This window comes from Carassius carassius, chromosome 40, assembly GCF_963082965.1.
Source record: "Carassius carassius chromosome 40, fCarCar2.1, whole genome shotgun sequence".
In the NCBI taxonomy this organism is placed as follows: Eukaryota; Metazoa; Chordata; class Actinopteri; order Cypriniformes; family Cyprinidae; genus Carassius; species Carassius carassius.
The window spans coordinates 19,090,735-19,203,570 of NC_081794.1; the positions used below are offsets into that span (position 1 = coordinate 19,090,735).

Genomic DNA, 112,836 nt, shown 5'->3' on the forward strand with positions numbered 1-112,836 from the left:
AGGAATATGCAACCATCATTCAGGTAAATGAACTGTTACAACAGCAAAAAGATATGTTCATGGCTCTGTTACAGCAACAGCAGGAAATGTTCAAGGACTTTGTTAAAATTATTATGGACCCAATGAACACCAGAATGGATAAAGTTTCCAAAGAATTACAAGAGCTAAAAGCAAGTTTACAATATACACAGAAGGACGTAGATGAACTTAAAGTCACTCAAGCTAAACAGTCTGAGCATGGAAAAATCACAGAAACTGATATAGTGAAAATCTGTGAGAGTCTGCAAGTTGTGTGACAAACAAGAATATCTTGAAAGTCAATCAAGGAGAAATAATATTGTGATTGATGGAGTTCCTGAATCCACCAGTGAATCCTGGGCAGACTCTGAAGAAAAAGTGAAGAAAATTTTTAGCCAAAAACTACAACTACAAAGAGATTTGGAGATGGAGCGTGCACACCAAATAGGAAAACCTGAAGCTGCTAGAAATAGACCAAGATCCATTGTTGTTAAATTTTTGAACTTCAAGGATAACGCTGCTGTTATGCAAAGAGCAAATAATCTCAAGGGCACAAAAATTTTCATTAATGACGATTACACTGATGCTGTGCGGTTAAAAAGAAAGGAATTGATGCCAAAGTTGAAAGAAGCACGTGACAAAGGAGACATTGCCTACCTCAGATACGATAAACTCATCATCCATTCTCGCACTAGCACTCCTGAGTAATCTCTGCGCAACTCTGAAGGCATGACAGCACATAAAATTCATGTACTCAGTACCAAGAAAAGCCTTAAGACTAGCACATATTAATATAAACAGTCTCAGGAATAAAATCAATGAAGTTGCTGAACTGCTAAATGAGTATAAAATACACATTCTTGCTATCTCAGAGACTCACTTGGACTCTTCCTTTGATGACACAGAACTGTTTATTGAAGGTTACATCATATACAGAAATGACAGAAATGGTTTTGGTGGTGGAGTAGCTTTTTATATTCAGAATCATTTGCCAGTAAAAATAAGAACTGATTTAATGAGTTTTAACATCGAAATATTATGGTTGCAAATGCATCTACCTCACCGAAAGTCGATACTTCTGTGTTGCTGTTACCGGTCACCAAGTGCCAATTGTGAATATCTTGATACTATCTGTAAAATGTTGGATATAAATACTAATGTAAGTCAGGACATATATTTCATGGGTGACTTAAACATTGACTGGTTTTCTAAAGATTGCTATTTGAAAAAAAAAACTGTTAACTACTGCAAATGCATGTGGACTTACTCAACTTATAAATAAGCCTACAAGAACATGTTTTAAGAGCAACGGCTCCAGAACATCTACCTGTATCGATCATATTTTCACAAACCGACCTGAACTGTGTAACAAGCTATTGTCTATTCCCATTGGTAGCAGTGATCATAATCTGATCATTTCTGTGTTAACAACCAAGCTGAGTGGATCTGGAACTGCAGTCTTATTTAAAAGATCTTATAAATTGTTTAAAAATGACAAGTTTATTGAAGATGTTCAAGCTATATGCTGGTCTGATGTGTTGGCAGCTAGTAATCCAGAAATTTCTCTCTTTAAATTTAACAATCTATTCTTGTCATTGATTGAGAAACATGTGCCTTTAAAGAAGTTTACTGTCAGGAATAACGTCACAGCTTGGTTGGATGATGAACTGAAAAATTCTATGAAAATAAGAGGTCAAATGAAAAGAACAGCAGTTACTACAGGAAATAAATGTGATTGGGACTCATATCGTAAAATGAGAAATTCTGTTACCAAACTTAATAAAAAGAAGAAGAAAATCTATTTAGATAATCATGTTAAAAATATAGGTAATGATAGTAGGAAGTTATGGAATGTTTTAAATCAATTGACTGGTAAGAAAAATAAAATAATTCCATCTTTTTTGGAAACGGGATAAATTTATAACTAAGCCAATAGATATTGCAAATTATCTTAATGATTATTTTATAAGAAAATTAGATAAACTAAGAGAAAATATGCCTAATCTAAGTAATGATATATCTCGCCTATTAATAAGAAATTAACTGATGAAAAATAAAAACTTAAGGTTTAAATTAGAAAGTGTAAATATAGATCAAGTAAAGAATCTTTTAAAAGCCTGTAAAACCAAACCACCGGGTGTCGACGGTCTTGACAGCAGGCTTCTTAAACTAGCTGCTGACTCTATTGCCCCTGTTCTAACCCACATCATTAACCTCAGTTTTATCTGCTGTACCTGCCCATATGCATGGAAGCAGGCTAAAATAGTTCCTCTGCCCAAAGATAAGAAATTGCCTCACATGTCTGATGATTGGCTTAGAGAGACTGAAAAGAGAAATATTATTGGTGCTGTATTTTTAGATTAATAGCACTAATATTGACGTACCTCGACTATTGCCCAGCAGTTTGGTCAAATGCCACTGGTGAGTATATGAATAAATTACAACTTATACAGAATAGAGCTGCTTGTGTAGCACTTAGGTGCAGCTATAGGAGAAATATTATATTAATGCACAAAGATCTTGGTTGTTGGTCGAAGATAGACTGTTGTATTCACTGTTAATTTTAAAGAAACATTTCCATTTCAAAATTGCCTTCTGTTTTAAGTATCTTTCTTTTAGTGTAGACAATCATCAGTATAGTACCAGGCATGCAACTAAAGGCAACTTCACCTTACCCATAGCAAGAACAAATGCCGTAAAAAACACTGTTATGTTCAGAGGTATGAAGGAATGGTATAAACTACCAAAGCATATCATACTTATTAACAATGTCAATAAATTTAAATTATATGTAAAACAGCATCTATCAAAATAATACATCTGACTGTTTAGATTTATTTATTTTTGTGTGTGAACATGTGTAGGTATATATATATAGGCGTATGTGTATGAATGTGTTTTTATATGTGTGTATATTTCATGCCGTATGAGGGTACATATGTACTTTGATATGTGTATATATATGTACAGTATGTGTATATGTGTATGTGTATTTACCTTTTCCATTTATTTGTTGTATTTTTAATGATTTATTTTTCTTTTTGTTTATGTATATATTTTTCAGGACCCCAGGAAGAAAAGCTGCAGCACGGCTGTAGCTAATGGGGATCCTTTCAATAAAAAAAAAATAAAATAAACAAAACAAACCTGAGACGTTTTTGAATGAATAAATACTCCTAATGACAGCAGTTGCAAAGATATTACTAGAAGAAGAAGAATACAAAAAGGCTACTTAGTAGGCTACTTCCTAATTTATATAATATGAAATGCAATGTAGGGACTCGCTAAACCTTTAAAAAATACGTTCATTTACAAATTCACCAGAATTCATCCGTTTTCTAAAGATACACGTCAAATGGGACTGAACTGTTGTAGGCTATGTGAGAAAAAAAAGTTGTATGTGAGAGAGGGCTGTTGAAGACAAACTGGTTCACTAGAATGAACCGAACTTTCCAAAGCTACATATAAGAAACAATAGAATGAATTGGACTTTCTAAAGCTTCAAATGAGAGTCCTTTTAGACTAACCATTTCACTTGAACTTTTAAATATGAAAAGACAAACTAATTTGCTAAAATGAATTCACTAGAATTACCAACAATCGGATACTTACAAGTGAACTGACAGTGAGGATGTTTACATCAACTCCTTCCCCGATAAGATAATAGAAATAGATATGACTATATATAGGCTATGGCTATACCTATAAACACACAAAGACAAATATATACAAATACACACACACACATGTTGGGGTGGACCAGTGTCATCCCCGTAGCGTCGCCATTTATTCATGGTATGATTTAATGTGTTCTGCATATTAATCCAGTACAGTAATTAATTATAATATAGGCTATAAAATCATATATAAGCTACCTGTCTGCCATGAACTCAAGAACAAGCATTACAATACCCTTATAAGTAAAACATAATACCTCAACATTGATGTAAATGGATCTGCTGTAACCACGCCCATAACAAAAAAGATTGGCAGGTTCAATGATGTCTTCAACTTCCCAGCGGCAAACAGCTGCTCACCCTGGATTAATAGCAGTCTGTAGCAAATCAATTAAATAATGACTGTACATCAACGTGATGGAGCAAAAGCCTTGGAGCAGACACTTCAAGGGCATGTTTATTTTCAGGAGCAGATATTTGGTACAGCGTTTATTTGATTAACAAAACAAAACAAAACAGTAAAACATTCCTAAGCAATATAATGGTTTTAAAGTGTAGCTGCTTGGTTTCCATATAATCATTTTCATTACTAAATGCACAGGTTATTGTGTTAATATACATATGAAAAAAAAAGCTATTCCTAAAGAAACCCACTGTATATACTGGATTCCCTTTTTGATTTGGTCCAATCAAGTGTAACATCTTTTCAAAATTTAAAACATCATTTAAAATATATTAATTAAATAATTAAAGTATAACAGTAGGCACATTATTTGATCGGATCAGACTGAATCTTGAATATTAACCAAGATGAATAGGAATAATTGCAACAAAGAACATAAAAGACTTTTACCTGGGAACTGGAATTATTCGGCACTTAAACAAAATCACTGGGGTCCACGACAAGAAAGACAGAAATTACTTTATATTATATAATGATTAGGTATCATATGACTTTCTCTGCCAGAACAAAACAGACTGCTCTCTCCACGAAATGGGTTGGATTTTATGCAACTTAACAATCAACTATATAACTCCTTTTATCAAGGTAAAAGAGCATTTGCACACTGTCAGTATTTTTCTACTGATGGCCAAAAAATGTCTAATATACAAGTGTTTGATTTATAGAAAAATAGACCTTGACAACTTTTAGAAATCGCTGTAAGTCCATTTATTGCAATTCTTTGCTTTTAAGAACTGGTGAGCAGAAACTGGATCAGATCATCTGACTTGATCTTCCTAACGTACTATATGTGCATTTTTTTACTGACACACTTTAACAATCCAGGCTAACAGTCAAGAGAGAGTACACTGACTGAGAAAGAAGATGAGAGAGTGTGTGTGCACCTGTTTGAAGCAGACATGATCAGCGAAGAAAAATGGAGATCATGTGATCAGCGTTCAGCGACCCGTCTGACTGTTGTGACCCTTAGTTCACTATCAAATGCACATTCCCTCATTTTAATTCCACCCAGTGATCAGAGCTTAGGGATATTTTTGGCCACCAGAAACGATCCTAATTAACTGATAAAAAAGATCTCTTTCTAGAAGCCATGAACAAAACAACGAAACAATTATGAAAAAACAGATTTATGCAAACATCTCAGGAATGAAGAACAGCAGTCAGTTTTCAGCTTGGCACTTTCTTTATCAGTTACGAAAGCTTCAAACTGGGTCAGACATCTTGGGAGTTTCCACTCAGAACTCTGTTGATTTTGTTCTATGAATCAATACTGCTCTCTTTCTTATTTGAACACATTTATACACACAGATGTGCAAAGTTCTTAATATCAACACTAGCTGTTTGCAGTAGTAATATTTGACAAAATACTGAACTATGACGAGATAGAACTAGCTGACAGAAGTAAAATTGGACCCTAATGAAACAATTGGTTGGTGACATGCATTTTTGGCTCATGTAAAATGGCAACTACTTTGAAGTCATTGTAAACATGAGAGAGCATTTTTTTTTTAATGGCTTTATCATCACAGAAGTGGTTGAATAGTTTTTTTTGCTTGTGATGGTGAGTGAAGAACTAAATGGACTACTATCGCCGGCAGGGTCTATTTAAAAAATGGCAACAGAAAACAACATATCACCACTCTTGCTCTGTGCAGCCCCATCTGATTCTACTCCAAAATCAGGAAATATGTGAATAAATGACAGCTCTCATCCTAACTACATTATATATTGTGCATATACAGTACATTATATAAGCTATATCCAATATGACAGTTTCTGTATACAATGTGCTATAAATGACCAGCTATATGCAGAAAAAAAGAATTAAATTACGAGAGAGTTTAACGCTCCTCTCTGAGCAGTTAATGAGTTTAAGGATATGATCAACACATCCCGCTCAAGAACATCTGATCAAATTCAGCAGCAACCGCAGGACTGCTTATGATCTGTGCAATACATCGGGACACAAGCAGAGCTATTCTTCATCCAACATGAAGCAGTGATCAAAAACCAACAAATTCCCTTTGAAGGAAAAACCTCAAAACACAAGTTAGATACTTTTAAAATCCTGCATATCCTGTTCCTCATAAATATTACGTTTATGATTGCTCTTCATTTGGTTGTAAAGTTTAATAAATAAACAGCGATGAGTTTGGTAAATCTTTTCTGAGGGTCTTTATCGCTACCTCCTTGTCATAATCTAAACTGAAGTTTGGAATTTAGGGACAAACTTTTTTTTTATTTTTTTTTTATTTTATTAAACATTTTTCCTTGCCTGTCTTCAGGCAAATTTTGTATGGCTTCATATCTAAGGTCGTTCAACTAAAAGGTTTGGACTAGCACAAAATAGATACCCTGCTGTCAATGTCCTTTTAAAGGGGCTGTTTTGGGATCTCTGGTCATCTAGCTGCCTGGCACTGAGAGAATGTATCCCGATCGGCTCTTGGTGAAGTCTGGCTGTGATTGGTTGATCTTGGTTTCCACGATGACAGTGCACTTCCTTCCATTCATACTGCAATGAATGGGGCTGACAATGTTTACCTGTAGCTTCCTCTTCTCACTAGAGAGAGAGAGAGAGAGAGAGAGAGAGAGTCACTGAAATATTCCATATGCTCTTGTTTTTGTTTTGATCCACAGAGCTCTGTGTTCTTGTCGCATCTGGTTGGTTGATTATGGGTGGATGGGCATTTTATGCCAGACTGTCTCGCTGAGGGGATCGATGAAGCACAAGAGAAATTGGCTGAGAGAGAGCGGCTGTGTTTTTAGAGAGGGGTAAATGGAAATGGAAATGTTCAACTATATCACGCACACTCTTCAGTTGAAGTCAACAGATCAGACTGCTAAAAGCCTTGTTAAACATAGCATATATATATATATATATATATATATATATATATATATATATATATATATATATATATATATATATATATATATTCACATTAGGCTCAACTGACACTTAAAGCATTGTGTTCATGCAAAGATGAACCCCCACTTGTCTCGTGTTTTCTTAAAAAATAAAAAAGTAAAATCTGGGTTACAATGAGCCATTCATCACTCATTTTTAAGTTAGTCACATGAATTGACGCACTGACAATCAAAAACTTCTGAGTGAGCCATGCTCCAAGAACAAATCCATAAACTTTAAAATACTTTTTTTTTTTTTTCAAAACCATAGCCACATGATATGAAGGTGATAACATAAAATTAGTGGAAAAAATAGTACTAGCCTTTCTTTGTATATCCAGTGTAATATACAGTAAATAAATCGCTAAATCAACCGCTCTCTTGTCTCCTCTGAGGCTGGGACTCACTAAATAGTGTTCTGTGTTCATCATAGCAGCCAAAGACAGAACAGTTAGCATGCTTTACTAGAACTTTTGCCATGGCGTTAGAACTAGTACATCGTTGTTGCAATGGGGATGCCCTGGGTGGAAACATGCAGATTAAGTGGCGGTAATATCATAATAAAGATCCCCTTTCTAGAGAAATCAGAGCATTTTTTCACAAGCTTGCAAAGAAAAGCTAACCAAAAAAAATGTTTACTAGTTCTTTTTCACGTTTTCGGGGTTGGTAAATGCACTTATACAAATTATAGCACTTAAACAAGAAAAAATGTCAGATTTTCATGATATGTCACCAATGACCATAAAAACAGACACAGCTTTTAAATAATTAAAAAATTGGCTATTGTTTAAGAAAATGAGGTATGAGTTGAAATTGCTTTTGTCCCAAATGCTGTCCATTGAATTTAACATGCTGTATACTGATCTCAGAACATCGGTAGTTCTCTTACATGAAAAATCCCATCTACCTAAAGCTAACTTGAGTTTATAGGTGTTTATTGTAGTAGAACCAAAATGACTTAATTGACTTCGAAATCAGAAGTCTGATTCAGAAGAGTGACTTGCACCAGGCAGCATTTTAAAGATGATAAACTCCCCGTTATAAAGCTCTGTACCAGCAGATTGCTGCATCAGTCGTTTCTATGGCAACCCAATTAACCCCATCATGTGGTAGGGCTGCTCCAGTCGGTCAACAGATTGTCTCAACCAGCATACATTTCTCGTATCATTCACAAAGGGTTGGAAAACCATGGATTTACTCCGTGTATATAGTATACAATTCCCTCAGCTTCTTGTTGAGTGCAGCAATGAAAGGTTAGTCGATGAATGGCTTGAGGTGTAGTTAAGTTTTGATTTTGTCAGCAGGGAACAGCATGAAAACTGTAGATTTCCCCATACTGAGTTTCCCTCTGTGAGTCCAACTCTCTCACACAATGCTGGGGAGCAGACAGCTCGGCATGGTCCACTGGAAAATCAATTCTTTCCAGCCCTCCTTTCCCCTGTGCCTGTGCCCTTCTCGCCAACTGACTCACCAGCTTTGAGGCCTGCTCTGCTACCCAGAATAGAAGGAGTATTAAGGGAAGGTAAAGGGGGAGGGGAAGTGAGCACTCAGGAGATGATGGTGTCTAGTGCCAGACAGCATCATGACTGACTTTATAAAGGCCTAGATCTATATTCTAACTTAACTGGGCAATTCATCAGATATGGACCTTTGGCTAGTATGGACCTTTAAGAAAGTGGTTTCGGATTTCAAACCAAGTGGCAATTATTTTAAAGAACGTTTCCACAAGCATACTTTTCAAGGAAGTATTGCACAAAAAATAAGTATGTTATAATTAAAATTATATCTAAAGTGTATTATTCAAATCACTTTATGTATGTACATGTATATATTTTTTTACATTTAAAATTAACACAGCTAGAAAAATAATATATATACTATAAGAATATATATATATTAATATACTACTAGTATATAACACTTGTTGTTAATTGTTAGGGAGCAAGATTTTTCTGAAAACATCTACCAACATGTATGTATTAGATGCCACTAGCTTTAAAATTATATTTGAGGTTCCCCTACTTTTTTTTTTGTCATTCAAGCCTTATGACAATAATTATAATATATAAAAAATTATAATTATAGTTAATATTATAATACACATTATTGTTTTCATTTTAACAATTATATTTAATTTTAATACATACTTAATATATTTAACTATGATTCAATTATCATCAACTATATTAACTATATTATTTCATCAGCTCCAAAATCCAAAATCAAAGTTTTAATTTGATGAAATTCTATCAAATTATTCTAATCTATTCTATTTATTCTCAATAATAAATCAATCAATATTGAGTCGACTTTTAATTCTTTGCTTTTTGTGTATGTGCCATAATCAAAACCTATAGAGCAATGAATCATAAATAAATATTTTCTCCTTCTCTCTCTCAGTGTGCATGTACATCAGAAGGTTATAGCAGACCAAAAGCAGGATTTTCTTTACTGAGCCTCCTTTGTTAGACCAGCAGATGAAACTGAGGTTCAGAGAGCTAACAGTCTCTAATGATCACTATTCTGCATCTGTATTCATCTGCAAAGCAATTTGGCTGCAGTAGATTTAGTGGGTCGAGGAAAGAGGGAAAGTGGGAGGAGAGAAGAATGAATGTGTGTCTGCAACACAGTCACACCCCACCTCCCAAAATAGCAGATATGCCCTTGGGCTAATCCGTCTTCACATCCTCAAAAAAAAAAAAAAAAACCTATAAAGTATTATGCTTGCTGTGCACTTCAGAGAAGAGAGGCAGCATCCCTGCATCCTTTGCTTTATATGCCCCACCCCGGTAACCTGACTGCACTGCTTTCCTCACATGGTGTTATCACATACTTCACGTGTGCAGGTCTCTCACCCTTACTTTCTCTTTTTCAAACATGGACTGACTTCAGGCTGTAAGCACCTTGTTGCTATTATTAAATCTTGTCATACAGTAAAGACGGATTATAGAGAGCACAGCTTGTGATAGTGGAAATTATTTTTTTAACCATGATCCCTAAATTCAAAATATGGACTACAACAAATCAAATGATACCTCACTGATTAATTAATGAACAATTAAGCTTTGCAACATTTGATTTTCATTGCCATTTAGTTAATTTTCAATGTGTGAAATCTACCAAAAGCAGCATGACGTTCATAGAAGCACCAGAACTGATGATGAATAAGCCGAGTAGACAGATTACTGCAGGAAATATAATAATTCAGCTTCCTCAAATCTGTCTGTGCAATAAAGCCCACCTTCTTAAACTACTATTTATCAAACACAAGCGGAAGCTTTAGCTTCTAATATGTATCAGATCAGTGGTGGGGCTTCACTGCCTTTGCTCTTTTTTCACAATTTTAAAGAGAGCTGTTCAGGAGGAGATTACAAAGTAGGTCATTTAGAAGAACAGGGAGAAAAGGCTTAGCAAGAAGAAATATTGATCAAAGCTGGGGCTCTTCTCAGAGAACAGCGGGCATGAATACGAAAGAGGGAAAGGGGGAGAAAGAGTGAGGAGGGGGAAAAGATAGAGAGATGAGCATGCAAGTGAAAATGAGAGTGGAAAAGAGGAAACCATGGCCAACAGAGAGGCCTACAGGGAAATACAGTCAAAATGCTTAAATAGTGGCTTTCATGTGGTAACATCTAAATGAACAGGTTTCATTAAAATAAGAAACCAAATATTACTAAATCCTTTTATGTATGTACACTTCCGGCGCTTTCTGCGCTTGCGCAGACTAAGCCAGAACGCGCGCACACATCACACACCAGAAAGCACGCGCGCCCTCAGATCAGTTGGACCTGGTTGTGTACAAGAGGTAAAAACAATATAAATACTGTTCGTTTTCTTACACAAACCGCTCGTTTGTGTCTTAGGTCATCAATGTGTACTTACGATGGGGAATTGTTTAATTTGGAATCCTCTGTGCATGCTCTTTGAGGTGGTGACCATAGACCTCCATTATATGAGTCACAGACAAGAACGGTTTGACCTAAAAATATCAAAATGTAAACTACTGCGGAAACAAAGACACCTACATCTTGAATGCCCTTGAGGTAAGCTAAAACATATCAAAATTTTAATTGAAAGTGAACTATCCCTTTAAAATGCATCAAAGAGTTAATATAACTGAATCAGCATGACTCTAATGTGGAATTAATTTTGAAGGCTCAGACCAGATCAAAGCAGGAATCTGCTATATATTTCATGGTATACCTGCATGATTTCAAGTTTAAATCATATTTTAAAATGCATCAAAGAGTTAATATAACTAAATCAGCATGACAATAATATGTAAGTAAATTTGAAGGCTCAGATCAGATCAAAGCAGGAAGTTGCTCCATATTAACTTCTTATGGTATATCTGCATGATTTCAAGCTTAAGAGACATCTGCAGGTCTACTCCTTGACTAAAGACAGACCCCTGTGTTCCCGTCAGGTTACCAGGAACTGAAATTACTGGCAGCAATAATATTTAGGCAGTATATTTGCAGACAGACTTCTTCTTGAGGGTTCATAGGAATCAAAGTGGACCCGTGCTGAAGGCTTAGAATGAATTGGATCATTAAAAGGTAAGTTCATCCAAAAATTAAAATTTGTCCACGTTCTACTCACCCTCAAAGCATCCTAGGTGTATGTGACTTTCCAATCAGAATAATCCAATTGGAGTTATATAAAAAATTCTCCTTGCTCTTTCAAGCCTTTCAATGGGGGTAAGCAGGTGATTGTTGTCAACAGTTCAGAAGACGTGAAATAAAGAGAGCGCATCTGTAATAATACGTCCCTTATTTCAAAATCCTCCAATGTTGTTCTTTACAAATTTTTTTTTTTTTTTTTTGCTTTTAATTCGAGACCAGCATTTTGTTTGATTCTCTCTCCGCACTCGTCACTAACCACACAGCGCTGATGTACTATGACATCTGCCTGCACGTCTTCCGGTTCCCAACAGTTAGCAGAATATAATATTAATTATATAATATATAATATATATATATATATATATATATATATATATATATATATATATATAACTTTGATTGGATTATTCTGAAAGAAGAAAGTCACACACACACAGGATGCTTCAAAGGTGAGTAGAAGATGGACAGATTTTCATTCTTGGGTGAACTAACCCTTTAATAGAATTCATTCTGATGAACAGCAGGTGTGTGGTGCAGTATGGACCTAATAATTTGAACATCTTCCAGACTTTCTCTGTGAAGGGTAAGGTAAACCATTCACTGATTTGCAGTAGACAATCTGTTCCTCAGTGAACACAATACAATGGGACAGATGCCCCATGAAAATCAGCACACTTTATACATCCGTCACCCATTGTTATCTGCCCTGTTGGCCACTGAGGAGACAATGTCACTTCCTGAAAGAATCCCCATGGAAGCTATACAATCAAATTGACATCTTTTGGGGGACAATACTTTAAAACAGTTTGGGTCAATTTCTGATCACTTAAAATCATATAAAAATAATAATCAGAGACACGACTTTGGTATTTTTATATGACAGTCTAATACAGTATGTGCATAATTATTAAGAATGTCAATATTCTGATCGTATTTTTTCCAAGCACATTTTACGAATTCTAAACCACATCAATCTTAATAACTACTATTATTTTTGTATTTAATCATTTATAAGTGATATATACATTTGTACATGAAGGCTGTAAGTGAAAAAAAAATGTCTTGTATTCAGGTGTGCATAATTATTAAGCAGTTTTTCTTTTACAGACAAGAAAGAGATTTAATCCCCGTGAGAAGTATTCAAAACTAATGCAATACAGAAATTGAAAAGTTAAGACATGACCACTGGACAACAAAATGCTCATTGGGTCAGCGGGGTCAGAGGGAAAAAAAAAAGACAAAATATTTTAAAATTATTGTGAGGAATTAGGTGTAAAACAATCAGGAACCATTTAGTATCCAGTTCCACCATTTTCCAGAACTTAAACCTACCTGGAATCTCAAGAATTACAGGGTGTCAAGAATTTTTCAGACTATAAGTCGCACCTAAGTATAAGTCCAAAGCCAGTCCAAAAATACGGCATGACGAGAAAAAAAAACATAAACAAGTCGCACTGGACTATAAGAAGCATTTATTTAGAACCAAGAACCAAGAGAAAACATTACCGTCTACAGCCGCGAGAGGGTGCTCTGTTTTCAATGAGAGACTACAGGAGCACTGAACAGCATAGAGCGCCCTCTCGTGGCTGTATACGGTAATGTTTTCTCTTGGTTCATTTCTCTTGGTTCATGTCAAATTAATTTTGATAAATAAGTCGCACCTGACTATAAGTTGCAGGACCAGCCAAAATATGAAAAAAAGTGTGATTTATAGTCCGGAAAATATGGTAGTTGTTTGGGACTTTGCTTGGGTAAAAATTCCTAAAGAAAAAGATCCTCACTTAATAAGAATAACATGCTGAAGGGTTGTGAAATACATGAAGACTTTTTTTCTAGGCTTTGTAGACCGATAAGTTAAGAGGAACCAGCATTACATCCTCTTTTACCAATGTTTGAAGAATTTATCTTCCAGAATCTGGCAGTAAGTTTTAGAAGCTAATTTTTAGGCAATCTCTGCAAGACGGAATTTTCAGGATATTAGATGGATTAAAAATGAACTCCCAAAACTTCCTTTCAGATTCACAAAATTAATATTACGTATTAATATTGATGTGGTTTGTAATTTGTAAAATGTGCTTGGAAAAAAATATAATCTGAAAGAATATCAATGTTCCTAATAATTATGCATGCACCATAGGTGGAAATCAATCGTGTTAATGCAGGTTTCTCAGAGCGTGGCAGGTAGCAAGGACAGCCTAGCACTTAATTTGCAGCAAGAGGCTGTTGCTGGTCAAGCATGACTTACCAAACCTCCAGATAATGTCTATATACCCATAAAGCTCCTTACTGTCATTCATCAGTGTCTGAACATCAAAGCACAGGGCAGAGCCTCAGCAGAGGATCACTGCAGGAGGGGCAGAGTATGTAACAACTGGTAATAAAAGACCAGAGATGTGAAGAAAGAGAGGATAGACTGGGGGTATAAAAGAGTGGAATGGAAAGGCTGAGTGAGGATATGCTATGAGTGATTTCAGATATTTTTCTAACTCCAAACCCAAGCCAGAGTGCAACAAGCAATTCACACACACAAAAAAAGAAGGTATTTTTCTGACTAGTGTATTCCTTGCATATACACTAATGTTTTTTTTACTAATGGGGAAGTCGTGGCCTAGTGGTTAGAGAGTTTGACTCCTAATCCTAGGGTTGTGGGTTCAAGTCTCTGGCCTGCTATACAACCACTGAGGTGCCCTTGAGCAAGGCACTGAACCCCCAACTGCTCACCGGGCGCCACAGCATAAATGGCTGCCCACTGCTCCGGGTGTGTGTTCACGGTGTGTGTGTGTGTGTGTTCACTGCTGTGTGTGTGCACTTTGGATGGGTTAAATGCAGAGCATGAATTCTGACTATGGGTCACCATACTTGGCTGTATGTCACTTCACTTCTTTTGAAAAAAGTCCCCTATGCTCACCAAGGTTGGAATAAAAATATTTGATTAAAATTTAGGGCTGTCAATCGATTAAAATATTTAGTAGCGATTAATCGCATGATTGTCGTGAGTTAACTCGCGATTAATCGCAATTTAATCACAAATTTTTATCTGTTCTTAATGTACCTTAAATTAATACTTTTCAATTTTTTTGATACTCTAATCAACATGGGCATGGACAAATATGGATGTTTTACTCAAATCTATGTTTATATTATTAGTGAAACCGTACCCAACATAGAGCAAGAAGACTAGACATGTTTCAAAGGTCATAGATGTTTTTCAAATAACTTGTTCATGCCTATTAGACACATGAATAAAAAGAACATAGAAATACCAGATTACAATAACTTTTCTTTTTTTGCACTGAGGAATTAACTTATACAAGCCTGTTTACATTATTTGCAGGACAAGGCAACTCACTTCTTATGAACATGCAAAATGTTCATTTATTACTTAATACATTTGTTTGCCTCTCTGTGCCCACATACTGTAATCTAATGCAGCCAAATTCTAAATAAAACAGTTTGTCCAATTATGTGTTACAGTATGTATTGTTGCTAGGCGCTTTTTTGAAAACGTCGCTGAGTCAAACGACAAAGCTCTTAAGTTGGTAACACTTTGAATCTCCATTTCTCCAACTACAGGCTAGGCAATGGGTCAAACACAACATGTGTGCTGCTTTAATCGTGCATTAATAAAATTAGTACCATTAAAATTAGTTTGCATTAACACGTTAATTTTGACAGCCCTATTAAAAATATAACAAAAACAGTAGGCTAATATGATGCAACACTACTAAAAACTGAAATTTGCAAATATTATTACACGTTAAAATAAATCTAAGTATTTTAAAGGGCCCCTATTATAAGTTATGAAAGGTTCATATTTTGGTTTTGGAAGTCCCCAACAACAGGTTGACATAGGGATGGGCGATATATCGCATGCGATTGTGATGCGTATCGCATTGTATCGCATGCGACAAATCCATGACAGTGAAATGATGCCCCATTCTATTTCTAATGAACTGTATGTAGCACTCTGACACAAATAACAATTTTTAATTACATTTAATTTAATTCATACAGGCCTACCCCATTTTGCATGTTTGTACATTTTAAAGAAAAACAATTGTAAAATAGAAAAGACTTTTCAGGTCTATGTCGACGGTAGCAAATAGGAAGTAAGACTGTATTTGAATTTTAAATTGAATTAGAAATTCAGCATTAACAAATGTAATCTTTATATACTAGAGTACATTATATCATGCAATATAATGCTATATAAACAAGTGGCAAAAAGTCAAAAAATAACAGTTATCACTGCATTAATGAGTGATGAGTAATGATTATAGCAGTAATAGAAATATAGTCATAAAAGCAGCAGTAGAAATAGTAAGCGTAACTGTATAAGTAATAGTAACAATAACAGTAGAAATTAAAAAGACTGAAACTGTATTTATGATATTGGTGGTAAAGACAGCAATATGTGAAAATGTATAAGCATTTGATTATGTTCGATTAGAAGAAATGAGAGGATTGTAAACAAACAGAATGGGAGGAAAAATGGCTGTGGAAACATTCGATGTAGAGAAGGTGCCGAAGAGTCACACAGACAGAAGGGGGGCGGGGGATGGGGTTGTACATGAGCCAGCGAAGCATCCTCCCATCATCACATTTCAGGATGGTTGGAACGCAGAAAGTAATAGAATGTAAGACACAAGGGCAGTGGGGGTGGAGCCACATGAAAGAGAGACGCGGCAATGCAGAACTAGCACAGGAGAAAATAGGTCAGATTCATCCACTCCAATTCAAATGCACACCAGCACAATATCATATCCATCCACCTACACTCCAACAGTCATATAAATCCCCCGACCTGTTCTTCAGCTAAGCCTTTCTCTACAGCAGTTCCGTTCAGGATGACTAAACATACAAACACAACCAGCTAGAAAATAAATAGCACAACAATGTATTGTACATATCTGATGTGACAACAAACTAGTTGCTAGTACAAAAATAAAATTAGATAAATGTGAATATTGAACGAATACTGTCATATTAACTTATTTTAAAGCAACATGTCCAACAGTGTTTAGTGTTTAGCAGCGTTTAGTGATTAATTGCTTATGTCTGGATTTGTTGTTGCACCACCTGTTGGACTGGATGGTGAAATGCTGGACAAGGCACATGATAATAATGCTGGTTGCCACAGATTTACCATAATAACAATACCTAAACAAAAGATAGTAATAATAAATTAAAGGTTACTGTAATATATAGGTATTTAGCTATATATGTAGGTACTGTACTATATAGGTACTGCACTATATATGTTTTTAAAACAATGTGAAAATAGTTAAAATAAATAGTATGTTAATATGCACAATCGTTCAAATGTTTGGAGTCAGTATGTTTTTTTTTTGTATTCAATTAATACTTAATTCAGGAAGGGTGCATTAAATTAATCAAAAGTGAGAGTAAAATCACATTTATAATGTGAAAGAAGATTTCTAATTTAAATAAAAGGCGGGTTTTTTTTTTTACTTTCAGCTTGAACTATTTGACCTTTTGGTAACACTTTACTTAAAGCCTTTATGTATAATGCATTATTAAAGGGTTATTAAAGGGTTTAACACATTATATAATTATTCATAATATGTGTTGTTGTAAATAATTATAACCAAATTTAAGATGCACAGTGTAACAATGATTTGATAGTGTTAGTATGTATTAACTGTGGTTACAATTATTCATGAGATTGTACAATGCATTATTACAGGGGTAATCAACCCTGCTCCTGGCGATCGACTGTCCTGCAAAGTTCACCTCCAATCCTAATCAAACACACCTGAAGCAACTAATTAAGGTCTTCAGGATCACTTAAAAATTAAAGGCAGGTGTGTTTGATTAGGGTTGGAGCTAAACTTTACAGGACAGTTAGTTACCCCTGCATTATTAGGTGCATTAGAAGGCATAATTAATGCATTAAAATTACTTTTATAATGCATTATACATAAAGGCTTTAAGCAAAGTGTATCCTGTAAAAAGTAGCACCGTTTCCACAAAATATTAAGCAGCAAAACTGTTTTTAACATCGATGATAATGATATAAGAAAATATTTATTGTGTACCAAACCAGCTGGATTCAGGATCAAGTGACATTATTTTAAATATATTAAAACAGAAAACAGCTAAATTTAATTGTAATAATATTTTTACCAGGCTACAGAGTTTACTGGATTGTTGATTAATTAAATGCATCCTTGGTGAACAGTGAGTGGGGAATCTGCTTTCAAAACATAAAAAAATTATTCATTTTAATGCAGTATAATAAATACACAGAAATACTATAATAAATATTTATTTTCTGTTGATAGTGTAAAATAAAAGGTTCCATATTCCTTTGAGTAAAAATCAAAAGGAAAGTGGAACCTGAATTTACACTTGATTAATAAACAAATGCAGATAGTATACAAGTAAGCACATTAAAGATTGCAAATTCCCGCTTTTTCGTTTCTCTCAGATAGGATGAAATGAGTTTTCCCTCTGCAGGCTACTGTAAGCAACTCATTTACATATGGATTTCAGTATATTCGATGCATAAGGCAATTCATAGCAGCCTTTACCTTGAAAGGGCAGGCAAATGGAGCTATTTAGAGAATCCTCGCTCTCTCCCTTTAACTCATTAGTATTCTAAACCGGCAGGCCAACTAATGGACTAAATATCAGACAGACATGGATCGTCTAGTTGCTATGGGAACTGCATCTGCAGCAGTGAGAGTGAGGTGAGGTGAGAAATACAGAGGAAAAAAAGAAAGAGATAGAGAAGGAATGAGAAAGAGAACTAGTGGAGCCTGAGAGAAATAATGGTGGACAAAACAGAAGGAGGAAAAGAAAAATGAGAGAACTAGAGGGACAAATGAGAGGGGTGTAAACTTGACCATTTGGAGCCTGGAAAAACATTCAGCATGAGGGACGACCTTGCTTAAGGACACAATGATTGCAGCCATTACCTCGACACAAAGTCGCTGGCAAACAGACTAATGAGGCCTGAAAAAACGTTCGTATTATTGTGTGCATTTATAATCCAGCACATTAGGTAGCTTCCTATCCCAGCTCTATGCTGTATATGCTTCTCATTACACTGACGCTATAACACACACTTAAGCCAGGAAGCATTGGAATTAGAAATCTGATCCAATCAATGGAGGAAATTCACTTGTGTGTCTGCTCCAAAACTCTCCTCTCAAAATTATTGATTCATAAAGAATGAACAGTGATTCCGCACAAATTGCTGTCTGGAAAAACACACTATTATAATTGTCATATTTGGTGTTTTTCTGTACTAACAATATTGTTGAACCCTAAAAAGGTGGGAATACAAACATTTGAGAGGCTGTGAGGAGAGGCAGTGAAAGTGGAATTATATATATATATATATATATATATGAGTTTAAAATATTCTAGCTGAGACCCCGGCGTGAGTTTTTTTTAGACGACCGTTATTTAAGAATGTATCGCCTTATTGTTTCCATGGCGACGCATCATGCTTGTCATGTGACACATCACAGCCAAAATAGATCTGTATGACACATGGATCGCTTTTATTTCTTTTTTCCTGTTTTATTCAAAATGTTCCCAAAACATGCTCACTATATTATGAAATATCTAATATTTTGATTCTGAAATATGTGCAAGTAGATATATTTGGTAGTTTAAACACTTTTATATCGACCATGTTAGTTGATCTTTACCAGGTGATGGGCGCCGCCATGTTAGTTCTCGCTAAATCCCAGCTGTGGGATTTACAACACAGCTGTGTTTATCCTCTCCTCCCGAAAACACATAAAAGTCCGCAGTAAACTGGGAGAAAAGCAGAGTAAACTTTAGTTACCTACACAATCTGTACATGATATCAATAAAAACATGTCAGATCAGCGTACATTTTACAAACTGTAAATGTATGTTTTTGCTAGTACTCATGTGTAATTAAATGTCTGAAACTTTAAATCAGCATTAAATGGTTGAAAATACTGAATATTTGTGATAATATGACAAGCGCTCAGCGCGTCCGATCTGGCTCTGCGCCAGAAAGTGGATTTAAATTCAGCAGTTGATGATGTGACGCACTGAAAGTTCTAATCACACCGGTGTGATCGTACGCTTCAGGGACCAGCCAAGACTGATCACACCGGTGTGATCATACGCATCAAAGGGTTAAAATGTAATGGTAAATGGTAAATGGACTGCATTTATATAGCGCTTTCAACAGACCACATGGCCATCCAAAGCGCTTTACAATTTGCCTCACATTCACCCATTCACACACTCATTCACACACCAACTGCGGTGTCAGCCATTCAAGGCGCCATCCAGCTCGTCGGGAGCAGCTGGGGTTAGGTGTCTTGCTCAAGGACACCTCGACACTTGGTCAGGTGGAACCGGGGATTGAACCACCAACCTGTTTTAAAAAGCACACGTGATATTTATCTACTTCGGATTCTAATTAGACGACGACCAGCACATTAACTATTGTATAGTGCTACTGACTTTTAAAACATATATTAAAAGTGCCCCTTCCCACACACAAAACCAGTCGTTTGTTGATGAGAGTCTTAAACAAGGACTCTAGTGGAATGTTGTCCTGCTCCATGTCACAGTCGCTGAGTGAAAGGAGAGTTTTATAATGATGGGATTCTTATTTATGACACTTTATTCACCAGGAAGAACAGCTTGTTCCACAAGTCATACGTCATTACGCTATTTCACTGCGTATGCACAGTACTTTCCAGTTTGGGTTTTCAATCCAATCAAGTGTTTACATGTTCTCTCGCTCAGATTACAAACGGAATAAACCACCCCTTATGATCTGACTTTTTTATTCTGACTGTATGTCCTATTATGATCGGATTAGAAGGTTCCATGTAAACACAGCTACCAACAGGGCACTCAGTATTCTGGGAAGTTTGTGTGCATTGGGAATCATGTTTTTCAAATAAAGTCAGGGTAACACTTATTTTACATTAGTGTTGTCAAAAGACCCGGTACTTCGGTACCAAGTTTCTTTAAGTACCGGTGGTACCGAGGTCCCGTCCAAACCCGGTTCTTGACGCATACATCGCTATGATTTCCGTGAAGCAGAAAACGTGGACGGAATCTCAAAATCCAGTCATGAAAATGAAACTTAGATTTTAATATGGACAGTCAGGTAATTAGTCAAAGTTAACATAAATTAATCAAATCTCCATATGGACGAGTATCTGTAAATGTTAAGCCGCAAAAGTTGGTTGAAATATGAATCCTGCATGTTTTGCATTCATGTGTGAATGAATGAATGGTTTGTTTACTACATAGACAGAGGCGCGTGACGCTTGCAGTAATTTCTGCATCTGCCTTCTCAGTGAGGACATAAATACATAAACATCACCAGAACTGTTCTGAGTCACAAGCATTTTACCGTTTCATTTGAGTAAAACCAGTGTCAATTTAAAGGTATTCATGGCAACCCGTCAAAACAACCCTCTACATTTCGAGTAAATCACTCGCATATGCGACTAAATTTTACTCTGGGCAACTAGATGATGTCTATTGTTAGCCACTGGCTAATAAATTCTTATATTTTACTCGCCAGTGTGTGTGTTCAAGGCTATTATAAGATTAGCACATTTTCACTCGCTGAACACTGACTTAGCGCTTCAGAGTTCTCTCTTCATCAGGTGACCTGTATTATTTCAGTTCATCTCACTGGACGCACAGCGCACCTGTTTATGCCGAACGGTAAACTCTGTGTGAGGGCGCACAACTCGCCGTCGATTTACTGATAGTGCTGTTTCTCACACATGCACAGAGAGAGAGAGAGAGAGAGAGAGAGAGAGAGAGAGAGAAAGTCTTACCACGCTGAATCGATGCGCTACATGTTAACTATATTCTTTGTTGTCTTCTCTTGTCAAAATAATGGAGTTTATTTAGAATTATTCAGCTTTTTAGAACAAGCTGAAGATAAGCCAGTTTCTCCGGTAGTGGGCGGGGCTAATGCACAAATGGCAATTTCATTGGCTGGCGCCTATCTATTACCGTATCTGATTTGATTTCAGCAAATCAGTTCGACCGAACGGAGACAACGTGATTAATATTCATGAACCCAGCAGCTCATCAATCCATAGTGCATTGTATATTGTTAGTATGGTAGTAGAATTAGTTGTAGTATTATCTTTTAATAATAATTAATATGATCTATTACTATGTTTTTTTTTTACAGAAACCCTCAATGACCAAAAATATCTTAAGCATCACCACCAGTCTTAAGTTCAGTTAAAATGACAAATATGCATTCATTAAAAGTTCATTTTTACATAAAGGCATTGTGCTAGAAATATTACTATTATTTGGTCAAATGTATGTGATACTGCTACTACTGTTGAAAAAATTAATAAAACTTTATTTTTTAAAGAAATAAATCATACAATATTCTTCCATGTTTTAAATTTAATAGCAAATCCCCTTTATTTACCAAAAAATAAAATGTGTTTAAATTTCATAAATTAAAAGACAAATTAAACTTTGGTGAAACTTGTTTACTGTTTTTCATAATTATATTACTTGTAGAAAAACTTTATACAATTGTAAATAAGTATAAAAAATGGCATTGGTTTTATTTTTAGTGATAAAAAGTTTTTTTTTAATTAGCATATTTTTGTGTTTTGCTTTGGTACCGAAATTGGTACCGAAAACCGTGCATTTTCACTGGTATCGGTACCGAATACTGAAATTTTGGTACCGTGACAACACTATTTTACATACAGTATAGCACACATGACATGAATATGACAGTGGACAAATGCATAAAGCACAGCATAATTTGAAATCACAAGTTTAAAGTTTAAAGCGTTCAATTAACACAGACAGACCATCGCGCAGAGAACACACAATCATGCTGGATAGAAAGACACACTTCACAAGATCTTACAGCTGGATTCGACTGCAAGGTTTGCAAGGTGAAATTAAATGTTCATTAGTCATTCAAAGATTTGTTTAAATTATATAAATGTGTATTTGCTTAATGCTGATGGTAAACTAGAAAGTATTATAATTTTTGCCTTTCTATTACTAATAATATAAAAGCTATCATTATAATACATTTTGTATACATTGATTCCTTTGTTTAACCATTCTATCTGATTATTAGACAGACGTATATCTGTATTAGACAGAACTGTTAACAATGACAGTAAACAAGAGGGAGAATGTGAGATGTGTGTGCTCAGGTGCTGCCATTATCAGCGCAGTCAAAAGAAAAGTCTAGCACGCCGTCAAGATAACACATTGACACGAACACATCGCCCAAGCAGAAAAACCTATCAGCCGATGCCGATATTTAATATATATATCGGCCTTGCCGATATTTTGGTTGACCACTACAAATGATCCATATTGTAAAGTGTTACCAAATATTTAGTTACATTATAAATGTCTTTACTGTCTTTTGATCAATTTAATGCTTGCTATATAAATATTAATAACATTAATTTCAAAACTAGATTTTATTTTTATTCATTTATTTTTACATTTTTCTATTTTATTTTTGCATTTTAATAACAGAACATGATAAGTTATTTTCACTGTCAAATTCACTCTTAGTAATGTCAATCTTTGTCACACATGAATGTCAACTCAAATTTTATTAACTGGTTTGTTTCTCTCTAAATTGAATTAATGAATTAAGTATCTCTTAAGAAAACATTCAACAACATCTAAATACACTACAGCATGTTAACATACAGCATAGTTTAGATGAATAAAAAAAAAAACTGGAGTGTGATTGTTACTTGTCACTAAAAGGTGTAGTAAGAAAGTGGCCAGAATCAACATGATTCCTATCACATGATGCCAATAGCAATCAGGTATCAACCTCAGATATACTGCTGGACCACTATGGGTTTTGCTGTAAATTCCCTCTCTCTCACGTTCAGACTCTGTCTCCACTTAATTGCAGCACTGCACATTAACAGCATTACAGAGCAGTGCAGATTGGAATCTGGCCCAGTTTTGTTTGCGAGGGCATGAAGGTCATTCTGAAGCACTCTGGGTATTAAGCACACAGAACATGATCAAAGAGCAAGTTGGAATCAATAGAGTAATGGCATGTGATTTTGAGTTGAGAGAGTAAAAAAGAGAGAAAAGATTGATCATCTGGATTTTTAGCAATGCACAAGAAAGCAATAAAGTGAAGCCCTGAAGCCATGAGAAAATCAAACCTGAAGGATGATTTAATATAAGTGATTACTGTGATTTTTTCAATAACCCATTGACCTTCTATATGCATGTCAATATATAATTACAGTCACAGGAAGATGCAAAGCCCCCCACTTGCTTTCCTAGTGCCTGAAGTCTGACCTCACATCCTAAACACTATAATGATGTCAGAGGTTCAGAATCGACACTCACTCAGACATCCAAGCTCCTGCTTACTCTCCCAGGAGCTTTGAAACAGGATTTGAGTCCAAAAGGCACCATTCATTTCCTCAGAGAAGTGTTAAAAGGAGACAGACTTAATGAATTCCTGTAGAGAACTCTTTTATTTAATTTCACAGAGCCTTTTAGTTCAAGCCACAGTGATCAATAGAGACAAGGGTCCTCATTCAGACGAAACACTAGCTGAGCTGACACCAACACCTTTGTTTCGAGCCCAATTTAAACAGATTACACAGACACACTGGAGTTGGCATCTCACAGTGGAATTCCCTCTTTTGAAAGAGTTACATAGGCTAATAATGGAAAAGACTGAGGACTTTTCTTGCTGCAACAAAGTAGTCAACAGAACTTCAAGACTCAAAATAGTCTAGCTAATCCTGACCTGGGTCTTCACACGTTCTATTTAGTGCATGAGTGAAGTGCTCCTTGATATCTGTGACAGCTTGAGTGACAGCTACAGTGATGCAGACAGATGTGTGTGCATACTTTGGATTGGGTATGTGTGGGTGTGTCTCTATTGGGCTGTAGTTTGAAACTCTTTGAATAATGCTTAAAGGCAGGTGTGATGGCCGGAGCGCTGAGGTATTCCCTCTGTAGAGAAAAATAGGTGCAGTGCTGTGCATGCCAATGAAGAGGAGCCTGGTTAAAAATAGAGCTGCAGTCACACAACCTTAAATATTTAATCTTCTACATCTCTAAACTGGAAAAGAAGAGAGAAAGTAGGGTAAGAAGAAAGAAATATTTAGCCTCCATAGACAGCATTTTATAGGGATAGCTAAAAAAATGCAATTCTGTTATTAATTACTTACCCATATATCATTCAAAACTTAGGCTGGGCTATATGGCCAAAATCATTCATAACCTAACATCAATAATGATCATAAATATTTTCCCCCATATTAAACAACATCAATATTTATCATGATATTTATTTACCATTAATGCACAGCTCTATTCAAAATCTGCATGACTTAACTCTTTTTTTTCTAAGGAATCCAACCCGAGTATTTCTGATAAATTTATTAGCTCTATTTTCCATGCAACTACTGTAAAATTAATGGGAAAGCTTTCTCATTCATTTGCATGAGGAATACATAAAAATTCACAAATATTGAGAAATGCAGACTGAATTTAATTAAAAAATACAAATATTAAAATTTTTTGTTAAATTGAAGCTGAAATAAAAATAAAATATAAATATTAGATGAAAAACTTGTCTTTTGGCGTTAAAATAGTATTGTCAGGATTTACTAAGACATGCAGTGACAAATTAGCACTGAAAAGGTGTGGACAGTTATTGAATATGCATCTAGGAGTTTTCCTTTCAGATGCAAAATTTATGGGAGGAGAATATTCAAATGATTCATGCAATGTGTTTTACTAAAGTTTGCGCTCAATAAGATTACTAAGAATTGGCGCCATTATTTAATGCATAAAAAAGCAAGTCTTAAAGGAGTACTCCGTTATTTTTGAAAATAGGCTCATTTTCCAACTCCCCTAGAGTTAAACAGTTGAGTTTTACCATTTTCAAATCCATTCAGCCGATCTCCAGGTCTGGCGATAGCACTTTTAGCTTATCTTTTATATGAATGTCGGCTTGAAATGAACATCGATGTTATTACAGTAGTTAATAGTCAGCATAAGCGCAGCTAACGCTAATATAATGAGCATTAGAATTAAGTTTCTTTATTAACTATTAAATGCTCCTATAACTTTTATTAGGGTAGTATATATATACTGAATATATGAATATATATTTGTGACGAGTGGGGCGGGGCCGAGGGATGTGGGAAAACGAGTGAGGCCGGTGGAGTGATTGGAGATGAGCTACACCTGTTCGACCTGCCGGTCTCGAGGCCCACGGAGGAGATGGAAGGATATAAAACTGGAGCGACGACAGTGACGGACGAGAGAGGACCAGGCCTGGGCGTTATTTTAGGTTTTGGTTTCATTTTGTGCGCATCAGTCGTCCGTAAGGGGCTGGTGCGCTGTTTTGTATTTATTTTGATTATTAAAGTGTTATTTGAGTGTCCGCCGGTTCCCGTCTCCTTCTTCCGGATGAATACGAAGGTTTTTATTATTACAGTGGTGCCGAAGCCCGGGAGAAGGAGGGACGCGCTGCTGAATATCCCTCGCCGCTGTGGTGAATCCGCGGTGCCATCGAGCAGGCGAGGAGGATGCCGGCATGGACGCTCGAGGCGGTGGACTGGAGCGAGTTGCCGGGGACGGGCGAGCTTGCTGCCGACCGCCCACGATATGGAGGGACGGCTGCCGCCCGTGAGGGCCGTCCAGTGCCACCGCCAGGCACCGCGGAGGAGATCACCCAGCTGGTGGAGGGCCGAGAAGCAGTGCGTCTGGGAACCGGAATTTTTTTTTTTCTTTTCTCTCCCCTCTCTCATGTCTGTCGCTCCTCCTTCCATCTCCGTTTCTCTCACCTCGTCTGTCCTACCCCCAGGTTCCCGCAGGTCCCCGTGAGTGTCCCCCCCCCCCCCCGGAGGGGGGGGGGGGACTAGAGCGCAGTCTCGAGGGTACCCCCGGCCTGCGAGGGGCGATGGGGGTATGTGACGAGTGGGGCGGGGCCGAGGGATGTGGGAACACAAGTGAGGCCGGTGGAGTGATTGGGAAATCCGCTACACCTGTGACCCACCACCGGTCTTGAGTCCCACAGAGGAGATGGAAGGATATAAAACTGGAGCGACGACAGTGAAGGACGAGAGAGGACCAGGCCTGGACTTTTAGTTGTGTTTTGGTTTTTATTTGCGCGCACCAGTCGTCCGTGAGGGGCTGGTGCGCTGTTTTGTGTTTATTTTTATTATTAAAGTGTTATTTGATTGTCTGCCGGTTCCCGCCTCCTTCTTGCCGATGACGAGTAAGTTTTATCATTACAATATTGAATTCTGAAATTTGGGTGCCGTGACAACAGTAGTGTAGGATAAACGCAAAGCAAGATTCAGAGAACAAATGTTGAGAGAGAAAGTGGGCACTTTAGAGCCAAATGAGTTATCAGAGACTTTGTTGACAACATTCTTAATGCAGATAAGAGGGTTACGATTTTACTCGCATATGGCACAGACTGTGCCAGTCAGACTGATTTTCAATACATGGGATGCGCTTCTGATCTATTCATAGCACAGGAGAAACAGTTATGTCTGCAGTTTTCTCGTAAAGCCACTCTGGCAGAGAAGTCAAACCAGTTCAGTGTCAAACCTCAGCAAAATGTGCCCAGAGATCCAAACTCACTTAACAGCAACATCATGCATAATTGTGATAGGGTCAGTTTAATTGAAAATGATTTAAACAGACTATGCTTTTTGTACTAACTCTCAAAAGCTGCTATACAAGCTCTTTCCTAGGCGTCACTGTTGAAATCACAATAGGAAGTGAACCGAGAGAGGAAGGAACAGTCTCTCTGTGGTGGCTAGTGCTCAGGCTGCTGTGCAGGACAGCAGAGGAGAGATAAAGGTTAAGTACAGATCTACAGGGAGAGGAAAGCAGCAGAATACAGCAGCCTCAGAGCCTGGCCTTTTGCTCGGTGAATGGATCATGCTGATGGATGGATCCAGAGAGAGCTTACGGCTGCAGGTCATTAGCAGTGAAACGTTAGCAAGGTGTTTTATAAAAAACACTGTGCTCGGAGGATAGAGGGGCTTTATTTACAGAAAAAGCAGTGAAGCATCCCTTTAAGGCAAGTCGATATAACTCTGTATGTTTACATGTGCAGTTGTTTTTGTAGTCGAACTACAGTCTTCATCTGTCTGGCCTAGAACACAATACAATGCTTACTCAAATACTTGAAGGATTAAATACACGTTGAGCATCACTTCTGTATTTTGGAGCCACAAGGCTAATGCACATACATTCTGGATGAAACTGATATATTGTTCTGTATGTACTTCTAGAACTTTTTTTTACGAATAAGAAAATTATTTTATTCCGCAGATTTGTATTAAATGGCTCAAAAACGAGAGTAAAAACAAAGTTATGAGAGATTTCATTTTCAAATAAATGGTTATTTTGAAGATTCCATTCATTAAAATATACTGACAAAAAGAACCAAATCGGCATATCCGAATGATTTATGAATAATCATCTGATACTGAAGAATGAAGTAAAGGCTGCTTAAAATTCAGCCTTGCTATCACAGGAATAAATTACATTTTAGAATATATTAAAACTGTTATTTATAATAATATTTCATAATATTACTATTTTAACTGTATTTTAATAATAAATACAACAAATACATGCAGTTTAGGCGAGCACAAGAGACTCTGTTCAAAAAGATTTAAAACAGTAGTATACTTATCGATCTGGTTCAACCAACTTGAATATGAAGAGTTCAGATGCAAAAGCCTCTAAGTGCCATCTGAAATTTTCATCTAAAATTAGGATTTTTATCAGGCTCCTATATTTATGTTCAGTTATTTCACTTTAATAGCCTGGAAAAGGACCTGCACATTGCAATTTACGTAAAATGACTCAACCTAAGCATAGGAGGTTGATAAAAATCCTAATTTTAAATGAAAAGTTCAGATGGTACTTAGAGGCTTTTGCATCTGAACTCTTCATATAAAGACTAAAGTGGGAACTAACTATGGGAAAATAAAAATACAAAAATAAAATAATATAATTACAAAAATGAATAAATAAATAAATGGATAAATAATGTCAAAATCAATATATATGAAATTGAAAGTTCATTAACTGGATTACTGTGGATTTTTTAAAGGTTCCATCCCTTAAAAGTTGTGGTTGTGGTGTGTATTTTTAGGGACACTGAGTGAACCATACTATGGTGTGTTTGTGTTTTAAATCATAATCGGCCCTGTCAGCCAGGCTCATTTAATTATGAAAACAAACAGACACACAAAATGGAAACTTTCATTCAGACTGCCCTCATCTTACCCGTATCTCTTGGCTTTCCTCTTATCTCAGTACACAGTCAGACACACACTTTACATACAGTAGCTTCAGAAAACCTTTATAGTTCATCTCTTTTTTCGGATTCATAAGCCATCAAATGGCCCATTATACTGTCTACCACCCATCGATTTCAGTAGGTATAACCCCTCAGCCATCGTAGTATGATACATTAGGGGATAATTTAGCAAACATCAAGCAGAACATATTGCTTTCTGTACCAATGCTCAGCTCTTGTGCAATAATTTGGCTGATTCTAGGGAGCTTAAAGTAGCTCTCAAATCTAGAAGACACAACATTTTCTCCCACTTCATAAAAAGCCATAAGGGGTACCAATCTGACAGGGCTAAGCTGGCTGCTCTTTCCTGAAATGCCCTGAACTGGCATTGCAGACAAGAGAGAGGTTGAATTATCGTGGTTGGCACTCTTAGCCTTATGTAGGCCCCGTCCCCAGAGTCCTGCTATCTCTCCCAAATCGCTTTCAGGAGCGCCCCCTGTTGGTGTCACCTTCTGAAGTGGCTGAGCAGGGTCCCAACTAGCTCTCCGATGCGGCTGTCCCCCGCTGGCACCATGCCCTGCAGGCACACGATTAGGTCCCGGTTGTCTTTGGTGTGAAAAACGACCAGCTGGTCTTTCCCAGGGGAAATGCTCACTCCGGTCACCTGAGACAGGAAGAAAGGGTGATACGAGTTAAAGCAGCACTCATACAGACATGCAGCAGGCCATCATGCACTAATAAGTTCTGCCATAATTTAGTTCTCATTATCGTGAAGCTGCAAACAAGGGTCCTGGGTTTTGAATGTGCATTCGCAGGAAACATTACACCTCTTTTGGTACATTAAGGTGTGGGACCAAATCATAATTTACGGTGTTACAATAAACAAGATGAGACACTACTTCCAGTCCACATTGACCTTCAGTTGTATTTTAGTATAAATTAATATACTATTTATATTTTTCATAAGTTTTAGTCATTTAGTTTTGTTCTTTTTTTTAATATATATTTTTTTATTTCTATTCAGTTTTATTATATATTTCTTTCGGTTTAATTTTAGTAATTTTAGAATGTCAACTGAAACTGAAATTGTATTTTAGTTAGGAAATATTTTCTCATTTTTATTTGTTACAATTTTTATAATTTTTTTTAATTTCAGCTTTATTTTAAAATCAACAAAAAAGTTTTAGTTTAAATAACAATAAAACACTGTTCAAACAAGGGGGTCATGATAACTAATGGGTTATTAGATGTTTGATTGTGCTGGTTGGTGTTTGAGACCTTGAAGTTTTAATTCAACTAGGTGTCAGACAAGAAAACTTTCTTAATTCAAAAATGTATGATTTTTTATGTTTGAAAATATCTCTGTAAAAAATTATTAGGCTGTTTGTTTAGTCTTGAACATTAATTTTCATGGTCATCGCTTGACAATTTCTTTCTTTAAAAATATGTGAAACCAACATTACATTTTCAAGACCTCATTTTAAAACTAGATTTCCAGATATCCATATTTGACCCAAAAACAATCGCAAGCCTCCATACAGAACTGCTCATATCAAGATGAAACACTTGAAAATGTGATGCAGTTTCCTTGAGGTAAAATGTCTTTGTCTTTCATCTTCTTCATCTCTAGGGTTAGGGTTCAAGGAACACAGTCTAGGCTAGGGTAAAACAGCTAGGGGGAAATAAATCCCCCATGGATCGGTTTTCCTGGGCAAAAATCACTTGCTGAATACATTAAGAAACCATGGACTCCACACCACACTGTCAATACCATTTAAATCACCATCATTTATCTTAAAATAAAGCTTGGCTGGATGGAAACCTCATCTAAGACCTTGGTGATGGTCTCACAGAATAAAATATGCAGGATGCGACAGCTGGAGTGACCAAATTAGGACTAAATGATAATACAGTCATTATGAAATGCCAGATATGAGCAATTTATCACTTATGAGTAAATATTTAAAGAACAGTTATGAAAGACAAATGTAAGGGGTCAAACATGACACTGACAACCAGGCCAGAACAGGTTGTAATATCCTGATATGCACATAATGCTAGTGGAAATATGGATCAGGCAACCCTGGTCTCTCTAATCGGTAGGGAATGAGTCACATTACCACTGACTTCCTGTGTTTGGATGTGATTGAAGGAACTCTTTTGCTCCTGATGTTTAATCAAAGATGAATTATGTAAAAATCATGCAGTGGGATTTTGTGAACTATTAGGCAGTGGTTCCCAACCTGGGGTAGGGGGACGTCAAAGTAAAGGTAGGGCTGAAGTTGAGGGTTAAGGGTTGAGGTAGGGAAGTAAAATGATATAATTTTCCCCGATAACAAGAGTTCAATAAATGTTCAATTTAATGTTTATGTGCCAAACGTGTAATGAAACAACACTATACATTAGAACTGGGACACACAGAGCTTTTATCCACTCGGTTTAAAGTTCAAATGACAGCAAAGCATGAGTTTACAAGAGCAGATGCGTTCACTCGCTGGTGAGTCTCAGTCACGCAAGCACTAAACAACACTGTTAGATCCAGTGTGAAGCGCTTTAATTCAGTGAAGAACACAGATGACTCCGTGATTTAGTTTCAAGCCAGTTGAAACACTGTGCGCAACAATACAGTCAGAAGGATTTTCAATCTACAAATCGCCATCATTTTCCATGGATTTACTGTAGTAACACTAATGGCACCATGGTATTGTGTCAGAAATGTGGGATATTCATATAAAATTTTGAGTATGGGTCACCATACTTGGCTGAATGTCACGTCACTTATTAATGCATATGTATTTAACGTATTAAAGGAGTAATAGGATATGATTACAGTATTTTTGTGATTAAGCTATAGCGTTTTGTGCACACTAAATGTATTTAGAACACTGTTTTTAATACAAATACCTAGAAACCATAGTTGCATTTTTTACCATGGTATTAAGGTGCTAATAAGTGGGGTTTAAACCCTGGCTATCATGATCTAAATATGTAAGCTACTATGGAAGAACAATGGTTAATTTCAATAAAACAGTCAGAATAATAAAATTTCACCATACAAAAATGAGGTCGTTTCAATTTTTACAGTTGTTGCAGATGGTAATGAACATACATTTCTGCATCCTAACTTAAGCTTCTACTACTGTTAAATCAAATGTGCATTTCTAAGAAAAAATAAATAAATGTCATTATTGCATATATATGGTAGGGGGGGTTGTTGTGCTCAGATTGGCAACTACTGCAATAAGGTAAATATATTATTCCCTTTCTATTGTAATGCCGGTAAATTTTATTATCATTTCTTATTATCAAGCTGAGATAAATGACACAAACAAACAGCATTCAGTAAAATATAATATAAAGAGATCTATGAAGAGAACATAGAGACTTCAACAGGAGAGCAGGGATGAAAACAAAGAAAGCCTAGAGAAGTGTGAAGACACACACAAGCCCAAGCAGAAGGAACAAACCGAGGAGGCAAATTTGTGCACATGCCGGAACGATACTAGACATCAGCTGATCTCCCCTCCCGCTCCGTCTCCATGACAACCACATCCTCTGGGATGTTGGCATGACAATGGTGGAGAAGGAGACGGATGAAGGAGGAGGAGCGTAGCTGAGTTACAGGGTGGACTGTTTGGAGGGGGGGATTAACATGGTGTTTATTTATTTCTTTTTGGGATAATATCTCAGTAATGTTTTTTTTTTCTAGGACACGGTTCAAGCCCAACCATTTAATAATGCAATCAGTGTCCGTGTTTCTGTGGTCACATAAATAATTTGATCCATTTCCCTGACCTGTGCGTTCTGTGACACTGAAGCAATAAATAAATGTGAGTGGCAGGAGAGGTTCAGCTGGGCATTGACCTTCCCCAAATCAAGAGATGCTAACTGCTCTTTTCCAGCATTCAGAAAGCAATCAGAGATTTACTTACATAGACTATTTCTTATTCAACCCACTGTACATAGCAATAATACCCTTTAATGTTTCTGTTGGAGGAAGAAATTAAACCATGGCAATAAATTGAATTTTGAGTCACTTTCGTAACTCACTTCTCCCTCTACTAATTTCATTTAGAGTAATTACACTTTATTTTAAGGTCCAGTTCTCACTATTAACTAAATATTAACTATGACTTTTGCCTTAATAAACTCCTAATTACTGCTTATTAATAGTTAGCAAGGTAGTTGTTAAGTTTAGGTATTTGGTAAGATTAAGGATATAGAATATGATCATGCAGAATATGTTCTTTATAAGTATTAATAAACAGTCAATATGTTAATAATAGGCATGCTAATAAGCAACTAGTAAATAGCCCCAACACTAAAGTGTTACCTTAATTATTTATATAAAAACAACCTACTCTGCAGTTCAAAAGTAAGATATTTTTGTGAAAGAAATTAATACTTCTATGCTGCAAGGATGCAATATATTAATCAAAAGTGACAGTAAAGACTTATATTTTAGCAATACATGAGTATTAAGTAAAAAATAAAAACAGCCGTTTCAAGCAAAATGGAAAAATAATTTAGAGTAAAGCTATGTTATGTAAGGTGACCATGAATAAAAAGGAGCTTTCTAACAGTTTTAGCACAGGATGAAATGTTTCAGGTTTACAGATTAAAACAGAACTGATCAACCCTGAATCTGAATAAACTCCAAATAATTTCTTGATTACAACCGTTCTTAAAATTAAGGTTGTGACTTCTGGAATTGAAAAATGTGATAGTCACTCACTTTAACTGCATTTGCACTCCAAATATGACTGACAATTATATTCTACTGCTGTGTGCATGCAAATTATGATTTCAAAAAGTTAGATTTTTACATTATAGAGTGGGATGCTCTTCATGGGCTTGTACAGCTTGACGGGGTCCATTTTGTAAAGGTGGCGATCAGTGATGAGCAATGCTCGATCCTCTGCTTTATTGAACCGATTGATCTGTTGACAAAATAATATTGCATAGGTTAAAATTACATGCTAAGCAAACATCTAATATTGCAGCAATGATTCACGTAACTGTCAGTCAGAGAGGACTCGAGGACATACTTTGCGGACATTGCAGGAGAAGAGGACTCTCATGAACTTATCTTTCCTCTGCAGATCACTGGAAACAAGAGTAAAGGAAGAAGCTGTCCCAGGACTGTCCTTTTTCTAAGAATAGAAGAAAAAAAATTGTGTTAAACAACGTAAACTAAATGTGCTATAATTTATTTTAAACCAGACGGTTTTAAAAAACTAACCAGGTAGTTGCCCTCCCAGGCTCTCTGCAGGCCAAGATCTGCTCTCTGCCCCTTCAGACACTCTAATGTGGCCACTTTAGCCCTGATCTGCACCATCTCCTCTGGAGACAGGTCTTTAATGAGCGTCCAGGCCCACCATCTAAAATATATTTAAATAAATCTCATAAACACAAAGCCATTGCCTGCAACATGAACAGTAGCTTAAAAAGTCCACATAAATATACTGAAACCAGATTGGAAATATAGAATTCAAAATTTTAATTAAACTTAAATATAAAGAGAAAGTTTTCTGTTTTTAAAAAGTGTAAACAAAAAAAGCTTTATCCAAAAAAAAAAAAAAGTTAAAAACAGACCCCCTGAGAATACCCACTGAAAGAAAATATAAAATAAAAATACATTTCTACATCGTTTTCAGCGTCACAGCTGTGTTAAGGCTCTTGTGAATAGATCTCAAACAAGACTTTGATTCAAAGATCAATAAGTGCTTCAGGCAGCAAAAATAGCCCTGTTGAACGCAAAAGAGCCATTCCTTAGTTAAAGGTCCAAGAAATATACAAGCCTATAGCAAAAAAAAAAAAAACATTTCCTTGTCCAACGATGATAAAGAGCTGAAAGCACAGGAATGAGTCAGAGACATTACATTGTTATGGTAACATTAGGCCAGACTGTGTCCCCTGCCATACGGCTGACGTTAATGCAGCACAGCTGGAGTCCAACATGACTACCCCATGAGTCACACAGAGCACCAGTGAGCCTGTCCACTTCCTGTCTTCTGTACTTCTGACCTGTTATAGATGTTCCTCAGTGCCTCCTCAAACTTGCGCAGGACCTTGGGTGGTGTGGGCCACTTCACATGTTTGCCATGATCCTTCATGCCACGCACGTTTTTAAAGCGTCGATTGACCTCACGGATGTATGACTTAACCTTGTATCTTCTGTATGCTCGGATGATGATGAGGGCGGCACGCATGCGGCGGTAACGCATTCTGGCCAGTGTCCCTCGCCACACCTGTGAGTGACAGAAAAATTTATAATTAATTAATAATTAAATTAAATTAATAATTAATATTGTAACCTTATCCAAATATCACAATATGGACTATCTCAAGGCAAATTAAAAAAAAATCTTTACTCATAAGTAGCTTTTTACATTTTTGACAAATAACATTTTTTAAATAAATTTAAATTCCATTTGTCTAAAATATTGCTATTTGTAGAGATACAGTATACCATGATGCCATATATAACACATCTGCTCCTGTCTGGAATAGGTGAGCGGAATATAGCTAGGAATATAGCTAATGATACATATAATCTGATATGTGGCACCCAAAGTGCATTTCCGAGGGTGTAAGGCCTGTTTTAGACATCAATAATAGATGATAATGTACCTCTGGGGAGCTATTTGAGTGGCTCAGTTCTCAGTAAAAATCCCTACCATATGTTGAACCCACTTTACATTGACTCAGGTGGGAAGGAGTGAAAGGAGCCCTTTGTCTGGCAAATATAGCATCATAAACATGGTTAAACGTTAAGTTTTGTACAAAGACATCAATTCCGATATCCTTTTCCATAATACTGTCTTAAATGTACTGTAAATATTATGAGGATGCTGATTTTGGTGACCTGAACTGTCACCACAGATGCCTTAAGCACACATTAGACTCTATTCAGTTCAAAATTCTGTGTAAAATAAAATGCAAATCAAATCAGCACCGAAGTGTGGGCGAGTCTCCCTACATGGCCTGTAGTCTTTGCTTATGTGCTAGCACTGACCTCAAGGAAGAACTTGCCTTTGAGTTGCTGTGCCACTGTGACTGAACCCATTATGTAACTTTAACAGTATGACTAATGCAGAGGAGTGAAGAAACAGCAAGGCTCCACATTCATACTCAGCAAATCTGCTACCAGAGGTCCTACATCACCAAACTGATGTGATGTACATGATGTACACTTGTCATTTCTTAACACAAACCAATCAATCAGTCTGAAAGAAATGTAGCGCAATTCAAAGAACAACTTATTGGTATTATTGATTAGGCATCAATTATAATGTACTATCGAGTGGTAACAAGCTTTGCTAAATATAGGTTGAAAGGACAATGTTTCCCAGGTTTGCATCTTGGGTTTAACTACAATTACCTCTTTTGGTTCAAGTGGGTAGAAATGAAGCTGATGATAATTTGCTATTTTAATGTCAATTAAGGTATTTACACATTACATAATAAAGAAAATGCTTATTGCATAACCTATTGTTTTTGTCAGGCTAAACATCTGAATAGATGTTTTTAGACTGTTTCTGTTCAAGAGGGTGAAAATTATTCTGAATTCATTCTTGACTAAAAGACATGTACAGTTAGTAAACGCATGTACATTTAAATTGAGTTGCAAAAACAACTCCCTTCATACACTGTGTGTAATGCACACTCAGCCATGTTTTTTTAAGGGTAAACTATAATGTTTATGATTTCAAAGTAATGCAGCAGACAACTCTCATCATATAAAATTATTAAATAAATATAACAAATACCTTTGGAAGTCAATTTCTGCCACTGAATAAACTCACAATTCTGACTATTTTTCTCAGAATTGTTTGATATGAACTCTTAATTGCAAATTATAAAGTCCAGCTCTGAGAAAAAAAAAAGACTGTTTGTTGCAAGTCTATATCTCACAATTCTGAGAGAAAAAAAAGTCAGAACTGCAAGAAATAAATAATTATTTATTTTTTATTTTTTATTCAGTGGCAGAAACAGGCTTCCATAAATACCCAATATTACAAATATTCCTAACAAAAAACTACTTCATTTCATTCACAACTAATATAGCAGAATGTCTGAGTGAAATCAGCCTGAGCGGTTCAAATTGTGTTTATGCTCATTTAGAGAGTTGATACCGACCACACATTCGCACTGTCCATGCAGATGACATTGGAAATGCTTAAAAAATTGGGGTGGACAGACGGTCTGTGTTTGTTTTTAGAAAGGATAGCAGTAGTAGACAACACCCGGGGGAATATGGGTAAATCAGGCCAATAACAGGAACTCAGCTCACCCCGCCCCCATCCCCAGTCAGCTTGTCTGATCAGCGTTTAACAAACCCAGCACAATACCACCTCTACGCAGCGGATTTACATACTCATCAAAGCCAAACTAGAGAAAGTTAAGACAAAGAAGTCTCATATAATAAATAAAGCCTAAATCTTTCAATCAAATCCCATTCTTTAGCACTTTTTCTTTCTGATTTTCTTTTCAGTGATGCCGAAGAAATTTTGATTAAAAAGACTGAGTGTGACAGGATAAGATCTACGTTATTTTAATGACTGTAACTGCTGTGCAAGCAGCTTCTTTATTGAGGTGAAATATAAAAATTAATAAAAAGATGCTGTTTGAATCTCTCACCCTGCAGAAAATGGGTCAAAGAAATTCTAGCAGAATCTATTCAGATGTGCCATCAGGTGTCAAAAGGCAATTACAGATGGCTGACAGAATGTGAGGTGACTTATCATTAATCAGAGAGGCAGGCAGGCAAATCCCACAATCGCTCAGCACACACAATTTTACACACTGGCAATACAGAATCATGGTCAGGGTATGTGACAGTTAAACGCATACACAAAAGATCCTAACCACAGACAACCCCAAGAGATGGTGGGGGAGGAAGAAGCGAAAGGAGCCATTTTCATAAATCAATACCATGTGCTTGGCAAACCATTGGCTTGGTGATGGAAGCTTCCATCTTCTCTGTGTCCTCTGGCAGATTGTTGCACTTGTGTGTGTGTGTGTGTGTGTGTGTTTCTGGGGTAGATGTTGGGGTGCTGCCACATTCTCAGCCAAATAACAGCTAGGCTCCTTTTGCAGCTGTCACTGGCTTTACATTTGAAAGCAGTAATACTTCTCAAAATTTTTATATTTTCTGAATATAATGCGAGTGGTGCGAAATTAGGTGATGCTATGCATTTGCTTTTATGAGTGTGGTTTCAAAGGTTTTCTGGGTGATTACTAGGTGGCTGCTTACTGGCTTAAAACAAAACTTAATTTGAGTTAAGTTAAAGTTAAATGAAGTATTTTTCTTTTTCCAACTGGGAAACATTTTACTTCACTCTACTCCAAAGCATAATATCATACTTTTTACTTCACTAAATTTTGAAAAACATATAGCTACTCATTATTCTGAAATGAAGAAATCAACATTCCAATGTGGAATGAACTAACTGCACTCGATGATTCATTTGCAAATTACGATTGCGGCTGTTCTTGAGTTAACAACTTATTCAATGTGAAACTCAATTTAAACATTTGGACAAAATATTGCTACTTTGTAGTCCTAAAGTACTGTAAAGATATTTTGATATATTCCTTTATTATTTGCCCAGATGAATGACTTTGAGCACATCTGAAACTGGTTTTTCAAGGACAGAATATTAAAGCACCTTAATTAAATGTAGTACATTTCCATTTCCCACTTTGCCAGTGATGGTATATCCCCATTAACTGTTGTCTCCTGAGCCGTGAGAATGGGGATAAACTTAGGTGACAAGCATAAAATGAGAGAAAAAAGCCCCAGTTGACCATGCTGAGTAAAAGATGCTTCATTTTTGCAAACAATCCTAGAGGAAGCATAAGGGATTTATGGGAGAAAATATAGATTTATACAGGGAGTCTGACATCTCTGTGCATTGAACGTTTGTTTGCCTCCACAAATGCAATAAAACACATTCACATTGTGTTTGGAAAGTAGTCTTAAATCTGTTCTGAAATGAGTGATATGGGATTTAACTCAGTCCATAAAATAAACAGAACTTCTCTCAGAACAGAAACCAAAACTAACATGGCCGGTCGATGTGGATGCTAAGACTTGAACATTAAATATTAATTAAAATGGAGGAAATTCATAAATAATGTAGTCACTCGATGTTTGTGTTTTGTACAGCTGATTCGATTTGCTTCAAATTGCCTCCATTCAAAGCCACATCTTGCTGATGAGCTGAACAGAGGGTCGTACAATGAGAGACAGCATGGCATCTTGCATCTGCTCAAAAGGAGCTAGCTGGCAGAGCAGAGGATCCCGGGTATTTTTATCACCTACGGGAGAAGCACTAAATCGTAACGGCTTAGAAATGGCAGTGAAGTGAGGGGGTGGAGGAAGGCAATGGCACAGAAAAATGGCTGGGAATCTGTGAAGGAGTGGTGGGGTGAGACAGACAGGAAATCAGTAAGGAGAAAGTGGGAGGTGAAGAATAACGGAGCATTGATTGGGGGATTATTTTGGTTTACGAGCTTGAAAAAGATAAAAGATAAATGCAATTCCATGAGCTATGCACTGAGAAATAAGAGAAAGAATAAGAGGAAGCAGAACTCAAATGCCTACAGACAAGGAGATTCATAGAGACAAGCAGTACCATTTTTACATTGGCTTCACTGGGAGCCTTTGGCACAAATGTTGGAACTGCTGGCAAAACTAGCAGACTTGGCACAAGTCAAACCAGTCTGCCATATGCTGATAAAGGGATTGTGCATGAAAGAAAGATGATCCAAACATTAAGACACACATGTGAATGGTTTCAGTGTTTAGGGCCAACCATAAGCTGTATTTTTTTGTGCAAAATAACAGACATTAGCGCCTATCACTCACAAAAGATAGACACAAGTGATATCAGCTCTGCTGGGATGCTCAGCTATTGCCCGGAGGTATACAATGTGATTAAAACACTGACAACATTCCCACAGATACATTTTTTTTTTTTTTTCCTTAGGGAACCAAAGATGAACCAGTGTCAGGATGACAAATTTAACCAGAATCTATATGAAAGCTCAAACAATCAATCTCTGATTCAGGAAGAGCACAGAATTAAAACTTTGATATGTGTCTGCTCATGAATGTAGCAGTCCGGTGAGACTATGAGACAGAAACTCTGAGCCTAGAACTCAGAGCTTGATATTGAACACAAGCGTGGTGGAAAAAAATGTTAGTGTGTTTTTAAAAGCATCTCGATAACGGGTACTTCCTGATAACATCTTTTGAAATAGCGAATAAGATCTTGCAACAGGAGAGTGGTAAAAAAACACTACATGCGCAGACAGGAGCTGACAGAATAGATTCTTTGATTTCTATTAACTGTCAGTCACTGAAGACAGTAAAGCGAGAGTGGGGAATTTACACTAAGAACCCACAATCATTTTGTGCGACAGTGAAATGACACTGGCAGTCAATAAATCTGCCATTCAAAGTATTCTCATGCTCCTGAGGAAAAATAAAGGTAGAAAAGTCCTTTTAAAAATGCCAAAACTTAATGTGTGTTGTGTATTTACACATACAAAATATGAAAATGCTGTGAGGTGGTAGGATTTGGGTGCCATATTGTTCTATTGTTGCCTTGTTGTTCAGTCTGCTGTGGTGTGAGGTCCGTTGTTGAAAAGTAGTGGTTTCAATGAATCACAGTAACTGTAAGCTGATTTAGTGCATGCATGAGTGTGTGCCATAATGAAGTCCCAAGAAATTCCTGATCAGATTTAATTTTTTAAAACCAGCCAAATACCATATGAAATATGATGAATGTCTTATGAAAAATTGGATGACGTCCATTGTGATTTTTGTGAGGAATTTCACATACACTACTGCTCAAAAGGTTGGGGTCAGTAAGATTTTAAATACATTTATTCAGCAAACTATTCAATTGACCAAAAGTGTAAATAAATAAATGTAAATTGTTATAAAAGATTTATATATTAAAAAAAGCGGTCATATGCAATTTCAAGTTATCCTTTCTCTTTGGAGTGTTACAAGCTCTTGGTGCATAAAGAAGATCTGTAAAGTTGCAAAGACTAAAGTCTTTATCAAAGTTAAGACTCTGCAACACCCCCTAAAATGGCTCATTCAAACACGACCTCACATGTCTACGTCACTACGTGGAAATATTTGCGTAATGCAGTCCTGAATGTTCACCCAAAGAAAGAAGGCGTGGTTAGTGTTGATAGCAGCCATGTCAGGGAGATGCTGTGTGTATCTAGGCAAAGGCGAAAGCAAAAGCACTTTATTTGGCCTTCCGACAGTAGATGTATTTAGGAATCTTTAAGGTTACTTACAACAGTAACGCATTTTATGAACCTAGGAGAGGAGGTAATTCTGACTTGCTACGACAATCTGGCACTTCTGAATCAGCTACTGTACGTATGTTTTGTGATTAGTTTAAGTATTTGCTATTGAATGTTCAAATGTGGAATTTTGCGTGTGTGTGTGCACACGTGCGAGAGAGAGAAAGAGAGAGAGAGACAGGGTCACACAGTGGAGTCAGCTGTCATAAGCATCCGTGGCTTGTATACTGCAAACACATAGGAGCTTCATCACGGTGTCTGTCAAACCACTCTGTTCCCCTTTCGGCCTTGAACTGATGGTCAAACTAAGGACATTATTAACTGTCTTTACATTTATTATGAAAGCTTGCGATTATGGAAAGTGGCGTTACATTTCCGATGAGTGCTTGCGGTGCTCGGCCAATCACAATGCACTGGGTCAGTTGGCCAATCAGAGCAGACTACGCTTGTCGGAATGAGGGACTTTGTAGGAAATGACTTGTTTGAGAGAGGCGGGGCATAAAGGACCTACAATGATGTACAGTATTTGAAAAAAATGTGTTTTTTGAACATCAAAGCATATCAACATATTCTGTTACACCAAATACACCAAATAATGATCTTTAAAAAAGAATCATATGACCCCTTAAAATAGAAAATTGCTATTTTAAATTGTAATAATTTTCGAAATATTACTGTTTTATTGTATTTTAATCAAATAAATGTGTTTTGGTGAGCATAAATAAAAAACATATTTAATATTCAACATTTTCTTTCAAAAACATGTAAAAAAAAAATTACTGACCCCAAGCTCTTGAACGTTAGTGTATAATGAGGTTTGATAAGGTTAGCTGGGCTTAGTCTTGAGGTCTAAGAATGTTATCATGACTCATTGGAGCATTCATGAAGAGTCTTGTACTTTGTGGGAGGACATCTGATTTTCGAATGCATATTTTATTTATATGAAGCCCCAAAAGTAAATTTGGACCCTTAAGTCAGAAACTAAACTCTTTCAGTTAAAGGATGATACAAATACCTCTTTTAGCTAAATATTTCACTTTAAAAGTATTATTTTCTTGTAAAATAAATGACATTGTCTGATATTTTTGTTTTGATATTTTTGACCAAACTTTTGGTCTTTTCTGTAAGTACTCAGCAAGCCTAAGCTACACATAAGAAGTCTGAGATATCGAACCTTCTGCAGAAAGAGGACAATCCTCTTCACCATCTCTGCTCTCTGCTCCTCCAGGCTGAAGATTGTTCGAGGAGTGCGAATGAACACTTTTGTCTTGCCGTAGGCCACGTCGTGTTCGAACCCACAACCCTGCAATAGACGTTTGACTGCCTCCTTATCAGATGGCAGGTCGTGGTTGGGCCAGGTGAACTCGGAGATCATCTTATACCTAAAAAATGAATAGGAAAGAATAATGTTTTAAGGATAGAGCAATACCTCACATATTGTTATTTATAAACATATACATTTATTAAATATATATTTATAAGCGTGAATATAGAGTCCAAATGATCAGTTTCATAACAAGTATTATATAACACAACGAGTGCTTATTTAAGAGCGATGTGAGGCCGGACCCTTTGGATCAAATCCTCATTTGTCCAATCTTGCCTCTAAAAAGTGCATTATATTTCATGCACATCTGCAGCCGTGACAGAGACAAATCACTCCTGTGAGTGCTGTTAACAGTGCATTCTCAATTAGATGAATTTTAGTCTAACTTCCTTTCAGCAACAGACATTTTGTCAACTCAGGTGTTGAATCTAATTAATTCATCAGATCTGTGGCAAGTGTGTTTCAGAGTTTCTTTAGGGGACTATTTGTTTTGAGCAATATACAGAGGCCTCAGAGACTTAGGACACTGGGAAGTCGTGGCCTAATGGTTAGAGAGTCGGACTCCCAATCGAAAGGTTGTGAGTTCGAGTCCCGGGCCGGCAGGAATTGTAGTTGGGGGGAGTGCATGTACAGTTCTCTCTCCACCTTCAATACCACGACTTAGCAAGGCATCGAACCCCCAACTGCTCCCCGGGCGCCGCAGCATACATGGCTGTCCACTGCTCCGGGTGTGTGCTCACAGTGTGTGTGTGTGTGTTCACTGCTCTGTGTGTGTGCATTTCGGATGGGTTAAATGCAGAGCACAAATTCTGAATATGGGTCACCATACTTGGCTGAATGTCACGTCACTTTCACTTAATCTTAAAGAAAACTGAGACTTAATAGGAGAAAAAGGATTCCCTGTATATCAAGAACCATTGTATATTGAGAGAAAAAGCACAATGTATGCTCTATGACTTGCACATCATTGTTACATAAAACCCTTTAGCAATTATGACATTTTGTGAGGAAGGGACTCCAGAGGATGACAGCTTTTACACCAACAGACATTGCATAAGATCTTCACAATCTGATTAATCAATCTGTAGTTTCAAATGTCACTAGCAACCAAAGACGCAACAGTCTCACACAAGCTGTCACATGAGCATTGAGTTGCAATTCATGAGGTGAAACCATACACAAATGTCAAATCACGAACATCAAATAAAAAGACTATTGAAACATAAAATAAACAAACAAATGATTTAAAAATGCTTCGAAATTGACACATGTTGGCCATACAAATGGAAAAACAGGAAGTTCACCTTTGAAGAAACCGTGGGTAGGTTTGTCGGTTAGCAAAACCAGCTCGTCGCACCCTGACATTCTCCAGGAGGCCTAGGTACTCCACTTGGTGCTTGCAGCGCTCGTGTTCAAACAGCAGCGGTGACTTAACATCATTCGGCTTCATGCAACGCACGTAGTACGGCTCCTATATAAACCAACAGAGGGAGATTGTGAGTAATTTCATCTATAGAGTGCAACAGTGGCCCCAGACTTTTTTAACGACTTTGGTTATAGAATAATTTTTCTCTTAGCGATTAAAAAGACTTGTGAAAACCAGGCACGAGAATAGTCGCATTAAAACTTTAATTATAAGCAAAAAAGTATTTGAAAATTGTTTAAAAAAATGTTGCTGATGGCTTCAACAAAAGTATATATAATTGTTTTCCAAACATGGTAGTTCTGTCTTTAAAGGCTTATAATCTGTTGTTTCGCACCTGAGTATCAGTCCAAAAATAGTCATGACGAGGAAAAAAACATATATAAATTGCACTAGACTATAAGTCGCATTTATTTAGAACCAAGAACCAAGAGAAAAAATTCCCGTCTACAGCCGCGAGAGGGCGCTCAATGTTTTCAGTGGTAGACTACAGGAGCACTGAACAGCATAAAGTGCCCTCTGGCGGCTGTAGACGGTAATGTTTTCTCTTGGTTCATTTCTCTTGGTTCATGTCAAATTAATTTTGATAAATAAGTCACACCTGACTATAAGTCGCAGGACCAGCCAAACTATGAAAAAAAGTGTGACTTATTGTCCGGAAAATACGGTACTCTATTATTATTTATACAAAGAATAGTTCTCTAGACGACTAGACTCAGTTGGACATTCACAACCTTCTGCATGAAAATACTTTCATATATTGAAAAATAAACTAGACCATTTTTCCAGGTACAGTACCTCAACTTCCTACATAGCTTTGGTGTCTACTTCTTCTCACATCAAAAAACATTAACTGAAATCAATATTTAATATCCACATTAGTATTTATTTGGTAAATGTGGCCTTGTAAAAAGCATAATAATATGCATTCATTGGTCATTATAACTCTTTATATTTCAATGACTCTCAATGAATCATCTATAAATCAGATCAGGGTCTATACAAAAATGCTTCCAACACACCCACCTTGCTGGCCAAGTTCTCCACCAGAGATATCATGGAGTTTTTAAAGAGAGTGGCAGCAGTCAGGGGTCGTTTGGTGACCTCAGTGATGCTCAGCTTGCCCTCTGGCCACATGGCCTTCAGCACGGGGTTTGAGCTGTGAAACACAGACAAGGACAGATAGAAGCCACAGATGCTGTGTGACATCTGGTAGGTATGCAAATAAGACTGGAGGGATGTACTTTATGTTAATACTGACCTGTTGTAAAGTAACCTCTTGAAGTCCTGAAACAAGGTATCCTTGTTCTTGTCAATAAAGCCTACAACAGAATAACTGAAACAAAACACACAACCACAATGACTGAATTACACAAATACACAAATTAAAGACTTAAAGGTGAATTGTGCAATTTCTTTGCCTATGTCAACACAAAAAGAGTTTTAAAATAATGATTGTTTTTAAACAGGTTTCGCTGAACACCCCCTCCCCATCTGCAAATCCAAAATTTGAGTTTCAGATGTAAAAATCCCATTCTTTTTTATGATAGATAAAAAACATATAAATCTTTACAGTCAGACCTACTGTGAGATACGAGATTGTTAAACAGTGGTACTGTATATGCTTTTAATGCAGCAATCAGCATGTATTATTATTATTTTTTTATTTAAATAATCATTTTTAACCATGTTTTACCCTATTGGAAAAATTAATAGAAAAAAAAACTTCCGGAACAAAAGCCAATGAAAAAGATGACAGACATTGCTCCATTCTATTGGTCAATAAATATATAGCCCCACCCCTGCACTAATGCAATTGGTTGAGTCCATGTTACTGTTGTTGGGCTAATTGTGAAACTCAATCAAACATTTTTTTTTTAACCACACAGAGACAAATTGTTTACATTCTCTTAATACTGATCTAAATATTAGTGTAATAGTAAATTCTCAAGCCTCCTTGAAGACAAGCAGTATTATAACTGACACAGAGAGAGCTCTGGCTCCTTAATTGAGAAATAATTTTAGATATCAATTTCTACCCATTACCCATTTCTCTCATTGTAACACACAGACATACACACAAAGGAGCCTAAACATTAACAAGGCGTTTCAACGTGGTGTCACATCAAACCTACACCCACAGAACTTTAGGAAATAACTGACAGCCTGCAATCTGGCAAACCGCTTAAGTGAGAATATGAAACTATATACACATTCGGAATCAACTTGTTTTGGTAACCGGCATTTACATAATTTGGAGTGACTAATACGCTTGCGTCATTCAAATGTTTATTTACCAAACATTTTCAAACCCAATCTGTGCCCAAGGGAAGAACTAGATGTCTTTCCACTTAGTTAAGCCTTCTGTGAGTTACTAATGGTGCTTTTTAATTACAGCATTTAGGGCTTATGATCCAAAACAGCAACTTACACCACATCTCCAGCATAATGGCGGATGCGGAAGTCTCGGTCAAACTCCAGGTTTTTGTCCGTGGGAGAAAGCTGTGGAGACAGAGATGGGGAAAATTAGAGATTTTAAAAACAAAAAAAGTAGACTCTCGAAACTCCTAATAACACATCAACTTCAAGTTTTTGCAGTAAACAACACTGCAAAAGTGCAGCAGTGTCAGAGAAAGAGCGAGGCAGCTCAAAGACTGGGAGGGAGCATCTAAGTAACTCTGCGATTATGAAAGATAGATGAGATGCGCACTTCTATCCAGCATAAGATGGCAGTGCTAAAAAAGCTGTGCTGAAAGAAGTTCAGTGAAAGACTGTGAAAGATGATGTCCTTTAAACTACATTATTTAGTATTGAGTAGCAAGCATGCCTACTTTAATTATAATTATAAAAATGATATTCCTGACTTAAATTTCATGACTGATTTAATTATGCTGTATTTGAAGCTGTACAATGTACACCTGTGGCCACATGGTTTATATTAATGTATCAAGTTGCTATGTAACCATCAGCCTACTGGAAGAATTGTTAGTTAAAATAATTAGATTAATAAAAAGCAATTATTTACTGAACAGTAGTGTCTTTCCCCATTATTGCTTATGCCTTATTGCTATTTCATCCTAAAATTGAGTGAAAAATGTAAAATTTTAGAGAAAAAATAATCCCAAAAGTTTTTGAATTTCCCTTCTAATTTGCAACTGTGCATAAACTTGCTCTCTGGCCCTGTTTTAGCACCAGAGGGGTCTATGTATGTTGGGTGAGGGCAGCTACTGCAGTTATATAAGATTCACTGTCATTCATAAAATATAGCAGTGACATCAAAGGCAAGCAGCCTTAGCTCTCATTAAGATACAGAATGCTGCTGATCCACTGCATGAACAGGGACGCCCGTTTCTGCAGATAAAAACAGAACAGAATAATGACACTCTGTATCCCTCTAGCCACAAGCTGCCACATGTCCACATGCCGCATTAATTAAAGGATAGACTATCAGTAAGTTTTAGTGAGCTTTTGTGTCACAGTCTCTATTGTAGTAGACGCCAGCATCTCTATTCTTTGTTGGGTGCCACTTTACAGGTCTCTGTTTGGTTTGTGCATGCAGTGACTCACTCGATTCATTTTAACTGCAATACAGATAAAACGGCCCTCTAAGGGAATGGATGAGAAGCTCCTAACTCTACCAGAGAGGACAAACTCTGAACACTTCACCAGAAGTGGAATAGCAATCAGAATCAATTTGGATGGATGGCTGAAGCGATGTTGAAAAAAACTCAATCATTTACTCATTTGAAATTGCAATTGAGATTCATATTTGATGTGGGACATCCAAGTACTGCATTTCCCATGAGTTGAAGGTCTTTATGGGTTCTACCCAGACCAGGCTTCAAACACACTCACTGGGTTTCTTAAAAAACATGATATATTTCAATTAGTCATGCCCGGAATCACGCAGGCACATATAACAGCACATTGTGTTAATAAAAAGAGGTCGCTTAGTGTAATCATTGAATATATGGAGTTAGGGCTGGACGATTATGGCCTAAAATCAAAACCTCGATTAATTGAAAATTTTCCCTCGATTACGATTAATGAACGATTATTTTGTTTCTGTTTTGTTTTTTTGCCCTCATAGTTCACTGACAAGGTTTGTACTGTAAATATGATTGACTATTAAAGGTGAGATATTTTTTCCTATTTTCCATTTCTTACAGATTATTGCTCAGTGTAAGAGATAAATAAAGATCAGATAAAGATAAATTAGCACAGTACCAGTACGAGTGATTGCATGTGTTAATTAGTCATACCGTCTCTATATCATTGTGAAGCTGTGGGTTGTAAATAGCCTAGTTCCTTCAAAAGTAGAAAAATATGCTATAATAAGTTTTGAGATTCTAAGCTACTTTAGTGATAAATCACAGGACAGCGCCGACAACTAGTTTCTGCATTCATCTGTCTTTCATGTGTGCATGCATTGTTTTATTGGCTTTCAACCCTTTGAATTAAACTGAGTACATTGAGTACAATGGCTTGGCTTCAGTTTTGACGTAAAAAAGATCTTCTCCACATGTTCTTTTTCCGCAATATTTTGATTGAACATCGTAGCAGCGCTGCATCTAGTTGCTTCAACTGTATAGGTTAACAAAAACATTTTAATGCAATGACACTTTTATTTTGTCATCGCATCTCGTGCGCCACTGATAAAGACCAAAGTATAATTTGACCATCTGCATGATGTAATTTTAGTCATCAAGAGGGCTCACGGACAGCGCATGCACGAGGTGAATGAGTGGTAGTGGTACTGCTCGTCGAGCTCGTCCGTCTTCTGACAGCTGTGCGGATGAAGCTGTGTGAGAGGGAACAGAAAGCGGAATGTGAAGTATACCCAGGGCGGGCCTTAAAGCTGCCTCCTTAATCGACACCTACAATTAGAATGCAACATTTTTGCATTCGAATGTGGATTTTTTTATTTGTTTTTGTCAGCCCTAGTGCTAACAAGGTAGCTCGGTTCTGTTAGAGGTTCTGAATTTCGGTTTCGATTACTTTTCGATTAATCGTCCAGCCCTACATGGAGTCACACTGGATATGCCATTTTACAAAGTAGAGCACAGATGCCTGAAAGTCAAAATGGAGTATTTGAAAAGCAAAAAAAGCGAACAAGTTCACACCTTTAAACCTCAAGCATCCTTTATAGAAAGAATCTGTCAATCATTTAACAATAATTAATAGTCATATTTTGTCTTATTTATGCACTAAACCATATAAAATAAATAATAATAATAATAATAATTTATATATACACAGTACAGACCAAAAGTTTGGACACACCTTCTCATTCAAAGTTTTTTCTTTATTTTCATGACTATGAAAATTGTAGATTCACACTGAAGGCATCAAAACTATGAATTAACACATGTGGAATTATATATGGAATTTTATACATAACAAAAAAGTGTGAAACAACTGAAAATATGTCATATTCTAGGTTCTTCAAAGTAGCCACCTTTTGCTTTGATTACTGCTTTGCACACTCTTGGCATTCTCTTGATGAGCTTCAAGAGGTAGTCACCTGAAATGGTCTTCCAACAGTCTTGAAGGAGTTCCCCCGAGAGATGCTTAGCACTTGTTGGCCCTTTTGCCTTCAGTCTGCGGTCCAGCTCACCCCTAAACCATCCCGATTGGGTTCAGGTCCGGTGACTTTGGAGGCCAGGTCATCTGGTGCAGGACCCCATCACTCTCCTTCTTGGTCAAATAGCCCTTGATGCCTTCAGTGTGACTCTACAATTTTCATGGTCATGAAAATAAAGAAAACTCTTTGAATGAGAAGGTGTGTCTAAACTTTTGGTCTGTACTGTATATATATATATATATATATATATATATATATATATATTTCCCTTTCAAGGGAACTTCGAACTGCGTCCTCTGAGGGGACACTATGGGGAACACCTCGTCGTGACCCGTGTCTGAAGCATACTTAGAAAAACGCCAAGGTGTTGGCCGGTGAATGATGTCTGAGAGTGGCGAAGAAGCTGAGGCTGAGCCTTCTCAATCCTCCTGCCCCGCGTATGAGGAGCTGTTAGAGGTTATGGATCGTGCCACGGCAAAATTAGATTTGCCATGGAAGCGTGCCAGAAAGGTAATGTCACGAGGTCGCCTCGATGAGCGTTATTTGTCTGACCATAGCCCTCCAGCCCAGGTGAGCCTTCCATTCTTGCCTGACTTACATGCAGAAGTCGAAAAGGAATGGAAGAGGCCATTTTCCTCTCGCATCCACCGGTTTCAGCATACGAGCTATGCTAATATCGAGGGCATGCACGAGAACGGCTATGAGAGGATGCCCCCTGTAGAAGAGACGCTGGCTAGCTATCTCTCTGTGGGGCAAACGTCCTCTCTTAAATCTCCCTCTTTGCCATCTAAGCCTCTCCAGGATACATCCCGCTTAAATGGCAGGTCATACGCAGCAGCTGGTCAGGCTGTGGCTTCGTTGCACACGATGGCGGTGCTCCAGGCCTACCAGGCTGACCTGCAGAAGGACCTGGATACAGGTGAGGGCCTTTCACCTGACCAGGTAGCCGAGCTGCGCCGCACCACAGACCTCTCCAGGCTACAAAGCAGGCCGCCTCCGCCATGGGCAGGTCTATGGCGGCCATGGTGGTAACGGAGAGACATCTGTGGGTGAACCTGGCAGACATCGGGAGGGAAGAAAGGGGGTTTCTTCTCGATGCTCCGGTCTCGCCTTCTGAGCTTTTCGGTACCTCTGTCGAGATGGTGGTCGAAAAGTTCAGGGAGGCAAGGAGCGCGCTCAGCGGCCTTTAAATCCTTCATTCCACGGAGGTCCAGGTCCGAGCCCGAACAACAAAGGGGTCCTGGACCATCTCGATCTGAGGATCGTAGATGGGCGCAGAAGGCTAGTGTTGCGGCTCGCGCTCCTCCCCCACCTAAGGGCAGGGGCAAGAGGAACCGCGGGTCACGGAGTGGTAAGCAGGGTCTGAGGGACGTGATTCAGACGAGGCAGCGTCCTCGCCCGGGTCAGAGCGGTAGGAAGACCTAGTAGCTCTGGATGTTTTTAACCTCTGTTTTAACCTCTGTTTTTTGTCCTCCCCTGCCTAATTCCCCTGTAGCCACCAGCTCTCCACCAGATCGAGGTTAGGTGGACAGTCTCTCACATAACAGTCTCCTTCCTGGACCTATGATGTTTTGGTTGGTTCTATGTTCATAGCAACCGCCTTACTGACGGTCCGGACCAGAAGGGGGCGCCCCGCAGGCGGGACTCCAGTACAGGAGGGTGGGTGAGTACGTAACCCTTGCTTTACCTGTTTATGGATGTTATGTTGCTGGTGGTTATATGTCTACTACAATCTCTGTGAGTTTCCTTTACAGTAGCTAGGTGGCCAAGATCACAGGCTTTCGGTGGGCGGCCGCACCGCGTGGGTTCCGCCCTTCCGGGGCGCGACACCCACCGCGGAGTGAGACCCGCGCGTGGGAGGCAGGCGCTCTGCGATTGCCTATCCCACACCTCCTCCCGAGGAGCCTGGCTGATCATCAGAATTGGCACAGCACTGCAGGGAATTCCATAGATGTCCGGCCAGGTCACCCTGAGGGGCCGCCTAGCCGCTTGGCGCATCCGGGGAGGTGGTGGTTACGGAGTCCTCTGTATGTACTGCCTCAGGTGTTGCTCCCCTGAGGGTTGGAGCTCACCTCTCCCATGTGATCCTGCGCCTCTGCGATGCTTGGGAACCTTTCTGTACACACGCTAAGCCTGTGTACTTTCTCAAAACCACATGGTGGTCAGTGTGCACGTGAACACTTTGCGCACTGTCTGAAATCCACGTAAGTGGTAAGTGTGCACGCACGACTTTTCTAAAATCCTGTACGGTAGGGGTTACGCGCTCCGCTTCGTTCCCTTTCTTAAGATGATTAGCCCTGGGTTCCATGGGCTTCATTCAGCTGGTGTGTATTTGCTATACACCTCAAGCATCACTTCCCTCAACATGAGGGGCTGGGTGGACTCTCACATATTGTGGTTATCAGGTGGTAGGCTTCATCAGGCCTCTCTGATGGTGAGCTCCCACATACTGTGGTTGCCAGGTAGTAGGCCTCACCAGGCCTCCCTGGAGATTTAGCTCCCACATACTGTGCGTTCCACTAAATAGCACATTGTGGTTTTCAGATAGTAGGCTCCACCAGGTCTCTCTGAAGGCGAGCTCCCACATACTGTGGTTGCCAGGTTGTAGGCCTCACCAGGCCTCCCTGGAGATTTAGCTCCCACATACTGTGCGTTTCCATTAAATAGCACATTGTGGTTTTCAGATAGTAGGCTTCACCAGGTCTCTCTGAAGGCGAGCTCCCACATACTGTGGTTGCCAGGTAGTAGGCCTAACCAGGCCTTCCTGGAGATTTAGCTCCCACATACTGTGCGTTCCATTAAATAGCATATTGTGGTTTTCAGATAGTAGGCTTCACCAGGTCTCTCTGAGGGCGTGCTCCCACATACTGTGGTTGCCAGGTAGTAGGCCTCACCAGGCCTCCCTGGAGATTTAGCTCCCACATACTGTGCGTTTCCTAAAAAGCGAGCTCCCACGGTTTGTGGTTGTCAGGTAGTAGGCCTCACCAGGCCTCCCTGGAGTCGAGTTCCATATAGGTGAACTCCCACATATTGTGGTTATCAGGTAGCAGGCTTCACAGGCCTCTCTGAATGTGAGCTCCCACATACTGTGGTTGTCAGGTAACCTTCCAGTACACACGCTAGGCCTGTGTACTTTCTCAAATCCACGTAAAGTGGTAAGTGTGCACGCAAGACTCTGCGCACTTTCTGAAATCCACGTAAAGTGGTAAGTGTGCACGCAAGATTCTGCGCACTTTCTAAAATCCTGTATGGTAAGGGTTACGCGCTCCGCTTCGTTCCCTTTCTTGAGATGATTAGCCCCGGTGTTCCTTGGGCTTCATCCAACCGGTGTGTACTTATTGTACACCCCAAGCCCCCTCAACATGGGGGGGCTGTGTGGGCAATTCTCGGGTAGTTCAGCAGCGCTCCCCTTTTCTGAAAGGGTCACCTATGAGCATGCTGCTCGGAGCTCGGAGTCTTCCTCTCTTGGGAGACTGATTCTTGGTTCTTTCAGAGCGCTCCAGTACCACATACTGTTTTGAGACGCTCTGTGAGAGCAGGCATCCTGCTGAGGCAGGGGCTGAGGCTCGGGGAATGGCGCCGTTTACACCAAGGTGTTGAGGCAGAGTTAGAGAGGTTGGCCAGACTTGGGTGGATCGGTTTTGCGGCCCGAGAGAGCGTCGGACTATCCCCTCTGGCTTCCTCGGACTCATCCAGCTCCATGAATAGGGCTGGACGCCATGGTACAGGCGTGGCCAAGGCTTCATCTGTACGTTCCGTCCTCCAATTGCTCTGCTCCCGGGCCATTCTATCTACGAGCTGCTCTATCAGAGTTCAACGAGAGCCCCTCCTTAGAACAGTATTTGTAAATCCATGTTATGGTAAGTGTGCACGTTAAGTCTTTGCACACTTTTCTGAAATCCACATTGTGGTAAGTTCGCACGCTAGTCTCTGCGTTCTTTCTAAAAACCCTAGAGGGTAAGGGCTTCGCGCTGCTGCTTCGTGCCCTTTCTTGAGTCGGTTTAAGCCCCGTTCATCTTGGGCACCACTCCACTTAGGTATCCTCGGATACCTATCTAGAACAGGGCACCGCTACTAGAGTGCTGTGGGGACAGCCCTTTCGGCAAGTTTTTGCGAAAGCTAGCAGTAGCCCCTGTGTGACAGGCAAAGACTTGGTAGAGGAAAGTGCCAGGCTCTTAGCCGTATCCCTTTAAAGGAATCTTTTGTGATTCCAAGCCTTCAGCTCTACCCCGGGCCAGGGCCCTACAGGTAAGCTGGGTATGTAGCTTAGGCTTTTGGCCGTAAGGGATAATGTCATAGACAGCCGTCAAACCGTCCCAGGGGCGACTCCCGGTGAAGCGGTAGAGTTGGTACTTAGTGTTTGCCATGATTCTGGTCTGCACTCCCCTCAGCATGGCGGCGTGGGTATACTGTTCCCCATAGTGTCCCCTCAGAGGACACAGTTCGAAGTTCCCTTGAAAGGGAACGTCTCAGGTTACGAATGTAACCATGGTTCCCTGAGAGGGAACGAGACACTGCGTCCTCTAGCTCCCTGCCATGCTTCGGACCCAAGCTTCACGAAGAAGATAAGTGACGGGTCCTACGGGCGCGTATTTATAGTAGCGCTGGTAGTGACGTCAGAGGCTGTCGCCGGCCAACACGTTGGCGTTTTTCTAAGTATGCTTCAGACACGGGTCACGACGAGGTGTTCCCCATAGTGTCCCCTCAGAGGACGCAGTGTCTCGTTCCCTCTCAGGGAACCATGGTTACATTCGTAACCTGAGACGATATATATATCTATATATAATTTGTAATTCTAAAAACCAGACAACACTAAAAAACTGTTACATAATTGCCATCCATTACATAAAAAAAGAAAAATAAATTGGTCAATTAAAAAATGACTTTTTCATTATCACAAATTTGTGTTTTATTTTTATTTCTTTCCTGATGTATTAGAATGATTTGTATTATGACTCTGAGCGTGTTTACATGCATATTCTTAAGCGAATTATGCATAATAAGCTGAGAACACACTTGGTCATGTCAATGCGGTAACCCGTTTTCTTTTATTGGAGTAAGATCATAAACGGCGTAAGCATAAACCAGTCACAACTGGTATTTTTTTTCCTCTTATTCCAATTTCGCATGGCATGTAAACACAATAAATAACCTGTTTTCTATCACCTTAATGAAGTGTGCATTTGTGATACGTGACAGGAATGCATCGTTTGTGCAGATTTAAGCACATCTAGACAGAGCAAACATCTTGCAGTAAAGAAAGAAGGAAATATATCACAGATGCAGACTTTTTCACGACTCGGAAAAGTATAAAAATGTGCAGCAGCAGCAGCAGAAGTGGTTCAGTCACAATGCTGTGTTTATAACTGCATGAGAGGATAATATACAAGCTGTAAGTTTCCCAACTGTTGCAAATTGGCCTGTTGCAAGCTTAATTTAACATCACATACTGTGGTGTTACTTGGTCACTGACGTTTGACGTCACTTCCTGTTTGTTGTTGGCGGCTGTACTGCGTTTGAGCTCCGTCACTATATTCTTTTCATTGACTATTTTTAACTCAAAAAACAATTGTATACATCATCGTTTCCGTTTATATAACGTGTGAATATATCTATTGTATTCTACAACAAAAACAATCAGAGCGCCTCGCTATCACTAGTTTTATTTTGATCTCCCGGGTCCGCTATTAGCTTTTAGCCCGTTAGCATCAGCGGCGTGGTTGCAGCTAACTGCGCTAACATTGCTAATACTCTATTCACACACATTACCACTGCTGTACTCACTGTTACTTGCTTTAATGGCGGATGAATGTCTCCACTCTGTGCAGCTTGAGCTCGAGGCCGTAGGAAAGCAGATTCGCGACCTGGAGGTGAGGCAGGCCCAGCTGAGAGAGCGGAGAACCGCGCTGGAATCATCCCGGGCTGACGCTCACAAGTCCGGGGTAAGTATACAGCGATCTGTTAACAGTCCCACCACGTCTACTCCGTGTGTTTCTCTGCACAGGCCCGGTGCACCCAGGACGCGATCTTCCCAGATGTCCTTCACTGCGACGCCGGGACACCACGGACCCTGGGTGCATCCACAGCGGAGGACGCGAGCCGGGTCCCGGGCGACGACTTCTCCCCCTCCTGCCTTCGACATCTCCATCCGGAACCGCTTCGCTCCCCTCCGCGAGACAGGACGCGACGCTGTGATCATCGGAGACTCCATCGTCCGACACGTAAGTGCTACGTTAGCCGAAGGTAAAGTGCACACTCATTGTTTGCCTGGTGCTCGTGTTCTCGATGTTTCTGCGCAGATACCCGCGATCCTGAAGGTCGACGAGAGCCCCAGAGCGGTCGTGCTTCACGCCGGGGTTAACGACACCACGCTGCGGCAGACGGAGACGCTGAAGAGGGACTTCAGCAGCCTGATCGAGACGGTTCGCAGCACGACGCCCGCGGCGACGATCGTCGTGTCAGGACCACTGCCCACGTATCGACGAGGACACGAAAGGTTCAGTAGACTTTTTGCTTTAAATGAATGGTTGTTGTCATGGTGTAAAGAACAGAAACTGCTATTTGTTAATAACTGGAATCTTTTCTGGGAGCGTCCTAGGCTGTTTCGCGCTGATGGATTACACCCCAGCAGAATCGGAGCGGAGCTGCTCTCTGACAACATCTCCAGGACACTTCGCTCCATGTGACTAGTAAGACAATTCTCTAATAACTATTATGATGAGTTTTGTTCCACCCGCTTAAATGATAAAAGTACTTGTGCTGTAAAAACTATTAAGACTGTGTCTGTTCCCCGGATAGTGAGGTCAAAATATAATGTAGGATCTAGAAAAAATCTTATCGTAATTAAACCAGAAAAATGTAAAGTAAATGAACAAAAACAATTTTTAAAGTTTGGGCTCATAAATATTAGATCACTCACACCCAAAGCAGTTATTGTAAATGAAATGATCACAGAAAATAGTTTTGATGTACTCTGCTTGACTGAAACCTGGCTAAAACCAAATGATTATTTTGGTCTAAATGAGTCTACTCCACCAAACTACTGTTATAAGCATGAGCCCCGTCAGACTGGTCGTGGAGGAGGTGTTGCAACAATATATAGTGATATTCTCAATGTTACCCAGAAAACAGGATACAGGTTTAACTCTTTTGAAATACTTCTGCTAAATGTTACACTGTCAGACATGCAAAAGAAATCTAATGTATCTCTTGCTCTGGCTACTGTGTATAGACCACCAGGGCCGTATACAGAATTCCTAAAAGAATTTGCAGATTTCCTCTCAGACCTTCTAGTTACAGTTGATAAGGCGCTAATCATGGGAGATTTTAATATTCACGTTGATAATGCAAATGATACATTAGGACTTGCGTTTACTGACCTAATAAACTCCTTTGGAGTCAAGCAAAATGTCACCGGGCCCACTCATCGTTTTAATCATACACTAGATCTAATTATATCGCATGGAATCGATCTTACTGCTATAGATATTGTACCCCAATGTGATGATATTACAGACCATTTCCTTGTATCGTGCATGCTGCGTATAACTGATATTAACTATATGTCTCAGCGTTACCATCTGGGCAGAACTATTGTTCCAGCCACCAAAGACAGATTCGCAAATAACCTGCCTGATCTATCTCAACTGCTATTTGTACCCAAAAATACACATGAATTAGACGAAATTACTGACAACATGGGCACTATTTTCTCTAATACATTAGAAGCTGTTGCCCCCATCAAATTGAAAAAGGTTAGAGAAAAACGTACTGTGCCATGGTATAACAGTAATACTCACTCTCTCAAGAAAGTAACTCGTAGTCTTGAACGCAAATGGAGAAAAACTAACTTGGAAGTTTTTAAAATTGCATGGAAAAACAGTATGTCCAGCTATAGACAGGCTCTAAAAACTGCTAGGGCAGAGCATATCCACAAACTCATTGAAAATAACCAAAACAATCCAAGGTTTTTATTTAGCACAGTGGCTAAATTAACAAATTACCAGACGCCACCTGATTCAAATATTCCACCAACGTTAAATAGTAATGACTTTATGAATTTCTTCACTGATAAAATAGATAACATTAGAAATACAATAGCGAATGTAGATTCTACAGCGTCTAACACTTCAGTTTCATCCATCGCACCCAAAGATAAACTGCAGTGCTTTACAAATATAGGACAGGAAGAGCTAAATAAACTTATCACTGTATCTAAACCAACAACATGTTTATTAGATCCTGTACCCACTAAATTACTAAAAGAGCTGTTACCTGTAGCCGAAGAATCGCTTCTCAATATCATTAACTCGTCGTTATCTTTAGGTCACGTCCCAAAACCATTCAAGCTGGCGGTTATCAAGCCTCTTATTAAGAAACCAAAACTAGATCCTAGTGTACTGGCAAATTATAGGCCTATTTCAAATCTTCCATTTATGTCTAAAATTTTAGAAAAAGTTGTGTCTGCTCAATTGAGCACCTTCCTGCATAAAAATGATCTGTATGAAGAATTTCAGTCAGGTTTTAGGCCCCACCATAGCACAGAAACTGCACTTGTTAAAATTACAAATGACCTGCTTCTTGCGTCAGATCAAGGCTGCATCTCATTTCTAGTCTTACTTGATCTTAGTGCTGCGTTCGACACCATAGATCATGACATACTCATAGATCGATTACAAAACTATACAGGTATTCAAGGGCAGGCTCTAAGATGGTTTAGATCCTACCTGTCCGATCGCTACCATTTTGTTTACTTAAATGGAGAGTCATCTCATTTATCATCAGTAAAATATGGAGTGCCACAAGGATCCGTCCTAGGTCCCCTTCTATTTTCAATATACATGTTGCCCCTTGGTAATATTATTAGAAAATACGGAATTAGCTTCCACTGTTATGCTGATGATACTCAGCTATATATTTCAACGAGACCAGATGAAACTTCCCAATTATCTAAGCTAACAGAGTGTGTTAAAAATGTAAAAGATTGGATGACAAATAATTTTCTCCAATTAAATTCGGATAAGACAGAGATATTAATTATTGGACCAAAAAACAGTACACAGAATCTTGTAGATTACAATCTGCAACTAGACGGATGTACTGTTACTTCCTCTACAGTCAGAAATCTGGGTGTTATATTAGACAGCAATTTGTCTTTTGAAAATCATATTTCCAATGTTACAAAAACTGCATTCTTCCATCTTAGAAACATTGCCAAGCTACGAAACATGTTATCTGTTTCTGATGCAGAAAAGCTAGTTCATACATTCATGACCTCTAGACTGGACTATTGTAATGCACTTCTAGGTGGTTGTCCTGCTTCGTCAATAAACAAGCTACAGGTAGTCCAAAATGCAGCAGCTAGAGTCCTTACCAGGTCAAGAAAATATGATCATATTACCCCAATTTTACAGTCTCTGCACTGGCTACCTATTAAGTTCCGTATCTGTTACAAATTATCATTACTTACCTATAAGGCTCTAAATGGTTTAGCTCCTGCGTACCTAACTAGCCTTCTACCACGCTACAACCCATCACGCACCCTAAGGTCACAAAACGCTGGACTTTTGGTAGTTCCTAGGATAGCAAAGTCCACTAAAGGAGGTAGAGCTTTTTCACATTTGGCTCCCAATCTCTGGAATAGCCTTCCTGATAATGTTCGGGGTTCAGACACACTCTCTCTGTTTAAATCTAGATTAAAAACGCATCTCTTTCGCCAAGCATTCGAATAATGTATCTCTTAAATTGTGAGTGTAGTTGCATCTGCATTTTTATTCTTTAGCTTGGGTTAAACTAATTTTACTTTGTTGGATCAGCAGCTATGCTAATGATGTCTCTATCTTGTTTCTATGTTTTGCCACGGGATTTACATCCCGTGGTAACTAGGATTTACACAAGCTCCAGTCTGGATCCAGAACACCTGAGAAGAGATGATGCTGACCCTCAGAGGACCCCAGATGATCCTAACCTTGAATCAACAAACAGAACTAACAATTATTGCTACATGTGTGACTGCATCATATAATTACTATTAATTAATAATATTGATAGTTCATCATCTAGCTGACTACGTCTTGTATTATTATTATTATTTTTATTTTTCTAAAATCCTGTCAAACGTGCACAAACTACTAGCTACTACTAAATATTGTAGAAACATAATTTTCTGTAAAGTTGCTTTGTAACGATTTGTATTGTAAAAAGCGCTATACAAATATACTTGAATTGAATTGAATTGAATTGAACATCACAACTGACAAATGTATGTCAGATACACAAATTATTATAGTTTGACGTCACTACAGGGAAATAACCTAATTTATTAATGAAGTCATGTAAACACAGCTTACTTGCATTGTCAAGTTACTGATGTGCATTTAAATGTGGAAAACTGGTAATTTTAATAAGTTAATATTTGTAAGTTATCAGCTTACTGGTGTGCATGTAAGTGTGTTCACTGAAGACTGGCATAATGGCTTTGCCAGCAAAGGAATAAATTATAAGTTAAAAAGCTAATGAATTACAATCCATTATTTTAATTTACTGGCAGCCTTAATATTTTTAAGATGCATATGATGTTTATTAGGTTTAACTAAGCAAAATCCCAGTCTTCCCCAGTACATTCTGGCACCTGCTTAAGTAGGATTGAACCAATGATCTTTCACTTAAGAGCATCAAGCTTTAATCACAACAAAAATAATAAAACAGATTAGATTTAGCCACCAACATTAAATGTTGCTGCACTTAAGCATTTTTGGCAACTATTATTTGTAGAATCTGAATTTAAACTCACATCATTTACACAATTTTAGTACACCTGTCCAAATCTGTAGGCCACAGTAACAAACTACAAGTACTCCAATTCTACCCGGTCCTGATTAACAGGGTTAAAAAAAATAAGTGTGATTGCACAGACACATTTAATCCTGGAACCTGCTGGTCACACAGATGCCTCCCCAACCTCCTACTCCAAGCTCTATTCTCACCCCCCAGGACCACACCATCCTGTCTAACACCTGTGCTTCTCAATACAGAGTGTTGGTTAAGCCAAACAAACAAAGTAATGGCAATAGCACCTGCCAAAAAAATCAAAAATCTGCCATTCACACATTAACATAGCCAACAGCAAACAGGCATCCAAATCAATGTGGACAAATCACATCTAGATCAAACACAAAGGTCAATGTAACAGTAAACTGTGAAAACATTTGAGAATAAAAAAAAAAATCTTTCTGATTTGTCATGCAAATTGGATGCACATTGAAAGGTCAGCTGCAAGCAAGGTCAAAGTTGAAATCACTTGACCAGCACTGCAGGGTAAAGCTGAAGCAGAGTTCAATACACTGGCCGACACTAACATGAGTCATGTGGAAAGAAATTCAAGGAAAACAACCTAGCTAATGCTAAACTTAAAAAGCTGTGTCCAAAATCCAGGTCCACTGACGTGTTGATGCATGTCGCACTGGGAATTCATCTACCAATTATCCGATTACATACGTGCTAAACGTGTCGGTGCTTCACACATCACCACAAAAACAACGCAATTACTTCCACTACGATAAAAACAAGGCCTGATCTTTTCCTAACGAACAGTTCTGCAGAAGAGCAGGCCACAGAGGCTACCGGAGCTCTTCTCAGGGAGCACAAACTAACAGCTAATTGGCTGGTTGCTTTGGCCTACACTCGCCTGATCGGATAATGAGCCTGCCCTCGCCTTCACACAACCAGACATCCACACACTCCCATGGAAGCATCCGCTCACACGGCCACACCTGTAATCGCCACGTGATGAAGAGAGGGAAAACAAGGGGTGGGGAATTGGGATCAAAGAGAAGAACCAGAGAAAGAAACAAAGCCCATCAGACAGCCGCTTGTGTCAGCAAATAACAGTAATTAAATCCTGATGGGAAAAGAAGAATTTTTTATAACACATCTGGAAGGATCAAAGCCATTTTAAGGGTGCGATGAAAAAGTGGGAAACACAGAGAACACCAAGAGCCTGCGAGGCACATGAAGGAAGAAGTAAACAAGCATAAAAAAAAGCACAGGTGGTGAAGGTGGCTGTAAATGAAGCACATTATTGAGATGGGTATAGCAGCCTGAGGCTAAATCTGCCATTACTGATCTGATGTTGTTATCTTAGATAAAGAATACCTATACAGGCTGAGTCAAACTCTTTATTAAAGCAACTAGATATGAAAGTGAGGCTTCTGACATCAAAGCACTGTTTTTTTGTTTTTTTTTTGTTTTTTGTGATTCTTTATTTATTCAACATTTTGTGTAATTAACTATTTACAACAAAGCCCAAGATCGCCCATAACCGTAAGACTAAATATAAATACATAGAATAGATACATATGACAAGAAATTAAAATAAAATTGACCACAACTTAGAAGGATCTCAAAAACTTCTTGATAAAGTCTCAATAAGGTCCAACCAAAATTGTATTGTCTTTCTATTGGCTCCGAGCACTTTAGCTGTGGTGCACTCTAGATGGGCAATGTCCAGTAGATATGACATCCAGATAGACATAGCTGGGGTAGTTGGTTCCAACCACATTTTTAGGAGAACCTTTTTAGCAGCAGTAAGGACAACGGACAGAATCCTCCTTTGATTGACAGACAGTGACAACGAAGAATCATCCAGCAGAAGAAAAATCAGAGGGTCCTTTCGGATCGGAATCTTCAGAAGATCTGTTAGTATGTCCTGGATTGAGGACCAAACTGACTCAATGTGAGAACAGTCCCAGAACATATGCATATATGTACCTAAACTTTCATTATTACACAAGTGACAAAAAGGGACAGATTTTCTTTTCATTTTATATAGTAAGGAGGGTGTGGCATATGCCTTATAAATTAATTTATAATGTATCATTTGGTGAGCCGGATTTTTTGAGGTAGCAAAACAATTCCCCCAGACAATGTCCCAATCAATCACAATGTTAAGCTGACTCTCCCAGAAGTCCTCAGTCAGAATGTTCGAGTACTGTCGTACCACAAGTGATTTATAAATTATGCTAACAATACCCTTAGAAGCCATACTGGAATCTATCCAGTCTATCATAGGATGAGAAGATATTTTATTCGACCAGGGTACTCCAGATGCTTTTAGCGCAGATCTCAATCTTAGATACAGAAAGAATGAAAATCCTGGAAGAGAAAATTCATCCTTTAAAATCTGGAAGGACTTAAGTCCATAATCACTGTACAAGTCTTTCAGGGTATAAACCCCACAATTAGCCCAGCATTTGGAAACAAAGGGTTTATTACCCGTACAGAGATTACTTTTATGCCAAATGGGGGTAGAGTCACATTAGGAATCCGAAGCTCCCATGATCTTTTCTGCCACTCTCCATGTTTTGATAGAATGGCATATAATTGGACCAAACGTTTCCAGAGCTTTCTTAGGTATTCCAGTAAAAGGTAAATCCTGTAGACGCAATGGGTAAATAATATTAGTCTCTAAGGCCCGTCATGGCACAGGGGAGTCAACATCCATCCATGTCCTAAGTGGTCTCATTTGGTATGCTAAATAATAGGACCAAAAATCCGGTAGCGATAAGCCTCCATGAGGTTTTAGCCTGTGCATTGATTTGAGTCGAAATTTTAGGCCGTTTATTATTCCATAAAAATTTTGTTACTGCTGTACGAAGCTCTTTAAAATAACCAGTAGGTGGTGCCAGAGGTAAAGTTGAAAATAAAAAGCTCAGCCTCGGAAGTATATTCATCTTAATAGTTGCTATCCTACCATGAAGAGCCAAGCAGAGTGGAGACCAACACAGAAGATTGCTGGAAATCTTATCCATTAGAGACTGGTAGTTCCACTTAGAAATGCGAGATAGCGAACAAAAAACTCTAATCCCAAGATAATTAAACTGGTCGCTGACTGGAACCTTAGTGGGTAAGGCCTGAATCTCTGATTTCGCTGCTAAGTTAAGGGGTAAAAGTATGGATTTGCTCCAGTTAATTTTATAACCAGACAGTTTACCAAATGTATCAAACAGTTTCAAGCATTCTTTAACCGAATCTGTGATATTTGATAAATGAAACAGAATGTCGTCAGCATAGAGTGAAATCTTATGAGACGTATTCATACATCTTATAGGGACTATTGCAGAGCATTGTCTAATTGCTTGGGCCAAAGGCTCTAATGATAAATTAAAAAGCAAAGGTGACAGGGGACATCCTTTGCGAGTGCCCCTGCCGAGACGAAAGGAAGGAGAAATATGAGGTCCAGTAAGAACTCTGGCTGAACAATCAAAATAGATAGTTTTGACAGCTTGCACGAAAAAAGAACCAAACCCAAAACGTTCCAGGACAGACCACAAAAAATTCCACTCAATTCTGTCGAATGCTTTCTCTGCATCCAAAGAAAGGACTGCAGAGGAAGCTGTATAGGTGTCTGCTAGTTGAATAATATGAAGAAGCCTACGAATATTGTCCGCAGCAAATCTCCCCCTTAAAAAACCTGACTGATCATACTTGATCAAGTCTCCAACACACCGATCCAATCTTAAGGCCAAGACTTTTGCTAACAGCTTTGAATCTGTGGATAGAAGGCTATTTGGCCTATAACTAGAGCACTCAAGTGGATCCTTCCCTTTCTTCAAAAGCAAAGTTATTAAAGCTGTATTTTGGTCCCTGTGCAGAGCACCTTTTTTTAAAGCAGAATTAAAAGAGTTAATAATCAAGGGAGCCACTATGTCCCATAATGCCTTCAGTAGCTCCGGGGGAATCCCATCTAACCCAGGGGCTTTATTACTGCTCATGGAGTCCAGGGCAGACTTCAATTCTTCAATTGTCAAAGGGCTGTCCAATATATCGTGCTGAGAATCATTTAATTTGGGAATATCTAAATGTTTAAGGAATAAATCAAAATTTGTTGGGTCAGTGCTGGATTCTGACGTGTACAAATGTTTATAATAGGATTCAAATATTCTATTTACATCAATAGGTTGAGTATACACTGAACCCTCATGCCTAATAGCAGATATGCTGGCCTTAGATTCACTGTCCTTCAACCTCAAAGCCAAAAGCTTAGAAGGACGTTCTCCATTGAAGTAATAGAACTGTCTAGTACGGTGTATGAGAAATTCAGCTCTGTGCAAATATATTGATTTTAATTCAGATTTAAGGACGTTAACTTCTTTGGCTTTGGTCTCACAAAATTTACCTTTTAGTTCCTTCTCTAGTAGATCAATTTGTTTTTCTAATTCAATTTTACGACTCTCTCTACGCTTTTTACTGAACGATGAATAACTTATACATTTACCCCTAACAAAACATTTAGTGGTTTCCCACAATACTTGGGGGTTAGAAGCGGAATCCTTGTTAATCTGCAAAAACTCCTTTAAAGAGTTGCGTAATTCTTCCATAAATGTACAGTCCTTTAACAGGGAAGTATTAAATCTCCAACGATTATGTCTGGAGCTCAATGGTACTGGAGTTAAAGTAGAAATGATTGGGGAATGATCAGATAAAAGAAGTGGCAGAATATCCACTTTATTAATATAGGGAATTAGAGAGGGAGACACAAGTAAATAGTCAATCCTTGAATAGCTCTTATGACGAGCTGAAAAGAATGTATAATCCCTGGAACCATCATTTTGTAAACGCCAAACATCACATATGTTAGAATGTCGCAAAAATGAGTTAAAACAACCAGAAATCCTTGAATCAGCTTTAGAAGCATGAGATCTATCTAGCTGAGGACCTAACACAGCATTAAAGTCGCCCCCTAACACCACGAGGCAGTCCTCCAAAGTCACAACTAAACGTAGTAATTCTTGAAAAAATAACGGATCACCCTCGTTGGGTGCATAAACAGATACAAAAGCGTATTTAGTATTATTTAGAGAACCAACAACATAGGTAATTCGGCCTTCTTTATCCCCACCAGAACGTATAACAGAAAAATTTGTAGAACGCCTAGACAATATCAGCACCCCTTTAGATTTATTAACGGCCGACGAGGAGGAAATAATTTTAAAGTATTTATTTTGAAAACGATGCACGTCAGCTGACTTCAAATGAGACTCTTGTATAAGGGCAAAAGAAACCTTTTTACATGTTAGATAATCTAAGCATTTGGTCCGCTTGATGGGGCTATTTAACCCATTAACGTTCCATGACAATATATGTATAGCCATAATTTAAAGAGTAATAGCTATCCAGACCAAACAGAACGAGGCGGGAGGACCAAAAAGTAGTCCAAAAGTAGGAAGATTTTGCGATGGGATTCATATTGAGGACGAACTTTTCAACCTCCGCCGGTGTCTCAAGCAGTGCAATCTTCCCTCGGTGAGTAACTTTGACTACCGCGGGATAGAGCAAAAAAGACGTAATTCCCGACTGAGTTAGCCTCTTCCTTGCCAATGTCATCGCTCTCCTCTTAGATGCAGTGTGAGTGCTGTAGTCTGGGAAGAAAAGCAGTGGAGATCCATTATGAAGTATTTGTCCAGCGGCACGGGCTCCATTCAGGATCGCATTCCGATCTTGATACCGCAGCATCTTAAAGATGAACGTACGAGGGGTAGATTTCGCGCGCTCACCGCTGTATATACGGTGCGCTCTTTCAACCTCCAGTACTTTGCCACCAAGAGAGGGGATCCATTTAGTAAGATTATTCTGTATAAATCGCAGAGGATCATCTCCTTCTACACCCTCTTTTAGTCCCACTAAACGGACATTGGACTGACGGCTTTTGTCTTCGATTCTCTCCAACTTTTCCTGCAGGGAGTCCACTGCTAGCTTCACTTCCACGGTGTCTTTCTTTGCGTTGTGAAGAGCTGCCTGCATGTTGTCAAAATTATTTCTTATCAGTCGAACGTCCTCTTCCAGGACTCCAAGTCTATCTGCGATTGGGGTAAATTCTACCTTAAACATTTCCCTGACAAAGCTAAGGTGCATCTTTAACTCATCAGCAACAATGGCGCGAAGTTCCCCCTCAGGAACACAATTAGGGTCTTTAACTCGTTTTTTCTCCAGGGAAGCCAACGTTAATTGACGTTTTGCCATCTTCATTTGTTGCACCGTTATCAGAGCAGCCAAGACTAACCAAGCATTGATAATTTTACTGAGAACAGATAGATTAAGGATACCGAGTCAGGGAGCAGTCGAACTACACAGCTATTGCTATCGGAGGGTCACGTGATCTCCCAAAGCACTGTTTTTTTTACATTTAAAGAGGGCAAATAGTTTTGTATAGGTGAATCAAATCATCTCCAGCATGAAAAGCAAAGCTCAGCATCTAACCACTAGAGCACGACTCCAGCAATATTTGGTCTTTAAACTGTGTACATAGTTTAGAAATATTTGTGAGGACAAATAAATATACCATACCGTGAATAAATTATATTTCTAAATAGAAATAGAAAAAAGTTATTTTAGATTGGAATACGTTTGCAATTTTCATGTATTTTTGCTCAAAAAAAAAAGAAAATGCAGCTTTGTGTGCATACAGGACTTCTTTCAGAAACCATCTTACCGAAAATGTTTTTAACGTAAGTATAGTAACAGTAGTATTTTTCATAATGTTTGTTGTGTACACAGTAAGTTCACTATTAACACTTGTTCATGATTTTAAGTTAAATTAAAATTTTAAAGAACTTTACTGAATGTTCTTAAAATAAATGAGCAGAAAGTGCAGAAACTCATCGCTCTCCCCCACTCAAAATGAAACAGATATGCTCTACAATCTATCTATAATCGCCATAATTTAAAAGCAGTCATCCACAAATCATACAGAACATTTGAATTTAAAAGTCAAAAACAAACAAATGTATGAAATAATGAACCTTTTGTTTTTTATCTCTTACTTCGCTGAAACTCTGTACAGAAAGTGCAGATTATGGCAGAGCAAGTTCCAAGTTTCCTATCAGGCCCAAGTTAAGAGAAAAGAACTACAGAGAAACAACTCCAGTCCACAGAGCTCTGAAATCAAACAAGGGTAAAACTTTCCATCTTAAATCAAAACTGCAGAGGAAAAGAGCAAAGCAAAGAGGGTAAACATCCTCAGTGTGGGGAAAAAAACGCAAGAGATTCTGCCACAGATTTTTAACAAGCAACTCCTAATTATGTTGTTAAAGTGGCCTGCACAGTTTGAGTCTCCCAGAGAGGATGTCTATCACCATAAACAAGCCTGGAAACATCTTAGAGATGGCTGAAAGATGAAAGTGTCACAGCCTCTATATAATTTGTGAGATAAATACACACCTGAATATATTAGAAAGCTTTTCTTATGCATTTCCCCCTACTGACCGTTTAATTTCTCTTTCAGATGCTCATTTTGCATGTCAAATTATTTGAGACTAACCAATACATAATTGGAATTAGTCATATCTAAAACATACTGAAATGGAAACACATATGCAGATGTTTGTGCTCACATGCAGCAGGAGAAAGGCAAATCATCTATCTAGCTAACAGGCCTGAGATTCCTTCACAGTGAGGAGTAATCCTCTGCATTACAAATCTGCTCTGAAGGACACTTATTATTCCTGCATCCAGGGAGACTTTCGATTATTCACACAGCCTGACGTGAGGGAATTATCAGGGGGCAGGCGATGCCAGCTCACTTCTCCTTCCCCCTTCGATGTACCGGTAAATGCAGCATGAAATGAGGATACATTCTGAGAACATTTTGATAAAGTTGTAACTAAACTCACCCTTTAGCTGGGTCTGTGCCCAGGGCAATGCACGAAGGGCTGATTAGATTCCAGAGATCCTGTCTGTCTAGAGCTCTGCAAGGTGGGTTATGTTTACATTTTGTTTCGTTCACTGCCTTTTTCTGTCTTTATCTCATCCCGTCTCCATCCATAACTCTCCTACTCCCTCTTACTTTCTGACACTTTGCCAAGGCTGTGAGACATCAGACTTACTAGCTTCCATTGGTTGCCAGTGACATCACCGAAGGCTCTGCACTGAGAAATACTCGAGAACATTGAACGTTATTGCCTCCTTGTGTTGATTCAGGGTAATGCACAAGATTCAATTATGCTAGCATTCTATCATAGTACTATTTCTAATTTTATAGTATGGAAAATGTTTTTAACATTGACAATAAAATATAATTGTTTGTTAATCACCAAATCAACATATTGGAATGATTTCTGAAGGATCGTGTGATACTGAAGACATGTTATGGCTGCTGAAATTCAGCTTTGCCATCACAAAAATAAATTGCTGTCTTATATTATAAAATAGTTATTTCAAATTGTAGTAATATTTCACTACATTGCTATTTTTACTGCATGTTTGTTCAAATAAATGCACCCTTAAAGGAGGTCTAATGCTATTTCATGCATTCTGAGTTATTTACACTGTTAAAGAGTTGTATTCTCATGCTAAACATGGCCAAAGTTTCAAAAACGATTTGGAATATTTCTGTGCAAAATAAACTCCTTCCGGGTTCTTACTGTAAAAGTTTCGGAAAGTTTATTCGACCATGCCCCTTCATGAGGGAAAGAACCTTGTTCAGCTTCCCAAAGAACCCAATGTTCGTGAACAGTTGGATGCTGTTTGTTTTTCCGGGGCAGCAACAGAGTTTCTCAAGTGTGTTTGTTTGTTCCTGTCATTTCAGTGACTAATGTTTTATAAACAAGGCCCAGTTCAATGCTGGATTTGCACATCATTTGATACTAAAAAGTTGGAGCCTTCCCAGCAATAAAAGATCCCGTTCATGATTGGTAACCGCATCCGCTAATGTAAACCTGCATCAAATTTCTGTGTTTTATTTGCAATTGGCACATGAAAAGTGCTTGTGACTCTTTAGCTCCACCCACAGCATACCTCCAGCAGCTTGGCTATTTTCAGAGAGAAGAAAAGTAAAGCTATATCTTAGTTTTCAGGTAAAACTAAAGACTTTTCAAAGATATGAAGGATGCAATAATACTCTATAGGTACTCTGTGTGGTTAACATGAGATTGGGACGAAACTATGTGACCCTTTAAGTAATTCATTCGCATGTGTTATTTTCAATACCTTGCGGCTGGTGTAGTGGGCATGTTTTGCCAGTTTTCCATTGAGAGCCTGCAGGAACATCTCATCTGTCACCTTCCCCACATTCATGCATGCCTCATCAAGGACTGCAAAAATGCCCTTATGCTGCTGTTCCACCAGATCCACAATGATCTGATTGTTGAAGTAGTCAATCTGTTTCCATGAACACACAAACACAAATCACAACAAAGTTTATTTAGTTATTACATTAAAGCCACGTAGATCCATACAAAAAGAGTTTATCTTTTTATAAAATAAACAGTAATGATGAAAAGTTTGAGAAGAAACAATCAAATAAAACCCACATGTTTCCAGGGGATGCCCTCTCTCTGATACTCTTCCTGCTCTTGTTTCAACACCAACTGAATGAAGAGCTGCTGTAGTTTCTCATTACAGTAGTTTATACAGAATTGCTCAAAGCTGGATAAAACAAGGAAGAAATTGGAGAGAGAAACTATAATTATACTGAAGGGAGAAGAATAATATTGCCAGTTATGGTACAGCATATGCTCTCACCTGTTATTCTGAAAGATCTCAAAGCCATAGATGTCCAGGACTCCAATGACTGTGTTCTTCCCATGAACCCTGGCGTCATAGTTTTTAACCTCAATGATATCATTGATTCTTCCCACAATCCAACAGAAAAGCCGCTCATAAATAGCCTGTGAGAAGCAAATAAAGAGTGAAAGTCAACTGGTGGATGAAGAAACGCAGATGTGAATAAGTTAATTATCAGAGATTGTCTGTATTGGTCAATATTTCTATTGTAATTGTACAGCTAAGATGATACAGTTTTTATAACTACAGAGAAAAAAATTACAAAAACAAAAACTATAATATGTGAATTTGTCAATTGTAAAATATTACAATTTCAATGAAATTTTATTCAAATATTGTGCTTAATATTTGTATGTAGACCAAGATACTCTTTTCAGGATTCTTTGGTCAATAAAAAGTTTAAAAGAATTTGCTATTTACACGGCGGAATTTGGCAAGCGCAAGGACAGAACGCGTCTCCGAGATGAAACGGATCTGTTCGTGTGCAAGCCTAATTCTGATACATGCGATGACTATCCATTATGACATGTAGGCATATAAATATATATTTAGCCTACAAAAAAATCTTGTGAATTGCACTCCTTTAATTTTTATATTTGGCATGTTTGTGTGCTGCTGTGCGTCCCTGTGTTTAATAAGCAGCGTGTACGTTCTTTAAATAATTAATTGAATGCATCCTTGTTAAATAAAGGTATTATTTTTTACTTTTTATAAGAGTAGAAAAATATAAAAGAGTACAACAAATAATACAAAAATGCAGAAAATAACATGTGTGAAATCAATTATCATTATCATTATAGTGGATAAAAACTATCATGTATCACATTCAGGGCCTGTAGAAGTTTTAATTCAGGCGTCGTCATGTAGCTCATATGCAAATTTTTGGTCCAGCAGTTACCACAATTTTGTTTACCACAGTCTACTAAAATAAGGCCTCCGGAGCCCCAAATCATACCTTGGCCAAAGCATCACGGCCATAACTGGCCTCTTGATGAGTGTGCTGTTTGTCAATGACATCACGGCCGGTGGCCACTGTGCGATAGAGGAGAGCCTTTTCTACATTCTCATCTTTGGTGGACAGCAAATCCCCCAGAACTGACACTAACTTAGAGTTCTCAATTAGAGTCACGTCTCCATCACTTCCAAACTTCAGATTCCCCTGGAAAGATCAAATAATTCATCAATCAATGAGTTTGAGCTACAGCAACTGGCTGCAGTTAGTAATACTTTTTAAACAAACATAGGAAATACTAAACCAGATGCAAGATGGTAGCCAGGATCTTGTAGACTGTCTGAATCTCCTCTGTAGTGAATCCAATGACCTTCATGGCATCAGTGACAGCTTTAAAATCAGCACTGTCATTTATAGAGGACTGCAAGGTTGAAAAGACAATCTGAGTGAGTTACGGTCACAAACAAAAGCTGACAGATCCTGATACATTAAATAAAGTTAAAACATCCAGGCATCGTTCTGACTAATTCAGCTTTAGGGATAACAGGCTGGTTGGTAAACTGGCTAAAAGCCCTTCATTTAGTGAAGGAAAATCAATGCTTTTGAAATGAGAGGCCATTAAACATACTACAACATTAAAATCTAATTTACAGTCGAGCAATTCAATCTGAAAATTGCTAACACGGCAACTCAATCCCTAGACTTCTTAAAACAAGAGTGCAACACTTAAAACGCTAATTATTCTAGCATGCATATGGCTAACAGCTCCTGCAGAGAAACACTGATTTCATACAGCAGGAACCTTTTGCGGCCACAGTTGTGCTGGACAGAGTGTGAAGTTTGCCAGCATGTGCACCTATAAAAGACTTTGAAATGTTCTAAGTGCTCCAGGCTGTTTGTTTCAGACCTCTGTGAGCTCAAAAATCTAGCCTGTTCCATGACGGCACCTTGTTTGTTGCTCTAAATTTGTTTTTGTGCCCGCTCATTAAACTCCCTGCAGAAGCAATGAAACATCTCATCTCTTGACACAACAGGCTAAAGATATGAGGCAATTACTAATAGGTTTTAATATGCACTAGTGGCTGCTGTATCCATAAACAACTATAATTAAAATTCCCTGCACGATCATGTGTGATTGCCCTAGAATGGTTTTATTTTCCCAAGATGGTCTTGGGATCCTTTTTGATGTCTGTAACAACCCAAAGAGATTTTTCATATATTACACAAACTTAACCAACCACAATAGTCACTGTCTATTTTAATTTGTACATTATGCAATACCTTTATGTGGCCTCCAACTTTGATGTAGGTGTATGCTGTGGGGTCTCTCTGAATGTGCAGGGAACGCAGCTGAGCATCTGGAGCTCCTTTCACCAGCTAAAAAAATACATTTAAAAACACTTTTGACTTTCCCTACAGGATAATTTCTCCTGTGTTGATATGGAGAAGCATGTAAATTATAGTCTTGTTAATAATGGTTTGCAGAGCATTAATAGGCAGATGGAATTGTTCTGATGTTTTGCACATGTTTTGAAGCAATAGGACATTATTTTGTGAGGGCAATAAAAGTGGCAGATGATTAGGCTTTGAAGTCATAAACACAGGTTTGGTGGGATTTGTCTGGTGTCTGGAACAGTTGGCAAAACAAAAACAGCTTTTCAATGTCTGTGGTGAGTCCTTCGCTCACCTGGTAGAAAGAGTGGAAACTCCTTTCTCCTTCCTGCTGAAAAATGACTCGGGACTAAGGAAGAGATTTTAAGAAGTGTTAATGCTAAAGTGAAGATCATATGAATTTATAATAAACAAATATTTCACAGCTTTTCCAGCGAATATTATATGAACATGCTAAGTTAACATACTTATCATTTATCATTGCCAGGTTGTTGCTTTTCTGAGTGTTTTAAAACATTTAAAAAACAATTCAACCTATTGTTAACAATCAAAAATGTAAGACAATTTGTAACAATATTGAACAAAATGAGCAATATTACTATCTTAATATTTCATTATGAAAAATTCAAGCATTTAAAGGTGCTGTATGTAGGATTGACACTGACTGGTTGAACTAGGTATAGCAGTCCATTTTCTAAATATTAGAGAGGGGTTTTTTTTACCTGGCCCCTCGACCTCAGAGTTAATGCCAAGTATGTTGCCAGATTGACAACACAAACAGGAACGAGTGCAATTTGACAATGAACTAAATGAAATGTGATGTGTTTTCCGTCAACTGGCAACCTGGTGTGCTGAAATACAATTGGGTAAACTAGCAGTGGGCGGGTTTCACAAACCAAAACACAGACATTCCAACCCGGAACGCGCATTTTCAAAGGAGAATAACTGATTTTAGCATTGTTTTTCAGATAAACATGTACATTAACTTAGCCTATTTCTTAAATATCTGCAAACATATTATGGTATTTTTATGTTTTAGTAGAGTCAAAATCTTACATACAGCACCTTTAATAAAATTGCAACCACTGTAATTTGATAAATCACACCAAGCCAAATCGCGATTTTGGTTTCATTTTAACTAATCATGCAGCCCTATTAGACAGTCACATCAAGTTGCTTTATTTTCTCCTCTTTAGAGCCCCCTACCTTCTCAAGCAGGTAGTTGTTGATATGGCCACCAATAGGGTCTCCCTTAAAATCAAAGTTGATGTCCATGTACTTGCCGAACCGACTGGAGTTATCATTGCGGTTGGTCTTGGCATTCCCAAAAGCCTCCAGGACGCAGTTGGATTTCAGCAGCATGTTTTTTACCCTGAATAAACACACACTCTTTTCATTTCTACTGCATTTATTAGCCACTTGCGCATCAGTTCTACTACTACAGCTAAACATGTTTCAGCTTTAATATGAGGCTGGTGGATCTGATTGCTTCTGACATTTGGTAGAGTAAATACACAAATCTGTCTCTATGAAGCCTTTACAAGCAAGTTTTCATGGTTATATCTGGCTATTTTAGTGTATATAGTATCACCATGTGGTATCCCAGCATGGCGGTTAAGTTAGAGTGTTTCAGTGGATGATTTATGAGGCCTGCTGCATGGGTCAGACCACAGAATGCTCAGCATTTGTTCTCTTGCCAAAAAGCCATGCATGACCACTAAGCATTTGAGGAAGGTGCCCCACAAGCTGAGGAGGTCCTACCCCTACTGTTACAAGCATGTCAGGCATTAAGCAGGACGCTTTTCTCCATTTTGTGACCCAAATACCTAGAAAAAAAAATTACACTTTGCTTTCGGACTTTTAGCACAGTGTTGCTTTAGGTATCCCAAAAGCAACATCAAAGTTAAGTATTTTTAATTATCTTTCAATGGTCTTAATAATGTATTTATTTTAAAGTCATCATTTCTGATTTATAGCTTTAACAAAGAAAAACCTAACTCTTATTACTCTCTACAACCTGCTTAAGTGCCCCCTCATATATATATATGATATCCTGGTTGGAAATCACTATAGACTACAAAAACTCCAATCAGTGCTGGATGCCCCTGTGTTCTGGCATAATTTTAGATGTACATCCACTGATCAATGCGCAGTTTCCAAAGAGCTTTAACCTTTAGCAAGCAGAAAAAATAAACCATATCTTATGGGTGCAAAAACAGTGAAATGAGTATCCATCTGACAGTGGATAACAGTTGCAAAACATGATTTGTTTTGTTATTACTATTACTGCATAGTTAAAACTATGTAACATGTTGCATAAGAGTGATACATGATTAAACGTAGAATGTCCTATATATTCATATACTGGGTGTTATATTTCCCAAGATACATATTTAAAAGAGAGAAAAAGCAAAAAGCATAGTGGACTTTCCAATCATTAATTTATCAAGCTCGACTTGGATCTGTCATTTAAAGTGACCCAGCACTATTTTAATCTCTGCCCTACATTTCACTTCTGTCTCTCCCCATGAGGAAATGTATTATTCATTCACTTACTAAAATCACTTTGAAAATTACGCTTTCACTTAGTTGTAACTAAGCAGTGATTCATGTGATTATGAACAGCTTCTACATAAACAGAATAAAATACAGAAATGCTCAGTGGTTGTTGATTATAACATTAAGGAGGCATGCTATGCAGCATGGTCTTTATATGACTCATCTCTGCAGCAGTGAGGAGACAGGAACAGAAAGGCTTTTTGTTGTACGTACCTCTCCACCTCTGCTCTTTGGCTGGGATTGGTGATAGCAGCAATATATTGCATAATATATTTACTAGCCTCCGTTTTTCCAGCTCCGCTCTCCCCTGCAAAAGAAACAAACAATGACTAATACTTACATATATGAGTATATAATAGGATTTAATAAACTGAAGTAACTAATTATAGCCATTACAATCTACGACCTTCAAAAAATCTGAAACAACTTGTAAAATGCTTCTATTTTGCTTATTTCTATTTTTTAAGAAATATTTATTTTTGTAAAAAAAAAACAAATTCTTACACTACTAACGAAACTACAGTAACCTACCAATTTGAGCAAAAATAAATACATAAATGAACAAAATAATTGCAGTAAAATAATTTACTGTACATTACTGTTATATTTTTGGGGGTCATTAAGAATTTCTAAAGAAATGTATACTTCTACTCAGCATGAATGCATTACATTGATTATACTGATCAAAAGTGAGAGAAATTAAATCTGTAATGTTACTAAAAGCTTTTTATTTTAAATAAATGCTTCTCTTTTGAACTTTCCATAAATCAGAGAATAAGTATAATGGTTTCCACAAAAATATTAAGTAGCACAACTGTCTTCAACATTGATAATAACAATAATGAATGTTTCCTGAGCACCAAATCGGCATATCAGAATGACTTCTGAAGAATCATGAGAAACTGAAGACTTAAATAATGGCTAATGAAAATTCAGACTTTGCACAGGTTCAATTAAAAAAAATTGATAATGATTAATTATAATGACTTAATTTAATTTAATTACATGAAAAAATCTATTTTAAATAATATTACTGTTTTTACTGTAGTTCGATTAAACAAATGCAGTCTTGAACAGCATAAAAGACTTCTTTAAAAAATAACATCTTACTATCCCCAATTTTTTGAACAGAAGTGTAATTACATTACAATTTTAACAATAACAAGGGTTTGGTAAGACCCTAACCTATTTATCTTATCTGATAGTTTTATATAACCACACAGAGGCATTCATGGAATTTACTGGTTAAACAAAGCCACAAAATGATCTTCTCACTTTATTATACTTCACTCTAAACAAAAATATGTCCCTCTTTTAGCCACAAGGTGGCACCACACATACCAAATATTTTTGCCGTGCAGTCACCACCTGTGGTCACTCACTGGATAATAATTAATGTTTTCTTATAGAGGCAACATCTGAGTGGTCACCAGATTATTTCCCCTGAGCTATGTGCCCCACCTCAGAAGAGTTCCACAGCATCCCAGACGGAAAACAAACAATGTCTCAAAGAGAGAGTTTTGTAGAAATTGTGAAACAACCATATTGCTGTTAATCTTTTTCACACAATGGGCATGTCTTGAGAAAACAATTTCCTCATGCACTGAAATCTATTGTGAGCTCCTGCTCAAGCAGTCCTCTGTGACTGGGAAACCACACACCACGTCAGTGCCGAGCTATTCTCATCTGACCACAGATCTAATCAAATCATTCCCAGTCATACTGCGGCCCCACAAGAAGACCCCGAAAGCCTGTATTCCAGTAAGTCTGTTATTTAATCGAATAGAAGGAAGACAACAGGCTGTTTTTAAAATTATTTGAGGATGAAGTAATGTATTTTTCTCCTAAAAATGTATTATTACTTCAGTGGCTGCTTCACAGATTCAGCCATGTGCTCAATGGTGAGTTGCATCACATTCAGTCATAATCTACCTGAAATAACAATGCAAGTGTCTTTGTTCCTCCTCTTCATGGCTTTGTAGGCAGCATCGGCAATGGCGAATAGATGTGGCGGTCGCTCATACAGCTCTCTGCCTTTGTACTGCTCGATGGTGTCCCGTCCGTAAATGTTCATGGCACGGTAAGGGTTAACTGAAACCACAACTTCTCCGATGTAGCTGTAGATACGACCCTTTTCAAACCTGCAGCAGAAAGACGAGCACATCATTTGATGTATTCACATTCATGCATATTATAGAATATTTATTTAACCATGATTCTAACAACTCTGTTTGGTTTGAGGTCAGTGTGGCTTGTATAATTAGATTTCAGAGCTTTATGTAAAGAAAAGGCAGCTTAATGAATATATCTGTCAGGAATCAAAACCAAATAAAAAGCACTGGATAGCTAAGGTCCTGTTTCATGAGCTGTATAATCTGCTTACACAATAATAATCCTGCTGAAGTGACTAACATGAATTTCTGGGCTTGTTAGTCCTAAACCAGCATAGTAAAGGTGTTGACTAGTCATTCAGACAAACCAACGACTACTATATCTCCATACCCAACTTCTTGGTCACACTGAAGTTCACCCTACTTTGAAAAAGCTTGTTGTTCTGAGCTCCATCCTCAGGGGAACCTCACTTCCTTGTTCTTCCGAGCAGACCTGGGTCATGCCTAGAATAAGGAATCCTTTCTTCTCAACCTGTGGGTTTGCCAAGCCTCCCCCAGCTCCATCCTGCCCCAGTCAGTGTGCTTAGAAGTTTGAGGCATGACCTCATAGTCTCATACTGAACTATATTATAGTGTGGCACTGAAGCTCTGAATGAATCTTGGTCTTTTTATTTTCAGGATTCCATTTAATTAATTAAACATGTAGAACAGTTAGACTCTGTAGTATTAAGAACTGCTACAGTCCTCAGGGAGTACCTTACTTACGCCCCACAGAGCAGAAATGTACCATACAACAACATTCACATAAACAAGTCACAGAAACAGGCCTCAAGTCCCTCAGGTCTATTCACAAATACATCTGGGATTCACAGAATTAGCAGCAATACTTTAAACCAGAAGAAATCACCATGGACACAATGTGAAGTGTATTCAAAACAGATTCAATCAGATCCAATTATGAAATTGATGTTTTGAGTATTACATAAATATTGGAAATTGGAAAAGTTGCTGCTAAAGTTTTTATAATAGCAATTTGCATATACTCCAGAATGTTATGAAGAGTGATCAGATGAATTGCACAGTCCTTCTTTGCCATGAAAATTAACTTAATCCCAAAAAAACCTTTCCACTGCATTTCATTGGTGTCATTAAAGGACCTGCTGAGATCATTTCAGTAATCATCTTGTTAACTCAGGTGAGAATGTTGATGAGCACAAAGCTGGAGATCATTATGTCAGGTACGATTGGGTTAGAATGGCAGACTTGACATGTTAAAAGGAGGGTGATGCTTGAAATCATTGTTCTTCCATTGTTAACCATGGTGACCTGCAAAGAAACGCGTGCAGCCATCATTGCGTTGCATAAAAATGGCTTCACAGGCAAGGATATTTCGGCTACTAAGATTGTTCCTAAATCAACAATTTATAGGATCATCAAGAACTTCAAGGAAAGAGGTTCAAATCTTGTAAAGAAGGCTTCAGGGCATCCAAGAAAGTCCAGCAAGTGCCAGGATCGTCTCCTAAAGAGGATTCAGCTGCGGGATCGGAGTGCCACCAGTGCAGAGCTTGCTCAGGAATGGCAGCAGGCAGGTGTGAGCGCATCTGCACGCACAGTGAGGCGAAGACTTTTGGAAGATGGCCTGGTGTCAAGAAGGGCAGCAAAGAAACCACTTTTCTCCAAAAAAAACATCAGGGACAGATTGATCTTCTGCAGAAAGTATAGTGAATGGACTGCTGAGGACTGGGGCAAAGTCATATTCTCCGCTGAAGCCCCTTTCCGATTGTTTGGGGCATCTGGAAAAAGGCTTGTCCGGAGAAGAAAAGGTGAGCGCTACCATCAGTCCTGTGTCATGCCAACAGTAAAGCATCCTGACACCATTCATGTGTGGGGTTGCTTCTCACAATTCTGCCCAAAAACACTGGCATGAATAAAGAATGGTTCCAAAACACCCTCCAACAGCAACTTCTTCCAACAATCCAACAACAGTTTGGTGAAGAACAATGTATTTTCCAGCACGATGGAGCACCGTGCCATAAGGCAAAAGTGATAACTAAGTGGCTCGGGGACCAAAATTTTGGGTCCATGGCCTGGAAACTCCCCAGATCTTAATCCCATTGAAAACTTGTGGTCAATCCTCAAGAGGCGGGTGGACAAACAAAAACCCACTAATTCTGACAAACTCCAAGAAGTGATTATGAAAGAATGGGTTGCTATCAGTCAGGATTTGGCCCAGAAGTTGATTGAGAGCATGCCCAGTCGAATTGCAGAGGTCCTGAAAAAGAAGGGCTAACACTGCAAATACTGACTCTTTGCATAAATGTCATGTAATTGTCGATAAAAGCCTTTGAAACGTATTAAGTGCTTGTAATTATATTTCAGTACATCACAGAAACAACTGAAACAAAGATCTAAAAGCAGTTTAGCAGCAAACTTTTTGAAAACTAATATTTATGTAATTCTCAAAACTTTTGGCCACGACTGTATATATAATGGTTTCCCCAAAAATATTAAGCAACACTGAAGAATTGTTTCTTAAGCACCAATCAGCATATGACAATTATTTCTGAAGGATCACATGACACTGAAGATTGGATTAATGGCTGCTGAAAATGCAGCTTTGCCATCACAGAAATGAATTACATTTTAAAATAATAAACTAATTTGACTAATGTCAAAATATTACTGTTTTACCGCATTTTGATTAAACACACAGTTTTGGTAAACAAGAGACTTCTACCAAAAACTTCCAAAACTATTACAAATGTTTTGAAGACTAATGTAATTGTCCTAGCTACTTTTTTCATACAACAAAAAACAGCTACTTACATTTCAGTATGTTTCTTACTTAAAGCTATACGGGTTTTGAACACTTCAAAAACAGCTCACAAGGTAAACTGACTTTTTTTTTTTTGGTGGTGGTGGTGGTGGCAGTTATTTTTTTTTACAGTACATGGTCAACATAAAGGCAAAATAACTATCTCCTTTTGTTGAAAAGACAACAATATGAGTTGGGAACAACTTGAAAGTCTTGGAATTTGATTTGTGGGTGAACTGTCCTATTAAGTAAATGTAACAAAAGTTTTAGCTCAGTAAAACAGATTCAACATAGAATGTGTGCTGCTATATATCAGTTGTGATGTCAAGGGATGACTGGCAAGCAGGGTGGCATGATAGTGATGCTTGTGCCTTTGGTGGCAACAGGCTGTCAGGCCAGCCCTGGAGCAGCCTGCATGAAAAGACTCTTTTGTGCCAGCCAGCGAAGTAGGATGCTGCGGTGTACCCGCACCATTGTTCCTCTATCAATGTGAGGTCTGTGTGTAAGGAGCACAGGCCAGGCCTCCACACCCCAACACAGCAGGCTGGCTCTACTCACCCACATCAGCCCCTCAGGGAGCACAATGTCAACTAATGACAATGATAGAGGAATCATTTTGATAAATAACTGTATTGTCTTATTTTTCGACATATAGAGAATTTTAAAAAAATAATAATAATAATCAATTTTTACATCATAAGTCCCAATTAAAATGTTGTACCAACGTAGACATAATTCAGCTTTTCACAAGCATTTTCCATCCTCTACTGTTCTTTACAAGGAATTTGAGTTCTGAAAGTTATAGGATGTTTGTTTTCATAATACAATGATTTTTTTTTTTCTGTAAAGATCAAGGACAATTTTTCCACATTATATGAGTTATAAAATGGCATGTGACCATGAATGAAAGAGAAGCCACAAAATCTACATTTTTTAAAGAGTCTATTATAGGAGTCATCATTCAGTGTTTAGAAGGCAAGAAATTATATCAATACAAATATGGGATCTGTACTTTTTTTAAGTATTTGTTTGTTTTTGAAAGAAGTCTATCTGCCAGGCTCATCAAGGCAGCATTTGATTCACCAAAAAAATGTTGAAAATGTTGGAAACAGTGATTACTGATTTTAATTGTATTCTAAATATACATTATTTCCCAGTTAAAAGCATCCTTGCTGAATGAAAAAAAATGGTAATGTGCATTTTACAGTATTTGTAAACACAAAATAAAATTTTAGGAAAGGCTCACTCATGTCATGCTTTTGTCTTTCGATATCACCATTTGGCCCCATCCCCCTTCACTAGTCAATGTGTGCCCTCACAAAAGTGCCATTTCAGCAAAAACATTGGTATGATTTGTAATTTTCGGAAACAAGTAATGTGACGTCACAGCCTGTCATTAAGCCCTCTATCAAAGTCATAGCCAAAACATATTCTTGTGATCGCTTTCATTAATGTTACAGCAAATGGCAGACGTCACTGAATCCACCATCTATCCTCTGATCACAACTCGCCCATTCAGAAATCCACTGAGATCTCAGAACATGTCAGCAAATCTAGCTGATTCCATCGCATTTCACTTTCATCTAACTCTTAACACTTTAAGTTCACCCTATACCAGAGAACCGCTGCCCACAGAAATCTATTGTGTGTGTGTAACAGAATCCCAGGATGTCGTGGGGTGTGTGTGGGGAAAACACAGAATCGTCATCTCCCATCTGTGATCAGATTATCAACATCTGATAAGAAGCCCACACTGAATCTGCTCTTTCAGAAATCTAGAAGCAGCTACACAGCTCTAAAATAACCATATTTACCAAATCTATCAGATTTCCCCTAAAAACTGTTGAAAATGTGAAAAATTTATTTGTGGCTTCACTTTGAAAAAGTTTCATGAAAATCTCTGAATGGGCAGGTCCAACGTAAAGAGACAAATATGAAGGGCTTTGAAGAGAAGGGCTTTAAAGGTGGGATCCAGGATTTTAGAGCTTTTCCTGGGAGTGAGCAGAGAGATCTGGGAAGGGGAGTAGTGGCTGAGGCTCTGTCATCCCTTCTTTCCCAGAAGGCCTAGGGAGGGGATGCTGCTGCATGAAGATTAAGGATGTGTGTCAGACAGCAACAGCCACTTCCTCTAACAGCTGGATCTACTCCACAGGTTAAAGCATCACCATTTTTGTCCAATAATTTATTCTTATAATGTTAGGTGTACCTAGCATTGTTTGTATTCAGAGGAATAAATCAGATTCACTGAAGGGATATTTCACTCAAAAATTAAAATCATGTTATCATTCATTCACCTTAATGTTATATGACTTTCTCACTTCCGTGGCACATGAACGAAGATGAGTACGTTTCAGTCTTTGTGACTTCCGGTTATGGAGTAGTACGGAGAAGACGAGAGTTAAGCTTAAAACTTTGATACATCCTTTGTTATTTAATGCACAAAAGTAGAACAGAACTCAAGGAAAAGTGAATAACGACGCTCAAGAGATGTCGCAGGATTCTGACTACGCAGACGAACTAAAAGATAACTCAATTCAATTCAACTCAATTCCTGGAGGGCCAGAGCCCTGCACAGTTTAGATTCAACCCTAATTAAATCTAATTCTCTAATCTCCAACTAATCAAGTCCTTCAGGCTTATTTGAAAACTACATGGTATGAGTGTTGGAGCAGTGTTGGAACAAAACTCTGCAGGGCTCCGGCCCTCCAGGAACTGGGTTTGACATCCCTAATATAGAGGATGATGACGACAGCGAATCTACTAAAGTGACTGAGTTGAACCCCAGCAATGCAGAAGTGTTACAAGCCATTAAAGAAATGGAAAAACAAGTTCCGAGTAAACCTGATGTCATCGATCAAAGAGGTAAAGGAATGCACAAAGGGATCCGAGGAATGCATATCTGGAGCAGAAGATGAACTCAGTGCATGTGCGAATTCCCTTGAATCACAAGTTAAATGACAGAAAAGGTCAACGACATGGAAAACAGAAATAGACAGAACAATCTGAGGCTGGTGGGTTTACCGGAAAAAAAAGGAGGAAATGACGTGTGCATTTTTAGAGGCCTAGATTCCAAAAATATTGGAAATGGAATCGAGCACATCGTTAGTTTTAGAGCGCACACATAGAGTGGGCCCACACCGAAATAAGGATGTTCGGAACACAAGATAGGATTCCAATACACCACCAAGAACACTAATAATGAAGTTCCTAAACTTAAAACCTAAACTAAAAAGAGCAGGCGCTTAGAGTGGCCAGGTCTAAGGGGGTGATTTCATACAAGGAACACACTCTTCGCTTTTATCCAGATGTTTGGGGAAGTCGTGGCCTAGTGGTTAGAGTGTTTGACTCCAAACCCTAAGGTTGTGGGTTTAAGTCTCGGGCCGGCAATACCATGACTGAGGTGCCCTTGAGCAAGGCACTGAACCCCCAACTGCTCCCCGGGTGCCACAGCATAAATGGCTGCCCACTGCTCCAGGTGTGTTCAGTGTGTGTGTGTGTGTGTGTGTGTGTGTGTGTGTGTGTTCACTGCTGTGTGTGTGCACTTTGGATGGGTTAAATGCAGAGCACGAATTCTGAGTATGGGTCACCATACTTTGCTGTATGTCATGTCACTTTCACTTTTTCACTTTCGTATGAAGTTCACAGGAAACAAAGAGCTTGTGATTGAGTGAGACAGAAGATCAAGAAAGAGGAATCGGTAAACACAGGATCATATACCCCGCTTGTCTATTTCTCACTCCCCGAAGTCGAAAGCTTAATTGAAGCATTAGACACAGAATGAAGGTGAGCTCAGTCCTGTTGAATTTAGGTTTAAAATAACTCAGATCATACACCATAAATGTTATCCTCTATTGTTAATCTTACAAATAGGGTTGTGATGATGAATATAGATAGAAGAACCTAATAGTTCCCCACAGGTGTGTGCACCAATCAGCGCCATGTACAGAGTGTAATGGGTGCGGGGTCAAACGCAGTAGTATGGATACTACTGGGGAAATCGATGGTGGTGCCACTGTCACCTTTAAATTAAAAAAAATGGAGTATATTTTTATGAATATATGTATTCTTCAAGCGAAACAGCTTATTTCTTTAAAATGGAAAAATATATACGGACCAAATATAGGACGTTGGCTGAAAGAAATGGTAATAAATATGTTAATAGAAAACATAACTTATATATTAAGAGATAAACACACAATTTCTGATGGAGTTTGGGGACCTTTCAAATGGTTTTTAAAATGTGGTGGGGTTGGAAATGTGTTGATAGAAGACTAAAAAAGGTGGTGATATATGATATTGTATATTAATGTAAAATACTAAGATTTTTTTTGTGTGTGTCTGTTTTCTGTTACATGGACATTTATATGTAATGTCCATGTCTATGTATAGTTAAAATGCAATAAAAATGTTTCAGTGCTTATTTGTTTTTTGCCAATTCAATGAATGTCAATGGTGACAAATGTTGTTTTGCACCCCACTGAATTAAGTAATATGGACAAAAACAGGTAAAGAAAGAATTTCCAACAAAATGATATATAGTAGATGATGAGTAGATGATGACAATGATTTCTGGGCCAACTATTCCTTTAATTGCTTCATACCTCTTAAATACTTTTACAAAATGTTACTTATTCAAGCAAGTTAAAGAGTATGCAGTCAGAGCTACACCCTTCACCACATAAAGACCAACCTTTAAAACACTAGGGTCATCTGAAGTCCCAGACAATAAGAGCTTGATACCATTTTTAGAAAGAGATCACTTGCCAGGCTGAGGATAACTACTGGTTTCAGGCTTGTTTGGGTGGGTCTCTTGCGGTTATTTGCTTGTGGTTAACCGGGGTGGGGTGTAGCCTGTGAATTCCCTCGGACTAGTTGCAAGTAAGAGTAAAAAACTGAGAGGAGTGAAAATTAACTGGACAGCAGCACAGGATAAATAAAAGAGAAACAGAGAATTACAGACAAAGAGATGAAGTAAAATACAAAGACGGAACACAGGAATATCAACATGCAAGGCCAGCACACTAAAGCACTGACTTATAAGATGGTCCAACTCCTAGATAGCAAATCAAAGCCTGTATATTCACAACTCCAGCAATGAAAGGATAATCTGTCCCTGATCCCTGCTTATCCCTGCATACAATTTACCACCAAGCAATCATTGTTACTCAGTCCACAGCTTAACACAGAGCGTGCAGGGTAAGACCTGTCCTCTGGACTATCATGCAGAGACAGTTCAGCCCAGAAGAATTTTGGAGATCTCAGTTATGCCTCAGATATTTCTCCTAAAATTCTTTAGGATAAATAAAGAGACAATTGTCGAAACATACTAAGAAAGAATACAGAGCAATAAACTCAAAGCACAATAATTTGAGGAGAGTTTGGTTTGAAATGTTGGACATCATTAAAATTAATTTGGGTATCACAATATAAAGAATGAATGATGAATACACTATTAATTTTTAGACTTGCATTTAATTGTTGTTTTAAAAGACTTCAAGAGAGAATAAGATGACATCAAAGGTAATATAAATGCAATAGTAAAGGAAATGATCATGCACTTTTAAATATTCAATATACTGTAGCCCTTATTCTATATGACACAGCTGCCTTTCATCTGGCCTGTTCATTTAATCTTGGAAGCTTTATGTCACCCCCACCACAACAAATCTTCTCCCACATTTTAAATCAGTTTCGTGCAACTTGTACATTTGTTTGCTGTTAAACACCAGCTGCTTCTGTACTGATGACAATCTTTTAAAGCTTAACACACACGCAAAACATATATATATATATATATATATATATATATATATATATTTATATTATATATATATATATATATATATATATATATATATATATTTATATATATATATATTTATATTATATATATATATATATATATATATTTATATTATATTATATATATATATATATATTTATATTATATTTTATATATATATATATATATATATATATATATATATATATATATATATATATATATATATATATATATATATATATATATATATATATATATATATATATATATATATATATATATATATATATATATATATATATATATATATTGTTATTGACAATTGAGTCATATTGAGTCCAGTGGGCATGAAGAGCTCAATATGACTCAATTGTCAAGCTAACCTCCTTTACAAACATACTTCACTTGGCAAAATTCAAGCCATGTCTTAAACGTACAACTTTGTACTGACTACTCAGGAAATGAGAGCCAGGTGTAAATGTCAAAGCACAACAACATGCTGGAGTTTTTGTTATTTTGGCCCACTTCCTTCATTGTCTCCCTGAGATAAAAAACACTTTTTGTTCTCCCGTCAGGATGAGGGAAAGAAAATGAGGGGGAAAGGAGGCGTGTTTTGATGACTGCATTTCAGAGGTCAACGGTAAAGTGACTAGAGATGGCCTTGAGCCAATCTCCAACTCATCTGAGCTTTTAGCACATGGTTCTGATCCTAATATGATGTCACTGAGCAGTAGCAGATGAGATGACGGCCAACTCGAGAAGAAAAAAGCAGACAAAAAGACACGACCGGCCAAACGGAGTCAGACATTACTCAGCAAGCTATTTCAAGAAGCGCTCTCCATCAGGGTAAAAAGAGGGCAGGGATGGAAATTACAAAAACAGACATGAGACAAGAAAGAGAGAAAGTACAGTTATGTGGTAATCGGCTGAAAACTAAAGGAAAGGGAGAAGCAGAGTGGAAATTAATATGAATGTTACTGACACCTGGCTGTAACAGGGTTCCACAGACACAGCAGGACAGACCTGCTTGAAAATGTCCTGAACCACTAGAGAAAAAAGTATATTGAAATATGTAACACATCCATCATTGTGTCTCATCTAAATGATATTAGCTAGAACAGATTACATATAATCTCATTAATGTGTCTTTGTAATGTAATCAAACCACATCATCGGTTGGAGAGAGGAAATGGGTTTCCAGCAGTGGTGAATACAAAATTTGGGAATTATTTAGGAGTCGCTTATGTCACATATGAAAAACAGACTAATGAAATTGGGGCTAGGATGTAGCCTGTTGTAAGCTTAAGACAGAAAGGGGTTATGAAGAGGGTGAGGGATCAAGGCTGTAAAATATATCAAGGCTATAAACCCTAAACACAGTGAATGTGAGTGAGAGAGCTCCTCTAACATGCTTAGTGGTATCAGTGACCGCCAGCCAAGGCACACAGTCCACAAATGAGACGTCTGTGGAGCTTGAAGCTTATTTTGGGGGAAAAAAGGCCAAAAAAGCAACAGCCTTGTTTATGTAAGGCCGGTGATATGTTTCAGATTACAGGGGGTTGTATGGAAATTCTTGAGGGCAGACAGGCCCTTTTCTTTGCTGGAGACTGAGAGCAAGAGAAAATCAGACTGATTTTTGAAGCCATCAAGCAGTCTTTTGAGGGACATATCTAAGTGCAGTTGGAATTAAAATTCAAACAGCAGATAAACTAATCACAGTAATCCACAACAATTAACATCATGTGAAGCAAATAGCTGTGGGTTTGCAAGAAACAAGTCTATTTTAAAGGCGTTTGAATTTCCCTTCAAGCAATATTATAGATAGAGAATTCGTATTTTAGCAGGTCGCAATGTTAAGAAGTTCAAACATCTTAAAGATGGATTTATTACAAATACACAGCTTTTCATTTCTGGATTTCTTATTATTTACTCTGTGATTTTTTTATCAGCAGTTGGACTATCCTTTCTGACGGCACCCATTCACTGCAGAGGAGTCACTGGTGAGCAAGTGATGTCATGCTAAATTTCCCCTAATCTGTTCCAATAAAAAAAAAAAAAAAACAGAAGGTAAGCCTGAGGGTGTTTTCATATTCATATTCTTAGGATATAACAAGGTTCAGTAGGGAAATGATAAGAAGAGATAAGATCTGAGATGTTATTCTAAACTAAAATAGGAAACAATCCTCCAAAACAACAGGGATAGAGCTGATCCCAAAATAAATTACCAAAATAAAATAAAATAAAATAAAATAAATAATTCAGTAGTTTCACAAATACAAGAAGTTGTAGAAAATGGGATGAATCATAATATTCAAAAATGGAGTGGCAATTTTTGCTGATTTGACATATTGCATGATAATTCTGGTAAACAGGATATTTTAATTGTACTATTCAAGTAGACAGAGACTGTACTTGTATATATAGCTGAATGCAAGCATGAACCTCAAAGCAGGACAAGATGTACCATGCATTCGGTCAAGATCTATTATAGAATCACAGGATAAATCCCTTGGGCTTGTAACATTTATATGGAAAGTATTTTTCCAGTGACATTCTTTCTTCATCTGTTCATCTCTCACACTGTGGACCTTTAAAAATAAGCAGTGCTGGTCAAAGTACCTAAATATACACATAAGGCACTGACCATAAAAAGATTTATCAAATGTATCATTCTTCCTTACAGGCCAAATCCTATCTCTGATGCTCCATCTATCCTTACAGGATAGGGAAATAAAACCTTGTTTCTGGCTCTGCACAGTGCACTTGAGCTCTGAGAGGACTCTGATCTCTGTGCAGTTTGCTGTGCAGGATGGGAATCGGGTTGCCATGTGTCACAGCTGGACTCCACGTGGCCCTGCTGTTAAGGCAACAAGTGAGCTTTATACTGTTGATATGGGAGAAGCTTAGGCTTATTCAGCCAACAGGTTCACAGAACTGAAATCCTCAAGATATAACTATGACAGGAAGATCAAATTTAAACACCACTATAACAAATGGTGTCTTTGTGATCTTCCCCATGAGGACTTATAAAAAGTTAATTTCATTCAAAGAAGCACAGAGGCCAGAATTCATTTTCTTGCCTGAGTTTATATTTGTCTCCAGTTTGTAGGCTATTTGTCTAGTGGCACCATACTGTAGGCTACATATGGAACAGTAACAAACATATGGGCTCAATTTAATTTACACAATTTCTTTTAGTGCTCTTTAAACCTAACCTTAGACCCCTATTTGCAGTTATCGTCTGGCTGATTCTGCTGTGAGGAAATGACAGATTTACAGCCTTCTGCTAAAAAAATTTTCCCTCATTCCACTATATGAAAAAAAGCCAAATTAGGGGGATCGGCGCCGACCGATATAGAGATCCCAGGGGCTACCGTCGTGTAGAAAGTGGTGTTCGACAGGGATCCTCGAGCTGAAGGGATCCCCCAAATTTGGTGGAGATCTGCCAAATTTTGCAAGACAGTGACACCAGTCAACACTTTCACTTCAGTAAGGAGGTCTCTTGTTCAGGCAGCATTCAAGCGTTGTCTTATTCGACCGTAAATGCCCTGAAACGTGGACTTCACATGATGGTTCCAGTTCCAAGGGAACATTCACGTTACATTCAAAGGGCATTAAAGTGTGTGAGATATGAATATATATTGTATTTATTTACAGAGGCATATTATCTCAGTATTCTCTAGTAAATTTCGTCTGTGTGTGAAGACAGCGCAAATCCATGAATGAATGTTCCGAGGTGAAATAAACTTCAACGGAATAAAGTTGAATGGAATTGAATTTAATTAAATTAAAGTTGAATAAACTTCAACTTGACTGTTCAGTGCACTGATGTCAGACCCATTTTGGATAATAAGCTTATTGTTAAATGCCCTGCCTCAATTACTCTGTTATGTCATTATAAGTGTTTGATCACCACATCTGAGTGATCACTGCAAACTGTTTATGTATATGTATTCTATTTATGTAAATACTGTATACAAAGGAATGGGAAAGTGTCCAAACTTTTACTGGTTCTGTACTATAATATACAAAAAGAATATCGTCCAATATATCGACATCAGCCTTTTTTACTCCCTAATATCGGTATCGGCCCCCCAAAAAATATATTGGTCGAGCTCTAATATTAAGAATCACTACTGATTTCCACACTGATAATAATAAGACATTTTACCTGAGCACAAAATCATCATAGAAGTATTTTGAAAATGGATCATGTAACCCTGAAGACTGGAGTAATGGTGCTGAAAAGAAAACTGACTGTTTTATTATACCTTTGTGTGCATAAGTGACTTCTTTCAAAGACATTAAAAATGGATCTGAACACAAATGTTTAAATCGTAGTGTGTAATATATATACACACAAAACATTAGGATGTTCTCCTCTCCTGTCTTTCAAAGGTATAAGCCTAATATATTCTGCCACCTAAAATATGCATGATTATATGGTAAGCTGCATTTTATTATTTGCATTCAGCATTGTTTCTCTCCCTTCTCTCTGTAACCAGCATGACGCATAAGTTAAGAACCACTGCAAGATACAATATATAATAATTTCTCAATTTTAAGACACCCAACACAATCAAGCCCATTACACTAGCTGCTAGTGGCTTAAAGAACTGTGTGGGTCAAAGGTTACATCTCTAGTACAGGAAAATGTCAATAGGAAGAGCAGTGAGGCCTCATAAGTTGCCAATACGCTTTTCCTGAGCCCATTCTTTCCGTCACTTCTAGCCACTACACAAGAGTCAAAAGTTAAACTCATCTAAGCAGAGTGAAAACATCAAGACTATCAAGGAAAGATTAAACTATACATAAAGTATACAGTACCACAAGTTCAAACTATGAAAATTACTAGTTTGTTGAAGACTTTAGACTTGACTTTTATCTGAATGACACATGAAAGCTGGAAGGCTCTGCCACGGCATACTAACTATCAGCTATTTCATCTGCGGTATCAGAGCCAGTGTCTGGAAGAATTTGGAACATGGTCTCGGGCAGCACTTGTAATTGTTTTTGGAAATGTGCAGAGGATTGCCAAAAAATTCCCCAAGATCCTAGGGGCAGACAAAACAACACTGCCATATAAAGTCAAGCCCTCAGCGCACATCGAATTAAGCTGTTATTTCAGAATGCCCACAAAAACTCTTGCTCAAAAAATGACGTTGTGTAAACATAGTCATGGGCAGAGTTCAAATCATGCTACAATGTACAGTATGTGTCGGCAGCCCCATCACTTGTTTAACTCTTACACCTCACTGTAAGAGATTAACCCTCACAACTAAACAAACTGACAAACTTGCTTAAAATCTCTTGGTTAAACATTCTGACATAGCTTTGCGTAGAAAGGCTGCATTTAAATTTTGTTATATTTAGGAGCTTCTTTGGAAGAGCAAACCCAGGCTGACAGTACGCACAGCTTATTTTACTGAATAAACGTACACATTATCCAAATGAGTTCAACCAAAGTTTTGCTTTGACATCACATATGGTCTTCCTGAATTCAAAGCAAACAACCTTCAAAAGACATCATTTAAAAAGTGATTTCCAGTTCAACAGCACTCTTCTTTATCACTCCACGGGGCACAGGATGTGATCTGGCATCAGCTCTTCCAGCTGAAGCCCCAGACACAGATGTGGAGACTGAAGAAGCAGGAAGCTGGCCCTCTGCAAATAACAAACTGCACACTCCATCTCGGGGCCAGGAAGAAAATCAGGCCATGGCTAAGAGGTGGGAAAAATAGACACCCTGTGCTTTTTGAGTCACTGGAACCAGTAAGCGTCTCCTGTTGTTAATTAATGTCCAATTTGTTTATCTGCATCCACATGGTGTTTGAAAAATTTATTCATAATTATGTATATATCAGACACACTACTGTTGAAAAGGTTTGGGTGATTTAAAAAAAAAAGTTTTAAGAAATTAATGCAAGGCCACAATAAATTACAGCAAAGACATTTATAATATTACAAAAGATTGACATTTCAAATAAATTCTGTTATTTTTATCCATCAAAAAATCCTGGAAAATAGTATTATGATTTCTAAAAATAAATATTAAACAGTACAACTATTTTCAACATTGATAATAAGAAACATTTCTTGAGCATCAAATCACTATATTACTGTAGGGCGATTTCTGAAGGATTGTGTCATGTGACACGGAATCACTGACACTTATAAGTAATTGCTGCTGAAAATACAGTTTTGCTATCACATTAATAAATTATATATTTAAATATATTATAGAAATAAGTAATACTTATAGTAATAATTACTTTTTTATTATTGTATTTGTTACTATGGCATAATACTTAAAAACATGAAGCAATCACTGACCCAAACTTCTGAACAGTAGTGTAGAAAAGGAACATAACTTTATGACTGACTTCAATTTCAATGGTATATACATATGAAATCTTTATTATTTATAGTTTATCCAAAAACATCTCCCTCGATTAACTGGAAACACTACTTGTAATATCCCCAGAACAATAATTTAGTGTCCTATTGAGACATCCACATATAGGTCACTAGTTAAGTGGCCATACAGAGATGCATACAATTGATTTTATGGCATTGTAACATTAACCATTAAAGGGGGTCATATGATGTGATTTCAATGTTTCCTTTCTCTTTGGAGTGTTACAAGCTCTTGGTGCATGAAGAAGATCTGTGAAGTTGCAAAGAATAAAGTCTTAAATCTAAAGAGATGTTCTTTATCAAGTTAAGACTCTGCCACACCCCCCTAAAACGTCTCATTCAAACACGCCCCCATATATCTATGTCACTATGTGGAAATATTTGCGTATTGCCGCCAAAATGTTCATGCAAAGAAAGAAGGTGGGGTTTCATTAACTGCATTTAGACATGAAGCAGCCATGTCAGGGAGATGCTGTGTGTATCTAGGCGACAGCAAAAGCACTTTATTTGTCCTTCCGAAAGTAGATGCATTTATAAATCTTTAAGATTACTTACAACAGAACAGCAACGCATTTTATGGACGACCGTTTCGTGACTCTAGGAGAAAAGGTAATTCTGACTTTGCTACGACAATCTTTTGCTTCTGAATCAGCTACTGTAAGTATGTTTTGTTATTAGTTTAAGTATTTGCTATTGAATGTTCAAATGCAGAGTTTTGCACATTGCGTGTGTGTATGTGCACGTGCGATAGCGAGAGAGAGACAGCAGGGTCACACAGTGGAGTCATCCGTCTTAACCGTTCGATGCTTGTGTACTGCAAACACATAGGAGCTTCATCACTGTGTCTGTCACACCACTCTCTTCCCTTTTCGAGCTCGAACTGATGGTAAAACTAACGACAATTATTAACTGTCTTTACATTTATTTTAAAAGATTAAGCTCACGATTATGGAAAGGGGCATTACAGTTCTGACTAGTGCTTGTGGTGTTCGGCCAATCACAATGCACTGGGTCTGTTGGCCAATCAGAGCAGACTGTGCTTGTCAGAAGGAGGGACTTAGAGGCCGGGCATAGAGGACCTACAATAATGTACAGTATTTGAAAAACAATGTTTTCTTTTAACATTAAAGCATGTCAACATATTCTTTTATACCAAATACACAAAATAATGATCTTTAAAAAAGCATCATATGACCCCTTGACAAAAAGTTCTGAATTAAACTACATTCACCTCAATCTTATTAGAGCCATCAAGTCTTTTTTTTTTTTTTTACAGTGTGCTGATGAGGAAAACTGATCCACATAACCAAAACATAAAACACAATAGCAGGATATCCACTGTAAACTTGTTTGAACAATAAGGCCAATCAGAGGGGAGTTTATCCATGGTCAACACACCTCTGAACCTGACATACAGTACTCTAGCTCAGCAGGTGTAGCCAGTTATATAAAGCTACAATAGACATAGCAAACACAACAATGCCGTGAATTCCTTAAATATTGACATGAGATGTGTAATTCATTGTTCCCTTGACCTGAAAAACGTAAGGCCAGTTTACTCCAGATGTATAATGCACTACCTAAAATATAAGTCAATTACTAATGTTTTGCAAGATGTTCTGAATATCTCCTCCATCTGACCATAGTAGATCCTAGCTAATAAAGTATTATGCAATGATGATGATTCAGATTTGTAGCCTATTATTAGTTAATAGCTCACAGTATGAGTTCAGTTCAGAAACGTAACCACTATGTAACTAGGAGTAACACGAACTTGCATCACCTACTGATCTGAGTGCGTGTGTAGTCTTTTTCTTTTCTTTTTATGTTTAACAATAATTTAGATTCGAATTTAAAAAAATACAGAATACAAGTACCATTATTTATGATAGCTTTCCCGTACCAAAGCACATGGCAAGAGGGATCCCAGTAGGTGAAATGTCTTACCTGAGTTTGAGGTTTGCCATAAACTCGTCCAAAGAGACATTGTCCAGAAGAACGAAGTCCGCCTTTCCGAACTCCAAACTTTCGTGTTCTGCCATATTAACGTGTTAGTAATATAAGAGGCAAAAAATGTAAAGCTAACTGTTGAATATCCCACGAATACACAAGTCAATTCGACAACAGCAAACAGCAGGGATAATGCATGTCCATGAATTTGTTTACATTTGCCTAGCAATATATTCGTCGGCTTCTTTTCATGTTATTAGTAAAGGAATATATAAACACGCATTGTTTGTTAACTATAATTTGTTGTCGTCTTATCAAAGATTGAAATGCCTAAAGCCACACACTCTTGGTCGCCTGAAAACTTCACACAACAGGCTCCCGGTGTTTGAGCGATAGTCCGCTACATCGAACAGTCGCGCCTCTCAGCCTTTTTTCCACGAGCTTCACTCGTCTCGCCTAAACACACTGTGGCTTCAGTCTCGCGTAAGCCCCGCCCCCCGAGGGCGCGAGCTAAAGCTTACCTAACATCAACGATAAAGTTACAAAGGTGGACACATTAAGGCAAGCAGTATTCACATCTACTTAAACCTAGAAACTTTTTGTTGCAGTAGCATACTTATTTTTATTACCTAATCCAACATTTACAACAGTCAAATTCAAGCTAGCCAGAAGTGAATAGTTGATCGCTGAAACTCAAATCATAATACAGTTAATACATTATACAGCGAAAATGTGCATTTCTTATCAGTAATACTGGAAGCAACGTGTCGCTTTTTGGATAGCGACTATTAACAAAAGAAGTACTGTAAATAATTCTTAGCATCTAAGTGAAATATAACTTGGAAATTGACAAGTGAGATAAGAGTTATCTCACTGGATTGCTATCCATAATTTAAAAATACGTTGTTGTAACATACATTACATAGGCCTACTAGCATTGTCTAAGAAAGAAGTAAATGTTAAATGTTTTTTTTTTTCATAATTGGCATTATAATATCAGTAATTTGAAGGGGACAGTCACATCTGAATTAAGCATAGTTAGCATTCTTTTTAGACTAGTCATTAGTGAGATTCTGAATATCCCTGGAATGTCCGTCTGTCCTCTGGCCATATAAGGAAATGCATGCAATCCCATTTGAGAGAACCATATTACTGTTATGCAGCAAATTATTTAATTACAACAAACCTGAAATTTAACAACACAAAACCAAATTTACAGGGAAGCACAATAGTGAGTGAACCATTATATATATATATATATATATATATATATATATATATATATATATATATATATATATATATATATATATATATATATATATATATATATATATATATTAATAAAACACATTCATCTGTTTCGTACATGATTTGGGGGCTGGTTGTCAACGTGTCTATATCGACCTCAAGACATGAGGAGGAGTTGCTTAAGTTTAATGACAACTGAAGATGGCTTCAAGTTGCTCAGTTCAGCTGTGGCAAAGTGAAATCCTCCCTGATTAAACACAGTGAGATGACTCTGCTGCCCCCACCTGTGTCTCTAGGAGATTGGGACAATATTATTCCTAACACGTATATAATAGTTTACCAAAGTTATCTACAATAACAATAGTAAAAAAGAAAACAAAATTATTTACAAACAATATTTGTTAAAAATATTTATATTTTAATCGATTTAAAAATTGTGTATTGTATATTATTGTTATTATTATAATACAATATTATAATTACATTTAAATAAAAATATATATTTTTAATGTAATATTATAAAAGCAATATTTATTGAACAATATTACTTAGTAATATAAAATGTACATTTAAATATAATTACAAATTTTATTTTCTTATACACAAGACACAATATTTCATGGCATTTTTATATGAAAAAAAGCAGTATTTTAATTTGAAATATATATTCCAGCAATGGATTCTTTCAGCAAGAGAACAAATATTGTTTTCTTTTACACTATTATTATTGTAGAATTCATAAATATTATGTGTATTATATATATATATATATATAAGGGCATTTGCATTTGGAATAAATCGCTTAGCAAGACACATGTTTAAAAATAGTTAAAGCAATATATAATCAGAACTAGCAGAACATGTTTTAACATTGTACATTTTATGTATGTCAAACCAACTAATTGGTACTATTAAATTGGCCTCTAATTAAACTATAAACGTTTCCAATTTTGCTTCAGATGACACTTACATTCCCTTAGATTTTTCTCACCATAAGCAATGAACCCCCAAAAACTATGGTGTTGGATGCATTATTTGCCCAAGAGCGGCCACGGTTGTGGGTCACATAAACAATAGAACCCTTGCGCAGAGTCGTCATGTAGGTAGATAGATTCCCAAATGAGCTGGAGCCCTGAACATTGCTATGGGACACAGCCACCCAGTAATTATTTACAACCAGCCATAGATCAGTTGCCCCACTGCCCCCAGTCTGTGAGGAGTAGAAGAACTGATAGACTCCAGAAACCGGAGCTCTGAATATCCCGGTGCGAGTGCTGAAAGCCCCTCCTTGATTCACATACACTTTCCTGTACATTATCCTGTTCACTTTTCCTGAGATGCTGGCCGGGTAGGTGACAAAAAAATGGACGTTTGCTTTCACTACAGACCACAAGGAAAGAAAATGCTGTATTATTTTCCTTAAAAGATAGATCATTTTAATAACACAAACTAAATTCTCACAGTTTGATTGATGATAAAAAGAAATGACTCACCTCTTTTGTTTTTCTTACACATCCAGGTGATTTGGTCTCTGCTGATGCAAGACTCAGATTTTCTGCACTTTCCACAGACAAGTGTGTTAATATCTGAAAGGATGGTGTACAAGAGTCAATAGCTTATATATAAATACCTCAAATTTTTCTTAAAATCCACTTGCATCGTATCTTACCTGCACAGTATGCCAAATGGCAAGCTACGGGTTTGACAAACTTATAGACGTAGTAGTTTCCCCTACATGCTTTCACTTGAATGGGAGGAGATTTGTACAAACAGCAGTTGTTTTTCCAGTTTCCACACAATTTGCGGGTGACCACCCCATCTCGTCTCCGGGGATGACCGCCAACGAGCCATAGCGGAGCGTGCGTGCCACACATTTCTTTCCTCACACACCTCTCAGGCATCTGGATGGGTTTCCCACGGTAGAAGAGACGGTACCAGCCCTTCCACTGGACATGACGGTCACAAACAACATTCTTGGTGGTGTAGTTTGTGGCTCTCCAGGCATGGTCCAGCATGGTATAGTGATAGCAGGGGTCAGAGGACTTATCACTGTCATCCTCACCAGAGCCTTCATCTCCATCCTGGGTGAGGGTATACAGCAAATGGCTGCTGCCTATCAAAGACAGACATAAACAGCCCTTTTTGTGTATATGACCCTGGACCACAAAACCAGTCTCAAGTGTCAATTTTTCGAAATTGAAAACTGAGTGTGGTTTATAAGGATCGGACAATATTTGGTCGAGATAAAGCTATTTGAATATCTGGAATCCGAGGGTGTAAAAAAATCTAAATACTAAGAAAATCACCTTTGAAGTTATCCAAATAAATTCCTAGCAATGTATATTACTAATCAAAAATTAAGTTTTAATATATAAACAGTAGGAAATTTACAAAATATCTTCATGGAACATGATCTTTACTTAATATCCTAATGATTTTTGGCATAAAAGAAAAATCGATAATTTTGACCCATAAAATGTATTTTGGGCTATTGCGAAAAACATACCCCAGGGCCAGGGTCACATATATAAACGTATTAAATAATTAATTAAAACATTTAATAATAATAATAAATACATTTAAAGCATACCAGATTTATTTATTTATTTACTTACCTGTTTGCAGTGATGTCAAATTCATCTCCACGTCTGTATCAGTAGGCTTTTGTGAACAGTGTGTTAATGCCTGCAACAAAACAATCATAGTAGTTTCTGAAGAAAATTGTTTGCCTCACAATATGATACATTTAGATATTTTGGGCCTTATTTTGACTTTGAGATAATGGCACAATTAATCTGCATATACATTTACTATATATTTTACATTTAATTTTTAACAACAGCATGCTTAAATCTTTTTGAATGTCCGATACTATTTAGCGGATCTGATAAGAATTATTTATTTATTTCTAGCAAATAATCTTTCATTATCAGCTTTAATTTTACCTTGCTCAAGGCTTCTTGCTTTTGTTTCATTACTGCTTGTTCATGTTTCAAGCTTTCCATCTCCTAAATAAATGCAGAGGAAAAAATACAATTCTCATACCACTTTCCCATTAGAAACTGACATGTTTAGCACTCAGAAGCATTTTTAAATTCACCACCTTATACACAACAGCAAGTTGTTCCTGCAAAGGCTGGTCAACCATATTCCAAGCTCTGAACATATACTGGGAAACATGCAATGAAAGTTATTTGCACAGTTACTGTGACACTGTAGTTGTAATGTAAAAATATTTTAAAATGTCGGCCTTATTTTTTTTACATTATTATATTAACCAAATCGATGCTTACTGAAATATCTCTGTTCGCAGTGTCGGCTGCACAGACAACCAGCACGGCAAACACTTGAACACATAAGGAAAGCATCTAAAGGTGAGAGTAAAAACTGCATTAGACTTTGTATTATTTATCTATATACATTAAAAATAAACGTAAAAAATAAAATAATAATTTAAGGTATATATATATATATATATATATATATATATTTTTTTTTTAAATGGATTTACTGTTTGGTCCTTAATCAAAAAGGCAAACACTTGGGATTATCAGATACTGTAGGTTACTTATGCTTACTGTAAGTGATTTGATTTTATAAGTGATCTTATTTATGTATTTGTTGATTATTTTAGAAATTATAAGCATGTTAAGCTTACCTTTTCATAAAGAGCAGATCTCTATGCGTTATGCAAATCAACTATATAGAATACAGTTTATATACTGCACAAGATTATGGGTGGGCACTACTGCCAAGAAAAAGGAAGTTGCTGGTTTGACACCAATATTCTCTTACATGAGACTGGTGACACTCTTCACAAATAAGCTGCTAACATGCACATGAAAAATGGCCACAAGCAGTTTTTGAGCTCATGAGGTCAGCAAAAACAAAATTGGTGCAAAAGTGTATTTGCATATGTGCAGGCAAATTACTATTGAAGTTGAAGAGTCAAACTATGTCAATGTAAAAAAAAGTCGACAATGTGTAAAAGGATCAAGGTAAAGACCAGGTCAGTATTTTGAACTTATGAAAAAGCTAATTAGCTTTTTATGACTGACCAGGTTTTAGTTATGAATTACCAAGTCAACCATTACTTACACTCATTGCAATTTAACAAGTTATTTGACAGTTAGAATTATGCCTTTGCAAGTATCATTCAAAAACCACATGTCAAGACACTGGTTAGACCAACAAAAAAAAATAACTGTCCTTGCATTATCAGCAGAATAGTCACCAGAAAGGCCTACAAAATAACTTATTTTTGCATAAACAGGCATTTATTTTACATATTATGTTAAATAACACTTTAAATCTATCCCGCATTGCTGTCTAATGTTCTCAAATGAATATTTGATTTCTATGAGATTACTTTTACATTTAAAAACAATGAAAAACTAGGATCAAAATTAACTGCTCAGAGAAAAAAAGACCATTGAAGAAGATTTTAAGAGTAATATTAAAGCATAAATGATAGTGAGTAGGAAATAGCTTCATGGAAAATATGCACAGTGAGTCAAAGATACTTGACTAATAGAAATGACTGCCGGTGTCTGGGGGAAGTATGCAGTAATATCGTTAAATATAATAAGGATCTCTAACACTAAAAGCCACCACTAGGTGGTGACCTCTAACCTATTAAATACATTGTTGTTGTTGTTTATTTTTTTCTTTTTATTTTGCTGGACAGGAAATTGTAAATTACAAACCTGGTAGATGTAATGCATAACCATGTACCATAAATATACATTTTGATATAGTTAAAATATTCTGGCGAATTTATCTAATTGCTTTATTGTCTTGCTGAGAATTATATTTTTTATTTTTTTCTGTATTTTATTTATGTATTATTTATTCAATTTTATGTATCTATATATGCACACATATATCTCTGTTATTTGTTTGTGTGCTTATCTGTCTGTATGTGTTTTTAAGTTTTGGCAAAATTACATTTAAAACAAACATCCCAATAAAGTACTTTAATTGTAGGAATCAAGTCGAAGAGGTTTAATGAGTAAAATGGGAGTGATGAGTTTCACTGGTGGCTCATTAAGTGAACCACTCCAAAAAAAACTGAATCCACTCATACAGTAGTCCTCTAAGACACAAAAGCTACAAGGTGCATTTCTGTATCTTTTTACACCTAAATGTTACATATTAGCATCTTAAAGGTAGATATTCACAACTTAAAATTACATATTAGTGGCTAAAGTGTACATGTTAATACCCACTGAAAGGATACCACCCTAGTGACAGTTTTGTACTTTTTATTTTGAGAGTGTAGGGTTCTTTTAAATAAATTTAATCCACTCTTATCTCATCTGGGCATATTAATGGAATACAGTCAAAATTGTGCTTTTGATCTCATTCCTTGTAAAAAAATAAATAAATAAATAAAAACCATGCCACACATCTTTTGGTAATGTAGTAAAGCATTTGGCAGTATCCTCAACTCTTTCTGTCAACAGAGCAATGAGCAGTCGATTGTGTAATTAGATAAGATCAGGCCAGTCAGTACAATAGTCCACCCAGGAAAACAATGTTTTGATGTGAAGCCCAGGCCTCAGCCTTTTACATAAGCAGGAGACATCAGTAAACAGCCCTGGGGAATGACAGACATGCCAGAATGAGAACAGCCGCCTGGACAAACCGATTACAGCCTGTTGTGAACTGTGATATGTTTGCATACATTACTCACCCCACCCCACCCCACCCAACGACCCCTCCATCTCCACTCACCCGCAGACAAACACGTACACTCCATCCTTTATTGCCTGCTTTGAGGGCTGTACTTTTCCTATCGAGGTTCCTGGAATTGCATACGGTCACTCATTGCTGTTTTCACACGTCTCTGTAGATTCTAGCACATAAGGGTTTGGTCTTTAACAGCTGCCTAACAGGGCACTCTTTGGAAGGAAGCCATCTGTTTGAGTTTCTTTTTACTGCTTAGATACTCATGCAGTCTTGTGCACCTGCGTGGGTATATATAGCAAAAAATAAAAATAAAAAAGATAAGCTAAGAAAAGCTGTGGCACAAATATTGACAGGTAATATTGGTCAAATGCACTCTTAAATATATTATATTAGCATTAGAAAATGAAAAAAATATTTAATTACTCACCTTCATGTTGTTCCAAAGCAATGTGACTTTTCTGTAAATTATTTGTTTGAAAGTGTAGAGAAAAAACATCATTAAAAGAAATTATGAGCAGGAGTAGTTCATGATTGCTCAAAAATGAAAATAATTTGATAAAAGAAAAGGTTATCACATTGATTTCATGTTTATCAAGGGCTGAAATGTTTCAGAGACTCCAGGATGTAAACAAGCTATCCATCTACCCTTACATGGAGTGCCGCATAGCATGTGATTTATGGTGTGTGATATATTGTAAGAGGAGCACTTGTTTATCAAGCAGTTCTTGAGGAGGTTAATCCATCAAGAACACTGTAGTCCCTGTGGACACAAAATGATCTTGATGTTATTTTCACATTCAGCAGAAAGTAATTTTGTTTACTGCACATCTGACCTTCATTTAATACTGGACAGATTTGCTAAGTTTATTGTTTAGTCCAGGCTTGTTGTTCCATTCATACCTCTCATTGTTGCCCATTGACCTCACTTTCCATGTTACCTCTGACTGTAAGTGATGTGTTGTTTACTATGAAATTTAACCTTTGCCTTATTGAGCAAAGGACCAATGTGTAGAATCTCGATCCACACATGCCAATCATCTTTGTTCTCTCTACAATTCGGCCTTGAAAAAACAACTCTCTACTAATCCTTGCGTCAGCCCACATGTAGATCCTGCATCTTTATCGGGACGGATTTAAAGATATTTATCATTACATTATGCCCCTCATTGGATCCTTTGCAGTGAATGGGTGCCATCAGAATTAGAGTCCAAACAGCTGATAGAAACATTACAATAATACATAACAAAGTAATCAACACGACTCCAGTTCATCATTAACATCTTGAAAAATGAGAAGTAGATCCATTATTAAGGAGGAATAATGAAACAAATACATTGTGACCGGTGGGTCGAGCAGGTGTCGCTCATGTCCAATCACTCCACTGGCCTCGCCCCCCGTTCCCATGGCTATCGGCCCCGCCCCACTCGTCACATACATTATTAAGGAGATTTAACTTTATTAAATACCAGTAATCCATAATAACCTTTCCTTAAGTGAAAAGGTCCATGCCCTGTTAATCAAATTCCACCAACATATTTGTTAAAAAAGGTTTTGGACTGTTTTCACTTGTAAATGGTGCTTGATCTCTGCATATTTCTCTCCTGATTCAAACAAGAACAAATTTTGCACTAGAGAAAGCTATATTATGGACAGAGAAAAAAAAAACATCTTGATGGATTCAAACATGTAGGGTTTTCACAAGATGTTAGCTGATGGACTGAAATCCTGTTAAACACATGAGGATTATTGTGATGGTTTTATCAGCTGTTTGATCTCATTCTGACAGCACCCATTCACTGCAGAGGATAATTGGTGCAAATGATGTAATGTTAGTACATTTTCAGCAAATTTTAATTCTTAGTTGAGCTATTCCTTATTAAAGATTCCACTTCAGTGTAAAATGTCCACAAAAATTGTTTATTTCCATTCTATACACATCAACTGCTTAAGATGAAAAATGTATTACAAAAATAAAGTTTTTTCAAGGATAACACAACAAAAACAAAAATATAATACATTGAATATGGTCCTTACATGTAAGGTTGTATGGTACAAGTTCAAAGCAGATGGTTGATTTAATACAGTAGGCATGCTCTCAAAGGAGAAGGCTTAAAATAAGATTCCATGCTCTGATTTCATGCTATATAATATTCGCAGAGAACTAGTGGCCACAGGCCCACAAGACTGAAAAGGCAACAGCTGAGCAAAGGTCGTCGAGTTGACATCGAGAAACTAACTTCAGTCAATGAGGTATCTAAAATCCTTCAGCACGTTTAAGAATAAACATGCACAAAACACTGTGTTTGGTGCATAAGTTGTAAGTCTTTCAAGTTTAAATCAATGAGATTATTTGTAAATTCTAGTTCTAACTGGTTCTTTCTTAAATTCTTACACACCAGGAATCACCCTGACATATTTGGCCATACACTAATACAGTTCCAATTATGGCCTCCAATTATCTCCTCCTCCAAATACTCCTAAAGCAGCAATCAGTAATTTAATTACAAGAGTTTCTTGATTGAATGCAGTGCAACATGCTCTTCTAGTAGACTTTTACATAAATGATCCACCACAGGTTTCATATTGGTTTTTTATCACCCGGTCTTGGCCCTTTATCTCTGAATTCATGTGTTCCTGGGCTGGCACAAGCCTGTTGTTACATGTTGGTTCCACTAATCTAGCTGGCCATTTTTTCTAATGCAGTGAGCATGACCTCCGTCTGGCTCACTTCACACTGGAACTTCCACTTAACAGTCTTCAAATAAAGGAAGAGCCGTTCAAAGCAGATTAACTTGGCACTCTGTTCCACTTCATATGAGTTAGTATTGTTTAAGGTAACACTGTGACAAAGCCTATTTCTCAAACCTTAAAAAAATCTAATTATATAGACATGGTGCAGAGGAAACCAATTACATGCAACATCTACGGTATTGGTGAGAGACTACGTGGCTTCAGAGTGAGTGGTGAGCTGGGACTCGGCCATGTGGACACTATTGCCATCGCCATTCACTCATCTCAGTCAGTTATAGAATTGTCCTTTATCCTTCCTGGAGGCTACATGCTTCTTTTCACTTAGCCAGTCTGAAAACGGCCAGATCCAGAGGCTCTCGACTGGGGACACACCAGTCATCTGCCCCTTGCGTGAATTCATAGTTCCGTCGAGCGGTCTTATTAAACACTGGGAGTCTCTCGACTGAGTCAGTGGATAAAGCCTGAGAAAACACATAATGTAATCTGTTACATCACAATGCAAAGTATTCTCTGATTTACAAGAAGTTTCCAGTGTTTTTAAATGGGAAAATGTGTTCAGAAGACTTCCAAAGAATAGACCTTAGGCAGGGTAGCGCTATATTTAATTTCTGGCAGGAATGGAAACGAGGGTGTAAGGGGCAGAAGCGTTCAGTGAATTGTACTGTTGTTTAACAACAATAAACTGTTTAGCTGATGAATCGTCTTTCCGAAAATATATTTTAGTAGACAAGAACTCCACAAAACAGTTGTGAGTTGTAGTATGATTGTATGTATGATTGATGACAGATCATTTTCTAAAAAAAAAAAAAAAAATTCTTTGGGTGAACTATCCCTTTAGGTAGGGTTTAAATGTACCTTCAGGTGAATGACTGCATCAGTGCCATGGCCCTCCATAGAGTACAACTGAAGATCACCCTGGAAGTACTTGGCATAGAGTCGAGAAATGGGCAACCCATAACCAAACCCGGCCTGTGAACAAAGGTTGGCTAATATTATAAAGAGGCAGTATCATAAGTATCAGTGAGATTACTGCTGAACTTAGTTCTTGTTTAGTTTTTGTTTATATACAGTACAGACCAAAAATTTGGAAAGTTTGAAAGAAGTTTCTTCTGCTCATCAAGCCTACATTTATTTGATCAAAAATACAGAAAAAAAATTAATATTGTGATATATTAATACAATTTAAAATAATTGTTTTTAAATTTATTATATATATATATAATTTTTTTTTATTTTTTTATTAGTGCTGGACAATGATTTAAAAAATCTAATCACGATTAATCGCATTATTGGTTTACAAACACTTTAAACAAATAGGGTGCTTTTTAAAGCAGTGTATATATATGTTTATATAGTTAATTGATCATTAATCGCGTTACAAATTACAAATCATACCTTCTTGTAAACTAGCTCAAATAAAAAATAAATAAATACACTTTTTTATATTTATTTCAGTTGATGCTTAATTCAAGTAACAAATGTTTTTGTGGTTTTAGTTTTACTTAATAATAATAACCCTCAAAAGTGACACTTTAATATATGTACCTTGCAATCCCATTTTTGTATTTAATGTGTAATGCAGTAAAGTCTCACCAGGGGAGCCCTATGTTTATCATCCATCTGGGGTTTTGGTGCTGTGGAGTACATGTAACTGAAGAGATTCTCAATCTTCCTGAAGGGAACTCCACCACCTCGGTCACTCATCTACGAAGACAAAAATAGCATTATTAGAATAAAAAGTGAAAAAAGAGAAAAATAATGAGAAAGAGAGAATTAGGGCACATAAAGAAAAAATCTGGGTTAACAGTGAGGGGGCGAGACGGCAGACCAACAGACAGGAACTGGCCAGGACTTTCATCCCTGATCACGACTGGTTAGCATGTACCAGACTCAAATCAGTATTGTCAAAGTGACCAAACGACAAGGCCAGTCTGCTCTCTTGTACTGTGTTATGCAACAGCAGGTGTTTTACTGATGGGAAAATGACTGATGGCTCTAGTTACATCAGACTACAATCACATGGAATTTGTATGAGTTTAACAACCATAAGGTTAAAAAAGATAATTAATAAATAACAATAAAAAAATGAAATCATTTCATTCCAATAAAATATTCAGGGATATAATTAAACAAAAAGTAAGGTATATAGTATTTTCTTACAATTTTAAAATTAAGCTTATTTTAAGAATCTTTTGTTACAGTTAAGCACAATACATTCAATCCACCACTGCAACAAAATAAAAATCTCATTATTGTAATCTAAAGAACATTTTTAAATTTCAGGAATTTATAAATCATTAATCATACTTTAATTTATGCAGATTTAAATGTAAAAAATGTTTTAAAGAAAGTATGTTAGATCCGTAAAGCTGCAAAGATTAAATCTCAAAAGACAAACAGATCTTTTTCATAATAGTTAAGACAATAACTTTTCCGTCACATGCTTGTGGTACTCAGTCAATCACAACACACTGGATAACTGGCCAATCAGAGCATACTGCACTTTTCAGAACAACTATCTTTGTAAAAATTGTGTTTCAGAAAGACAGGGCAGAGAGGAGCAATTATAATGTACTTTATGTGGAAAATAATGTGTTTTTTGAACCTTAAACCAAGTAAACACATTGCATTACACCAAATAATGTTCTTTTTAGCATTGTCAAATGACCCCTTTAAAAACACATAAATTAGATTTTACTAGAAAATGTGCATAATTGCATGAAAAAGTCAAGTCAAGACAAAGTCAAAGTCATGTTTAAGCATACTTTAGTCAATTCTTCTGGAAACAAATAATTTTAGTCTTTCAAATTAAAATTACCTTGATAGTGAGGTCCTCTCCTCCTATGGCCACCATAACTTGAATGGGTGGAAGATTACTGCCATCATCATGGTTCTCAATGGTTGCCCTCATTGCATTCTGAAGAAAGAAACACATCATCATGACAACATTAAGCTTATAAACAGCATTGTTTCAGGACAGCATATTAGATGGGCTACAGCTCACCTTGAACAGTTCAAATAGCATATGGTACAGATGGGAAGGCACGTAAACTATGCTAATAGGCTGGTTCCTGTTATCAGCTGAAAATAAAAGAACATAGTCACAGTTTCAATATTGCCTATAGCTGCTAAAACATTATCATTGCTAAGCTCTGAACAATTCTGCATGAAACAAAGAGAACCAATAGATGGAATAAATTTAGTATCTGTATCTTACTCAGCCTATAAATTGTGATTTTACGTGCTATTTAACAGAAACTTAGATTTTCCTGTGTTCTTACTGTTGAGTTCCTGAAGCACCAGGTCAGGTGAGCTAAGGTAGTACTGATCACACAGCATCCTGGCACTTTCATATGCATCTATATAAAAAAGGTGATGAAAAAATATTTTTAGAAACATGAAGGTCTGTATTTGTATTGACTAAACAAAAAAGTCACTGATTTTGAGAAACACAATTGCAACAAAGACCAACTCTACATGCTGTTTCAGATCAGATTGATAACAGATAGATTTTGCATAATATACCTTTAACAACTTCTGTCACCTGGCAATGAGGGTCTATACTGCCAATGGTATTGGGGTGAACTGGATTTGTGGCACCATCAAAAACAAGAGCTGTAAAATCAGATAAAAAAATATTAATACAAGCAATTTAGGAAGCAATAATTATGATTTGGTCTGAATATTGTGCTTACTGTGCTGGTTGATGAGCATTCTGATTGATATCCGGCTCAGGTAGAAACGGTCCAGAAAATACTGAATATTCTGATTGGTGACTGGATCTTGACCAAATACTTCTTTATATTCAATCACACCCTGGGCCATAGTGGGTACAACATCATTGTGCCTGTTTCGGATGTTGACCAGAGCACTTACAAACCTGTGTGCATAATCAAGAGTGTTAAAATGTGCAATGAACAATAAAGAACACATCTGGGTAATATCTTACCCCAAATTCAAGAGGAAAGAAAATATGTATATACTGTAAGCCTGATTTTATATGTAACATTATCTTCATGACAATAATATATGCCAACCCTTTCAATTCAATAGGAAAATGTGCATCCATGACAATAATGCCACACAATAATGAAAAAAAAAACCTTATTGACTAAAACAATTTGCTACAGTTAATATAAGTTATTGTTTTTTATTTCAGGTCAAATGTAGGAAGGTTTTTTTTTTTTTTCATGAAATTTACTCATTTAATTTCCACTTACTCCTCCAATACACTTTGGTCATCTGGACTTTTCTCCAAGAATTCCAAGATCTCCATCAAACTCTGTATATACCTTTGCAGACAAACAAAATAAATAGAAATTTAATTATAAATATAATTAAAAAAATTATAATATTAAAACAAAATTAAATTCTGTGTGAGCACTGTGTATTTTTATTATTTGTTTGTCCAATGTTTCTAGAACAGACTGCTGTCAGATTTGACAGATTTTTGTAACATCATATTTTATCATAACCCTCAAACTTTAAACATGTTCTGACATGAACTCTATCTATCTATCTATCTATCTATCTCTCTCTCTCTCTCTCTCTCTCTATATATTATATATATATATATATATATATATATATATATATATATATATATATATATATATATATATAGATAGATATATATATATACTGCAATTTAAGATTTTGCTTAAGATAAATGACAAATGGCTTAAACTAGTAAACAGGTGCATTTACGAGGACATTAACCTAATATCTGTGGAAAGACAACCGTTAACAGTTGTATGCCAATTCATATTAATACATACATAATTCCATATTAATGGAAGACTGCTTTGTAGCTATGCCTACATTTCCACTTCCCAAAAGCCAACAACGAGGGGTTAATATGACGCCTAAAAGCAGGAGGTAGTGAATATAGGACAAAGTTCACAGCAGAATATCCCTCCTTGGAGAAGTGCAGCTCCCACCCTGAAGCTGAATATAGGGCAAAGTTCACACGCTGAGCAAGTTCAGAGTTTGGCCAAGTCTCAACTAGACCGCGGTGTTTTCGTGTCATCCTAAATATAAACACCACGTCTCTGGCCATCTAATTGCCTTTTAAACAATATGTCGTTGCTACAACAAATCAGGTAAACGCTGACCACATTATGAAAGCAGTAAAATGTTGTATAGCTCACCAGCTTTGAACCATTTGTACAGAAGGTGTGGTAAGTAATCTTTTGGGGAGCAAATTAATCTCTTTCATGATGTTTGACAGACGCACTGGCAGCTCTTGTCTCAGGAAAACAAAAGACGTTTTTTCACATGCGTTGGTGGAACCTGAAAGAAAGCAACATGTTACAAATAAATATTATAGCACGGTGATAAACACACGCAACAGAAGTGTTTAAACTATCATTTGGTATAATGGTATGGGTTTGGGATTAAAATGCTTGCACGTTGATCATAAACAATGCAATTAAACACAGTAAAACACAGATGTATGTACAGCGCAGTGATTGCAAACAAAGCCAACAGCGGTTAAATGATGCAACACTTCGAGCCTATGAACAGTAGGATGGGAATTCCGAGTCATTTCCCGCGTATCGGTTCTTTTGAACAGTTCGTTTAAAAGAACCTGTTCTAAAGGCGATTGAGCAATGCGTCATCCCATTACCTCTGACGTGCAGCAAAAAAAAATTATAATGTTGGAAAATATTGGCTTTGTCGATTAAATTGTATTAATAAGTTTAGTTTAGTGTAATTTTTTGTGTCCCAGTTCAGTTGCAGCCATTCCAGTATGGTTTGTTTTTAGCTTTTCTGCTATTTTGGCTTTTCAATTAATTTGCAAGTCATTGGTTTACTCCGAATTCTCTTACTATCTACTCAGTTCAAGTTCAAACGATAGAATTGTAAATTCAGACCGATTTAGCGTTTAATTAGATAAGTAAACAAATCCCGACTGATTATGTGAGTCGGTTCAGCGAATTTCCTGAAAAGATCCGATTCAAAGAACACATTGTTCCCGAATCAGACATAGCTACACACAGCTGGTAAAGCAGTAAATGATTTCTGCATCAAGCAGATTTAACTAACACATGCAAAACAGCTACATATAATGCGCGTAATCAGAAACGAACTAAACTGCACAGTAATAAGATGAAGTTGCATTAATACAACTGTCTGTTATGCAGCTGACACACGATCACTTTCATAATAAACAGCGTTTAGATGAGGCTATTCTTTATCATTCTTGGACTGCAAATCTTTATAAAGAACACTCACCAAAGTCCAGAAACTGTTTCATAGAAAGTGGGGAAGGTGAAAATTTGGAGAAGTGTTCAATGTGACGAGGCGCACTGGCCAAAGCAGCATTCTTCATGACGAACCTGACGAACTTCATTTCGGTGAACGGGTCGAAACCGAGATACACCAGATAGACCAGTTGCAGAATTTCAGTTTTTTCAATAAGCACGGTGTTTATAATGCATGTAGTGAGATGTAGGCTGTATGATGGTCTAAGAAGCAGCTGTTCTTCCAAGTATACTGAACAGCCAATCACAGCCAGAGGTTCTTATTACTTATACAGATCCGTCCAATAGCATGTGGAGGCGGGGCAATATGCTGCTCATGACCCTATAAATATAAGCATTCAGGGACATGAACACGTGTGCATTGATAACTGAGTGGTTTGCGTCCTGAAAAGAGAACATTTGTTTTTTCTATCCTAAATTGTGATGATCATTATGAAAATCATTAAAGCATAATTAATATCAGAATGTCACGAATTGTATTGATAACGTAGCCTATTAATTTTACTTTACTACATAAAATCTCTAGTAAAATTTAAAACTGGAGTTTAATTACTTCCTTCATCTTTAGGGTAAATAAGTGCAAAAGTTACAACCTGACTGTTGTGATAAATTAAAAACACCTTTGCATTTGATAAAATGAACTTGAATTGCATTAAAGATATGGAAGTAAAATAATGACTTATGTCTTTGAAACAAAAATGCATGAATTAAGTTAGTTTTAAAATAAATCAATGGGGGAAATTGTTGTAAGACTGTATCATAATGAGAAAAATATTTTACAGTGTGACTTCAGAAATACAGTATAACCTCTTTTGAACTTTATTTTACCCCACTGATCTTTTTCATGACATATGGGGACAAATCCATAATATGCAGAATTTCTCTGTCAAGAGATTTCTGTTTTTTTATTGCCAATTCGTGGTTGAGGACATTATGGTCTGAAAGACTAACATGCCAAGTCGATTCTTGCATTACGAGATCTTGATAAGAGTAAGTCAGTCATCATCATGCATATTTCACTCTCTTCCTTCCAGCCAGCAATCAAATGAGTAAATTTAGAGATATGCTTAATTTTAAAGGTTATGTGCTTAGATAGATGCATGACAAATGTCAAATGTGCATCTTTAAAAATGTATTAACTGCGATTAGTCAGCAGATTCGCGTATGCATTATAATTATGAACTGTGCAGTGGCTCTCATCAGATGATTTCTCACAATGGAGACCTAGGTAAATCAATACGTAGTAGCTCTTTCCATGATTAAATCATAACAATTTCCATATGTTCAAATGTACAGCTCCACGCTATTGGAAAACTGCGCCACCTTGTGATCAGCTTTAAATTTTTCTCGACTTTCCACCACCGTTAATAGGATATTAAATCCGTTATTTTAGAACATTACATTTTTAGTGTTTGTGGCCGTTTTATTGTTTTAGTAAAACAACAAAAAAGCTGTATGTTAAAGGACTTTATGTGGCCTTAAACACAGTTTATTTGTCCCTATAGTTTCCGAAATGCATGACTCCTGAAAAAGGGAGCAAGCTGAAGGAAGAGCAAGGAATCTTTGAAACGCATGGTTATTCTGTACTTTATTAAATAAATAAAAATCTGATAACTTTTAGTTAATATCCTTGCCGTAAAAGTTGTTATCTAAACTCCAAAGTATTCTGTCTATGCAGAAGTCTTTTTGCATAGCCATTAAGACCTGAGAATGTGAGGAGAAGAAAACATGCCAAGTGGAAATTTCCTTTGGTCAGACATGGGCCATTGATGTGCTATTTTTTTTACCTGCACTGAATGGAACAGCTTGGAGCCAAAGGTCATGGTCACTCTCAGGCCATTACTTTTCAGTATTTGTTTTCCTACCAAGCAATATTTGACAACAGATTTCACAATAAATGCATTAAATTATAAACAAATATAGATTTATATTCAAAAACATCTATATTTGAATAGCTAGAGAACTTCTAATTCTAAAGATCTTAACTTTCAGAAGTGTTCCATTTAAAAAGTTAAATTTTGGCATGTACTCTCACTGACCTCTGCCATAAACCATGAATAAATGCAAAAAATTATCTGATTGGTTGCGGCCTGTTCCCATTTTGGATTGACTCACACCAGAGTTATGTGAGTGATGCAGAAAAAAGCAAAGAGAGTAAAAGGTTTCAATAATAATTAATTATAATAAAGATTCCTAATACAGAGTACGCAAAAAGAAGTGTGTCAAATAAGTAGGATGTGACAATACACAGTATTCATGAAGGTAAACAATACAGATAACCATGATGGAGATCTGAAATGAATAACTACACTCTAAGAAAACAAAACTGCCACTGAGGTGGTATATACCCTTTTAAAAATATTGTGTGCACTTTAGGTACTAATATTCATACTTTTAGAATACTAATATGTACTTCACCTTTAATGGAAATGTACTACTGCAGGGTATAGAAAAGTGAAAGTCGTGACATTTGCCAAGTATGGTAGCCCATACTTGGAATTGGTGCTCTGCATTTAACCCATCCAAGTGCACACACACAGCAGTGAGAAGTTAACACACCATGAACACACACCCAGAGCATTGGACAGCTATAGATCCAGCGCCCAGGGAGCAACTGGGGGTTCAGCCTTGCTCAAGGGCACTTCAGCTGTGGGTATTGAGGG

General features: G+C 37.4%; 3 protein-coding genes across 4 annotated transcripts; all 3 read right to left on the minus strand.

The window, feature by feature from the left end:
- Positions 1 to 5,824: 5,824 nt before the first annotated feature.
- Positions 5,825 to 94,679, minus strand: myo1d (myosin 1D). Its single transcript, XM_059532407.1, has 22 exons — positions 94,212 to 94,679; positions 77,069 to 77,277; positions 75,350 to 75,443; positions 73,784 to 73,949; positions 72,873 to 72,926; positions 72,467 to 72,562; positions 71,490 to 71,606; positions 71,189 to 71,392; positions 70,192 to 70,337; positions 69,981 to 70,095; positions 69,658 to 69,828; positions 46,522 to 46,592; positions 45,352 to 45,426; positions 45,117 to 45,249; positions 43,972 to 44,138; positions 42,515 to 42,722; positions 35,032 to 35,255; positions 34,247 to 34,385; positions 34,053 to 34,157; positions 33,831 to 33,944; positions 29,514 to 29,668; positions 5,825 to 6,718 (listed from the first exon to the last, which is right to left on the minus strand). Exons 1-22 carry the CDS (start codon positions 94,304 to 94,306, stop codon positions 6,562 to 6,564), a joined length of 3,015 nt encoding a protein of 1,004 aa, XP_059388390.1. The 5' UTR covers positions 94,307 to 94,679; the 3' UTR covers positions 5,825 to 6,561.
- An 878-nt stretch (positions 94,680 to 95,557) lies between these two features.
- Positions 95,558 to 99,182, minus strand: LOC132121783 (uncharacterized). 2 transcript variants are annotated; one of them, XM_059531536.1, is made up of 8 exons: positions 99,124 to 99,182; positions 98,759 to 98,833; positions 98,569 to 98,634; positions 98,411 to 98,473; positions 98,081 to 98,150; positions 97,135 to 97,578; positions 96,959 to 97,051; positions 95,558 to 96,839 (listed from the first exon to the last, which is right to left on the minus strand). In XM_059531536.1, the coding sequence occupies exons 2-8, from the start codon at positions 98,831 to 98,833 to the stop codon at positions 96,442 to 96,444; spliced, it is 1,209 nt and encodes a 402-aa protein (XP_059387519.1). In that variant the 5' UTR covers positions 99,124 to 99,182; the 3' UTR covers positions 95,558 to 96,441. The 2 variants fall into 2 exon arrangements, with proteins under 2 accessions (XP_059387519.1, XP_059387518.1); XM_059531535.1 differs by having other exon boundaries at positions 95,558 to 96,845; positions 99,124 to 99,180.
- A 3,870-nt stretch (positions 99,183 to 103,052) lies between these two features.
- On the minus strand, positions 103,053 to 110,390 carry pdk2a (pyruvate dehydrogenase kinase 2a). Its single transcript, XM_059532389.1, has 11 exons — positions 110,145 to 110,390; positions 109,058 to 109,199; positions 108,128 to 108,199; positions 107,603 to 107,787; positions 107,433 to 107,522; positions 107,189 to 107,266; positions 106,912 to 106,988; positions 106,726 to 106,824; positions 105,501 to 105,611; positions 104,763 to 104,876; positions 103,053 to 104,368 (listed from the first exon to the last, which is right to left on the minus strand). Exons 1-11 carry the CDS (start codon positions 110,260 to 110,262, stop codon positions 104,225 to 104,227), a joined length of 1,230 nt encoding a protein of 409 aa, XP_059388372.1. The 5' UTR covers positions 110,263 to 110,390; the 3' UTR covers positions 103,053 to 104,224.
- Between the last annotated feature and the right edge of the window lie 2,446 nt (positions 110,391 to 112,836).

Bases quoted from the DNA above. Each gene is read 5' to 3' on its own strand.
- pdk2a (XM_059532389.1), bottom strand. From the start codon at position 110,262: ATGAAGTTCGTCAGGTTCGTCATGAAGAATGCTGCTTTGGCCAGTGCG. The intron at 107,523-107,602 runs GTAAGCACAATA...CTGATTTTACAG, and splicing joins AATGCTCATCAACCAGCACA to CTCTTGTTTTTGATGGTGCC. The intron at 107,267-107,432 runs GTATATTATGCA...TTTTTTATATAG, and splicing joins GGTGACAGAAGTTGTTAAAG to ATGCATATGAAAGTGCCAGG.
- LOC132121783 (XM_059531535.1), bottom strand. From the start codon at position 98,833: ATGCTTTCCTTATGTGTTCAAGTGTTTGCCGTGCTGGTTGTCTGTGCA. The intron at 98,635-98,758 runs GTAAGCATCGAT...CATGTTTCCCAG, and splicing joins CTGCGAACAGAGATATTTCA to TATATGTTCAGAGCTTGGAA. The intron at 96,846-96,958 runs GTGAGTCATTTC...TGTGGTCTGTAG, and splicing joins GTGTAAGAAAAACAAAAGAG to TGAAAGCAAACGTCCATTTT.
- myo1d (XM_059532407.1), bottom strand. From the start codon at position 94,306: ATGGCAGAACACGAAAGTTTGGAGTTCGGAAAGGCGGACTTCGTTCTT. The intron at 72,563-72,872 runs GTGAGCGAAGGA...GTATTTTTTTAG, and splicing joins GTTTCCACTCTTTCTACCAG to CTGGTGAAAGGAGCTCCAGA. The intron at 71,393-71,489 runs GTTTAGTATTTC...TGATCTTTCCAG, and splicing joins TGGCTACCATCTTGCATCTG to GGGAATCTGAAGTTTGGAAG.